The sequence below is a fragment of the Onychomys torridus genome, chromosome 6 (genome assembly GCF_903995425.1).
Source record: "Onychomys torridus chromosome 6, mOncTor1.1, whole genome shotgun sequence".
Classification (NCBI taxonomy): domain Eukaryota; kingdom Metazoa; phylum Chordata; class Mammalia; order Rodentia; family Cricetidae; genus Onychomys; species Onychomys torridus.
In genome coordinates this window covers 106,768,336-106,907,555 of record NC_050448.1, presented here as the reverse complement: position 1 = coordinate 106,907,555, position 139,220 = coordinate 106,768,336, and the positions used below count along the sequence as shown (strand labels likewise).

The 139,220-nt window shown below is 43.7% G+C and overlaps 1 protein-coding gene across 4 annotated transcripts; it reads left to right on the top strand.

Annotated features, from left to right (window-relative positions):
• Nucleotides 1-55,274: 55,274 nt before the first annotated feature.
• On the top strand, nt 55,275-136,000 carry Sgms2 (sphingomyelin synthase 2). Of its 4 annotated transcripts, none has more exons than XM_036190664.1 (6): nt 55,275-55,604; nt 118,979-119,669; nt 123,956-124,073; nt 129,235-129,388; nt 134,482-134,648; nt 135,251-136,000. In XM_036190664.1, the coding sequence occupies exons 2-6, from the start codon at nt 119,215-119,217 to the stop codon at nt 135,452-135,454; spliced, it is 1,098 nt and encodes a 365-aa protein (XP_036046557.1). In that variant the 5' UTR covers nt 55,275-55,604; nt 118,979-119,214; the 3' UTR covers nt 135,455-136,000. The 4 variants fall into 4 exon arrangements, with proteins under 4 accessions (XP_036046557.1, XP_036046558.1, XP_036046555.1 ...); XM_036190665.1 differs by lacking the exon at nt 55,275-55,604 and adding an exon at nt 55,803-56,001; XM_036190662.1 differs by lacking the exon at nt 55,275-55,604 and adding an exon at nt 57,092-57,150.
• The last annotated feature ends 3,220 nt before the right edge of the window (nt 136,001-139,220 follow it).

Sequence of the window (139,220 nt, the reverse complement as noted above, 5' to 3'; positions counted from 1 at the left end):
TAGCTCAGCTGTTAAAGGCTAGGCTCACAACCAAAAATATAAGAGGCATTCTTAATATAAATGCCTGGCCTTAGCTTGGCTTATTTCTTGCCAGCTTTTCTTAAATTATCCTGTCTATCTTTGGCATCAGGGTTTTTATATTTTTCTATTCCTGTATACCTTTTCTTTCCTTCTTACTCCATGTATGGCTCTGTAACTGGGGGCTGCCCCTGAACTCTTCCTCCTTCCTCTCTTGTCCCTTGATCCTTTTCTCCCGGATTTCTCCTATTAATTCTCTCTGCCTGCCAGCCCTGCCTATCCTTTCTCCTGCTTTGCCATTGGCTGTTCGGCTTTTTATTAGCCCATCAGTGTTTTAGACAGGCACAGTAACACAGCTTCATAGAGTTAAACAAATGCAACATAAACAAAAGTAACACACCTTAAAATAATACCTCTCGCCGGGCGCTGGTGGCGCACGCCTTTAATCCCAGCACTCAGGAGGCAGAGCCAGGCGGATCTCTGTAAGTTCGAGGCTAGCCTGGTCTACCAAGTGAGTTCCAGGAAAGGCATAAAGCTACACAGAGAAACCCTGTCTCAAAAAAAAAAAAAAAAAAAAAAAAAAAAAAAAAAAAAAAAAAAAAAAAAACTCCAGGTCAGGAGACAGAGTTCAGATAGTTCTGAATCACTGTTCTGAAGAAGGCAGGTGGGAGAGTTGAATGCACATCATTGAATGCTAAGAAAGAATAGGGGTTATGTGGCTGGCAAAAAGTAGACAAAATAATAGAAAAGCAGAATAAAAGTGTCCATAAAGCAAGAGCCAGATAAAGAAATTCTTGATGTGTAAGTTGAGCCACTGAGCATAATACAATTGTCAAATCACTGTGGTCACAGCAGATACCTGCACAGGGTGAAGGTGACTGAAACCCATATCCTGAGCAGTAGTTTAAAATACAGAGTCCTGCTTCCTAATGAGTTCTCAGATCCTATTTCTAAAACCTTTGTCAATAGAGCTTTTTCCCACCAAAAAGACACCTGAGAGGAAGTTTTCTTTGGTGCTAATAAAGTATCCTGACCTTAATTCTTCCCGGTTGTTTGGAAGCCCTGCAAATACTTTAATAATGCCAAGGTCTTCCACTTGGACTGGTGGGAACACAAACTCCTTCTGGGGTGTTTCGCCTCAGGCCCTTTAAAGGGGTTATTTCCCTGACTCACTTCAAGTCTCCTGGCCTGCTCTTCCTCAGGTGGACTCCACAATCTCTGGAGCTCACTCTGTGCAGGGCTCTCCCTCCATCTCTGCTGTGCTTCTGCCTCATGCTCCCAGCTCCATCTCTTTAGCTCAGGCAAAGCTGATCTCTCCCCTGGCTCCTCCTCCCTGGGACAATAGTCTGCAGATAATAAGCTGGGGCAATTATAGGACATTATTTTTTTTTCCCATTGTTACGGGAGTTTTAAGGCAAATCCCCGACTCCTCTGGCCCCAGTGGGCGAGGATCTGCCCTCAGTCTCACCTGTCACAACACAGCAATTTAAGACAGAGGTAATGCTGAGAAGCAAAGGAGCTGTAAGCAGTGTGGCACATTGGGAAGGGGACGCATAAAAGGTTCCGGTGACCCCAACTTTTATCTTCAGGACATTGATGTGAGCGTCCAGTTTAAATAGAGGAAGGGTTGGAGGCAGGGGAGAAGATGAGTGTGTAGTTAGGCAAAGTGTGGTCCGGGTGATCATTATCTCAGCTCGGGTTCTGCAAGGAGAACTTCTTGCCTGAAGGGAACATTCTGGTACCCATAAGATGACTGCTCTGGCTCCAGGGTAGTGCCTACCCATCATAGATCATTTTTGCATGTGGAATGTGGCCTATTTTTTGATGCTCTACTGTTCCATCCTAGATGACTTTGGGTTTAAGACCGCCAGTTGGAAAGGTCACAGCACAACTGAGCCTGTGACAACTTTATTGAAAGCAATCAGACTTTTTAGACCTTTATCAGAAACAGAATATAATGACAGTTGCGGGGATCATACAGCTGTAGTTGCCAGGATATAGTGACGTTTGCAAGTCATACAGGGTACACAAGGTTAATGTCTAAGGCCAATTGTCCTGTCAAGCCTTCATGCTTCCTTGACTACTAAGGGAACGTACAGAGAAACACAAAGCGGTGCTTTGCTGCCTGAGGGAGTGCATTGGTCTCTCAGGAACTGGAAGGTACGTTGTGCTCCAGGAGCCATGGACTCTAACCTAAAAATCCTATGATGCATGCCTCTTGAGGCAGCTAAGCCAGGCCAGCTCCATGGTTCTCTGTATAGATGTGTCCACTGGGCCTGAGCTCCACACTCTGCGCTTTGATTGGTTGTGGTTTTCTGTAATTGTCTCCGTCTGTTGAGAAGGTTTCCTTGATGATGGGTAAGGACTATGTTCGTCTGTGGGGGTAAGGACAAACAGAATGTAGTTAGCGATCATGCTGGTTTGGTGAAGCGGTGGTGGTAGGTTCTTCTCCAAGATCCATGAATTGACCATCCCTGGGTACTTGGTAAAGTTTCCAGTATCAGGCATGATCTCCTACTCATTGAGCAGGTCTATGTCCAGTTAGACAGCTGTTGGTTACTACCCAGGTATACCTGTCACTCCTGCCTGCGTCCTTAGGGTAATTGTGTCATGTGGTCCTTGATGTGGTTCATGGGTGTCATAGCTGGGGAAGACTATGGATTGCTTCTATCCCTTAGAAACTTGCATGCCACCTCATGGTATCCTGAGAGCTAGTCCTCAAGGAGGAGGCATTTGGGTCAGTTCAAGCTCAGGGGCCTCTGGGCCTTGTACAGTGTGAAGTGCATGGAAATTCGGCTAAGGAAAAGCAATGCGCTTTCGTTAAAGGTAATACAGGGCTGGAGAGGTGAACCAGCCAGTAAGATTGCATACTGTGTTTCCAGGTGACCAAAGTTTGGTTCCTGGCACCCACTTCAGGCTCCTCCAAGCTCCCGTGCCACCTCAGGAGATCCAGCACCTTCTGGACTCTGTGGGCGCCAAACTTAACCACTGCACACACACAAACACACATGTGAGCCTTAAAAAATGTTTTTAATCTCTAATCTTTTTTTTTTTGGTGGCATGTGATTTTAATCCCACCTATCAATCAGGAGGCAGGCAGATCTCTGTGAGTTCAATGCCAGCTGCTCTACATAGCAAGTTCCAGGCCAGCCCGTGCTACACAGCAGAAGTCTCAGTCTTTCTCCTCCCCACCCCCCACCTCTCTCTCTTTTCATCTCTAATCTTAAAAAAAAAAAAAAAAGGGAAGATGTTAGAGACAGTTTGGGCATCCTTAGCTCAAGATGATAATCTTATTCACAAAAGATTCAAGGTGACAGACGTGCTCAGCTTTTGTTGCAACGTTTAAACTGAAAATAAAGGAAAGGATACTTGAAGCTACATTAGTAAGTTTGCCCCTCAACCATTTGTGTATGTACTAATGGTAGAGGTTTTGACAATTATCCAAGTAAGTTTTATCAAATTATATTACTATAAATTGCATTTATTTATTATTACTTTTATTATCAGGAAGACGTCTACCAGGTGTTCATATTTCTCTTTGACCTGCGTTCTCTGCAGACACGTGCAAAGCTCTCAGCAGCCAGCTCTCCTCTGCAGAGGGGAGCATCAGCTCCTTCAGTAGCCGAGGTGAATTCCTTCAACTCTTCAGTCCTCTTCAAGTCTTCCCTCTCTGTGATCCCTAGCACCATCACGGGCATGCTCAGTGCTGGCTGCTAAGGGAGACACCCACCTTCATGGGGAAGCTCACTGAATGCTCAGCAAATGGCAGCTACAAGTCAAAAGCAACAAGTTCCTTAAAAGTGATAAACATCTAATGTTTTTTTCTCCTCACAAAAACCCTTAAATGGCCAAAGCATCATTTTTGCATCATTTTAAAGACTTGACTCCTGGGCTGGAGAAATGAATCAGTAAAGTGCTTGGCACACAACCAGGAGGACATGAGTTTGGATGCCCAGAACCCATTTAAAAGCTGGGTTCAACCCCATATGTCCATAACTTCAGTGCTGGGGAGGCAGAGACAGGAGGAACCCTGGAGCTTGCTAGCCAGCAATAATAAGCTCCAAGTTCACTAAGGGACCCTGTCTCAAGAGATAAGGTGGACAATGCCTAAGGAAGACATTGACATCAACCTTTGTCCTCCACATCCACATTGTACATACATACATACACACCAGCATGCACACATGCCCACATACATACACAAACATATGCATAACACACACAAAGATGAAAAGTAAGAGACTGACTCCTCGTGTTATTTGTTCATCTTCAAGTATTCTGGCTGTTTGGCATTTTCTCTATGTCCTCCTACAAATTAGAATTACACATCTTTAGTAACGTGCTGTTTTCTTTCCTCAACTTTTAAAACACTGCTCAGCTACCTTGATGGTTTCTCCCTTTAGCTAAGCTTGCTGGTGCCTGCCTATAATCTCAGCTTCAGTAAAAATACGGCAGGGATGTCACAGCTTGAGGCCAGTCTGGTCTCCATAGTGAGGCCCTGTCTCCCAGAGGACAAGAGGGTAGGTTAGAAAAGGGGAGAGAGGAGGAGAAGGGAGAGGAAGGGAGCAAAGTGTGGAAGGAGGAGAGAAAGGAGGAGGAGAGGAGGGAAGGGGAAGGGAAAGAAGGAGAGGGGAGGGGAGGGGAGGAGAAGGGAGGAGAATAGAGGGAATGGAGGAGGAGGGGGAAACGAGAATAGAGGAGGAGAAGAGGAAAGAAATTCTTGATTTCTGGTTCTGACTTCAAATTTCCGTCAAGACGCTACCTACATTTTGAAGTGGTCAGTTTAGACTGCAGGAATTTTACAAATGAATTCTGAAGCCGGACACTAGATGGCAGTGTCTGTAAACTGCGCTCTGCGGGGAGTTGGTGTCTGCTGGTTTGCTCTGTTTGGGTTTCCGGTGGGAATGGGCTGTTAGTGCTTAGTTTTGACTCTAGTGGGGTATAAAAATGTATGATTGTTTAGGCTGTTCAGATTTTTTATGTTGTTTTTAAAAAAATCAGATCATTCTTGAGACAAGATTTTCTCTCTGTGTGTAGCACAAACTAGTCTAGAGCATACTGTATAACCCAGACTATCCTTGAATTCACAGCCCTCCTACCTAGACTTTTCAAGGGCAAGCATTACAAGTGCAAGCCACCAAACCTAGAAAAAAATCTTTTTTCTTTTGTTGTTTTGTTTTGTTTTGTTTTGTTTTTCGAGACAGGGTTTCTCTGTAGCTTTGGAGTCTGTCCTGGACTAGCTCTGTAGACCAGGCTGGCCTCGAACTCACAGAGATCCACCTGCCTCTGCCTCCCAAGTGCTGGGATTACAGGCGTGTGCCACCACTGCCTGGCTTAAAAATAAATTTTACCCATGGCACTTTAAGCAATTTATTTCTTTGAAATAGCTAAGCTTTCTTATTTAAAATCACAGAGGTACAAAAGTGAAATACCAAATGATATACATAATAGAAAGGCGTGCTTTTCCTTATTTAATATATTTATATTATGAGAGTTGGGACACAGAGACTAGAAAATAAAATGGAGAGGGGAGGGGAGAGGGGGAGGGAGGAGAGGAAAGGGGGTGAGGCAAGTTCATTGAGAAGCTTTATAAATTTGGTGTGATGGTGCATGTCTGTTATCCCAGCACTTAGGAGGTGGGTGCAGGAAGACCACAAGTTCAGGGTCATCCTCAGCTACATAGAGAATTTGAGGCCAACCTGAGATATGTGAGCTTCTGATTCACAAACACAAAATGAAAGCAGAAATGAAACTACAATGGTTTTAATATTGTATCTATCTGATGAAAATGTCCAAAACCGTAAAGTTATTGGCTGATAGAGTTTCGGGAGAAACTGGCAAATATAAACAGATTTTCAGTATCTATTCATTCACTTTCTTCAATATCTGTATGTTTCCTTGCTAGGAATCATTATTATTGGTAGTATACCTGCGGGCTGAATGATAAAAATCCTCAACTCTTTGAAGCTTAGATTATAATGGAGGGACAGAAATATATACAAATACATAAATACAGCAAAGCCTTGCTAAATACACCCAGGATACGACACAGAGTAGATGTTTTCCTCCTGTCCACCACAAACCCCAATATCTATACTCAATTTTCCCAAACTGGGCCAAAAACACTGTGCTATGTACCAAGGAATTCCCAAATATTGATACTTTCCTGAAATTCATTTAGGGAACACCCACCACCAGATGGCGCCAAGCCATACTTAGGACCATGATGACTTTGGATAGTGGGGAAAAAAGTGATATCAAGATATCAAACTTGTTTTTTTTCTCCTTGTTTTTGTTTTGTTTCGTTTTGTTTTGTTTTTTAGTTTTTCAAGACAGGGTTTCTCTGTGTAGCTTTGCGCCTTTCCTGGAACTCACTCTGTAGACCAGGCTGGCCTTGAACTCACAGAGATCCACCTGCCTCTGCCTCCCAAGTGCTGTGATCAAAGGCTTGTGCTGCCACCACCACCTGGCCAAACTTGTTTTTAAAGTCAAGAAAAAGTAGATCACAGACAAAAGAAAGGGGACTTTTTTGTTGTTTTTCGAGACAGGGTCCCTCTGTATACCAAGTGCCGAGATTAAAGAGAGATGATAGCTTGTATAAATATCTTAACCTCAAGTGATAGGCACACACATCCCATGAAGTCAATATGCAAAACTCAGTTGCATTTCAAGAAATGAAATAAGCAGGGGCTGGAGAGATGGCTCAGAGGTTAAGATCACTGGCTCTTCTTCTAAAGGACCTGAGTTCAACCACATGGTGGCCCACAACCATCTATAATGAGATCTGGTCCCCTCTTCTGGCCTATAGGCATATGTGCAGACAGAACACTGTATACATAATAAATAAAACTTTAAAAAATTCATTTAAAAAAAGAAATGAAATAAGCAATCAGTAAACATTTCTCTAACATAATGATATATAAAACATAACTTAAATAGTGATCCCACTTACATAGCTCAGAAATAAACTATCTAAAAATAAATCTAATAAACTAATTAAGACAGTGAAACCATATTATAAGGTACTCATGTAGAGATGTGTTTTGTTTGTAGCAATGGAGGCCTAATTGAAAAGAAAAAGTACTAAAAAAAATCATTCAATTCCCTCAAAATAATTGGCATATAATTTCAATCAAATTATAAGCATGTTATGTTTCTATAACAGATTCTTAAATTTCTCTAAAGTAGAAATAATTGTGTTAATTTTCTTTTTACTGCTTTGACAGAACACCTGAGATAAATCACTTTGAATGAAGTTATTTATTGTGAGTCATAGTTTTAGAGGATTCAGCCATGGTCACTTGGCCCCATCCCTACAGCCTGAAGTGGGTCTGAGCATCATGGTACAAAGTACATAATGGAACAAAGCTGCTCACCTTCTTGCCACCATGAACAGGCTAATAACAAGGAACTGTGAATGAAATACTCCAAGATCCACACCCTTCAGCTAGATTCCCCACACCCTAAGTTTTCATCACCTGTCAGAAACACCCAGCTGAGGACCAAGCCTTCCACTCATCCAAATGATAGTGATAATCTGCAGCCAAAAAGGAGGAATCTTTAACCAAGCATGGTATCTGTCTTAGGGTTCTATTGTTGTGAAGAGACCATGACCATGGCAACTTTTATAAAGGAAAACATATCATTGTAGTAGCTCTCTTATAGTTCAGAGCTTTAGTCCATTATCATCATGGTACAACATGGTGGTGTGGTGAGGATCAGAGGACAGAGCCAGCGGCTAGATTAGCTATAGAGGTCAGGCAGTAGTGGCACACACCTTTAATCCCAGCACTTGAGATCTCATGCCTTTGCTTGGGAAGCACACATGCCTTTAATCCCAGAAAGTAACATGGCAGGGCAGAGAAAGATATATAAGGCATGAAGAAACAGAAACTCACTCTCTTTAGGCTGAGGATTTTGTAGAGGTAAGAACTACCTGGCTGTTCTGTTTCTCTGCTCTTTCAGCTTTTACCCTGATGTCTGGCTGGGTTTTTTATTTAAAAAAACAAAAAAAGATTCAAACAACATGGTGGAGTGCAGGCAGACACAGTGCTAGAGGAAGGGGTACATTGTGACCAGCAGGCAACAAGAAATGGTTTGAACTATATATACGCTTGAGCATAGGAGACCTCAAAGACTGCCCCCACAGTGATACACTTCCTCCAACAAGGCCACACCCACTTCAAAAAGGTCACACCTTTTAATAGTGCCACTCCCTTCGAGCTTATGGGGACCAATTACATTCAAACAGTATCTCACACCTCTAATCCCAACACTTGGGAAGCTGAGGTAAGAGGGTTTCTCATCAGGGGCTAAATAACAAGACCCTGTCTCTAAAATGGAAAAAAAAAATGGGGGAGACTTGACCAATCAACATCAAAACTAATGATTAATCTATAATAAATAAGATAAGGTTTTTGAGCAGGAAAAATGACAAAACAAAGATACCAGAAAGGTCAAAAAAGCATTCCAGATGACAGGTTTATTAACAGCAGCTGGGGAGGAAACACTGAAATTGATGGGTTTCTGATTTACAGTGAATTCAAAAGGAATTGGGAAAAGAGGTGCTCCTCTCGTGTAGAGGGAATGAGAGAAGTAAAACATCACCATTTGGCAACTTCCATAAAAATAATGCATTGGGACAAAATTGCCAACTGGTGCTAAAACTGGGTTGAAATTTGGTGAAGAACAGGATAGTCCTATAGTCTCAAGAGATCTCTCCACAGATTATTACAGAGAGAGAAATAGAACCATGAGAGACCTGGTAAGCAACCACATAAGCAAAGTTGACATCACTCAAAATGGAGAAAATTGACATTTTATGGTTCCTGGAATGCTGCACTCCAAAGAAAACAACCCCCTGTTAGTGTTCTTGCTAAGTATGAGTCATCTAAATAGCATGGAGGAGATAAGTATCTCGTGAAGAAGAACTATATTGAGAGACATTTCATAAAACAGTTCACCAAGACTGTTAAAATTATCAAGAATCGTGGCAGGAGCCTATAGAAGTATTCCAGATCAAAGGAAACAAATGGGGCAGCTAAATGTAATGCCTGGTCCTGGGTGGGGCTCTGTGCTATGTCAGGAAGGGGTGGGAAATGGTGAAAAGAGAGGATTCTAAAAGACACTGGGACAATTGATGAATTTTAAATTTTACTGTTGATTAGATATAATTAGCTGTACTATGTTAACTTTTCTGACTTTGATAATTGAATATCCACTCTTAGAAAATATAGCTTAGGGATTTGAAGCAAATTTGGATCATAACTCAAATGATCCAGAAAAAATATACATAAAAGAGAGAATGAGATGTCGATGTGGCTAGATGATAACTGAACTGGTGAAGGGCCTACAGGAATGCTTTGTAATGTAAACTAAACATTTTTAATGCCTTAAATTATTTTGAAATTAAATGCTAAAAATAGGAAGGAAATAAATGAAAAAAATAAAAATAGTAACCATTTGCTTGCACAATTTTCTCCATAGTTTGCCTCTTTTTCATATGCCAAAAGCCTAAATGAAAAACTTTGGGGTTGGGGATTTAGTTCAGTGGTAGAGCACTGGCCTAGCAAGCGCAAGGTTCAGGGTTCGATCCTCAGCTCCAAATAAATAAATGAATGAATGAATGAATGAATGAATGAATGAATGAATAAAAATTCAACCAAAGGCAAAATGGCAGGAAAAGAAAGAAAAACACATATAGATGTACCAGTAGACACTTCTATTTCCTGAGGTAAGTGGTGGAATTATGTACACTTATTATTTTATTATGCATACATAGTTGTGTACACATCAAATACTGTATCTTATAAGAGAAAGAGATTCAGCATAGTGGGTAGGAGTGTATCTCAGGAGCTGTGTGCCCGAGGCATCTGGCCTTGAATGCTTATTTCTCTGTAACTTGAGGTTTCTCAGCTGGAAAATGAAATAAAATGGTCCACTGTGTAGTTTTGTTGGAATGTGCTTGGCAACAAGGGCATGTTAAATGGTGGTTGTTATTACTGTCTTTTCTCTACCAGGCAGTTTTCCAAAGAAGGCATAAAGAAACATCTACTCCTATTCACCACAGACAAAGCAGGATAGACCAAAGAAAAGATTGCATCCATGTGCAACTTGGTGATCCTAGGTGTTTATTGAGGTGACTTATAGGAACATGGATGACTCACAGGCAGTTAGTTGCACTGTGGAAGAGTCCCACACCCAGCTGACATGACTCACAAAAAGCACCCTGAGGAACCGGGGTGGCTATGTTAGGAAAGAGTCCCCAGCAGCATGGCTGTCTCATGAAAATGCTGTAACCACTGAAGAGGCCCAAGGGCAACTCTAGGCACCTAAACTACTCAAGACTTCCACTTCGTTAAACATTTACCTCCTATACAACCCCAGGAGAGGAAGGACCTGGTGATCCTTGAGAAAGTTCCTGAGCACCTTCAGCTCCACCTGCCCCAGGAGTCCTGTGAACACCTGCCCTCACCCCACAGGAGAATATTAATAGGCCTGACCTCTTGATGGTCTTCTCTGGATGATCATTGCTGCTCTAATTCAAGATGGCAACGGTTACAGCCAGCCCCCAGAACACAACTGTGTTGTACAGCCACAAAGATAGGGCTTGATGAAAGTGATAAGGTCTAGAATAATTCTAATAGTCAATTGGTAGGGATATCTAGAAATATAATTAATGTAATGTTTGAAATCATCAGATAGTTATAGCATCAAGAAGCTCTATGTATCATTTCCCAACTCACTCCATAGCCCAGAAGGAAGAGACTTGGAGAAAAAAAATAGACTTTTTTTTTGTTGTTGTTGTTTTGTGTGTGTGTGTGTGTGTGTGTGTGTGTGTGTGTGTGTGTGTGTAGCTGAGGATCGAACCCAGGGCCCTGCACTTGCTAGGCAAGCACTCTACCACTGAGCTAAATCCCCAAATAGACAGTTCTATGGAAATGTCCAGAGAAATACCTCACAGTAAGAGAATCATGCAGAAAGTACTGCATCAGAAGAGGTGGATGTGACCAGTCAGGGATGCTGTCAAGGGGGTCACCTTTCTTTGTACTCTTTGGGAGCCCACTACTCAGTCCCCCAATAAGTACACTGCGACCTATTCTTAGCTGTGAAAGCCTAGCCTCTGTTACTAAAAAACACAGTGCTTTTCTCCTGAGCAAACTCTCTGTTCTGGTCACATTGGTAAATGCAGTTTGGCTTAACTTGTTTCTAGCCAACTTTTCTCACTTAAATTATCCTTTTTCTCTTTAACTATGTTTTGTCTCTGGGCTTTTTTTTTTTTAACCCTTCTTGATTCCGTATATTTTTCTTTCCTTCTTACTCACTGGCTGACTGTGTGGCTGGGTAGCTGGCCCCTGATGCCCTCATCTCCTTTTCTCACTCCTCCCTCTTCTCTAGATTTCTCCTCCTGTTTATTATCTCTGCATGCCAGCCCCACCTCTCCTTTCTCCTGCCTTGCTATTGGCCATTGAGTTTTTTATTAGACCAATCAGGTGTTTTATACAGGCAAAGTAACACAGCTTTACAGAGTTAAACAAATGCAACATAAAAGAATGCAACACATCTTTGCATCATTAAACAAATATCCCACAGCATAAATGAATGTAACACATCTTTTTTGTTGTTGTTGTTTTGAGCTGAGGATCAAACCCAGGGCCTAGCTCTACCACTGAGCTAAATCCCCAACCCACATCTTAAACTAATATTTCACAATAGTAAGGTGCTAATTTCTTAGATTAACTAGAGGAGTGTCTCAAAGCATGCCTGACAAGATCATTCTCTACCATGGAGTAAGTGAATCCATTTTGGCATGCAGGAAAAAAAAATGAATCTTACATAGCATGTGCCCACCTGGCTTAAACAATTTCCCTACAGTTTACTTTAGGTTTTTATTATATAAAACAATTTTTTTTTAAAGTTCATTCATAGATAGATAGATAAATAGATAGATAGATAGATAGATAGATAGATGAGAGTGTGTGTGTTGTGCCCATGTCATGAGACCCCCAACAAAACCACCACAGAGCCGATATCCAATGAAAAACTCACAGGGATTTATTGACTACAAGCAAGCCCAGGCTTGGTCTGTGTCCAACACTCCGACACAGTGGGTGGAGGAAGAAGGTCCTGAACTCCCAGAATGAGGGGTTTTAAAAGGGAAAAATCACAAGCAGGGTGGTACAAGCCTTTGTGGCATATGACTGGGTGAAGATGTGTAACCTCTGAATTTACTGGTTGGGAGTTACAGTTGTCTTTTGTTCATGACCCTCTCAGAAACGGCTTCCTTAAGTCTCAGGAAACTGAAATTGAGGCCTGAACTCTGAGAGAACACTGAGCAGCCTGTTATGGCATCTGCATGGTGCTTTCAAGAGCAATCACTTCATTCAAGGATAGTTTTCTGTCAGGGATATGGAAGAACTGACCGAACATTTAGTCTTCTAGAATCAATTGTCTTGTGAAAATGGAGGTTCACAGACAGCTAACCTGAGCTGGTTGAACTTAAGACAGTATGAACAGAAGAACAAATCTGATGATAAAGAAGAACATAAGCAATACCAGTTGTTTGGCATTGCAGATGCCAAGCATTTCCCCCGGGCATGGAGGAGAGGCAACCTATCTGTCCAAGCACTAGGAATGATTGCTGGTGAATTACTGTGCTGGTCACTGCTGGGTAGGAAACATTGCTGGTCACTTGTTTCAGGTTTTTGTTTTGGTTTGGTTTTTTCTGTTTGTTTGTTTTGTTTTTTGTTTTTCTGAGACAAGGTTTCTCTGTGTAGCTTTGCACCTTTCCTGGATCTCACTCTGTAGACCAGGCTGGCCTCGAACTCACAGAGATCCACTCGGCTCTGCCTCCAGAGCGCTGGGATTAAAGGCGTGCGCCACCACCAGCCAGCTCAGTTTTTAATTTTTATTTTTAATTAAAATAATTTTAATTTAATTTTAAAGTATTGGTGGTTTATATTCAATATCAACTGCGCACCATCTTGTTTCAGATCACTGTGATACGTATTAACTAACACAGTACTACCCTTCCTTTGTCCTCTGTTACTTTCTGTATACTAAGTGGAGGCAATTCAGAGAGGATGGCATAGTACTGTGGGGGCTTGTAAGGAAAGTCATTATCAGATCCTTAGAGCTACCTGTGTAAGAATTAAACACCCAACCATTGTCCCGTGTTCACACTAAGAGCTTTGCCGCAGGCCATATGTTCTGCAGATGTTGGACTCTGCAGACCCCTCACAGCAACTAGAATAAGGAGTCACAAGGTAGAGTGGGAGGGACCATGCTCAGAGTTGTGAATGCTGCATTTGAACCGTAGAACAGGCTGCTGAGGAGGAGGCATTAGTAACAGCAGGTACTTTTCGAGGGAAGGATTAAAAAGTCACTGTGGGGCTGGAGAGCTGGCTCAGTGGTTAAGAGCATGCACTGCTCTTGTGTAGGACCCAAGTTCAGTTCCAATTCCAGGTGGCTTACAACTTGTCATAATTCCAGATCCAAGGATCTGATACCTCTACTCTTCACCGGCACCAACACTCACATGTACATGCCCACACACAGATACACATGCCTAGACATAATTAAAAATAAATATTTTTTTAAAAGTCACTTTGTGGCTGGGTGGTAATACATGCCTTTAATCCCAGCACTCAGGAGGGAGGTCAGGCAGATCTCTGAATTCGAGGCCAGCCTGGTCTACAAAGGGAGTTCCAGGACAGTCAGAGCTACACAGGGAAACCTTGTCTCAAAAAGCCGCAAAGAAAAAAAAAAAAGGCACTTATAACCAACTAAAAAGATCACACGTCCAAAAGCATCTCAAAGAATGAAAATTCATCTCTCCTCAATTCCCATATTAATAAAAACGGAGATAATGTCTCAGTTCACTAATTCTATTTTGGGCAAATTATCTTTAAGAAAAAATGCAACAGTACCAGAGAAAGGAAGATGTTAATGCAGTAGCACCACAAGATCGTCAATATGTGAAGGGGGGACTCCTGATTCACATGGTGAACTGAGTAGATGGACCACTTCCATTCTCTCTTAAATGCCTATTAAAATGATGATAATAACAATAATACTGACAAACATGCTTGAAAGACCAGAAGCACAGGAGAAAACACACAGCATGTGAGGCAATGTGTGCATGTTGTGGAGCAGGAGCTCACACTCAGCACTGAGGGAGAAGCAAGCTGAAAGGACCCATGAGCCAGGCCTGCAGGAAGGGCATTCGAAGTTGGCAGTGAGAGGAGCATTGGAGATGCTGCCAAAGAGGCAGATAGCCTCTGAAGAGCACAGCGTCGTCTTCCAAACGCCCAGGCTGCAGGTTCCTTCCTTACAGAACAAGAATCGGACAGGGGCAGGAACAAGACAGCAGCATTTCCCTAGGCAGCAACTGGAGAAATGCATACCCCTGACTCAGCCACTTACTCTCTGAAAAGTCTATCCTTACGGGATCGTTTTAGAAATGTGTAGATTGTACGTATCATGTTTCTCTTTGCTGGATCATCTAAGGAAAAAAATCTGGAGCAGACCTAAATTACCAATCATAGGCTGACAGCAGACAGTGTGTTATACCACTCAATGTGTTAGATAGCTACTTATAATAATAAGTTGAAGCCGGGTGGTGGTGGCACATGCCTTTAATCCCAACACTCAGGAGGCAAAGCCAGGTGGATCTCTGTGAGTTCGAGGCCAGCCTGGTCTACAGAGCAAGATCCAAGACAGGCACCAAAACTACATAGAGAAACCTGACTCAAAAAAAAAAAACCAAAAAACAAAAAGTAGCAAAATTAAAGTTATGAAATAACAATGAAATAATTTTGCAGGGCAGCGGTGGCACGTGCCTTTAATCCCAGCACTTGGGAGGCAGAGCCAGGAGGATCTCTGTGAGTTCAAGGCCAGCCTGGGCTACCAAGTGAGTCCCAGGAAAGGCTCAAAGCTACACAGAGAAATCCTGTCTCGAAAAACCAAAAAAAAAAAAAAAAAAAGTTGACATGGAAGATGGCCATGACCAACAAGTGAGGGGTAGAGTTGGAGAAGGAAAATAAACCTTAAATAGATATTTTGTAGGAGAAATATTATGTGTGTGTGTGTGTATGTTTTTGCTTTCTCTCTGCATGTGAGACAGTACTGAGAACTGGACCTCAGGGCTTTGCACATGCCAGGAGGGTGACCTATCATGATCTGACCCCTGACCTCTTTTCTCCTTTTGAGTTTGAGACAGAGTCATGCTAAGTTGCCCAGGTTAGCTTGGAATTCACTGTGTAACTTAGGTAAACTTTGGAATTGCAAGCCTCCTGTCCATTTGGAATTACAGGCCTGCACCACCAGGCCTGATCTATATGTGTGTATTTGTAATAGGTATGCATGATATATAATCATTTTAGAATACACATTTTATTATGTAATACTTTTTATTAATCTTTGTGCAATGGATTTTGTTTCCCCTCCCCCAACTCCCCACAGGTCCTCTTAACCTTGCTACACACCCAATTCCATGTTTTTCCTCTTTCTCTTTCTCCTCTCTTTAAAAAATAACAAAAATGAAAATCAAAACAAGCAAAAGCCAAAAAATGAGACCAAAAGAAGCCAAAACAAAACAAAAATACACACTTGAATACACATACACAAACTCACACCTCTTTTTGGGTTAGCCAGTTATACCTGAGGCTTGCCCTGGAGTGTGGTTGATTTACCCACTGACACTACATTGAAGAAACCCGGTTTTCCCTTTGCCAGAAGGTATCAGTTTCAAATAGCTTCTAGGTCAGAGAGAGAACCCTGTGTCCACTCTCCCCTCTTAGTGCTAGGACCCCGTCAGACTTGTGCCTGTGCAGGTGTGTGCAGGCTGCCACACTCTCTGCCAGTTCATGTGCGTGTCAGTTCCGTTGTTTCTGGAAGACACTCTTCCCTTGGAGTCATCAACCACATCTTGCTGGTACAATCTTCCCACCTTCTCTTCTGCATAGATCCCTGAGCCTTGAGGAGAGGCGTTTGATGAAGACATCCCATTTAGGACTGTGCTCATGAAGTGCTCCAATCTCTCACTCTCTGCACCTTCTCTGATGAGGGTTTGGCAGGAAGCACTGATCTATGAATATGGTAATGTCATTAGGAGTCATTGTATTGCTTTGTTCCTTCATCAGCACAATAATAGTAGATATTCCCTGAGGCCCATCTCCCATCTAGTCTCAGTTTCCTGGCCACTTTAGCAGTGTCAGGTATGTGCCCCATCTCACCCAATCAAAAAGTAATTGCGTACTCCCATAACATCTGTACCACTACTGCACCAGTAGATCTTGCCAGCAGGTCACTATTATAGGTTTCAGGCTTTCTATCTGAGTGATGCTGATTCTCTCTCTCCTCCAACAGTGTACAGAGTAATAACTCCTAGCAGCATGAATTCTAGTCACTGGAGGTGAAGTTCGGCAGCAGCTCAACTTTTCCATGTTTGATGACATAAAAAAGTGTTGTTTTCAGCAAAAAGGCCTTGAGCATCAGGGTATGGGGAGAAACAGAGCCTGTGGTGTTTGGGGAAGGGGCATAGTGATATATTGTGTCCCCCCAATATATTGTGTACCCTAATAAAACTTACCTAGGGTCAGAGAACAGAACAGCCACTAGATTAGACATAGAGGCCAGACAGTGGTGAGGCAGAGATCCATCTGGATCTCTGTGAGTTCAAGGCCACACTGGAGTCAGAGCCAGGCATGATAGCACACACTTTTAATCCCAAGATTTGAGATCTCATGCCTTGCTTGGGAAAGACATATGCCTTTAATCCCAGGAAGTGATGGCAGGAAGCAGAAAGATGTATAAGGCATGAGGACCAGGAACTAGAGCCTTTTAAGCTTTTAGACTTTTGAGCAGTTCAGCCGAGATCCATTCGGGTGAGGACTCAGAAGCTTTCAGTCTGAGGAACAGGATCGGCTGAGGAGTTGGTGAGGTGAGGTTGGGTGTGGCTTGTTCTGTCTCTCTGATCTCTCAGCATTCACCCCAATATCTGTCTCTGGGTTTTTTATTACAAGACCTTTTAAAATTCGTGTTATAGACCCCTTTGACCAATGACTTAGGAGGATATACCTGTCCTGGCACCGGAGGTTTTACTTGGTGGCATAAGATGTCTAGTTGATCCAGGCGGTGGTGGTGCACACCTTTAATCCCAGCACTTGAGAGGCAGAGGCAGGCAGATCTCTGTGAGTTTGAGGCCAGCCTGATCTACAGAGTGAGTTCCAGGACAGCCAGAGCTGTTACACAGAGAAACCCTGTCTCAAAAAACAAAAACAAACAAAAAAAGATTTCTAGTTGGGGTATCGTTCCCCTCCTCCATTACACAGTGACCCCATTTAAATATCTTTGACGTATCTATTTTAGGATACTTCTACAGTAGTAGGTTTCCATGTGGCTTTTCAAAAGGCCTTTAGTGTTAGTTAATTTTCCTCCCCATACTCTCTCTTTTACCCTGGCCTCCCATCTCCTGCCCAGTTCATCTTTTTATTCTAGTTATTATATAGTATATAAAATATATAAACTCCTTTTTTTTTTCTTTTGACAGAGTCTCATGTATCCCGGACTGGCCTCACACTCACCCTCTAGCCAAGGATAATCTTGAACTTCTGGTTCTTCCCTCTACTTCCCAAGTGTGGGGATTACAAATATGTGGCACTGCACTTGCCTTACACTGAATCTAAGAACTCATGTATGCTTCACAAGCACTCTACTAAATGAGCTATAACCCCTCCCCCTAATGAGCTCTTGACAGGAAATAGTGGGAAGTTAGGCAGGGAGAGAAATTCACTGTTTACTTTCTCTGCTTCAGTATTCCCTGACGGGTCACAACTATGTTGCTATTGGTTTTTTTGTTATTGTTGTTGTTTTGTTTTGTTTTGTTTTGTTTTAACAGAAAAAATATAAGTCCTATGAGCAAAACTCTTGAGGGAATTGTTGCTCATCTCCAAAGACCCCCACACTAGCAGCACCAGATCATCAGGAGACTCAGCAAATTCCAATATTCTAATGATTAAAAGCCTGGGCTTAGGAGCCAAGTTGCCTGAAATAAAATCTTTACTCTTTCAAGCCAGTTAGGAGGGTTGCTTAGACAGTTAATAGATTCCTTTGCTTTAAAAGGATCTGTGATAAAGGACATTGGATAAATCTGGTGTGAAGATTATGTGAGATGACTTGGTTAAAGTCCCCAGGATAGTGTCTAGCATAGATGTTATAGTGTGTTACCATCACACTTTATCATCACGTGTTAATGTGTATCATCACAGGGTTCATAGAATGTCTCTGGAAAGACACGTGAGAGAAATGATATCCAGGTAATGGAATGGCAGAGTGAGTAGGGGACATGTATTCTATATTGGGTACTCTTTGGTACAGTTTGAGTTTTTCTAGTATTAACTATTCAGACAACTTTAAAAAGATAATTCAAGGGGTTGGGGATTTAGCTCAGTGGTAGAGCGCTTGCCTAGCAAGCACAAGGCCCTGGGTTCGATCCTCAGCTCAAATAAAATAAAATAAAATAAAATAAAATAAAAAATGTAAAAAAGATAATTCAGCTTAAAGAAGGTATATAAGCCTACATTCCTTTGTAAATGCACTTTGAAATTTGTGAGTAGCTATTTTGCTCTCTTATAAGGATAACGCAAAGGTGCTTATTGGTAGAGAACAGCTAATAGCCAATTGTGTTTCATTCCCAGTCACTTGTTCTTACTGGATAAATATTTTGTTTTGGATTGAGCTCAGTGTTTACAGAAATAAGCAGACAAACTTTCAAATGGCTCAAAAGAACGTATAGCCTGAGATGTGCATTGTGTGCTTATTTGGATTTGAGTGTGTCTCATCAATGTAAATACCTACACAAACATAATTCTAGTCGACAGATGCCGGAACTGAGTTTAGTGTGGCATGGTAGCAGTTTATCAGCACATTGGTGCAGTATTAATAGTGACAGGGAGACATTGTTAATCCCACAGGTCAAGAATAAGACCAATACCATAATTCAAAGCCAAATTCGAAGCACACTTTAATTTTATACTGGCCAGGCTGATGGACTTTCTGGCCACGTCCATCTCTGGTTTCTCAGAAAAATGGCCCCAAGTCACGGTTTGCAGAGGCTTAAGTATTTCCCATCAGGTCCATTCAGGGGCAAGCACACATCCTGACATATTTCCTGCCTGTGAACCTCCCGCCTATATGTGATCAAGCACATAGGTACAGAAGAGTCAAACAAACTTGTTCAGGGGAGTGAAAACATGTGGCCGGTTGTCTCCCACAAACAACAGCCTCCAGCCTTTCAGGAGCTATCTGTCCTCCGGCAAGGGCTTGCAGATCAGAGGCATTTTTGTTTCATGGATCTCTAAGGCATAGTAATTACAACTTAAAATGTAAGTTTGGCTCTCACAACATCTGTGAGACAGTGTTTATAGCTACAAGAGCATTCTCGGGAACTACAAGGAAAAAACCAAGGATTAAAAACCACAGGGACTCCTTAAGCTTACTCAGTAAGTCCTCTATCCTGTGGAAGAACAAAAGATCTGGGTCTCTGTGCAGGATATAAGAAGTTTCGTTTTGGAAAACAGCAGGAGAGAGACATTGGTGGGCTGGAGCCAAGGTAACCCATGGCGGGTAAGACAGAGACATGCCATGCAGACAGTGCTCACATTGGGAGTTTTATTAGTGGTGAAGGGGGAACAGAGAGGGAAAGCAAGTACAGAGCTGCCTTGTGGGAAGAGAGAGAGAGGGAGAAAGAAAGAGAGGAGGGGGCTGAGTAGAAAAGAGAGAGAAGGTGGACAGGGCCCTACCTTTCATGAGGGAACTTCAAGCATGGGCAGAGAGACCATGTAGTAATGAGCACATGACATAGTCAGGACCTTGAGCGAGCCAAAGTATTGCCTGCGTATTGGCCAGGGCCCCAGGGGGCTTTTATCTATGTTAATCTCACCAGAGTGGACATCATGTTCTTAATAATAAGTCCCAGCCAGGTAATCATTTTCCTCAAGCTTGTTTCTTTGGAGGATGGTGTTTTTTCTGACTTCCATCATTTCCTAGAATTGTGCACAAGGCTCTTCATGATCTGATCTCCACTTTCCTTTCCAGGCTTTGATTTTAAGATTTAATTCTTCCTTTTCCCTAAATTCTATTCCCCCTGACCTATTTCCTTGGTGTTATTTTGTTTGTTTGTTTGTTTGTTTGTTTGTTTGTTTTTGGTTTTGTTTTTGTTTTTTTTGCCTCACTAGCATGGTCCCCTCTTACCAGGCCTTCTTACTTACACACTGCCTGTCCTGCCTCAGGTCTCGGCATATACAGGCCACAACCTCCAACGAACACCTCCATGACACCCCATGAGGAATGTTCTGAGACCCCAAAACACAGCACAGGGAGCTCAGTGGGCTTCAAAAAGGTCTATCCCTCCTTAGTGGTCCAGCTTGAAAACAAGAGCTGGTTTACAGCTTTCTTCTTGTTAGAAACTGACTTCCCCTGTTGGGCAGGGTGTCCAAGTTTTAGTGATGGGGTTACCATTCTTCAGCATGACTCCTGCTCATATGTGTATGGGTAATTGTCACACGGCTGTGTTAGAAATGTCCTAGCAGGGTGTGATGGAGTGTATATATGTATAATCCCGGCACTCAGGAGGATGAGGTAGGAAGATGGTGAGCTGGAGGACAGCCCGGGCTACACAGGAAGCCCTGTCTCAAAAGTACCACAACAAACAAACAAAACCCCGGTTGTTCTATGGGTGGGAAGAAGGTTCAAAGATTATTTGTCAACACAGTTAAGTACACCTTATCTGAAAGGCTCAGGGTATGGCCAGAAGTGTTTCAAATTGCTATTGTTCTTTTGAAGTTTTTGGAACATGCCTTTAATCCCAGCACTGGATGGGGGTGGGGGGAGGGCAGAACCAGGTGGATCTCTGTGAGTTTGAGGCCAGCCTGGTCTACAGATCAAGATCCAGGACAGGCAGTTTCTTGTATCGCTTAGTTTATACATATATAATATATATAATAGAATGTTTGGTCGCTTATACCAAAGTCCCCATTCCATCAGGGTCTTGAAGAAAGTTCCTGCTTGCTTAAAAGGGAGACATTCCTATCTCTGGAAGAAGGAATTTGGGGCCCTCCCTTAACATATGACTGGTGCCTATTAACTTGTCAAGGTCAATGCTTCCTTAACCCCTGATCATGAGCCACACCCCAGCTCACATGCCTGTTTTCTCCCATTTAATGCCATGTGCAACTATAGAATATAAAAGGTATATTCTTTTTCAATAAACACATAGGCAGCCATCTGTAGCTGTCAGTTTTCCTGTGCCCCACTCAGTCTGCAGCCACTCAGACCCAAGTAAACACACAGAGGCTTATATTAATTAAAACTGCTTGGTCATTAGCTCAGGCCTACCACTGACTAGCACTTAAACTCAGCCCATTTCTGTTAATCTATATGTCACCATGTGTTCCATGGCTTTACCTGTATGCCATTACATGCTGCTCCCTGGACGGGGGGTGGGGGTGGGGGGCTGACATCTCCTGATTCAGCCTTCCTCTTCCCAGAATTCTCCTTGTCTGCTTATCCTGCCTATATTTCCTGCCTGGCTACTGGCCAATCAGTGTTTTATTAAACCAGTGTACAAAAGCATTATCCCACAGCAGCCATCTCAGTTCACTCTCAGATTATGTCAGTCTCCTCCTACTCCCAGCCAAAACTCTCCCTTCTGTTCAGACAGTGAAGATCTGCTGTGGATATCGCACTGTGTAAATAAAACACTGATTAGCCAGTAGCCAGGCAAAAAGTATAGGCGGGACAAGCAGAGAAGAGAATTCTGGGAATAGGAGGGCAGAGAGAGCTGCCAGCCGCCGCCATGACAAGCAAGATGTAAGGTACAGGTAAGCCACAAGCCACGTGGCAAGTTATAGATTAATAGAAATGGGTTAATTTAAGATAGAAGAAGTAGATAACAAGAAGCCTGCGTGGCCATACAGTTTATAAGTAATATAAGCATCTGAGTGACTATTTTATACGTGGGTTGTGGGACCTCTGGGGGCTTGGTGGCACCTGGAGAGAAGATCACCAACAACAAAGATCCTCTACCCCTCAACTCTGTTACAAGAGTCCTTCTACCATGGAAGAGAGATGTGTATTCAGGCAGCCTCCCTGGACACTATGTAAGCAAGGCATTGGCTGCCTCAGTGAGAGGGACAGCAGGGCTTAGACATTCCAGGCAAGAATGGCCCAAGTGTTTTAGGTTGATCAGCTACTCCACATCCCACCCCTCCCCCTTCTCTTTACACCTATGGCACTGAGATCTTCAGACACTAAAAAAAGTGTTGGTGTATCACTGACTGAAGAAGGACCCAAAACAGCTTAACCACACAGCTGCCATGACAGGCTGAGAGGCCCAGACACAGGCTTACTGGCAGGCAACACCCAAACCCAGAAAAAGCCATAAGCTGACCCCAACCAGGGAAGGCCTACATCCAAGGGGAAGTACCTGATATCCCAAACATTCCAACCATGAGATAAGGTGGCCAGATGTCCCTGAGTCTAGCACACACTTTATTTTTGTTTTACAGATATCCCTAGGACAAATGTCAGCCAATCAGGGCCCTAAACCCTGAAATCCCCTCACCCCAACCTCTGCTATGATTAAAAAAACTCTACCCTGCCTGAGCTCAGGGCCCTCTGCTCTCACTGCTGCATCGGACAGACAGACAGACCAAGCTTAGAGCTTGAAGATAATAAAGGCTCTTTGCTTTCACATACAGGATTCAGTCTCTGTGGTGGTCTTTTGGGGGTCCCCACAATCTGGGCATTACATGATCTCCTTGTAGCACTGTCTTTTATTAAATCTTAATTTTTTCTTCTATAGCTTTGCTTAACAGAAGTCCTGGCTCATAGCTTCAAATAAGCAGTAACGTCATAATCATTTTTATTGCTGTTATTGTCACACTAGGTTAACTCTTTGTTTACTTTTCAAATTTACAACTAAGTCTTCCGACACAGAATATTAAGTTGCTGTCATAGGAGAGGTTAGATCCCCACTCATATCCCAACAGCTAGCACAATATTGGTGCACAAACCCAATGCATTTTTCTCACAGTAAGTCACGTCATGGTACATAGAGACACACACCCACACACAAACACACAAACATGCAGAGAAACTGAAGTAACCAGCTTTATCGTCTGAAACATGGATGTTTGGATAGGGCTTTGTGTATAGACAGCACATCAGTTCCAGGCAGAAGGATTCCTTTATCTATCTGAAAAATGGCCATGGGAAATGCTAGTTGTGCAATATTAACCACCTTTTCCTGAGGGAACACTCTAGGAGGGCTTAGACATGAAATTTATCTTCACTAGCCACAGATCCTTTGCCAAACCCATTTGAAAGCCATTCATTTGGAAGGGTTTTTGATCAATCTAGTTTGCAGCCAAGGCACCTTCCTGTCCTGTAATCAAAATCTAGAGTACAAAGCAAGCAGAACTGGATCTCAGACATGAAAAGACAAAGAGGGACCAACCCTTGGAAAAACCACTGATAAGAACACAATTGAAATGAAAATACACTCTAAATTACGTTTATATAAAAGGCACAGAAAACTATTTTTACCACCCAAAACAAACAAGATATTTAATCTGTTACCTTCTCTGCAGCCAAAAGAATTTCTCCATTGTACAGAGCAGCTCAGGGGGTATGCAGGTTCTGGGACCAGACTCTCTGCATTTGGGTACCACTTCCAACCATCTCCAATGCTGCACTTCTGACCACATCCTTAAATTTCTTCAGGCTTTACCCACGCTTGTAAATGAGGGGATGCAATCATTTAATGGGATGGTTGCAAGCATAGATTAGACAATGCAGATAAAATGTTATACCTGTGTCTGGCACGTAGGATACCTATGCTTACAGTCTTATTAATAGTAGCAATAAACCATAGTACTAATTCTTTGTTGTCATTATTGTCTTAAGACAAAGTTTCACGATGTAGCCCTGGCTGGCCTGGAACTTACTATGTCAAGCAGGATGGCCTCAAACTCACAGAGATTGGCCTACCTCTGACCTGGGTGCTGAGATTAGAGGCATGTGCCACCATTCCCAGCCTAATAGTAGTTTTATAGAACAATAATAGTTATTAATATTACTGGAATTAATAAGATAATAAAGTAATAATCCTTACTACTATTATAATTAATAATATAGCATAAAAGTAATTAATAGTTTTTAATACTACTATAATTCATACTATTAAAACTCTTCATTGAGTTTTCTGACTTTCCACTTGAGATTGCCAACTTAGAAATGACATCAGCTCCTAATTATCCATCTATCTACCTTACAATGGGTACTGTCTTTGTGTATGTGTGCGTGTGCATGTGTGTGTGTGTGTCTATGTGTCTGTCTGTCTGTCTCATTCACTGTGGAATGGATACCAGTGTTTTACTACAAAAGAACACACAGAGCCCTTTAATTCTGGTGGCTTCTGACCTTGGGTTATAAAAACAGGTTAAAATTATGGGAAATAAAGATTAGAAGACCCTGTCTGTAGCTGTAGGCACAACTATCCCCCAAACCAGCTACAAAAATAAGATGTTTTGAAAACATCAAACTGAGAACTATGATTTAAACCCCTTAATTTAACTTTGCTTTGCCTTGAAAGGACGAAACCTCCTTGAACTTTAAACAGCTCAAATTTTAACTCTCCTCTCTCATTGAGGTTCCCAGGTCCACAAGCCACTGTTTGGCTACAGAGGGCGTGTGAAAGGTGGGCCCCTCGCTAACAGTGCTGTGTACTCACTAACCAGCTACCATTCTGAGCTAATTGCTGCTCCAGACCAAAGGGCTCCAGGGGAGGGACAAGGCCTGTGCCAGCAAGCTGCAGCCTCCCTGGCCACTCACTGCCCTTTTTTCTTTCTGGAGTTGAACTCTCCCAGGCAGTAAAAGCGGAGGAAGGAAGGAAAAGGGGAGGGCCATTTTACTTTCCAATCCACATACCTGGGAAATGTCTCCCTGCATTCCTCTATCAATCCTGGGTTATTAGCTGTTGCCACCATTGCAAATGAGAAAATGTAATCAGGTAAACGTTAAAATAAAATTCAAAACAGTTTTGTCCGTGTCAGTGGTTCCCAGTGCTGGCTCCTGGGCCCTGGGCCTGAGATCCCGACTTAGCTGTTCTCCATCTGCATTTATAATCTAGCAAGGTGACTTTAATATGCAGGCATGGCCGAGCCCCACAAGTCCACTCTCTCTGAGTCCTTGATAGACTTAGAACCAAAGGAGCCAGATGCTGTAGCCCCAACCAACATCTGCTCAGGCCCTGCACATGGTTAGATGCTGTGCTGGGCTCCAAGCACACGCAAATATCTGAAAATGAAGACTGTATAACCTACCTGTTATTCAAATTTCTACAAAAGTAATAATTTTTAAAGAAAAAATTTCCTCATTTTTACTAGGATAGGAATATATTACAGCAAGTGTTTCTGATGAAGCAAGTAAACTCATTACAATCACCAAGCTTGATTTGAAAATAAACCAGTATTTGAAAAATAAGAGACTGGGCATGGTGGTTCATGCCTTTAATCCCATTGTCTGGAAGGCAGAAACAGGTGTGTGTGTGTGGGGGGGGGGGGGTCAGCCCATTTTACATAGAAAGTGTGGTGGTTCAAATGCTCATAGGGAGTGGCATAGGAGGAGGCATGGCCTCGTTGGAAGTGGTAGTAGGAAGTGTGTCACTGGGGGCGGGCTTTGAGGTTTCAGATGCTCAAGTCAGCTGCCTGCCAGTCTGGGTGTAGAATTCTCCTTCTCCTGTATTATCTCTACCTGTGTGCGGCCATGCTTCCCACCATGATGATAACGGACTAAACCTCTGAACCTGTAAGCCAGTCCCAATTAAATGTTTTCCTTCTCTCTCAAATGCTAGGTTAGAGGTGTGCACCACCATACCTGTTTTATGCAATACTTGAGGTCAAACCCAGGGTCCGGTGCATCCTAGATAAACACTGCTTTAACTGAGCTACATCCACAACCCCATAAGTAGCCTGTAACAGAAAACCTCCCAGGAGTAATGTCCATCATTTTGACTGTGAATATACTTTCTAAAATCCTAAGGAAATAGAAGTCATGAATAGCAAGAAAAAATAAAATAAAAAGACAAAAACCAGACAGACAAACAAACAGGGCAGGGCTAGAGAGATGGCTCAGTAGTTAAGAGCACTGCTGCTCAGTTCCCAGCACCCAATAGGGCAGCTCACAACCGCCAGTAACTCTAGTTCCATGGGATCCCATGGCCTCTTCTCAACTCCGAGAGTGTCTGCACCTACAGGAATAGGCTCCCACACACATACACACAATCAAAGGTAACAGAGCCGAGTGTGGTGGGACACACCTTTAATCCCAGCACTGGGGAGGCAGAATCCCACGGCTGTCCGTGAGTTCTAGGCCAGTCTGGTCTACATAGTGAGTTTCAGGTCAGCCGAGGCTGCATCGTGAGATCTTGGCTCAAATAAATAAATAAATCCAATCTTTCTCTAAGCCTGACAAGTCTATGGACCACGCTTAGGCCAGCACTTTAGGACAGAGGAAAGAGGAAGCGGAAGAATGGACGGTGGGTAGACTTGAGACAATGAGAAGTCGCAGAACTGACCACCTCTCCAGCCTCCTCAGATGAAAATTGAGTGTGGCTTTTTTTATACTTTGATATGCATATTTAACTATGAAAAGGAAAATCTCCAAAGTGAAATTTCCTGTAGATTCAAACATTTAAACTAGAGTTGTGATAGGAATGGCCTGGAGATTTGAAGTACAAGAGGACGCTTTCACAAAGCTCAACACTCCTTGGATTCTATTTGATTACCCAAATGATAATTGGTAATAGCAATAATGAACGTGGCAAGCTTTAATAAAGGGTAGAGAATCCTATGTTAGAGTAACATATGTTAAACTACATGCAAATCAGACTTGTCAAGGTTTAAAAAAATCATGTTAGTCTGGAGAAACTTGGATCCATTATACATTTCCAGATCAAGCCATTTTGACATTGCAGAGGGTAACTTTGTCAGAACCAAATCCATCATAACATCAGAAGCTCGGGATTTGGAAATTTAGAAATTCAATGCAAAAGCAAATGGTAGGTCCTTAAGGCTGGAAGAATTTCAGAAATCCACATACAAAACAAAATGGTAGATCCTTAAGGCTGGAGGAAATCTTGAGGTCAGTTCAAACTACTGGACTCTGTTAACGTGTCCACTAGCAAGCAAGCATACATTCATGAAGTGCACACTATGTTCCGGCCTATACTGGGTCCTTTCCAGGTTTTCAGAGGAAAGTCTCCAAAGGAAGGAATGTCCCACTATCCCTGAGCAGAAGAAGTTCCAGCAATCAGCTCTGAACTGATGATGGCTACTCCCCTTCAGCTTGTCCCCTCTGCTCTGACCACACCCACTGCTGACCTTCCGATTGCAAAATTGAATGATTCAGTGCCCTAAAATACTAGGACTACAGGTGTGCACCACCATACCTGCCTCTTTTTTCTCTTCTTTTTTCAATTTGTAATAAATTTTATCACACTTATTTGTATGTGTGTGCACATGTACATGTAGAGAAGTCAGAAGATTTGTTGGTTCTCTTCTATTATGTGGGTTCTGGGAATCAAACTCGGGCCGTCAGGCTGGGCAGCAAGCAACTTAACCTGCTGAACCATTTCACTGCCCTTTTTCTCCTTTAAACATTTCATTTTTATTTCCCATCATGGAAATAATTGGAACATTTGACACTAATGGCTGCAACGTGTATTTAACTTGAAGCCTAATTAAATTTTTTCTCTTTAAATTAGATAGTTGTCCTGTCGGATGCTGTTATGACAGCCTATGCTTTCCTACAGAATACTTGCTAGAGTGTATAAACAAATACTTAAGAGCTTCGGTCTTGCTGGCAAACACATAAGCTTCAGACCTTGGCACAGTATGGAGTAGATGAGTGACCTTAACACACTGTCTATAGCTCAGTTTCTTCATCAATAGAGTGACAGTGATACCCACCTCATAGACCACGATAAATGTCAATAACAATATTTACAAATTCCTTAGGACATTGTAACTGTCCAACAGTAAGTATTATGTATATATAATCTAATAGAAAAATCTGTTTTCCACAGAGGTATAAGCTCTGTGAGGACAAGAATCACGTCCACTCTGCTTAGCATTTTATGCCTAATGCTCAGCTTCACCTTCTGCATGCAACTGTCATGGAACTGTTTGCTGACTGAGTGAAGGAAAAAATGTAGAAGCGAAGGGAGAAGCCAACAATATTGGTGGAACACACACTACTACTGTCTCTATAAAGAACACAGCTAGGCTGGGGAGACAGCTCAGTAGGTAGGAAACACTGGCTGTGAAAACAAGAAGACCTGAGTTCAAATCCCCAGTACCACATCAAAGCCAGGCACAGCAACAGGTGTCCATAACCCCAGCCCACCCTACTCACACCAAAGCCAGGCATGGCCATGGGTGTCTGTAACCCCAGCCCACAGGGAGGGCTGGGAAGACAGGTTGATCTCAGGAACCTGATGACCAGTTAGGCTACCTGAACGGTGAGCTTCAAGTTCAGTGAGAGTCCTGGTCACAAAAAACTAGCATGGATCCAGGCATGGTGGGGCATACCTTTAATCCCAGCACTGGCTGGAGGCTGAAGCAGCTAGATCTCTGTGAGTTCAAGGCCAGCCAGAGCTATCTCATAACTCTGTCTGAAAAATGAATGAATGAATGAAGTAATTGAGAAAAAAAAACGCAAACAATATCCCCCTGGTCTCCACCTATACACACACATGCGAATATAAAAGAGAGAGAGAGAGAGAGAGAAAAGCAATCCTCCTACAATTGGTCCATAAGTTCCCTGGAATATACCCTCCTCAACAATCAACTCACTCCTCTCCTCCTCCAGGTCAGTTCTCCTGGCTTCCATCTCTCTGGTTACATAAGCTGAGCTATGAGCAATGCTTCAGGCCCTTCGGGACTGGCAACCTGAATATTGCCTGAATATTCAAGACAGGCAACCACCGCTGCTAAATACTCTCTCCTGGCCCTCGGTGGTGCTCACTCCCTTGGTTTTGGGGTCTCACAAAACCACAGCCCACATCTGGCGTTCAAGCTGGAGCCCAGGCCTCCTGGCTGGTGATAGATGGTGACATTTTAACTCTAGAAACCAGCTATTCATATGTAAAGACACTTGGCTGTCTTCTAGTCAGTTACTTTCTGAGTTAAGACCTTATTTGGACCAGATCTAAAGGTGAGGCTCCCACTGGGGACTGCATAGCCACTCAGGAGCGTGTAAAGACGGGCTCCTGATGGAGTCAGCTTGCATTAGCAGCCTCACTCTGTTCTGTCTGTGCAGTTTTTGCACTCTCTATAATCTTTTAAAAAGAGCCCTTAACAGCATTTAGACCTCGCAAAACGCGGACAGTGCCAGACATTGTTTGCCTGAAAGGGAGGGTTACCCGCGTCGAAAAGTGATCACCTCTCTTGAATGGAGGCCAGTCCTCAGATTCTTTAGGGTGTGAGCTAATAGGATCCTGGAGGAAGGGATGACAGCAAACAGGCTTTGTCTAACATCCCAAGAGTGGCTTCCCCGTGAAACCGTTTCCTCACTAGCTTGTGAATCTGGGCAGCAACCAAAATTTGGAAACAACAACATATCCACGAGTATCCAAATGAGTCCCTCTGCACTTGCTCTTTACCTTCAGGCAGAATTATTCAAGCTTCTTTGAGGAGGTAACTTCTTGTCCTTTAAAAATCAAGAGAATTAAACACGACAGAACCGTAGGATAACTAGGTCAAAGGTCAGAAGAGGCTTCAAATAAGACCTCTCATTATCTACATGCCCCCAATCACTTGTTTTATATAAAATATAATTAATTTGTATTATATATAAATATAATACATATATTACTTTTGCCTCAAAACAAGGCCTTCTCTGAACCAAAAGTAGACGTAAATTCCAAATTATGTTTAAACAATTTTTCAGGGTCTCAGCAGGTAAGGGCACTTGCCACCAAGCTTAAGGATCTGAGTTCGATTCCCAGATCCCACATGGTGAATGGAAATAACTGACTCCCAACTTCTGTAAATTGTCCTTTACCTCCAAGTGAGCGTTGGGGCATTCACACACACACACACACACACACACACACACACACACACACACACACTGCATTTCTCGGCCAATATTTAAGAATTTTTAATGTGTTGGGTGTAGCTCAGTTGAGACAATTCTTCTCTCGGAAGAACAAAGCCCTGGGTTTGACTCAGCACTGCAGAAGTCAGGTATGTTGCTCACACCTATACTCCTAGCACTCTGAAGGTGGAGCCAGGTAGATCAGGGGTTAAAGGTCATCTTTGGCTACATAGCAAGTCTGAAGCCAACCTGGGCTATATGAGACCCTGTTTCAAATAAAATATTTTTTTTGTCATATTAACTTGTTTGTTGAAGATCTGTCTGGAGGTAGCATTTACTATTAGCCTAGGGTTGATACAAAAGTTTAAAATTGTGTGAAGAGACTCAATACTTGACCAGACTTCTTGATACAGTCCGTTTTTCCTCTCATTTTCCTTCAGGATGGCTAACTGAGCAGTCCTGCTCCACAGAGAGAGTTGATGATATTTTAGTCAGAGAATTTGTGCCTTTAAAACCCCAGTTATAATGGCCATCATTTCTTGCAGTTGTCTTACAATATCCAAATGAATGCAATGTGTGAGTTCTAGGGAGGAAGATGGGATAGCTCAGTTATACCCTTAAAACCAATATCTCAGCCCAGTGGTGGTGGCACATGCCTTTAATCCCAACACTTGGGAGGTAAGAGGCAGGCGGATGTCTGAGTACCAGGCCAGTCTGATCTATAGAGTGAGTTTCAAGATGGCCAGGACAACACAGAGAAACCCAGTCTCAAAACAAACCAATATCTCAAATGTTGTAAAAGGTCAGCTTCTAGGTGTTCCCAGGTCATCCCCAACCTGCTCCTCTGAAAATTCCTGGAAGCATGTTGGATTTCATCTGACATAACTTATAAACCCATGGAAAATCAATGCCTAGGATATATGTATCTGTCAGCTTCCTGTCACTGTGACAAAGATCAAAGATAACTAGCCTGTTTATTGAAAAAGGCTCTCACCACGTGGCCCTGGCTGGCCTTTAGCTCACAGTGCCCTGCATCAGCCTCCTGAGTGCTGGGATAACAGGCTCTCACTATTGTGTTCACCTGAGATAACCAACCTTCAGGAAGGATTAGTCAGGCTCACAGTGTCAGGAGGTTCAACCCATGGTTGGTGGCCCACGACTTTGGGGTCTATGAGATGTGGCAGGGGAGGGCATGGGAGGGCAAAGCTGACAACTTCATGGCAGCAAAGAAGCAAAGACAGGAAGTGACAGGGTCCTAATACCCTACAAGGGCACCCCAGGGCCAGAACCTCTACCCATCAGGTGTCGCATCTTAGAGGTCTCACCGCCTCCGCCAGATTGGCAACTGGACTCTTGGTTGTTTTCTTTTGTTTTTCAAGACAGGGTTTCTCTGTGTACCCCTGGCCATCCTAAAATTTGCTCTATAGACCAGGCTGGCCTCGAACCCAGAGACCTGCTTGCCTCTGCCTCCCAAGGGCTGGGATTAAAGATATGTGCCACATCCACCAAGCCAGCAACCAAACTTTTAATACATGGGCCTTTGGAGGAACATTTCTTGTCCAAACTTGTCTATAACATTACACAGTTAATTTATACTTACTATTTAATTTTTTCTCTTCTTGATAGGAAGACCACAAACTCCGTTTGCTGAGAAACTGTTTTTAGCTTGCTGTGCTCAGTGTTTACTTGTTCGCATTTTTAAGGACTTCACAACTTATTGGGAGATTACAAAGAATGTTTATATGAGAATGTTAATAAGACAGAAGATTTAAAGCATATTTTCCATCTTGGTATTTCCATATTAGTATACTACTAATCTGCTTGAGCTGTAAGCCAGACAAGCTGCCAAATCAGGAAACTGGAGAGGCTCTCTCTACAATTTTAATTAAAGTAGTGTTTGTTAGAAGCAAGATGATCATTTCCCCCTTTATTAGCATACTTCCCAAATATCAATAAACCCTGGAATCAACCCTCTTGGGGCCATTCCTTAGGAGATTGAGATGCTGCTTTGGTGAAACATTACTGAAGCAACTGGGGAAAAAATAATTTATGTTGAAACTTGGAATCATTTGGATTTTAAATAGTAATCAGAATTGGACTCACTCTCTTCCATGCCTTCATCACAAGACCTAGAGGGTCTTAAAGGACCACAGTTAGCTGTCTGTCTTCAAATGTTGTCAGGTGGAGTTGAGGAGACCTTTTACTGCTTCAAATCAAATTGCCACATGTTACTTTTTTTTTTTTTTTTTTTTTTTTTTTAGTTTTTGTCCCTTTTTTAAATGTAAAAACATTTTATGTATAACTTCAAGAGAAATAATATACAGATAACTTGAACATAAAAACAGGTTATAAGGGTTGGGGATTTAGCTCAGTGGTAGAGCGCTTGCCTAGCAAGCGCAAGGCCCTGGGTTCGATCTTCAGCTCCCCCCCACCAAAAAAAAAACAACAAAAAAAATTTAAAAAAAAACAGGTTATCATTCAAAAATCCAGGGTTATTTGAAACTGGAAAATATTTTCTCTGTAGAAAATAGTAAAACTGATAACATTTCCCAGTAAGCCCTTTTAAGCGAAATAATAGCTGAATTATACATATAAATATCGATTAGATTCTGGGATACAGAAGAAACCTATCTTTATCTGTTCAGAGAGCTATGTTTTACTTAAATTGTTACTTTAGTCTGGACTCCATGGAGACCACCTCACATAAATTCCAGTCCATTCAGATCCTACCTGTGACGGAGCTGCAGTGCCTGTCCCTACTTTGTGGCACGATAGCCTTGGCCTCAACGCTTCCTTCAGCAGCTTTGGGACAGATGGCTGCTAAGATAGTCTCACCTGTAGTCTTGGATGTGGTCACTTTACTGACCCCACCTCTAGGTGGCCCGGAAGCTCTGTGTGCTCTCCCCACAGCCAACTTCTCACCCATGGCTGTGCTCACATCAGAGATGGCCCTCAGTGGTCTCCAAGGCCAAGAGCATGGCTGGGAGCCTTCCATAGGGTTATTGTTAGAAATTCTTCCTCTGAGCCAGCTGACTCTTCAGTTCTTGGGCCATTTCCTTTAAGTGTCGTTCCCTACAATTCCTAAGTGGCTTTGGCCATGCATAATTTATGGCTTCTATTTTTAAAATGCAATGAGAAATCAATAAGACCATAAACACATGCGCTGTTATAAATGTCCTCGAAACAATCCTCATCCTGGGCCATGCTGCCCTTTTCATGGAGGTAACCAGAACAAATGGCACCCTCTTAAAGCTGGTTACTTCATGCAGGTTGAGCTGTGGTCGAATGAAATATTCAATAGCATTAAGGAAGAACATGTTACTTTGGAACTGTAAGTTTGGATGAGCCATTTGAGGCAGCATTGGAACACAATGGTGCTGTAGTGCAGCTGAGGTTCAGATGTTAAAGAGTATCTACTCTACAGGTTATTATGGGATGCTTTCTAGCTAGCAAAATCCTATTGAAATTCCCACCATACAACTCACAGTCTGATATTTATTGAAATCTTTGACTACATTACATGTATTTCAAGGATGATCATTGCTTTATTAACATATGGCCAAGAACTTCATTAAGTTATTCAAAAAACAGTCATTAAATCCCTACAATGTGCTAACCACCTTGCTGTGCTAGGTATTGATGATACAATGATGGAAAGGTCTCCCTTCCTGCCTTTAAGGTGTTCTCAGTCTACTTCTTCATCTGTGTCTCAGGCTTCCACTGAGTGCCTTGCAAATCATGTATCACTGAAAGCTTCCTGAGTGAGCCAATAAACAGACTAGAGAATCAAGAAACAGAAGCTTACTGAACAACTATTTAAAGATCCAGTCAGACCAGAGGACACTGGGCCAGAAAGCAAGAGGTGGTGTGTCTGTATGCACCTCTCTGCCTTTCTGTCTGTCTGTCTCTGTCTCTTAGTCTCTCTGTGTCTCTGTATCTGTCTCTCTGTGTCTGTATCTGTTTGTCTGTCTGTCTGCATGTCTGTCTGTCTCTCTCTCTCTCTCTCTGACACACACACACACACACACACACACACACACACACACACACACACACACAAGGTTTCACTTTGTAGCCCTGGATGGCCTGGAACTCACTATGCAGACTATGCTAGATTCAGACTCACAGAGATCTGCCTGCCTCTGCCTCTGCCTGAGTGTCTGGGTTAATGGTATGTGCCAACACCAACACTACCACCATCATCACCCCTCTAATTTTCTTTCTTTTCTCCTCTTTCTTCTTGTTCTTTCAAGTCTTTCTTTCTTTTGGACAGGGTCTTGCTATGCTATTCAGGCCAACATTATAGATATGCACCATCAAACCTGGAGCATGATTTTTATCGCTCTTCTTTGAGTTTAGGAAATAGTACATACTTAGTCTTTGCCATCATGCCTACCTTTTGACACCACTCAGCAGCCAGTACTTGCCATTTTCCAGCTGATATACCATCCGCCTGCTCTTTCATTTGTCCTTTAAGGAACCAAATGTCCAGAGCAGCACAAGGACCAGCTGCTTTGGTTTAATAAAGAACTAATTAGCAAGGGCTTCTCTTCTCAGCCCCCAGCAGGTCACATGATCAGTTGGCATCAGATTCTAATTTAATACCCTTCTAATATATAACTTTCTTTGAGTTTAGGAGACCATGACTATGCTTCAAGGGTCTCAGAAACAGGGCACCTTGTGAACATTACAATGCAGCAAAAAGGCATTCCCTTCTAGCTTAGTTTCATCTAGCTGTGATGAAACTTGAGGAGGAAAGGGTTTATTTCACTCACAGTTCCATACAGCAGTTTGTCCTCAAAGGCAATGAGGGCAGGACCTCATTCAGGGCAGGAACCTGGAGGCAGGGGCTGATGCAAAGGTCATGGAGGGGTGCTGCTTAGTGGCTTGCTCCCCACGGCTTGCTCAGTCTGCTTTCCTATAGACCCCAGGACCACCAGCCCAGGGATGGTACCACCTATACAATGGGTTGAGCCTTCCTCCATCAATCACTAAGAAAATGCCCTATAGTCAGATCTTTACAGCAGTTTCTCAATTTCTCAGTCTCCTTTCAGATAACTCCAGCTTGTGTCAAGTTGATATAAAACTAGCCAGCACACCTTCGCTGTCTTGAGTGGTGGTGCCAGAGTGGTGTCTGGCTCTTTGTTAGCAATGGCCCAATGAGTCACAATGAGTCTACAAGGAGACTTTTAGGAGACTGTTTTGCAGGATCCCTGGAAACACTTGAGTACTTGGCCTGAGATACCACTTCCATGTGGAGAAGCTGGGTTTGTCAACGGAACCTGTAAAGAAAGTGCCAGATAGTGAAAAAGAATGGGGTTCAAGGAACTTGTCACCAAGCCTCATGACCTGAGTTCAATCCTCAAGATCCACAAAGTGGAAAGAGAGAACAGACTCCTGCAGGTTGTCCTCTGACCCACACACACATGTGTCCCCAACACATACACACACACACACACACACACACACACACACACACACGTAAAAAAAAGAAAGGAAGGAAGGAAGGAAAAAAGAATGGGAAACTGGAGAGAGAGCTTGGTGGTTTGGAGCACTTTTTCCCTTGCAGAGAACCCAAGTTCTAGTCCTTACACCCACATGGTGGCTCACAGCCACCTGTAACTCCAGTTCCAGAAGATCTGCTGTCCCCTTTTGAACTCTACAGCAGCAGATACATACAAGCAGGAAAAACACTCATGCATATACAATACAATACAATAAATCTAAAAAATAATTAAAAGAAAAAGGATGGCCAACATACTGTCACATCTCTGAGTACAGAAGATTGGCCTGGGTATTTTTGTTTCTGTGCTTGAAACAATCATGATACATAAAACATACAACTTTCGAGACTGAATTTGTGTATACCAGGAAAGTTAGGAATCATCTCTTTATGTATACCAGGAAAGTTATGAATCAACTCTTTGGTGAGAGTATCATCCATCTACTTAACTAAAAACTCACCCACAAAGTCATGGGCAGAAAACTAAGCAACAATGTTGCCTGTGGACCAGTTTACCTCCTGAGAGGTGATAATCTAGGATTTGTAATCTAGGATAAGAAGATGTGTGGTGAAGGGGAGCAATTCCAAAGGTGCTAAGTGCTGGGGGAGAACTTAGCCAACCTGCTCTCAGGGACAGAGGGAAAGATAGTCCCCCCTCCACTCCTACCCCCTCCACCACACACATCTCCCCCCTCCCATGGAACCCTGTGGTTACCAGTGTGGAAATTGAGTACATAAAGGAAAGTATTCTTGTCATGCCCATCAAAAACAGAGCCAAAAGATCTCAGGGGAAATTGTTCCTGGTCACAAATGACTGTTCCAGGAACTTCTAGAGCCTGCTTTATCTTCTTACTATGTTTTTTCTTCTTAATAACTGTCAATGAACTGCCAACTGTGACCTTAAACTATACACAGTCCTTGCTGTGTTCTCTAATCAGTTTGCCAGATCCCTAAAACAACTTGCATAAACTTCTCTGTCCTAGTAAAGCCTCAACTTGGCTTCCGTTCTCCAGGCCTCTGTACATATGTACCACATTACAGTCTCAGTTTTTCCTTCTCAAATGAAAGTTCCTTTACTGGAGGTTCTGCTCTGAACTTGTGTTTGAAAAATAATACTCTAGAGATAGATTCTCCTGCCCATCGCCCTCACCAATCAAGATCATGTAAATGTTCATCCACGGTTAGTTTTGCTTTGTTCATAAAGATGTCAAGCTTGCTCAGTCAGATGATGTCCTTTTTTTTTTTTTCTTCCTTTCTTTTGTTTTAAGATCTATTTATTTTAATTTATGTGGGTAGGTGTTTTGCCTGAATGAATGTCTGTGCAACACATGCATGCTTGGTATCTATAGAAGCCAGAATAGGGCACTGGACTCCTTTACTGGAGTTTTAGATGGTTATAAGCCACTATATATGTGATAGGAATTGAACCTGAATCCTCTGCAAGAGCAGACAGTCTCTCCACTATTTTAAGTGTGTGTGTGTGTGTGTGTGTGTGTGTGTGTGTGTGTGTGTGTGTTATGTGTGAGTAATTGTGCATCTGGAAACCAGAAGACAACCTCAAGTGTCATCCTCAGGAGTGTCATTCACTTTCTTTGAGACTGGGTCTCTCACTGGCCAAGAGCTCACCAATTAGACTAGGCTGGCTTATCAGCAAGCCTAGGATCTGCCTGTCTCGGCTCTGGAAATACAAGTATGTGTTGCTGTGCCCCGTTTTTCAAAGGGGTTCTGGGGATCTGAACTCAGGTACCCAGGCTTACATGATAAGCACCTTACCAACTGAGGTATCTCTCTCTCTCCAGCCCCCTCCACTGTTGCTTAAGATAGTATCTTTGCTTCATGGACTGCTCCGTTGTTTTTTTTTTTCAATATTAAATATTCACTCCTCTCTCCAAAGTCTTAATTGAAAATCTAAGTACATGTTGTCATGCATTAGTTGCTACCAGCTATTTCTAAGACCAGTGAGAACGTTGGCAACAACAAAGTTGAGGCCTGGAAGGACCAGCTTCCCAGGGGATGGCCACCTGGAGGTGCCCCATGTGCACCAAGGAGGAGGACTCTAGTTTCTGGTGTCTAGGTAACCAGGTTTATCAGTGCTCACAGGTACACATTTGGGCCCAAGAGAGACAGAATACTCCAACAGACCATTTTAAGGCAGGACCTCTAGCAGTTCCAAAGAGCTAATTGGCCCCACAGCCACCACTGGATGATGTTTTGGGAATGGGGCAGCCTATTTCTAACTCCTCATTTTCAAGAGGGAGGCATGGGTAATCTCTTAATTCCAACCCTTGGAGAAAAGGAGGAGCTAGAAATAATCTAGACATGCTTGGCTTCTGTGTCTTCTCCCCCACGAAAGTAAAAATGATGCCCTGCTTGGCAATGAGGGGAAGATGGAATAGTGCATATCTTTAGTTCCTTGGCTCTTCATTTTAGAGGGCACATTTCCAGGACATTGTGAGTTGAACTATGTTCTCCTAAAAGGGATATGTTGAAGTCCTAACCCCGAACGTCTCAGAATATAATGACATTGGAAATAGTGTGGTGTGGTTTAAAGGAGTTTATATGGTTCCAATTCCTGTGTGACTGATGTCCTTACAAAATGAAGACATTTGGGCACAGGGGCAGGCAGTGTGCAGGAGGCAGAGAGAACACAATACAATGGTAGAAGCAGCAATTAGGGTGATGTGGCCACAAGCCGAAGGCTATTTGGGGCTACCAGAGGTGAGGCTGGAAGAGCCAGAGGAGAACCAGTCCCCTAAAGGCTTCAGAGGGACATGGCCCTGCAGAGGCTTACCTTCAGGCTTCTATCTAGCCCCTAGAACTATGAGACCATAAATTGCTGTTACACTAAGGCCTAGCAAGCTAACACACAAGATAGATGGTCTTTCTGCTCTGTACCACCTTCTCCTGCAATGGTGCTGGCATGGTACCAGCGAGAACCAATGGCTTGGCAGGGGAAAGCATTTGCTGAACAAGCCTCACACACTGAGTCCTATCCCTGGAAGCCATGGTGGAAAAGAGAAGTGACTCTGGAAGGCTGTTCTCTGACTCCCACAAGAGTACCATGGCACGCGTGCATGCGTACACACACGCCCAGTAACAACCACAGCAACAACAATAGCTATTATTATACATAAAATTGTTAAATTAAAAAAACAAAGGAAACCTGGTGTGTTTCTCCACATATAGTCACTGAGAGTGTTGAGCTGAAAGGGTGTGAAGTGGCTGGGAGGGCTGGGAAGTGATGAGACTTCACTTTGAAAGCAACGCCAAAAGTTTGGTCAGTAGCCTATTTCTCGGTTGTTTCTAGATTAGGGGAGAGATGGGAGGGGGAGGGGTCTGGTTTTCCAACATAAACCTCCAAACCAGACTGGGGTACACAGTGCTTGCATTGATGTTTCATCTTCCCACCAGCCCCGTAATAAGGTGTCTGCTCCCCTCTACTGTGGTACCCAAGCATTCACCTCACGAGACACGGCACCCAGCATGCCAAGTCCAAGTAACAAAAGCCAAATCACTTCCACAGGGACTCAGAGCAAACTAGTAACGAAGCCAGGTGCTTCATGCAAGAGAAGCAGTTGGAGGAGCACCTGCTGGCACCACACGGAATTGACATGAGGTGGCATGCACATTCATGCTAGACAAGGTCCCTGCCATCTCACCTGTTAAGCTGAAATGCCGCTACTGTCTGGACAGGTGAACACGCTTTATTGGGCACCTGGCCTGCACTGGTTGGTTAGTTCAGTGATAAATAAGTGATGACTTTTGCTTGGGGAGAGACGCTGCCGCCTCCTGCTCTCGGGCCTATTTTGTCAAGCCAAAAGCTTGGGCATGAAGTTGTTTTCTGACTGAGCCAGGAACAAGGAAAGCTGAGGGTCCTTGCCCACCATGAGATACTGCCTCTTAGAGGTGGCATTCCAGGGAATGAGCGGCTACAAGTTCCATTAAAAGGGACTCCGTGGTCAAAGACATGAAAAGAACCTGTTACAAAAACAAAATAAAACCTCCTCTTTCATCCCCACCTCCCCCACTTCACCCCCAGTCTCCTCAGACCCCTAACATTGCCATGTGCTTTGTGGGGTTTCCTTCAGGACATGGAACATAGCATGTGGCCTCAGAGCTCTTTATAAGGAGCAAGGAGCTGGTCTCAGGACAAGTGTTCCAAGGGACACCAGACTAAGAAACACGGAGAGAGTACCTTGGGAGGTAGTCTAACATATGCTCTATATGTCTTTCTGCTCTGTACCACCTTCTCCTGCAATGGTGCTGGCCTGGTACAGAGACATGGCTTGGCGGGTGGCAGTACTTGCTGAACAAGCCTCACACACTGAGTCCTATCCTGGGAAGCCATGGAGGAATAAAAGAAGTTACTCTGGGAAGCTGTTCTCTGACTCCCACAAGAGTACGTGTGTGTGTGTGTGTGTGTGTGTGTACATATACATGTAATCTGGTCAGGATACTCTGATTTTCTTTCTTTTTTTTATTATTTCTTTTTGTCTTTGCTTTGTCTTTTGAGACCAGGTCTGATTTAGCCCAGGCCTTGAACTCCCCATGTAGTCAAGGCTGGTCTTGATCTCCGTGCCTCGGTCTCCCACAACTCCCAGCCCATCTGTGTTCACTTCCCAGGCCGAGCTCTCCTGTCCACCTTCTCTCTGTATGGTAATGTAGACCTTGTGGTCCTCTTGTAATTTCCCATGGGGCCCACAGGGCCGCAGCAGGCACTACAGCCTCAATCACCAGGATCTCTGAATACTGATTAATTCTCAGAAGTAGATCAATTCTTAGCCAGGTATTGCTCCAGGGTTTACATGATGCCCTCAGACATGCCATGTGACCATCGATGTTCCACAGATTATCAGGACTGCAGTGTTCCTTCTAGAAGGTTAATGTTTCCCTTGCTGGAGGGAAGTACAACCACTTCTTAATAAATCACAAGTTACAAACTCCTTTGCCACCGGATCACATGACCTTCAGCTATCTTAAAATAATCTATCAGAAATGACCCACACTCTACCTAATTCACCATCACAGTTTTGCGATGCGGCATGGCATAACTCTTTTAGCGCTATGGGATGTGATAAATTAAATGAGCAATAAATACAGTCTTTATTCATATAACGAGACAACAGCACAGCCATTCCCCTTGACTGTTTTCCTCCTGGAACATTACAGGACAGGCAGACATGCAGAGGGGTCAGTTTTGTAGTAGTGGTTTTTTTCTGAGTAGAGACCCTAGGTAAATAGTCTCAAGCAAAATTAATTCCAAATAAGAGAGCTTAGGCTTTCAGTTCACAAATCATTGCTTTTTCATTCTCAACCTCCAGTGCTTCGACCCCACCTCTCTTTAAACAAGCAGGAAAATGAATAAACTAATTCACAATAAGACATGTGTGTGTTGGGTCTCATTAGGTTGCCTACCTTGAACTCATGATTCTCCTGCCTCATCCTGCCCAGGAGCTGGGAGCACAGGTGTGGTCCACAGCCTCCAACAGCATGCGTTTCTTTGTCCAGGGAAGCAAAGGTAAGCTCAGGCTCCAAAGACAAGAGACATTTCCTGGGATGTGGGGGTCACAAAAGGATCCGGAAAAGGTGTGAGTCAGAACCTGCTTAGCCTAGAAGAATGTTCCATCTGAAGCCAGAACAAGGTCAACCACAGACAACTCCAACGGTGCGCTTCTCCACCTCCCAACACTCTAGCTTCAAACCTTTAACTGCTGTACCACAGCTAGTTCCTTGCAGTACATAAAAGGGCCCCTTGACCATGACTGCATCCAATCTTACTGTGCCCACTCTAAACTAAGGATCTTCTAAATCTCTCCCTGATAACCATGTCCCAAACTCACACTTCCTAAGGATGAAATGCAGGCTTTCCTAGCTTCGGGGCTTCTGTGGTGCAGCCCGAATTCCATTCCCTCAGTAACTAAAGCTAGTGAGTTTCTGCTTAGATAGACCTATTGCTCTCACCCTGGCTGAACACTGGAATCATTTGGGGGAGCTTCTGAAAAATCATTGTGTCAGGGACCCCCCGAGAGTCTATCTAACTCGATCAGTTCAGAGTGAAGTTTAGACCATGGAACTCTAAGGCTCTATAGCAATCTAATGCATGGGCAAGTTAGTCACCGTTTCTGCAGGAATGAGAGAGCCAGGAACACAGAAAGGGTGCATGTTCCAATAAATCCTAATTCACTGTGAAGCCTGGGCCACACAGTTACACGGTCTCTCTGTCTCTGTCTCTGTCTCTCTCTTTCTCTCTCTCTCTCTCTCTCTCTCTCTCTCTCTCTCTCTCACACACACACACACACACACACACACACACACACACACACACACACGCTACAGCTCCACCCTCAGGCTGGCCTTCAGCATTGGCAGCTTTATCTCCCTTCAGCTCCCTTTCTTCTTTTGGACAGTAGATATTCAGATCTTTCTCTCAGATCCTTAACCAGATCCTGCCTCACTTTTCCAAGCTGATAATTCAACCTCCTCCTACTTATCAAAGAAAATAGCAGGCGTAGGCATGAAGTCCCTTGGTGTTCCTTCCTACTTGATAACCACATGCCATTTATCTCCTCCGTTCCGCCTCTTATTTCATTCTCTCCCTTCTCTGTCTTCTGCACTTGCTCCAGAACCTGCCTCTGAAATCTGCTTAGAAGGTCTGTCCTCCATCCCTTCACTGATGTCTCCTGAAAGAGTTTTCTATGGTGACAGCCAACACCTCTGTTTCTCCACTTGACCCTCCAAAGCTGCAGTTAGATGTCCATACCATCGCCCTAAAGCAATGCTTCCCAACTTCCCTGCATCGTGGCACCCACAGCTGAGTGCTCTTCTTTAGCATCCTGAGACAGCACAAAAGGTCACCTAGCACCTCCTGCCACATCAGGAGCTGAGGCTCAGCTTTAACTCTCCTGTGGTTGTTCCTGGCTCCCCAGCCTGTCTTGGCAGTCCGGATGGGAAAGCCTGCACTGAACTGCTTTGGCAAGGTAAACCAGTGGTCTCAGTGACAAGTGGGGACACCTTCTCCAGTCTGTTTCTGCTTTTTAACAGAGTTTATTGAGCATGAAGAGTCCTTAGTTGAAAATATTGGCCAAGGGGCTGGAGAGATGGCTCAGAGGTTAAGAGCACTGACTGCTCTTCCAGAGGTCCTGAGTTCAATTCCCAGCAACCACAAGGTGGCTCACAACCATCTGTAATGAGATTTGGTGCCCTCTTCTGGCCTGCAGTCAAACATGCTGTATACATAATAAATAAATAAGTCTCTTTTTTTTGTTGTTTGTTTGTTTGTTTTTGTTTTTTGAGACAGGGTTTCTCTGTAGCTTTGCAGCCTGTCCTGGACTAGCTCTGTAGACCAGGCTGGCCTTGAACTCACAAAGATCTGCCTGCCTCCCGAGTGCTGGGATTACAAGCGTGCACCACCACTGCCTGGCCAATAAGTAAATCTTAAAAAAAAAAAAAAGAAAAGAAAATATCGGTCAAGATCATCTGGAATTGGAGGGAGGAGGTAGGTAAAAGCAGACTACCTCGTTTTTTGCTGTCTTCTTAATTAAACTCTAGTTGTTTAGGAGACCTCTCCTATCAAAGAAAGTGTCTGGGAGTCTATAGTCAGATTATGTTAACAAAGAGGGTAACCACTGTGGGCAAACAGGCCTAGAGCTCTCACTGGCTAAGCAACTGGTGAATGGTGATACCCAAACAATAATTTACATAAGGTCGTGCCTAGCAGCTTGTGTCTGTAATCCTGACTTGTACAACATAGAGGCAGGAGGAGCAAAGTGAAAGGTCACCCTCAATGACAGTGAAATTAGGGCTAGCTTGGGCTAAGTGAGACCCTACCTTTTAAAAAAAATACCTTTTTTTTTTTTTTTTTTAATTATCACACCCCTAGGATAAGTCATAAACTAATTCTAAGTAAGATAAATCCTGGACACAGATAGTTGCTTGGATGTTTTTGGGGAGGAGTCTTCTGAGGAGTTCGTGTATCACAAATCTTAGGATGACCTGGGCTGTGTGTGTGTGTGTGTGTGTGTGTCTGTCTGTCTGTCTGTCTGTCTGTCTGTTTATGTATGTTGGAATGGAGTTGGTAAAGCCTGCACAGCCGCTCATCTTACTTTGATGATGGCTTTTTGCTTCTTCCCTAATTGGCACTTACTAAAAAGAAAATATTTGGACAGAAAGCCATTTTCTCACCAAAATAAGCAGATAAACACTAACAACGTGGCCACAGCTGTGTGTCTGCAGTGTCTAGCAGCTGGTGTGGTGAAAGACAGCCTGGCTGAGGTGCACCCTGAGGTCACGATCTCCTCTATTTGCCTCTTGTCTGTTTTGTGCTGGAGAGGCCCAAGCAGCTGCTTTAGTGATGCACACATTGCCCTGCCGCAGATCCCCGAGAGCGACAAGCCCCAGAGATGGCTGGCTATTTACCTAACACTTGTTTCTCCTGAGTCATTTTCTTAGCCTGGTTCCCCAGGCTGGACACTTAGCCTTCACCCGCACCATCCCCTGAATGTCCTCTTCCTTAGGCCTCTAGAAGAGGACAGTTGGGAGGACAGGAGGACTGAGGAACCGGAGAACTTCAGCTCCCTCTTCTGCTGTAGTTTTGTAGGCCACTACACTCCTCTACCTAAGACAGCTCTCCCGATCCCACAGTTCCAACCTCCCTGTCTCTGGAATTTTCCCTCACTCCCCTTAAGTGTAGAGGTGAGAATGACTTCCCGGCATCTATGGGATGCCATTTTCTAACATTTATTACTGTATCCTTTTTCGGTCTCTTTGAAGATATGTTCATAGGCTCTGCATTAAACTCACTTTGGTTAAACTCTTTGAGTGTGAATCTTTCTCCTGCCATGATCCTGACTATATGAGTACACTTATTTCAGTAATCCTAAACACCACTGTTTGACTAGGATGCTCTCACCCTCTCCTGTTCATATGGTTGTCTCCAGCTTAAATGACTTACCATGTAGGAGAGGCAGTGGGAAGTCAGAAGCTAGCCTGTTGGGATTGCCAAAGAAGTTAAAACCAGTGACAAGCAGACTGGTATATTACCCATAGCTTGGGGCGGGGGGGGGGGGGGGGGGGGGGTGTGGGGGTGTGACGATGACAAAACTTTGAAAACAAATACATTTTTTTTCAGAGCTGAGGACCAAACCCAGGGCCTTGTGCTTGCTAGGCAAGTGCTCTACCACTGAGCTAAATCCCCAACCCTGAAAACAAATACATTAAAATATGATCACATTATGACAATAATTACAATAATTGTAATCCTTATTATTTATCTTATTTTTTTCAATTGTATTGGAAACCCTGATTACAAGAATATGATCTCGCCCTTTCTCTCCCTTTTAAAACTCAGCATATGGTGGCTACTTGCTATATGCCTGTAGGACTGATGCCTTCAAAAGTGGGTGAAAAGTATAGATATTCAAATGTCAATATTAAGTAGGCTGTTACTAAAGACACTTAAGTGTAAAGTATGAAAATAAAGGTAGTTCCTTCCTTTGAGTTTAATTAGAAGAAAAGTAAATATATCAAATAAAGTCAGACAAAGGAAGACAGCCAAAACTAAAAGAAGGGCAAGATTAACTGTCCCCAAGAACCAATGGAAGAGGCTGGGCGATGGCTGGGTGGGTAAGGGACTTGCAACATGAGCTTGAGGACCCAAGTTCGAATCCCCGGAGTCCACAGAAGGTAAACATTTGTGAGTCTGTGGTCTTGGTGCTTCTGTGGAGAGATGGGAGGGAGAAACAGGAGACTCGTGAGACCGTACATTCCATTCATCCTGGTGTATGGTATACAGTGGTAAACAAGGGAAACAGTGAAGATAGACATCTATGTTGTCTTCTGATCTCTACATTCATGCCACAACACACATGCACATGTATTCACACACATGGATGTACACTTACACACACACACATACATCATAAGCACACACTTTATATATGAATATATATCATACACATGTGCATTATATACATATAACTTATACATGAATATTTGTCATGCACAGATATGCCATATGTATATACTTTATCCACACATACATCGGACACATGCAAGCACCACACATGCACACAATTTAAAGAAAAAACAATGAAGATGGGATGAGGGTGGAGAAAATGAAGCCTGTCATCTGGGATTATGTAGTGGGTGGAGCATAGGATTGAGAAATTAAATTGAAAACATTGAATTTTAAGAGCATAAAATAAATATTTTAAAAAGGATGATAGACAACTACTTTCTTCTGAATCTATAAGCACTTGACACTAAATACCAAACACAAACTAGGGAGCCATAGAGGCTTAATTCAAGAAGACACGTATAGATATGATAAATGAGTTAATGGCCCCTGAAAGGTTCTGGATTCTTTTCAGCAACACCATTAGTATAAATGCCAGGTGTTGTTCCATGCTGAATTTATAGAGCATATTTGTGATATAGACTATGATGGCCACTGTTTGAAGACACAGAACGGACTTCAGCAGAAAAGACTGCTGGAGAGGCTGCAGAGAAGGCCGAGATTTAAGCCGTTATTACTCACCCTTTATCGACTTTTTATCCGTGACCATATTTGAGCACGGTACTAGGAAGTTGTAAAGATAATTGATGGAGGATTTATTACATCCTTGAGGCCATCGCCTGGACTCTTTCTTACAGAAAGCACAGCACTGTCTAATTATTCCCACCCCTTCATTGCAGAACTAGTGTGGAGGCACAAACCAACTTGGCACACTTCTCCTTAGGCATTTCCACTTCGGCTACCAGCTGGAAGCTCAGGTCTGGGTATGTACGTTAGAATCTTCCAGGAAGGCCATCTATCTTCACACACTTGTTTTTCCTTTTTTTTCTTTTCTTTTCTTTTTTCTTTCTTTCTTTTTTTTTTAGAGCTGAGGACCGAACCCAGGGCCTTGCGCTTGCTAGGCGAGCGCTCTACCACTGAGCTACCTCCCCAGCCCCCACACACTTTTTTAAAAGCCTGCTTTCATTTGCACCACCAGTCTCTTTAGGAAAGGTGCGATGACAGAAGGTGGACGGTCATCAATCATCAATGGTGGCGTAATAAACTCTATGGAGGAGGGGTTACGTGTGTGAATTTCTAGTTGAAACAAAGCTAGGGAAATGACTAGAAACCAGCTCTGAAACAAAGAGGAGAATCCTGGCAGGTTGTCCTCAGGAGCCCTACCTGGATTTGCTTTCCTGGTACGCATAGCAGGATCTGAAGGCTGACTTCAGTTTCATAGCTGGAGACTCCACTGTGCAAGGAGACTGGCCTCCTATAGACAGACTTACAACTGGTAACAGAATCCTCGGAGAAACATGAGCTGCAAGGGATTGCCCCATCAGTGCTTGCCTTGCCAGCATTGTAGACTTGAGCGTGATTCCCAGAATCCACATCGGAAAATCTAGGCATGGTGACGGACTCTTGTAACTCCAGCACTGGGGAAGAAGACACAGGAGGATTCTCCTGGGATCCCTGGTCACCTAGTTTAGCATAGCTCCAGGCCAAGGAGAGACCCTACCTCCAAAGAGATGCACAGCATTGCTGAGGATGACAGCTAGAGTCCTTTGCTGGCCTCTCCACAAGTGTGCACCATACACACATACACGTACATGCTAACACCTTGAAAAAGAATTCTCTTTAAAAAATCATAATGTAATTATTTAGCTGGTTAGTGACTTCTCTTCCTCTAGCCTAGAGTTTATACCAGCGACTGTCAATCAGAGGAAACAATCAATAGTGGGATGGTGGGGTGACCTTCAGTCTTTAGGAGAGGTTTGGAAAGTCCCTCTCAGGAAGGCATGGCCCCTGATGGACATCATGGTTAATGTTTATTTAGCATGGTATTTGCCACATTGACAATCAAAAAGGTAGAGGATCATTATTTTAGGCGAAAACTTCCCAGAGTGTTCTTCATGTAAGAGTCATCTTGGGCACTTCCCTAGACCAGTGCTTGGACTCTCTCCTCTACAGGTTCATTAAGTCACAGATGGACTTCATGATAAGTCTGAGGAAAGCAGCAAGTTCAGACAATGCTGTCTCAGATTAACCTTCCTGGGAATCATGTCATTATCAAAATATGCCCTCCTTTGCTCCTGCTGAATGGAAGAAGGCATGTTTCCCCCACCATCCTGCAGTAGGCTCTAAAGAGGGTCCGCCCTGTACCACAGGGACTCCACACTCTTCCGCTGTAGCAGAAGTGAGGCCATCCAGAAAGAGCAAAGCAATCTGTTAGCCAATCACAGCACCCCATTTCCTCCTCAATCACTGGGGTCCAGCCAGCCAGAGTCCTCTGAGTGAGGTGATGTGTACCACCTTCTACCCTAACCACTCCTGCTCGCTCCTCAGCTAGGAGCAATCACAGTGGACCCCAGGCTTCCTCTTCTGATCAATAGGGAGTGGGGCCTTAGTGGAACCAAATGCACTCTTTCTCTTCTCCCAGAAGTGAGTGGCTCCTCGTGACTCCCATGATACTTGTCCTTCACTACCAAGCATATCAAAGTACACAAGGCTAGTGGTCCTTGGATCCTGAGGGAAGAGTGACAAACAGATTACTCATAGCAGTTTGAATGAAACGGGAACTAGAAAACAAGACCGTTTGTACTGGTGCAGTGATCCTCCTTGAGACAGTGCTCCTCAACTTACACTAAGTCTGTCTCACTTTAGTCCCACAGGACTCCCACCTGTTGGAATGGGAGTTGGTTTCTGCTGGGATAACTTCTGGAAGTCCCTCTCCAACGCCACTGTCCTAGTTAGGGTTACTATTGCTGTGATGAAACATCATGGCCGAAAGCAAGCTTGGGAGGAAAGGGTTTATCTGGCTTACACTTCCACATTGTTTTCCATCACTGCAGGAAGTCAGGACAGGCACTCCAGCAGCATGGAGGATTGCTGCTTCCTGGCTTGCTCAGCCTGCTTTCTTATAGAACTCAAGACCACCAGCCCAGGGGTGGTACCACCCACAACGGGCTGGGCCCTCCTCATCAATTACTAATTAAGAAAATGCCCCACAGCCTGATCTTATGGAGGCATTTTCTCAATTGAGGCTCCCTCCTCTCAGATGGCTCCAGCTTGTGTCAAGTTGACAGAAAACTAGCCAGGACACACACTCACAAGCTTCTCCTTACATGCCCCCTTCACCCACTATTTCTGTACTGTTAGAATCGATTTTTGCTGGCCATACACCACCCCACCCATTGCTCCCACACCCTTCTGGTGTAACCTCCAAGATCCTATCTCAGGATCACAAGCTTTCTCATCTCATTATACCCTTGATCTGTGGTCCAGATTAATCCCGCTCTCCTTTAAGTTGCTTTTGTTGGAATATTTTAACATGGCGACAGGAAAAGCAGCCAGGACAGTGTTATGGTAAAATGCCACAGATGGAGCGGCTTAACCAACAAAAATTTGTTTCCAAACATTGGGTGCTAGACATCTTAGATTGAGGGTCAACTCTGATTTCTCTTGAGGCTTCTCTCCTGCACTTGTGAGTGTTCCTTTTAGGACTACATCCTCTGTGGGCTTTCCTCCCTGTGTACCCATCCCTGTTAACTCTGTAGGTTTCCATTCCCTCTGCCTATAAGAATGCCACCAGCTAGACACACCTAACAGCCTCACTGTCACTTAACCTTCCCTAGAAAGGCATTACCTTCAAACACACACAGTACCCTCCCTTCAGGGCCCTGCTTACTTTTTTTTCTGACTTTACAGTAGCTCAAAATCAATCTGCACAACTTAGAAAACATACTTCTTCAATAAGGATCATTTCCCGAGCCAGCAATATGTAACGCGATCCTTGTTTCTGAAACCAGGCGGCAACAGCCCCGATAGCCATGAAATTATAATGGCCACCGGCCAGCATTGCACAGGGTACTATGCTGTTAAACTGTCAGTTTTAGTAGGTAAGTGTTTTAAATGTATTTTCACCTTGTGTTCTCAGACTATGATGGGTTATCAGATAAGGCAATAATGAGCCAAAGAACAGCTGTATGGTCACATTCTGGTGTATGGGGCAAGGGCTTCAATATGTAGATTGGGGGGAATCACAACTCATCCCATAACAGTGATGTAAGCAAATGCAATGCCCCTGCTTCCCAACTCCTCCTTTTTGTGTTCCCATTGGCTCCCCCCACACACTGATATTTCTCCATGTACCTTCCTTTTTTTTTTTTTTTTTTTTTTTTGACAAAGGGTCTCCAGGAGCTCACATTACTCTTGAATTTGCTATGTAGCAAAAATGACCTTGAACTCCTAATCCTCCAGCCTCCACCTGCTGGGATTACAGGAGAGTACAAGATCACCCAGTTCATGTAGCCCTGGGGATCAATCCCAAGGCCTCATGAATGCCAGGCAAGTGCCTTCCCAACTCAGCTACACCCCCAGCCCTCATTCCATCAAATTCAGGACCTTTCATCATCTCCCAAAACCTGTGCTCATTAGAAGGCACTCCTCATTTTCCATCAACCGCATTGTATAAATTTATCTTAGGAATGCATTCACATTCCTTATTGATCAGTCTACAGGAGGTCTCCACATTGAATCGAGATTCCACTCTATCAAGGCCCAGCCAAGACCTCTGTGTCTCCAAGTCTGAGAATCATCTTTGTCTGTCACTGTTTATTTTCCTTGTTCTCTCAGGAACGTCTTCCTCAGAAGGAAGCTCTTCCTGGGCTACCTGACATACCTTCTGCCTTTCATCTGCCTGTAGATATGTATGTTAGCCTCATCTGCCGTGGGCCCCCTTTGCCTCACTTATAACATTTGGTTCTCCTTTGGACCCCCTCTCTCTCTGGACTCCTTCCCACTGTGCCATTCCCCCCCCCACCCGGGGACATTCATTGCTATTATTTGCTGACTATTGTTAAATGTCTATCTCTACATCATGCTTCTTTTCCGAGTCCCAGACAAATACCAACTTCTCGTGTGACATCTCCGTTCACACACTTCACACTTCAAATACATCATCTCCCCTCACAATTTGGGCTACAAGTGCTCAGACAACAGGAAGCCGCTGGCTCCATCTCTTCATCAGATTGATTGGCAGTTGCTGCCCATTTCCTTTCCAGGCCGCTCGTGTTCCGCGCTGTCATCACTGCTCTCTCAGTCAGACTCTGCCGTCTTGTACCTGGACAGTGGCACAGCTTCACTGCTCTCATTCTGCCCATCCCCCAACACACACACATCCTTTCCAGTCAGGAAGTGACACGGGGGGGTAAGGCAAAAGGTGGTACACAGCCTCTGTGTTTCTTTTATGAATACCCAAACTACATTTATTCAATACGCAACCATTTTATCCACAGTGTAGCAGATTCTGACTATAAAGATCATCCAATAATAAACAGAAGAATGCAAAACATTTGCCCTAAAGCATTCTCAAATGAAGAACTAAACTACCAAGTTTAGAGAGACTCAACACCAGGCAATGAAAGCGCACATATTTTCACGTACCAAACAAAGAGCTGCTAATATGATCCCGAGGACAGGACGGATGATTCACAGATCAAATTCCAAAGGTGGATAAGGTGGTTAGTCTTTTCCTCATTTTTGATTGCATCGTCACCAAAACTGATTCTTTTCCTTTGGTTCATTCAGGTTGGTTACATGTTGTAGAAAGTGTACAATACAAAATACACAAAAAAAGTTCTCCCCTCGGGTGGTGGTGGCGCATGCCTTTAATCCCAGCACTCAGGAGGCAGAGCCAGGCGGATCTCTGTGAGTTCAAGGCCAGCCTGGTCTACAGAGCAAGATCCAGGACAGGCACCAAAACTACACAGATAAACCCTGTCTTGAAAAACAAAAACAAAACAAAGTTCTTCCCGTCATTGTCCCCCCTCTTCTTCCTTAGTCCCCACCCAAATACTCATTATCATGATTTAGTCAAAACAGGGCTCAGAGCCATCTGATGTTTTTAGTAACTTAAAACAACCCCATTTAATTTCCTAAATTACATTTATTTAGTGTATGTGTGGTGTGATGCGGTGTGTGTGTGTGTGTGTGTGTGTGTGTGTATGTGCCATAGGGCACATGCAGAGGTCAGAGAATAACTCTTTCCTTCCATTATGAGATGTGAGAGCCCACAGAGGTCTATATCAATTTATTAAAGCAGTTGATCCACTGCTGATCCAGATTCTGTTACCCCTAAGGACAATGGGGACCAACAAGGAGCCACTCTCTGCTGCCTGACCCAGTCTGCTCACCCTAAGAGAGAGTGCCACCCACCTCTCTCTTCTATTAAGTGGTCAAGTACTGCAGACAAGAGGCTTGTACCCCAAAACTATTGGCAGAATGAATTCCCCCAACTATGTGAATCCCAGGGATTGACCTCATTATCGGGACAAGCAAGAATCTTTATTTACTAAGCTTTCTCACCAGCCGTTAGGGTTATTTGTTTTTGTTTTCAATTCTAACCTGCTTTCTAAAGTGGCCTCACTATTTACCCCCTCAGAAGAATGTACAAGGTAGAACTATATTATCCCCCCCCCCCAATTGGTTATGTGACATTCCATAACACAGAATTTTCTTATTGTTCCTGTTTGTGCATTCCTTTATTTCCTTAATAATTACATTCCAGGCCGAATACATGACATGAGGAAGTCACCAAAGACACTTCCACAAACATCCTCATATAATTAAAAAAGAAAGGAAGCACCTTTTCCTATTGCTTAGGCATACTTAGAAAGGACATAGGGTGATCCTTAGATAAACAACCAAGTGGGAACTCGATAACATTTACTGGTTAAATACCTGACTTCAGGTATATTAAAAGCAGATAAAAAGAAGATAAGTACTATAGATTTTTCCCTGCCTCAATCAGTTTGTTTTATCAAACCAAAGAAATGTTTGTAAAAGCTGATTTACAATGTGCTGCGGCTTAGAAAAGGCAACCGACATGAACCATTACCTACAAGCTGTCCTTTCCTACCTTCTTCTGAAACAGGGTCTCCCCATGCAGCCCAGGCTGACTCTGACCTCCTGGTCCTCTTATGAAATCCTACTCAGGACTTGGATTACAAGTATGTACCCAGCCCTACCAAACAAACCCTACCACACTTTTCTCTCAGAGACACCAATCCCCTAGCCCCACCCCCACCCCACCCTGCTGCGGGAGGCCTCCAGCTCACAAATCTAGTAAACACTGTATCACTGAGCTTGATTTCCAGCTCCTTACCCTCCTTTAGAAAGATCATCAACATCGTTTATTTTTAAAGATTTATTTATTTTTATGTGAATGGGTGTTTTGCCTGGTGCCTATGGAGGCCAAAAAGGGGCGTTGGGTCCCCTGGAACTGGAGTCACAGATGGTTGTTGACCCACTTTACAGGTGCTGGGAATGGAACCTGGGTCCTCTGTAAAAGCAGCCAGTGCTCTTAACCTCTAAGCCATCTCTCCAGCCCAAACAAGCAACATTTTTGAAAGTTGATAAACCATGGATTTAGCTAACTTTATGCACTGCAAGAAAAGGTAAATTTAAAGAAAGAAAAAGAAGTCACCTCTTTCGTATAAAGTCATGGTCAAAACATAGGAGGCATTGAGACAAATAATTCGCTTTCTTTTTTAAATTTTATTTATTTTTATGTGTACGAGTGTTTGCCCTCATGTATATCTGTGTGTCATTTGTATGCAGGGCCCATAGGAGCCAGAAGAGGCCATTGGAGCCCCTGGAACTGGAGTTACAGACAGTTGTGAGCTGCCATGTGGGTGCTGGGAACTGAACCCCTCCTCTTCTCTGGAAGAGCAGCAGTGCTCACTCTTAACTGCTGAGCCATACTTTGTGTGGTTTGGTTTTTTTTTTTTCAGTCTATGAGTATCACAGAGAAATTACACAAAGCTCATTCATAAATACACTCTTACTCCTTTGCCTTTTTTTTGTTTTGTTTCTTGTTTTTTCCGAGGACAGGTTTTCTCTGTGTAGCTTTGTGCCTTTCCTGGAACTCACTCTGTAGACCAGGCTGGCCTCGAACTCACAGAGATCTGCCTGACTCTGCCTCCTGAGTGCTGAGATGAAAGGCGTGCCCCACTACTGCCCGGCTGTCTTTGTTTTTAAAACTTTTAGAGTCAGGGTCTCATGTAGCCCAGGTTGGCCTGAAGGCCCTAGATATGGAGGAGTTTGGTCTTGAAGTCCTGCTCCTTCTGCCTCTGCCTCTCAAGAGCTAAGATTATGGGGGTATCCCACCACACCCAGCTTTGTTTTTTGGAAGAGTCAAGACAGGACAGCCACCTGAAGCACATGAGGACCGAGTGTCCCAAGCTGCCCATTAAGCAGCCTTCCACATAGAGGCCCATGCCGAATCCATACCTACCACAGTGCACACAGGACTGAGGGCTTCCGGGCTTTCAAAACTTCATCCAGGTACATAGTTCAAAAAACCCTAGAATGTCATTTTTCCTGAGCTCTGTAGAAATTTTTACTTATCCCTACCTCCCTGATGTACAGATATTTGAGCCATGAAGTAGGGAGTAGGTGGGCTGGTCACCCAAATTCACCTACATGGAATCCTGACCCTCTGTGTCACCAATGGACCAGGCGCAAAGCTTCTGCATTACATCTGTGGTTGTCGGGGGGGGGGGGGGGGGGGAATTTGTTGGTTCAAATTTCCATTTATTGGGACAGCACGCTGGCAAACCAATCCATTTCTATTGCCTTCTGGGCAAAATGCCTGGGCTTTGTAAATGTAAAAAGGAACTCCTTATTGAAAAGGAAAAATAAACCCAAGGAAAAGAAATTTCTTTGCTGATGCTCTTTTCTGGATTCCTAGCTTCCTGGGGCTTAAAAACAAGCGCATTCCCCACAACAATGATGTCTAGCCTGTGGTTAATTGCAGAACATCTCATTTAAACTTCTCTACTGTGACATCATCTTGGAGCTGTCAGCTTGGGACCTCCCTCACATGAGTTCTGCTATGTTACCATTAAGTTTAATGATTATTGACACAAATGATATCCACACTAAATACCAGAAATGTTTATAATTGTTTTTGTTGATTATATGTTAACCCCCCATAGGGCAGTCTGTGCAATCCTACACATATGCACCCCAAACATGAAGGGACGTAGATACTGTCATAAAAAAGTATTTGTATCAGTTAAATTCATTAAAGGTTCAGCCAGTTGCCTGGATTCCTAGTTAGACCCTCTTCTCGAGACCACTGTTGACTTTGAAAACTAACACCAGGTGTGGAAATGGTAACTCCAAGGAAATGCCAAGCTTTGACCATTTTTAGACAGAGACAACCCTTCCTACCACCTAACTGCTGAGGTCATCAGAGAAACAGCTTATAGCCACTTGTGTCCCCAAGGCAACACACACACACACAAGTTCATTTAAGTAAGGAGTCACTCTTTCATTGATCATTCTGGTTCCGGTTTCTCGTCCTTGCCAAAACGCAATTCACCTAACGGGGCAAATGACAAGGTGGTTAGTTAGCATCATTAGCCTCATTAGGAGCAAGCACCCTTCCAGCTCACCTAGAGGTGCCACCAGGCGTGGTGACTAACCTCGCCAAGCGGTCTTGTGATGTTTGGAAACCCACCTCCTTGACCTAGGCGGGGCACCACCCCTTGAGTCAGCGCGGGTGCCCCCGACCCGCACACGTCGCTGTCGGGAAGCAGTTTCCGAAACCCGAGGAGGTGCGGAGGTGGCTTATCCCTTTCCGAGCCCCACCCCTGAAAGTTGCTGGGAGCGGCACCCAGAGAACTTTCCCAGATCGATCCCCGCCCGCGTTCAGGGAGGTCTGCCCGGCTCTGCGCTCAGCCTGCGGCCGGGAGCCACCTCGCGCTGCCTGCCAAGCCCCTCCTTCGCTGCATCTTCTAGGGCCGCAGAGGGGAGGGTCGGCTAGAATCGCCTCCCGAAGAAGTCGCACCGGTTTTTCGTGCTCGGCTGGACGCCGGGAAGAGACACGACCGCGGGAGCCCGCGGGAGCTTCGGGCCCGGGTGAGTCACGGCTGGGAGCAGGGGAGGGCAGGCGAGAGTGCGAGAATGAATGATGTCAGGAGCGCGCTGGGCACGGGCTGGGGAGGGAGGGAGGGAGGGAAGGAGGGAGGACGCGGGATGGAGAGGGAGGGAGGGAGGGAGGGCGCGAGCTGGGGAGGGCGGGCCCGCGGTAAACAGAGCTGCGCGCTGCCCCGGGCTCCGCCGGCCGGAGACCCCGCCCTCGGCGCCGCTGGAGCCGCCCGGAGCCCGGTTCGCTGCAGCGCGGGGACTGCGGCCTGGGGCGGAGCGGCTTCTAAAGCCGGCGAGACCCGCGCAAAGTTTGCAGCTCTCGGGCCCGGTCCCCCGGGTCCTCCGCGCCCATCGAGCGCCCCCGGCGTGCGAGCACCGGCTGCGAGCGGTGAGCGCCGGGCCGGGAGGAGGATGGGCTGCGGGCTGCGCGTCCTGCGGAGCGCGTGGGGGACGTGGCTCCAGCGGGGACGTGGCTCTGACCGCCACCGCCTCCCCCAGGCTGCCCCGCCCCAGGCATCCTTCCTCAGTGTTCATCTGCTGGGGGTCAGCTGGTGGCTGTCTCTCCTCCCAGCCTGCTGCTCATTCATTTGTAACCCATTTTTTTTCGGGTAGTTGGTGGTGGCGTTGAAATGGCACAGGTTAAACCGTTGATTGTGCAGTGCCACTCTGGAGGTCAGGGTTGAAGTTCAGGTGGCGAAGGAGAGACTGTCACTTGCTGAAGATCTGTGCACAAGACCAGCTCCGGGCTGCCCAAGGGGACCCCTCTACCTTTGGCGTTCAGACCCGCGCCCCTTGACCAAAGGAGACTGGGTTTGTCAGCACAGAGAGGTGGGAGTGGACCGTACCCCGTCACAATCTGTGGGTTGGGTAATCTGATCGTTCCGTCTCAAAAGCAAATACTTCAAATGTTATTTCCTGTAAGCTTTTATTAATACGCCGTCCCTCTATTCCAAGACCTGCTTATTCTAAAATGACCTTAAAATAATTTTGACATGTTTTTGAAATTCTGGAGAGGTTCAACTCTGCTTGTCAGTGGGTTCACGTGGACTTTGAATCGCACTTGAACTGTTCCGTTCTTTGGTTTCACTCATCTGCTAACCCCGAACCCTCGGTTACATTTACCCTCCGGAACCTGTAAAATGAGATTAGGACTACTTCAGACAGTAACGAGTATTAAATAAGGATCAATGAGGCTAGTGATTGAGGATGGAGGTACAAAAGTCTGATCATAAACGTCCTCTCCAAAGCAGACTCCGCTAGCTGTAACTGTTGACTTGGAAATAATAGCAAGTTCCAGGTGGCTTAGGTAAACGCCAGTTCCCCCCTGACAAACCTGTCCGGCCCTGGTTAGCACGTGAAATAATGTGTCTCCTCCCTTGGAGTAGGAAGGGAGGTTTTCAGGAAGTCAAATGTTTCAGGGTGGATACCTAAGAAGGTTTTGTCCCCACCCTCTGTTGTGAGAGCTAGTAAGTGTTTAAGAGACGTCAAAGCCGCCGAGCGGACAGAGAATGAGACACCTGGACTTTGCAGGAAGAAGGTATTTGTAAAGAACTCTCTAGCATTTCTTTCTTTCTTAATAAGAAGCAAGCAAAATTCGTTTTTTGTTTGCTTTGTTTATAGCCCATTTCCTTGATCCACTGATGGTCTTATTTCATACTGCTCTTCCAGCTGAAGAGTTTTTGGTTTGTTTTTTTTTAAAGCAAGTTAATATTTAATTTGCTGTTGTTAGTTTCATTTTTAAATCAAGCTGGTTGACTTCTGAACCTGCAGAGAAACTCAGGAACACCTGTAAGTAGGCTGTTTCACCCTGTTCTGAGTTTCTTTTTCCCAGAGCTTAGTAAAAAGTCCTAGGAGGTATTCGGAAGGATCTGAAACATTTGTTCTGAAATCTACACCACTGAGGCGTGGGGAGGGGGCTGTGGCCTCCAGGAAGCAGAAGACCCAAGGTGATTGCCAGGCCCTGGGCCAGCTCTGCTACTCCCCTCACATGCTGAGATAATGGAGATCCTGATACTGCCTGTGACTTACAGTTCAGTAGACTACAACCCAAGTATTATGGGGTCAAAAAGCAGGGGGTTTGGGAGCTGGGAGGAAGCAAGAAATGACTGAGCAATGCTGGTCTGCCTTCCTAGTGGCGGACTGATGGTTCTTGAGTTGGGTTTCTCCCTACATTCTTCCGTGGCTGAGCAACTATGCAGATATCTTGTTTTACCTAATAAAATAGTATTGACAAATTAACTTAAATAATGTAAAACAGATTTATTGAAAGGTATATGAAGGGTAAGTTAGCTCAACCAAGATTTACTCCCCCCCCCCAACTTTTTTTTTGATTTTTCGAGACAGGGTTTCTCTGTGTAGCTTTAGAGCCTGTCCTGTGCTGAAGACCAGGCTGGCCTTTGAACTCACAGAGATCCACCTGCCTCTGCCTCCTGAGTGCTGGGGTTGAAGGTGTGTGCCACCACCCAGTTGATTTATTTCCTTAACAAAGCCCTAAGGTAGAGCTTTAAATGGATTACCATTGTGTGTCAGTATCCCCACATCCTGTTTTCCCTCATATTAGAAGTAATGTTAAGAAGGATTTAGAAAAATGGGCAGAGTAAACCTATCGCCCTGAAAATCACTTAACATTGTACCTTCCTGTTTTTTCCCATGTGCCCATGTAACAGCAGGTGCTAATGTGTGTTGAGATGAGCTGATTTCTATAACTGCTCCCCACTACAGCCTTGTGAGGTGGCGCTCTTTTGTGTATGGGTGTTTTGCTTTCATGAATGTCTGTGCACCGCAGGTATGCAGTGCCCATGGAGGCCAGAAAGAGGAAGAAGGACCCCATAGAATTTAGAGTTACAGATAGTTGTGAGCCTGCATGTAGGTGCCGGGAAGCAAACCCAGGTCCTCTGGAAGAGCAGCCAGTGCTCTTAACCTCTGATCCATCTCTCCAGCCCCAAGGTAGACATTCTCTAACTTTGTGTAGGGGAGAAAGGGATCTGTAGCAGTTACTTCACTTCTCAAAGTTGCACAACTGGAAAGCTATTCTCTTCAAAACTAGGTTTATTTTCTACAGATTCTAACTTTCCCCCAAACTCAATTATAAACATCTCTTATGTCACTAAAAAGATTCTCATATAACAGGCATCATGTTTAGTTTTCTGAACCAATCTCATATTGTGGGACACCAAAGTATGTTTCCAGTTTTCACTGTTTCTAAAGATTTCTTTCATTTTAATTACGTGTATGTATGTGGGTCTGTATGGGGTATATGCATGTGAGTACTGATGCCCTCAGAGGCCAAAGGCATCAAATCCCCCTGGACCTAGAGTTTGAGATGGTTGTGAGCCTCCCAATGTGGGTGCTAGCAGTCACACTTGGTATACCCACTCTTAACTGCCGAACCCACAGTTCCGCTGTTTTTTAACAGCTTTGCATTAAACATTGATATATAACATGGTTATTTTTCAGTTGCTTTGCTTTTTAAAAAGTGAAATCTATTTAACTTAGCTGTTTTCTCAAAGGGCCATTTTTAGAATTAGAAAAATGTTCTCTTGTTTATTTTTGAATCTTTACTGAAGATCAAACCCAAGGGCTTGCAACACGTGCTTTTATTATCAACACACATCCCTAGTCCCTCTCCTTTCTTTTATATCTCATTTGCATGTTCCTTAAAGCTTTCAGCTTGAGGATCAGCCTTGGCTGAGCTGCCCAGCAGGGTACTGGTTCTTTACTCTGGGGATTATCTGACGAAAAGAGAACATTCCAGCTTTCTGAGAGTATTATTTGTGTTTTTATTCTTAGTCATGAAGCTAACCTTATTTTTTTAAGGAAACAGCAGAGAAGAACCGTGTTAATTTTGCCAGGCAGCTCTGAAAAAGAAATTTTATTTCTGCAGTTACACCAGTGAGATAACAGTAAATATTTTCAGATAGTTTTTTTTGTTTTTCGAGATAGGGTTTCTCTGTGTAGCTTTGCGCCTTTCTTGGAACTCATTCTGTAGTCCAGGCTGGCTTCAAACTCAAAAAGATCCGCCTGCCTCTACCTCCTGAGTTCTGGGATTAAAGGTGTGCGCCACCACCGCCCGGCCAGATAGTATATTTATATTATTATAATTAGTATATTAGCTTTAGGATAAATTGCATCAATCTTTTTTATCTATCTATCTGTCTGTCTGTCTGTCTGTCTGTCTATCCATCCATCCATCCATCCATCCATCCATCCATCCATCCATCTATTTATATTTTTGAGACAGGGTTTCACTATGTAGCTCTGGGTGTTCTAGAACTCACTATTTAGCCCAGATGATCCTTTAACTCAGAGATCCACCTACCTCTGCTTCCTGAGTGCTGGGATTAAGTAGGTCACTTTTTCAAAAAGTTTATGTGTCATCCGTATGACATTGCCAGGTTGACTTAATGAAAATGCAAGACATGTCCATTGTTTTCATTGTGAGTACAGTACATCTCTTCATATAAAGATTCTCAGGTTTTACAAGTGTGCTAAGCCTCAGTTGCTACTGAATCAAGTTTTCAGTGTTGCCTTGGGCTTCTATTTTCATTTCTAATTCCGATTACTATAAACCTATGTTAGCCCAGCGTGGTGCTACACACTCTTAGTCCCAGCTGTGAGTTCAAGGCAAGCCTTGCTTTCATAGTGAGTTCCAGGTTAACTTTGGCTACATAGTGAAACCCGGTCTCAAAAAAATTAATTATTAGTTGATTTATCCGTATGGTTTTGTAAAGCATATTAGGATGTAAGGAGCGTGGAGTTCAGCCTCTTTTCGATACCTAGTTCAGTTCAGTTCAGTAAATACTTTCTGCTGTGGCCTGTGACTCATAGAAACTTTAAAGGGACGGTAAATAGAATTCAAGTGTAAAGGGATACTGCATGTGGGGTTTCCCTTTGCCCAACCTTTACCATTTGCTTATAACAACTTGAAATGTCGCCTTCTAATTTGTTTATATAAGTTGTATTTAAATTGATATCACAGAATTTTTTAAGCCAAAACTTTATGCACATTCTTTCTTTTAAAGACTTATTTTTAGCCCAGTGGTGATGGTGGCGGCACACCTTTAATCCGGGCACTTGGGAGGCAGAGGCAGGCTGATCTTTGTGAGTTCAAGGCCAGCCTGTTCTACAGATGGAGATCCAGGAAACTCCATAAAGAAACCCTGTCTTGAAAAACCAAAAAAAAAAAAGACATTTTTTATTTTTACCTGTGTATGTGTCAGATCCCCTGGATCTAGTTACAGGCAGTTGTGTGTCGCTCATTATAGGTGCTGGGAATTGAACTCAGGTCCTCTGGAAAAGAAGCAAGTACTCTTAACCACTGAGCCATGTCTTTGAATACTATTTTTGTACACATTCTTTATTTTATTATGTTTTTTGTTTGTTTTGTTTGGAGACAGGGTTTCTCTGTGTAGTGTTATCTGTCCTGGAACTCACTCTGTAAACCAGACTGGCCTTGAACTCAAGAGATTTTCCTTCCTCTGCCTCCTGAGTCCTAGGTTTAAAGGTGTGTGCCTCCATCACCTGACCAAGATAAGTAGATATGTAAAGAATGACAAGAATTAAAATTCTTAGAAAGCTTTTCCATACTGAAGGGAGAGATAGCCTTGAGGCGGGGAAGAGGAGAAAGAAGAGATGGTACTGTGTCAAAGGAAGGTTCTGCATCCCTCCTTAGGGTAGTACCCCGCCCTGGCCTGCTGGAGTTTCCTCTTCCTATTGGGCCTGGTCTAGCAGAGGGATGAAGGGGTCACAGAGTTCTCCACTCCATCGACTACAGAGAATCTTGCTGGGAAGGCAGCTGTTGACAAGGTGTGCCTCCGCGCTACCTTGACACCAGAGACTTTAGCAGTCGTGAAGGACTAGGTTAGGGTCAGTCTGCTCTAAGGCTGACAGGTGTGAGAGGGAGAGCTCTATTGAGGGCTAGGGAAGAGTCAAAAGTAGAAAAAGAGGTCAGGGACCATTAATCAGCTGGGTTGCCACAGCGGCCAGTCCCCAGAAGGAAGTGGGGACCTACCAAGAAGGTGCACATTAGTTAAGTGTGGAGTCTTGGAAAAAGAGAGGCCAAATGACTGTGTTGGCTGCAAGCCTGGCCACCTGGAAGACAGAGATGCCATGGCAAAACAGAGAAGGTTAAATAATAGTAGATACTGAAGTACTACTGAGATCCCCTGAAGTGATGTTGTATCTCCAGATAATGCTACAAAATAGGAGTTGCCATCGCCACTGTGGAAGTGGAGGAGCCGGAGCCGGGCATTTTAGCAAGACTCAGGAACCAAAAGCTGCAGACAGGGGAGTGGAAGAAGCAGGGATTTGAAGGCAGCGACACACACACACACACACACACACACACACACACACACACACCGCCCCCACTCTCCTCCCAGCTCCCTGTCCTCTCTTCAGTAGCTTCAGAGATGTGTTGGGTTTAGAGAACCATATTCTGACGTAGGACTGTTCTCTAGAACCTCCTAGAACGGGTTCTCCGCTCTCAGTGCCTAAGGCCATGAAGCTGTGCCCAAAGTGCGCCCTGCTAGGCTTTGGCTGGGCTAAGCTTTGGCTGGCAGCCCAGAGTGTGTTGCTGAGGAACCCTGCTCGCTGATGGTAACTTTAAAGAACTCCCTCCACTTCCTGCCTGTGAAATGGGAATGACATAGAATTTATGTCAGAGGGTAATCATGTGAATTATGTGACCCAATGTGTAGAAGCCATTTGAGGAATGCTTGCTTGCTGTTCTTTTTTTTTTCTTTCTTCTTTCTTTCTTTTTTTATTTATATAGAAACTACATTTCTAATTTAAACAGAGGTTTCGATCCTATTGCCTCAAAAACTGAATATCTCTCACCAAGGTAGATCGATTCTTCTGTGACATAGCTTGTCCGAGCTGATGGAGTCTGAGTCCAGGTCCCCACTGTCCCTTCCCCTTGGGTGTTAAAGTACGATGAGTGATGGGGGTGGTGCACCTCGGTTGAATGGAAGTGCTTCTGTGGATGCTGGGACAGCAGAGAAACCCAGGCACAATATGCTTGCCCTCCCCTGCCGATATGCAGATGGGGGAAGTCAGCGTCTATCACAGCTGGTGCCAGCCCCTCTCAGTGCATTGCCTTCTGGGAAATACTGTACCATGGGCACCACTGTCCCTGAAACTGCAAGGCCATTAAGAATCACAAACCCTACTGTCCTCGAGATGCTGTGTCTTTAGGAGGCCACAGACAGCTGTTCAACAGCTGTTCTACTGTCTTCTGTGAGTTCCATTTGCTCAGCAGCAGGTTCTTTAACCGTCCTGGTGGACTGCCCCTCTTCTAGCAAGCTTAATGGTAACCCAGGGTGGTGTTTTGGTAAATTAGTGTATGGGCCACCTCTGGGAAAATGCCGTGCATTTTTCAAAGAATGGAGATTGGCGAGTTATAAGCAACAATCAGGAACATTTAAAAAATGAACAAAAATGTACAGTTCTTACTAGGTCCCAGGGTTTGTTCTCAGTCCTTAGAACTGGTGTTCATCGACTCCTAAGACAAGTCAGTATGATTATTTTCTCATCATTTCATTTCACACGTGTGTGCATGGTCTCTGTGTGTGTGTGCGTGTGTGTGTGTGTGTGTGTGTGTGTGTGTGTGTGTGTGTGTGTAGCTCAGAGGACCATTTTGTGGAGTCAGTTATTTCCTCTCACCTTTTTGTGGGTTCCAGAAATCAAACTCAGTCATCATGGCCGGGCTATCCCGAGGCATCCTGGGTCATCTAGATGCACAGTTTTGTCATGGGAGCCTCGTGAGCTCACAGGAGAAGCAGGTTAGAATAAGGTAGTGGGCACCATTAGAACAATTCCAGTAGCCACAGCTGGCCTTAAAAGTGGAAGGAGACCAGGAGTCAAGTACACATATCGTCTATAGAAGTTTTATTCGGCAAAGAAAGGGGCTCTCCTCCCACCCCATGCCTCCACTCCGGAGGCAAATAGCTCTGTTTGCACCTTGGCTGTAGTTCATTGAGACGTCTCATCTCCAGAATGCCCAGGAAAGAGATGTCTTAAGCCATTAAATGCGTTGTAACTTGTGTGGGCAGCAATAGGAAGCTCTTGCAGAAGTACTCCAAAAGATTGCTTTTTTGTTTGTTTAAGATTTGTTTTATTTTGTGTGTATCTGTGTTTGGCTTGCATGTATGCCTGCACCATATGTGTGCATGTCGGAAGAGGGTGTCAGATTCCCCTGGAACTGGAGTTATGAGTGGATGCTGGGAATTGAACCCAGGTCCTCAGCAAGAAGTGCTCTTAATTGCTGAGCCATCTCTCCAGCCCCTAGACTGCTGTTTGTCTCCATTCAATCTCCTGAAGGAGCCGCAGCAGCTTATGGGGGCTGAAGGTAGGCCCATGGCGTTCAATCTCCAGTACTATAAAAATACATAAATAAGTAAGTGATAATATCTTGGGAATTGTCCTTCCATCTCCAGTACTACAGAAATACATAAATAAAATAAGTAAGTGATATTATCTTGGGAATTGTCCTGGCTTAAGAAATAAAATTGCAGCTGGGAGGTGGTGGCACACACCTTTAATCCCAGGGAGGCAGAGGCAGGCAGATCTCTGTGAGTTCAAGGTTAGCCTGGTCTACAGTGCGAGTTCCAGGACAGGCTCCAAAACTGCACAGAGAAACACTGTGGCGGGGAGGGGGGTCGGAGTTGCTGGGCATGGTGGTATATGCCAGCACTGGGGAGGAGGCAGGGCCAAGTGGATGTCTGTGGCTTTGAGGCTAGCCTAGACCACATGGTGAATTCCAGGCCAACTTGAGTTACACAGTAAGACCCTGTCTCAAAACCAAAAACAAACAAACAAAAAGACAGGGATAGCATAGGACTCTGGTAATTTCTAAAACAGCTGTAAAAGCAGTTTTGCTAGCAATAAAGAAACTGGATAATAGAGACATATAAAAAAATTTGTGAACTTGAGAACCACAGAGATAGGTCTTTCTATATTTTTAGTTTTTTTCTATGTATGCACATGCTGGGGGTAGGGTGGGGGTAGCAACCAGAGGTCTGTGTTGGTGCCTTCAATCACTGTTCACTGTGTTTTCTGAGATGGCGGTGTCTCTCACTGATCCTGAGGCTCGCCAGTTTGGCCTTGTTCTCCACCTGCAAGCCCTGAGATCTTGTCTTTTCTACTTCCCTGGCCCTGGGATCACAAAGGCCAGGCCAGGCTTTCTTATGCAGATGCTGGCGGCTGTAACTGAGCCAGTTCTGCAACCTGCTACATTTTCAGGTCTTATCAAATCCATTCCCATTAAATTTAGAGTCACTGTTAGTTTAGGGTATGTGTGTGTGTCCATGTGCATAAAAGATGAGGTGATTTGGGGGAAATCTTCATATAGAGGGACGTTTTGGTTTGTTCTCTAAAACACTTCTGTTGAATTTTCTCAGCCTTTACTGTTTAGTTCAGAGACAGCTTGCCCTGCTTAGGGGTTTAGAGCCCTGTAGGAAGTCTTGGTTAATAGTTGGCTTCTTCCTGGGACTAGCTCTAGGGTTAGGTTTCCTTTGCTATAATGAAACGCACAGTCTAATCCATTTATAAAGAACAAAGTTTTGCTTTGGCTTCCCATTTCAGAGGTCTCGCTTTGTGAGGACCTGTTGCTTTGGGCTGGTGGTGTTGAGGCACTCTGTGGTAGAGGATGTAGAAAGCAGCAACTCACTTCATGGTCAGGAATCGAAGGAGGGTGGAGGTGGGGCTGCCGTCTTTACCACCCACTCCAGATCCCGCTGACAGTAACTCCAAGGACTCCTCACTGGACCTCACCTCATGAAACTTCCACAGCTTCCCTGGAGCACCTCTGTGGAAACCAAGCCTTAACACGGGACCTTTGGGAAGCAAGCATTCAGTATCCACCATAGCAGAATGAGGCTATCTTTAGACATAGAAGAAACTAACTTTTATAGTTTCTTGACTTGATCTAGGCATTGGATGGGTGGCTGTTCTGTCTCATGTCACTGATAAATTAAAAGATTGATACTATCCCTTTTTTTTGTTTGTTTGTTTGTTTTTCTCTGTAGCTTTGCGCCTTTCCTGGATCTCGCTCTGTAGACCAGGCTGGCCTTGAACTCACAAAGATCCGCCGGGATTAAAGTCATGTGCCACCACCGCCCAGCTGGGCATCTCTTATTAAATTGGATTTTATTATTTCTTCTGGATGAACTGCTGCAATCAGTTGTGTCCAGGCTTGCAAAAACCAGACCCTAGACCAAGGTAGTGACTACCCCCTGGGTGTAGCACAAGACCCCAGGGCTGACCAATGGAAATAAACTGTGAGCCAGCCACAGTAGCCACACATGCAACTCAAGTGCCCCAACAGCCACAGTATGTAAAGTAAGAGGAAGTTGGTGAAATTAGTTTGAACAGCCTTTTATATATAACCCAGTATGTCAAAATATAACATTACCCACTATAGTCAATCGAAAAGCTTTTAATTTTTACATTTTCCCTAGCTCTTTGAAGGGTGGTATATACTTTACACTCATACCAGTACACAACATTAACTTGAGTCTAACAGCTACTGTACTGTGCAAGGCAGCTGAATTCAGCTCGCCTTAGGGAGTCTGCCCGCATCTACAAATAACCTAAATACTTGTCTCTTTTATGTTGGCGACAAACTATCTGGGATCTAAGCACTTCAAGAGAGTTTGTTTGTTTGTTTGTTTATAGCTCACAGCTTCTGAGGTCCAAGAGGATAGGAATATTTCTGTCCCTTTCCCTTCTTGGAGTCAGGACCTCACTATATGGCTTAGGATGGCCTTGAACATGACGTGCTTTTGTGTTAGTCTCCCAAGCACCGGGCTTTACAGATACCTGCCACCTCATCTGGTAGAATATTGTATTTTTTTTAAAAAAGTATATCATCTACTCAGTGAGTAGAAAAACAGAAAGCTGGTTTTGGTCTCTTGTTAATGTGACTGACTAGCCAAAGGTACACTGAAATGACCCCACAGGACGGAGCCATATGAAATTCCTCAGCTCACCTGGCAGTTGACTGTCGCTCTGTCCTTTCCCTGTTTAGAGCTGCAATTGTGTCTCGTTGCCTATCGTGACAGTTTGGGAAGCATAGCCACATTAGAATATGGACCAGAGAAATCATTACTTAATATCAAATATTGGTCTACCCGGAAGTGGTAAGATCAGGAGGTAAGCCGTGGCATAGTAGAGCTGGAGAGAGAGGGTGGACGTGGGAGTAACTAAGGATTCATTCACTGCTCTCGGTTGGTTCTCGGGAGAAATTACCTGGGATTTCATAAGTGCTTGGAGTGTAGTGACTAATGGAGTTCTTTTCAGTTCCTTCTAAAGTTGATGCCTTCTACACCATCTTTTGAGTACCTGCTGTGTGCTGGATCTCCCCCTACACACACACACACACACACACACACACACACACACACACACACACACACACACACACACAATGTTGTGGCTTTCCATATGCTAGACAAGTGCTCTACCACTGAGCTAGATCCTCAGCTTTTTTAATTCCTTAGGCTCTCACTTGGTGGCCCAGGCTAGTGTCAAACTCAAGATTGGCGTGTCTCAATGCCGGGATTGCAGGTGTGCCCATCATGCCCAGCTTTAAGCGTCTTTCTCCATCCCAGGATGCAGCAGGGAACGTGAGTCAAGATTTCTCCTCGAATGCAGCAGAGTCTGTGTGTGTGTTGAGAAGCCAGGTTCTCAGAGGGATTGACAGGGCGATAAGCAAGTGAAGCTGATAAGAAAAGCCACTTAGATTTGGACTGGTTCTCCGAAGGAATTAGAGAGCGGTGGAGGGGCCTGTGCCTGCAACGGGACTGGGTTTGTCAGAAGAGGTCAGGATCTCAAGGCTCAGCAGAGGGCATTGTGCCCACCTGCCTATGGAGTAGGGCAGGAGATGCAAGGGATAGGAGACCAGCTGTAGTGTATAAGGAGTGGGAGTTGGGGAGGGGGGTTGGAGGGAAGGGAGAGATGGAGAGACAGAGACGGCTGGCTGGCCGGCCGGCCAGCAGGGTCTGCTAGTGGATAGGTCTTGCATTTTTGCTAAGAAGTAAGATGATGCTGATGATGATTCCAAATGCCACAAGAAAGCAACAGGAAATACATAAGGAAAAAGGAAGGAGTGACTTGTATTTGTGGCATAGCCTCCTAGCTGCTGGCAGAGAGTGGCATGAACTCCAATATGAAGCAATTGGAGCGTTCTATGGGAAAATGATGTGGCTTGGAGTAGGGGATGGTATTGGAGATGGAAAATGGCAGGTGAGTTTGTGAGTTGTGGGTGTATAGGTGGGGTGTATAAACACAAACTAGTAGGAGATTCTTCAGTGGGTGGGAGTGGTGTCATGGCTGGCATTTCTGTTTGGTAATTAGCTAGTTTTAATTGGCCATCAGTGGAGACAACAGGACGGTTGTAAGAATCACGTGGGGAGATTTCTGTGAACAGGGAACTCCTGACGCATAGCAAAGTGAGTAGGTCAAGGTGGACAACAGAGCCATCAGGCAGGCAAGGGGCAGACCAGGAAGGCCATGTTGCAGATGCAGTTGACTGTTGAAGAGAGGGTGGGGTAATCAGCTGTGTTGCAAGTTGTAGGTGAGTTGAGTAAGATGGGAACACAACCACCATTGGGTTTAGCAATGCGTGTGGTGGGTAGGGGTTATTGTAGAGCAGTTTTGGAGGTGGGATTTAAAACACAAATGCATTTGCCTCCAGTATGGAAAACTTCTCTTTTTCTCTTCACTGCCTGGGCTATGGATGCTCTTGTCCCAAAGCTTCTGGATCTTTCTGTCACTCTACTACCATACAGCAAATGCAGGACCAGGCTGTATGTACCCTCTCCCATCACTCTGGTGTTCTCCTTCTGGCCACCTGCCACCAGTCCCCTCTGTCTTGCCTGGACTTAGGCTGTCTTTTGTCCAAGATGACAGCTCTCTCCTCATCTCTTTCCAGTGTGTTTCATTCGCATCCCAAACATGTGTGGGCATTTTCACTGAAACCTTATGAAAACCATTTGCCCATTTCAAAAGTCTCATTCCCCTACCCCAATTTCTCTGTGTTTGACACAATTCTTTTTTTTTTTTAATTTATTTATTTATTATGTATACAGAAGAGGGTGCCAGATCTCATTGCAGATGGTTGTGGGCCACCATGTGGGTGCTGGGAATTGAACTCATGACCTCTGGAAGAGCATTCAGTGCTCTGCTGTGGGATGGGCTGTATGTCAAATGTGTTGCTCTGATTGGTTAAAATAAATAAAGTGCTGATTGGCCAGTAGCCAGGCAGGAAGGATAGGGTAGGCGGGACAAGGGGAAGAGAATTCTGGGAAGTGAAGGCTGAGGCAGAGAGATGCTGCCAGCCATTGCCGTGACAAGGAAGATGTAAGGCACCGGTAAGCCACGAGCCACATGGCAATTTATAGATTAATAGAAATGGGTTAATTTAAGATAGAAGAAGTAGATAACAAGAAGCCTGCCATGCCATACAGTTTGTAAGCAATATAAGTTTCTGTGTGTTTACTTGGTTGGGTCTGAGCGTCTATGGGCCTGGTGGGTGAGAAAGATTTGTCCTGACTGTGGGCAAGGCAGGAAAACTCTAACTACAGTGCTCTTAACCTCTGAGCCATCTCTCCAGCCTGACACAATTCTTTTATTTGGCATTTTCATCAGAATCTTGCTAATGTAGCCCAGGCTGGCCTCCACCTCCAAAATGCTGAGGTTACATATGTGAGCCACCATAACCAGAATTACTATTTTTGTTTTTTGGAACCAGGTCCCCCTGTTACCCAAGCTAGCTTTGAACCCTTGGTCCTCCTGTCTCTGCCTTCTGAATGCTGGGATTATAACCATTCATCACTATGTATGGCTAGCCTCACCTTTTTTCAAAGGTTTATGTGTCCCAATATACTCTTAAGTATCTTGAGTCCGAGAAGGTCTGTGATTCACTGCCTAGATAGGAGGTGACCACAGCATGTCACAAGCTTCTATTTGGAAAGCCCCCTGTTTTTATTTTCTCTTTTGGTTGTTACTTTTCTCACCACTGTGTGGTATATTTGCTTTTTTTTTTTTGTTTTTTCCTTTCTGCCCAATCACCTTGTTTTTCTCTTCATTATCCTCCTTTGTAGCACCCCAATTATACTAGTTGCTATGGAGACAGTAAATGTACTCTAAGTGGATATTCCTTTAGGTAGAGAGATGGGGCGGGGAGGGGGGAACCTTGTTTTTCTGCAAATGTTTCCTAGTAACAGAAATAATTAACTTTACGTCAGATTAAGATATAGAAACCGCTGTGTGAGATTTACTTACATTTTATGAAAGATTGGCTTCGTTGTTGTTTTGGTTTTCGAGACAGGGTTTCTCTGTGTTACCCATGACTGTCCTGGAACTCACTGTGTAGACCAGGCTAGCCTCAGATTCACAGAGATCCATCTGCCTTTGCTTCCAGAGTGCTGAGATTAAAGGCATGTGCCAGGATGCCAGACTTGAATTATCTTTCAAATGATACACTTGAAAACCTCTTGCTCACTCTAGGGCATGGACTACTGTCCTCTCCCATACTGCCCCCCCATCTCAATTTGCATGCTTTAATTTTTATTAAAACCTGTTCTTAGTAAACTCCAATTTTCCTCCATAAACAGAAGGACCTTGGATCCTTGCTTTCACTAAAGTTACTTGTGGATAGTCTAAGGGTTGAGCACATACTCGTGGTTAAAGCTGGGTTTGCATCCTAAGACTAGTTTAATCGTTTCAATGTGGAGTTGAAAAGAAGAAATTCCCTTTAAAAGTCACTTGCCCCCCCCCCCCATTTTTAATTTAAGAGTATCCACAAAGAGAGCTCATCCAGGATTTAACACACAGAGCCATGGGGTGTGCCTTCCCCATTCATATAAGCTCTTCAGTGTTGCCCATCATCGCTCAGCCCTGGATTTGGAAGCGGAAGTGGAAAGTGTGGTGATGGTTTCAAGTTGCCATAGACACATTTGTCAACAGGACCTGTTAGCCCGGGATGTCATGGCAACAGGAGATTGGCGGTGGAGCCCTGAGGCCAGTCCTCAGGTTAGCCTCCCTCTAAGGCTGCCTGTGCCTGAGAAGGGGCCCCATGGTCTTCCATACTGTGGGCTAGGATTGAAGAGTAAATTCACTGTGCCCCGAATGCTGCTTTTAAAGGGCATTCAGGATAGCCTACTACTACGTTCCGTGTATAATTTGTTGCTGTGAATGTGGTTCCTAGAGGCCACAAGAAAGGTCTTCGAAGATGAATTGTTTGTATTTGAAATTATAGTGTAGGGCTTGCATGGAATTTTGAAACCTGCTGAGAATTAGCTTCGGGTACGTGACTGTCATTTCTGTAGATACATTTCTGTCTGATAGTCTGAGTACAAGATGTGGACTGTTGCCAGGCGGCATTGGCCTTTAATCCCAGCACTCGGGAGGCAGAGCCAGGCAGATCTCTGTGAGTTTGAGGCCAGCCTGGTTTACAGAGCGAGATCCAGGACAGGCACCAAAACTACACAGAGAAACCCTATCTTGGAAACAAAACAAAACAAAACGAAGAAATGTGGACTATGTATTTAGAAGGAATATAGATTGCCAATTTTTAAGAATTCATTAAAATACTCAAGAATCTGTGTCATTGTAGAGATGGGGACATGTAACCATAAAGAAGTGCTTTAAAAATATGAGTGCCTACTCTTATCAAGACATGATTCTTCAATACCGAAAAGAGCAAAAAAAAAAAAAAAAAATATGCAGTCTGTCATTTGAAATAGCATATGTTTCAATGGAATCTAGCTGTCTCCGATGTAGATTAAGTACTCATACTTATTTTGGCTGCTGATTTCTATAGCCATTGGTCTGCTTTGTTAGCTGAGTTGTTGTGAGTTCAAGCCCTTGTGCCCTGACTTACTGGGCTCTGCCACGCATTCTCCCTCAGTATGCTGTCAGACAGACACGTAATGGTGAAGAGCAGAGGAAGGGGTATTCTGTGTTGCCACCTTGCGGAGAAGAACACATTAAGGGGTCCAGTGGCTACCCCAGCTGAGATTGAAATAGAAGATAGGGAGTGTTCATAACTAAGCTGTGCAGCTGCAGCCCTGCCCTGGCCACCCTTGACCACGAGCAGTCTCTCCTGCAAGGTCCTCAGATGACTGGTCAGAACTGTATAATCTCTTTCCAGGAGGCAGGTTCCTGCACTGGCTGGCAGCAGCCTTCAGCCTTTTCTTTCTCTCAGCATGAGATTCCCGAGGAAATTCCAGTTTCTTGGAGACCATTGTGTCAATAGTCTGACAGCCAATGGGGGGGGGGCACAGTGTCTCTTGAACATCCTTATCCCTGCCAGGGTCATCACAATCTGATTTCTGATGGAGGTGGGCATCTGTAAGGATCAATGGCAGGTCATCAGGCTTGGTGACAAACACCTTTACCCAATGAGCCATATCACCAGCCTTACAAGAACGTTCTTACTAGAGGCTGGGGGAATGTAGCCCAGCAACAGAGTACTTGCCTCACGTGCACAAGGCTCTGGGTTCAGTACCTGGCACACCCCACACAAACACATACCCACACACACCCAAGCAACCAGACAAAAAACTAAAATAAGCAAATAGAAACAATGTTCTTTCCAGATAGCCTAAGGTGCTGTTTTGGAAGTTGGTTTCATCCAGTTAATGTTAGGGCCCCCTTATAGGTTCATTGCTAAGCCCCCCCCCCACTCCACCCAACCCCACCCCTATAAACTTACATTGTTTACTGACTGAAGCTGCTCACTTCCGCAGGACTGAGACAGACAGACCCTGCCACTGTGACCCAAAGCATCCCCTGCATGAGGTGTGTGTTGAATATGAAAACCTGCAGAAGGCTGAATTGATGATACAGATACAGATCTAAAGTTTTCAAGTCACAAGATATAACTTGGCCTTGACTACAGTGGTGATTTTATTAATGTTGGACTATATTTAGAAAGTGTGTTTAGAAGCCGTGAGTGCTTTGGATTATAAGGGAAACTTGCATCTGATAATATTTGAGTAAATTGCCATTGTTCTTCAAGGATGTATAACTGGGGGCTGTTTTTCTTACTATTAAAGTATTGCTTTTCAGCTTAAGCCAGTATTTATAATGTTTTGGTTTTGTAAAAAAATTACAGTCATACGTGTTTGCTGAGTTTACAGTCAATCCTGAATACATTAAGCACGTTTATGGACTTTAATTTTAGGAGCAGTGTGGTTCCTTCTCTAGGTGTTGTGGTAAACTGCCTGACAAATAGAACTTAAGGAAGGAAGGAAGGAAGGAAGGAAGGAAGAAAGGAAGGAAGGAAGGAAGGAAAGAAAGAAGGAAGAAGGAAGGAAGAAGGAAGGAAGCAAGGTTGGTTTTATTCAGGCTCATGGTTTTAATGGTAGCTGGTCATTGTAGCTACAGTCAGGAGGCATGTAGAGCCGAACTCTAATGCCAAGGAGTTCTCTTGGTTTGTCCAACATGGCAAGTGTATTTATTAGCTTTGTAAGAATTTGTCCAAAACGTCACCTGATGAGGATATATGGTTTTGTGTTTCAGCATCAATGTGTGAGAGAGCCAGGAGCGTCTCATCCTCCCCAGTGTTGGGTGATGTTGGCTGGTCTGTTTCATTGTTTTAAATGGCAGCCCCCAATGACATACAGTATTGAACGTCGTTTACACTGCTTGGGTGCTATCTGCGTGTGTTCTCTGATGAAATATCTGTTCCGATGTTGTTTGTGGTTGGTTTTGGTTCTTCAGACGTAGCCTTGCTCCATAGCCCAGGCTGAGCTCAAACTTGCATGCACCCTTGAGTTTCAGCTTCCTGCATGCTTAGATAACAGGTTTGTACCACCACACCCAGCGATGTTCAGGTCTTCTGTACTTTTTAACTGGGCTCTTTGTTTTCTTAAGTTGTAAGAATTCTGTGAGCATTGCTATTTTTTAATTAGATTTATTTATTTTATATGTGAATGGTTTGGCTGCATGTCTGTATATGTCCTATGTGTGTGCTTGGTGCCAGTGGGGGTCAGAAGAAGGCATTGGACCCCCAAAGCTAGAGTATACTGACGGTTGTAAACCACCACGTGGGTGCTGGGAATCAAATCTGGATCCTCCGCAGTTGCAAAGAGTGCTCTTAATCATTGAGCTGTCTTTCCAGCATCTGTATTGGGGGTTTAAGTCCTCTGCTAGTTATGTCTTTTTAAAGGAAGAATTCCGCTCACCTGTGAATTGTGCTAATTCTCTTAACTATCTTTTTGCAGACAGAAGTTAATTAAATCCAGCTTACCCACCATTTTCTTTAATTGTTTATGCTTTTGATGTTGTATCTGAAATCTAAAATGTATCCTATTGCCGGATACACGGTCACATAAATATTCTAAGTCAGCACCTATGTGCTTCTGCAATGTGATGCCCAGTGGCTGAAGCAGTTTGTTGGAGACTCTGCAGTATAAGAAATAAGGCTTTCACGATAGACTCATTCTCAGAGGGAGTGCTTCATCTCTGCAGATCCCCTTGACTTCCCTCAACAGATGTTTCTAGATTACAGGGCTGTGTTTTCGTGGGCACAATGTGCTCCCGTCACTTTCCGCTGTACCCAGATGTGTAGTGGGTAGCCATCCCAGCATTGGCCTGGAAGTTCCAACCCCCATAATACAGATGTGCCCAGAACTTTGCAGTGAGGAGGGTTCCATAGTCCTGCGCCATCCATTACAGCAGCCTTAGTGACCATTGGGCACTTGAAATATGGCCAGTGGGACCAAAGGCATGAAGTACGTTTCAGTTAATTCAGCAGCCTCGTGTAGCTTATGGCTGTCTCAGTAAACAGCATGGCAGCAGAAAGTTAGGACAGGTCAGAAAGGCTCCTAGTCCACTCAGCTCCCCGCCTCCTTCAGCGTCCTGGCGAACCTCTCTTAGGAGGTCAGGCAGAATCCTGGGTACTGGGTAAACAGGGTGGACATGCAGCAAGGTTAGGTTCTCTGAGGCCTTCAGAAGTCAAGTGGCTGTCTGAAGGTGACAGAGAACAGTGCCAGAGTCTACTGATGATAATAAAATAGTCTCTGCCCATCCTGTTTCCCTTAGCTCCTGCCTCAGCTCCCAGCATTCACCATTACAAGGTGGTTCACCAATTAGTCTGTTATTCCACGACACCAAAGTGTGATGACCAGAATTAAAGACCGGGAGGCCAGAAGTAGAGCGTTTGCATGTCTGAGCTTCTCGTGCAGTCCTTAGTCCGAGAGAGATGGGAAGAGTGTGTGAACAAACGGTCTGCCTTTGCTGCGAAGAGCGCACATGCACACATTTCTTTGCTCATTTGGAACTGTGATCGTTTACTGTCTGCGAACTTTAAACAAAGATGAATACAGATCGTCTTTACTTTATGACAAGTGTTAGACACCTTGGAGAGGTGAGAGGAAGCCGTGGGGCATTTCCCTTGTGCAAAATCTCATGCCTGGCCTAATGGAGTCTTTATTATCAGATAAAGATTGTTGGAAAATAATATTCTTGAGGATTGTTGGAAAATGATACTCTTGGCATCACACAAAGAAACACCCAAACGCAGCAAAAGTAATGCAGCAAGGCAATTTCATTTTGTAAAAAGGGTATACCACAGCCCTGTTTGGGTTAGCAAGCACATGGGAGTTGGCAGAGGGGAATTCACTTAATTTTTATTCTAATGTAGGTGGAGGCTCCATCTCTGATGCTGAGGGCCCATTCATAATTATGCAAAGGAAGTGAGGGAAAGGGGGAAGGGTCGGGCTGCCCTGGTTCATCAAGTTCCTGGGAATAAAGCAGAGGGCCTTTATGCAAATGAAAGTTTAACCTGGTGGGTGGGGGTGAAAGAAACACACACACACACACACACACACACACACACACACACAAGGTGTGGGAAGCTCTATGGAGTATTGATCTTCGGTGGACTAGCCACATTTGATTAACTGTTTCTCACAAGATAGCATCCAAGATGATTGAAGTCTGTTCACTGATCATGACAGTCATTTATGGCAGGAATGAAGTCCAGAGACCACGTATCTCAACCTCACAACCAGACTACTGGACCCAAAGAAGTGGAATTTTTCCAGGAAGCTCAGTGCTGGGAGAAGGAAAAGGCCCAGCCAGAGGGGAACAACGGTATCCCTGGAAAGACATTTCCCCCAGCTCTAACTTCTCATACCACACTATAGAATGAGCCTGAAGTTTGAACAATGAGAGGTCGTGGGTGGGAGCACGCCTGGACTGAGACATCTTAGATTTGCAGATCTTTTATCTAAACGTTAACCTCACTTCAGGAGCCTAAAGACAAATTTGGGGGGGGGGGGCGGTTCACTAGTTCTCTTTGTCCCTCCTCCCGATGTGGCCTTATTGAGGAAGTCTCCTTTTTCTGCTTTCTACTGTTTTGTAGATGGTTTTAAAAAAAACTAACTTATTATTGTGTGCATGTGTGTGCGTGCAGGATCCCCAGAGGGTGGTGGTAGCTCTCCTGGCACTGGAGTTGGCGGGCAGTTGTGAGCTGTCCGGTGTGGATGCCGGAACAGTCCAGGTATTCTTACCAGGGCTGTAACAGCTGAGCCGTTGCTCCAGCCCCTCTCTGCTTCCCTGATTTGAATTGAACTCTTAATTGGCTTCCTGAGGGCAGATTACAAGTTGTAAGCCCAGTTAAATAATAGTCTCAACCTTCCTTTCTTCCACTGGCCCTTCTCAGATCTAAGGGGTAGGTCCTGGCTGGGTACGAATGACGTGGGGGCTCAGGGTAGAAGCAGTGATTTATGACATCTTTGTGACAGCCCAGTTATGTCCAGTCACGATTGGGACAGCCCATTGGAACTTGAGGGGTACCTGGGCTCTGCCAGCAGGCCTCCTTCAGATCCTGATGAGCCTGTCCACCCCTAGCGTTCACAGCGCCAGGCTGCTGAGCGCATTATGCTGTCTTCCTATTTTATCTTACTCAAGATTCGGTTGCAAGAACTTCAGCTACCCTTAACTCAACTTCTGTTTTTCTCCTTCCCGTTTCCCCCAGTTTTTCCTGGTATTTGAATTCTTATTTCCTGGTGGACAGCAAATAACCCGGAGGTCCGGAGAGCTCAATTTCTTGACTTGCATGTGTTCTCTGATACACATCCTTCCTCCAGAACTTAGGACGTGGAAGAGTTTTCTGTGTGAAGTAAATTTGTATAAATCTGCCATGACGCAGTTTGTTCTGGGATTCCTCTGAAGGAATGTTGGAGCCTTGCAGGGCATAGATGTCTGAGATGGATGTTGTTAAAGCTGTGTTAACTCTGTCATTTACAAGACAGGTTACAGGAACAAAGACCAAACCAAAGCAGTTTCTCCAGAAGCAGCAGACTGTTGTAACGTACCGAGAAGGCCAGAGCAAGGAACATCTCAGAAACCTCACACGCACAAACGACAGAAGAGGGCTGGGAGACTGTGCTGGGGTATGAGTAACTACAGGAAATGGATAGCTCACGAGTCACTGTAGCAGATACAGTTGGGGAAGCGAGACTGAAGCTCTTATCTTCTTGAAGGACTGGATTCAGTCAAGGGGCAGGTTAACAGAAGTTTGTGCAGCAAAGGAGAGGCTAAGAGTGTAAGCCACGGACGACCCAAGAGGGACAGCAGCCCAGTGGGTTCTTCCTGAGGATCTGAAGGTTTTATGAAGGTGCATGAGGTGAGTGTTCGGGCATCCGGGCCCTTTAGGCCCTAAGCACACAAAGTCCTGCCAACTCCTATTGTCACAGGTCAAGGCAACTTGAATTGTAGCTACACATTAGTCTTTCCTCCTATCTGCTCAGCTCAGCTGTCCTACCCAGCTGCTAGCCCTTTTATTTACCTTCCTCTGTTTTAACATTTGTTTTTACCATAATTTAGTTACCAGTGAGAGAGACCTCCATAATGAATGGGAATCTAGAGCCCTCTTTCTTGGTGAGGGCAGTGTTAACCCTGCTGAGATACTTAGCAGCTGTTCACCACACTTATTAACCTACTGGGGTACATACACTACAGGATCCTGTGATCCTCCATTCCAGATTCACTGGCATCACTCTGTCCCCCACCAAAGGTCTCCTTTACCAGAGCAGAGGGGACCTTCACATAGCTCCACCTACAGGCTAACTGAGCTCCACCCACAGACTAAATTTGTTTTCTTCATATGTAGTAATTCTTGCTTGATTCATTTTTCTCTGAGCTTCATTTCTCTTTTCTCTTTTGATTTTAAAAGGCAGGATTATGTAGCCCAGGCTGGCCTTGAGTTTTCAGTGTAGCAGAGGTTGGCCTTTTAACCTTGAACTCCTGGTCCTTCCGCCTCTGCCTTCCAAGTGCTAAGATGGCAGGCATGTGCCACTGTGCCCAGTTTCACCTCCGTTTTCAAAGATGGGGTTTATTTTTACTCAAGTAGGAGTAGTAATCATAGTACATATGTGAGTTGTGCTTTAACTCCATCAACTATCTAATTAAGCTATATTTAATCAGAGATGTAGGCCACCTTGCTACTTGGCGGTATGACCACAAGTGGCATCTTGCTTTAAAGAAAACTTTCAATAAACTATGACTGAATACTTTTATTTCTTCACCAACACCCATCCCCTAATATGTGATGAACACAAGAAAAAATGAGGCTTACTGTGTCTGTCCTCAGTTTATGATGATAATTAGGTAGGCTTATCATAATACACTTCTTGTTATAGAGACTTGTTATAGAAGCTGATATTTGGAAATCTGTCTGGGAAAATTTTGGCCAGTCTTTTTTGTTTGTTTGTTTTTTGTTTTCAAGACAAGGAGCATATCCTGGAACTCGCTCTGTAGACCAGGCTGGGCTCAGACTCACAGAGATCCTCCTGCCTCTGCCTCCCGAGTACTGGGATTAAAGGTGGGCGCCACCACTGCCCAGCCCATCTTTCTTATTCTTTTCTTTTTCTTACTTTTCTTCTTCTGTGGATATGTTAAGTGTTTTTTTTCTTTCTTTTATTATTTATTTTTATTTTATGTGTATCAGTGTTTAGCCTGCATGTATGTCTGTGTGAAGGTGTCAGATCTTGGAGTTGGAGGCAGCAGTGCGGTTAAAGAGCACTGGCTGCTCTTACAGAGGACCCAGGTTCAGTTTCCAACATCCACATCGTGGCTCATAACCATCCAGTTCATAATAACCCCAGTTCCGGGGACTCTGAAATCCTCTTCTGATCAGCACAGGCACCAGGCATGCATGTGGTGCACATACATACATGCAGGCAGAACACTCAAATCCACAAAATAAAATAAAATAACTAAAACAAGGAAAGGGAGCAGGGTAAGGGGAACACCTACCACTGTTCTGTGGCCACGAATATGCCATGAACCTCTTATACCTTGCAATGATACATGGTAAAGGAGTATTTAATTATTCCATTCTCTTTACCACACAGCAGTGTCTTAACTATTACACACTGAAGTTTTTGGATTTTCATTCTTATTAACAATGTCCTGGTTAATATGTTTAGGTAAATTTGGTTCATATTTGTAAAATCTAAGACATGTTTTATTTTGCTGCTGTATAGCAGTTTGATAATTTTTTGTTTTGTTTTGTTTTTGTTTTTCGAGACAGGGTTTCTCTGTAGCTTTGGAGCCTGTCCTGGACTAGCTCTGTAGACCAGGCTGGCCTTGAACTCACAGAGAACCTCCTGCCTCTGCCTCTTGAGTGCTGGGATTACGGGCGTGCACCACCACCGCCTGACGATGATTTTATTTTTTTAGGGCTAATTAATAAGTGAAAAAATAGTAATTTTTTTCCTTTTTTAAAAAAGATTTATTTATTTATTATGTATATAATGTTCTATTTGCATGTGTCCTTGCAGGCCAGAAGAGGGCACCAGATCTCATTACAGGTGGTTGTGATCCACCATGTAGTTACTGGGAATTGAACTCTGGACCTCTGGAAGAGCAATCAGTGCTCTTAACCGCTGAGCCATCTCTCCAGCCCCCAAAATAATAATTTTTAAAATTTGAATTTCTTGGCTCATTAGTCAGGTTAAATACTTTTTTCAGTTCCAGTGTTGAAATATGAAGGTTGTTTTCCTGTCTTTTATGAAGATTTACAGGCATTTGTTAAAATTAAAAGTTTAATTTTCACTGTTACACTGTGGGACCTTTTTACGGCTTCTATTTTTTTCCCTCCATTTTAGAAGTTTGGATGTAGCAACAGCGAGACAGCTCTGTGTCATGGAGGGGAGAGCCAGATTGAGCCAGGCACAGACACTGGAGAGCAGGGTTGTAAGGCATGGGCCTGCAGTCCCTCCTAAAACCTCTCTCTGGGTTTTCAAAATGAAGAGATGATCGGCCTCCTATTCCTGGGATGGTCCAGGAAGTCTGAAGAGGGGCACGGGTGGCCTTTCAAGATATTTTAAATTCCAGAGTCTGTAACTAGGAAACACTCTGAGTTCTTCATACAGTTTTGCCCTGATCACACCTGTCTGTATTAGTGGCTCATCCTTCCTCTTCTTACCTTATCTTTTCTTTAAAAAAAGAAAGAAAACAAAAAGAAAAAGAAATTAAAGTCTCATTATGGAGCCCTGCCTACAATTCACTATGTAGAGACCAGGCTGGCTTTGCACTCGGGAGGCAGAGGCAGGCAGGCCTCTGAGTTGAAGGCTAGCCTGGTCTACAGAGTGAGTTCTAGGACAAAAAAAGGTGTGCTCCTCCATGCCCAGCTCTGCCCTTCTTTGACATCTTCCTACAGGCACATCCCTATACTCTGTCCTGAAGGTTCGCAGAGTCACACTTACCCCATCCCTCTTTACACAGTAAGATGCTGTTACCTCTCCTTTTCTACTCTTTTTCCTTCTGGTTTTTCAAGGCAGGGTTTCTCTGTAGCTTTGGAGCCTGTCCTGGATCTCGCTCTGTAGACCAGGCTGGCCTCGAACTCAAAGAGGTCGCTTGGCTCTGCCTCCCGAGTGCTGGGATTATAAAGAAGGCACGCACCACCACTGCCTGGCTTCCTTTTCACTCTTACCTCAGTGACTTCTGATCTCTTTTGCAAGGGACTGACACCTTTTCTTCCTTTTATTGAGACAGGGCCTCCCTTTGTGGCCAACTCTTGCCAGTGATACCCTTGCCTTGCGTCTCAAGTGCTGGGTTTACAAGCATATGCCACCACGCCCATTTTTAAACATGTGACTCCTAGCATGAGTTAGTGAACAAATACCTAGGTAGAACCATCACTAACTCTGCCAGGCCTTGCATCTAAAAGGCAGTTAAAAGCCTAACAGTGGCTCTTCCCTCATGGCGCGTACAGCCTCACGGAAAGGAAATAAATAAATCTCGTCTAGCAGTTAACTAAATAATTGCTGTGCGAGAACTACACTGATGGAGAGGAAATGAGGGCAGAGTAGAGCAAGTGCAGGGGTTCCCAGAAGGCCACCTTGAGGGACTCAGTTTGTCCGGGGATGCGCAGGGCTAAGTTTGAATGTCGTCCCCACTACAGACTGCTGTACATTGTACCTGCGAGCGGCAAGTAAAATACTCTGCCTGCTTTCTGTAGCAATGTACACATGGACTCAAATGAAGTGAGCTGTCCATTTACACCCTCAGCAGTGTTTACTATCAACACTTTCAAAATAACTAGGAGAGAGTTGGGAGGTTCTGAAAACTACACACACACACACAGAGAGAGAGAGAGAGAGAGAGAGAGAGAGAGAGAGAGAGAGAGAGAGAGAGAGAGAGAGAGAAAGAAAGAAAGGGAGAAGGGACAGGGATTCTGACTAGCCTGATTTGGTCATTGCACACTATCCACATGTATTGAAATACCACACCGTGTTTTCTTTAAAAAAAAAAAAATATGTTCAGTCATTATGTTGTAGTTAAATAGAGAAATTAACATCATTTTACCTTATGAAAAAAATCTTAAATAGCCTCCAGAGCTTATCCACCTAAACTGGGAAAGGCTGACAGACTGGGAGGTGGGCTTACTCCGAACTCTGTGAAGTAGTCATGGGGTTTTGTTATGTCCAGATCTCGGGAGCCCCCAAAAGACCACCACAGAGACCGAATCCCATATGTGAAAGCAAAGAGCCTTTATTTTCAAGCTCTGAGCTTGGTCTGTCTGTCTGCCCAACACAGCGGTGAGAGCAGAGAGCCCTGAGCTCAGGTTGGGGTGAGGGGATTTCCAGGGTTCTTGATTGGCTGACATTTGTCTAGGGGTATCTGTAAAACAGAAATAGGTGTGTTCTAGACTCAGGGACATCTGGCCATCTTATCTAATGGTTAGAATGTTTGGGATGTCAGGTACTTCCCCTTAGATGCAGGCCCTCCCTGGGTGGGGTCAGCTTATGGCGGCTTTTCCTGGGTCTGGGTGTTGCCTGCCAGTAAGAAGCTGTCTGAGCCTCTAAGCCTGTCATGGCAGCTGTATGGTCAAGCTGTTTTGGGCCCCCCACAGTTTCAACATGTCATGGTCTCCATACACATACAGTTTGGGGGTGTCTGAGGGAAGACATTTCCTGTCTTAGTTAAGGGTTCTGTTGCTGAAAGGATGTATTTCAGTTTATAACTCTTAGGTCACTCCATTGCTGAGGGAAGTCAGGGCAGGAACCTGGAGACAGGAACTGATGCAGAGGCCATGGAGGAGTGCTGCATACAGGCTTGCTCCCCGTGGCTTGCTTAGCCTGCTTTCTTACAGAACCTAGGAGCACCACCCCAGAGGTGGCACTGCCCGCATCAATCATCACTTTTAAAACACGCACCACAGACTTGCCCACAGGCCAGTCTGGTGGGCACATTTCCTCAAACCAAAATGACTACCCTTGCTTGTATTAAACAGATGTAAAATTAGCCAGCATAGATCCCTTTTTAAAAGCTGAGATTTTTTTTTCTCTAATGATTACAGAAAGAAATTTACAGAAAACTCACTTGTCATCTGATTTACAGTAAAGTGTGTTTTAACCACAAGCGCTTAGAGCCCGAGTGACCAGGACAAGAAGGAATATGATTCTGAGTCCTTCGATCCCGAGATGCTTCTTTTCCAGAGGGTGCCTCTCCAATCCATTAGATCTGGATCTAGAGCACTTCACTGCATCGAGGCATGGAGTGTTTTCTCATGGCTGTATTTCCACCATCTCCCCGTCTTCGGGGTCTTGTCCCTCTAATGTAGTACCATCTGCTTCTGCTCTGGCTGTGCAGGAACACGGCTGTGGGAATGGAGGTGAGGATGGGCCGGATTCCCTGTGTAGTGCTGAGTATGATGTGCCCTTGGCTTCTCCTTCATGAAAATGAAAATTGCGGTGATGTCTTAACAACGGCCACCCTGTCTTCACTGTTGCTCATACCTCTTGTGTTGACATCTGCAGGAACGTGTTAAACGCAAGTGTAGACAGGGCTCCTCTGAAGTGTGTAGAGATAGTCACACAGCTCAACTGGATCTCTCTCTTTATCTGTGTTTGAAAAACTGTTTTGGTTTTTGCCAATAGAAACAGAAAAGCCAAACTGTCCTGGGACTCTGTATTGGATTTTATCCATTTTCTGGATACATATGATCCTTACAACATGCTCAATGCTATCCCCTTAATATGAGTTTTTCCCATTAAAAGAAATCATTTAAGGACCTTGTCAAGTGTTGATGGAGGAGGACACTAAAGTCCAGGGAGGACCATGGTCATAGCTTTGCCTTCTTCAGACCCGGTTCCCCCTCTTCAGACCTGGTTCCCCCTTCACCACCTTTGTGAGCCACACTCCTGTTCTTGTCCGACCAGCTCAGTTTCTACATTCCTACTTGGTAAAAGTTCTTTACTGATTTGAGTTCTAGAACCTACCTTACTCCTATACGAAGTTGACCATGGCACATCATCTTCAAAAGAAAATAAGTCTCCAAGTTCTGTGACACTGTGTCCTTTCACTGTGACAATGTACATTGGGATGGACAAAATTTTGGCCTCATCCACTTTTGTTTGACTTACCTTTGCTGTCTAAGGAATAAAATGCACCGTGTATCGTATCTGCACCCTAGAAATCTCTGAGAAGTGGCAGGATCCTCTGAAGTGTTGAAAGTGGGAATCTGAATTTTTAGAAAGGTCATTCATTATGGATTTGGGAGTCAAGAAGGCCTAGTGTAACTGTGGTGATGGCCTGGTGTAGCTCTACTGAGAGCCTGGTGTAACTGTGGTGATGTCATGGTGTGTAATTGTGGTGATGTCCTGGTGTAACTGTGTGGAAGTCCTGGTATTGCTCTGCTGAGGGCCTGGTGTAAGTGTGGCAAGGGCCTGGTGTAGTTCTGCCCAGATCCTGGTGTAGATATGTAGGTACCTGAACTCTGTAAGGTCTTACTTTACCCTCAAGTGAATCTTGACTCTTCAGCTCTTTCAGGTAAGTGGCTGTTCCCTGACTCATTGATGTTTCAAATGACAGAAAGGGACAGAGCAGCTAGCACCTGAACTTATTTGTGTTACTACTCCAAGGGGCACCCAGTTGTCTGCCCCAGCTGAGCCTTAGGAACAGCTTGTGGCTGAGACCCTCTGGTCTCAGCCAGTTCTGCACACAAGGCCCTGCAACGCCTCGAAGCTCAACCCTCTGCCTGGATGTCTTTGAAATTAGGGGTAATTCTATTCTTGAAAGTAAAATTTGGCACAGAAATCTTCCTGTTTGCTGTCTGGAACTTTGGGCACAGATCCCCCTGCCTCTGCCTCCTCAGGGCTGGGATGAAAGGCATCTACCACCTGTGTGGTTTTTATTGCTACAAATATGTAGTATTGACTTGGGGGCCCAGGGGAATTCAGCCCTCACTGGGCCATGTAATCAGAAGGTAACATAACACTATTTTCTTGGGGTTAGAGCGATGTCTCAGTGGTTAAGAGCACTGGCTGCTCTTGCAGAGGACCTGGGTTTGATTCCCAGCAGCCACCTTGTGGCTCACAACCTTCTGTAACTCTAGTTCCAGAGGACTTGATGACCTCTTCTGGCCTCCACAGTCACTGTCTGCACACAGTGCACAGACAGACACGCAGACAAAACACCCACACATTAAAAACAAAGTGCAACAAGAAAAGTCATTAAAGTTTTTGTTTTGTTTTGTTTTGTTTTCTTATCAGTTAAGGTTCCCTGTCCTACACAACATTCATAGGCTTGTTTGTTGTCTGTAAAATTCAGGATAATTCTAGGAATGTTGCTAGGGTTAGAATACCCATACTGCACTGAGATCAGGAATGTAAGTATTTCTGGCTAGCAATGCTACTCCATCTGAATGCTAGTGTCTGTCCCATAGAAGCTGGGTAAAGAGAAGAATCGATCTATTCTACAGACCCTTCCTGAGCAGCGGCTGTTTGCCAGGCGGTGAATAAGGCAGTGAACAAAACAAAAAGCTCCCGTGTGGCCTCCATCCCCAGCTGGGAGCAGGGAGGCACAGAGAGTTGGTGCTACCTCAGGTATCTTGGGAGGAGGCCCTTCAATATGGCAGATAAACCTGATGGAGAAGGAAGGAGTTGGCACCCGCTCTGGAAAAGAATGCATTCCTGTGCTCAAGACTGCAGGATTTCAGAAGCTCATGAAAACAACAGGCAAAAAGACGGGGCTGCACTGAAACAGTGTGGGCTGAAAAAAGAGAGGTTATGTTTCAAGTGTACTATTTCCGTTCCTTTGGGGGGATTCACAGATTTTGCCTAAAGTTTACCTCTGCCTCGGCCTCTGTTGTCAGTGTGGATAACATCCTTTCTAGAATGCCTGAACAAGCAAATGAATTTAAATTTACCTCCTTCATAACGTAAAAAATGTGTACTATACGGTAACTTTCTCCTAACTCTATGTGGAGGGAGTTTGACAAATTGATACTCATGGAACTTCCTAACAGTAGCCACAGAATCATCATTGTACAGATGTACCACAATGTAGTGACCTTCTGATGGACATGTAGGTTGTGGCCAGTTGGCTTTAAACAGTGCTGGAATAAGTACCTGTACGTAAGTTACTTTTCATATGTGCAATTATATCTGTATAAACTTACAAAGATATGTGTGTACAGTTTGACCAGGTTTCTCTTTTCCCCTTGTGTTTTCTTTCTTTCTTTTTTCTTTTTTTGTTTTTTGAGATGGTTTCTCTGTGTAGCTTTGCACCTTTCCTGGAATGCACTCTGTAGCCCAGGCTGGCCTCGAACTCACAGAGATCCGCCTGGCTCTGCCTCCTGAGTGCTAGGGTTAAAAATGTGCGCCACCACTGCCCAGCTTTTTTAACCAAGTTTAACCTGCCCCTGGGGTGTGTGTATGTGTGTTTTACCTTATCTCTACTAGGGATTTGTGAGAGTATCTGGTAGCACAATCAATTAGTGATTTCTCAAACTTACTTCAATTTAGGAGTACTGTTTATTCAGTTTCCAGTGGCATTTTAAAAAGAAAATGCTTGGATAAGGAAGCCAAACTGAAACTGTGCTTTAAAAACCACACATGCTGCTGGAGGGTAATTTTTAAAAAGAGAAGAGTAATATATACAGACTGAGTTGTGTGTGTGTGTTTATGTGTGTGTGTGTGTACATGAGTGCCACATGGATGTGGGTATCTTTGGTGTCAGATCCCTTGGAGTGAAGGTATAGGGAGTTGTGAGCTATCTGTCATGGATGCTGGGAACCCAACTTGGCTCCTCTCCAGCCCATTGGTGGGGTCTGGTTTTTTTGTTTGTTTCTTTGAGTTTTAGATTTTTAAGTTTTATTAGGAGTGTTTTGCCTGTTTGTATGTGTACCATATGTGTGCCTGGTACCCATGGAGGTCAGAAGAGGACACTGGAGTCCCTGGAGCTGTAGTTACAAATGGTTACTGCATGGGTGCTGGGAACCGAACCTTGGTATTCTACAGGAATAGCAAGTACTTTTAACAGCTGAGCCATCTCTCCCTCCCACACCCACCCTCAGCCCCATTGTGGTTTTTTGATGAAGGCTCTCACTGTTTATGTATCCCATGCCAGACTCACCATGTTACACAGGCTAACATGGGCTCTTCTCTCCTTTGCCTCTTGGGTGCTGGGATTGTTGCACCACAGTGCCCAGCCCTTTAAAGTGCTGTGTTTCTTTGTTGTTTTGTAGTTTTGGTTTTATTGCTATTGTTGTTGCAGCTAACTGAAACAAATCAGTGTGTAAACCTGAGTTAACACAAAGGGCCTGAGACTCCTATCCTTAGAAAGTCCTTAGGCTGGTATACTAGTTACTTTTCTGTTGTGCCCATGCCGGGCACAAACACAAGGAAGAGTTATAGAAGGAAGAGTTTGACTTCCAGAGTCCATTGTGGTAGAGAGGCATGGCAGCCGGCAGCTGAGAGATTCCACCGCAAGGACCAAGCAGAGACAGGAGACTGGGGATTGAGGAAGGCTTTAAACATCCCAAGCACGCCTCCTGTGATGTACTTCCTTAGCAAGACTGCACCTCATAAACCCCCAAACTGATGCCCACGTTTTTCAATGCCTGAGCCTATGGGGACAGTTACCACTCAAACCACCACAGCCATTAGCAATGTAGAACTTGGACCTGGTGGAGGTTTCCACCACACCCTGATAAGAGTGGTTCTCCGGGTCGGCACTGTCCACACCAAGAAAAAGGTTGCTATTGGATATCCGCTTTCCTGATGGGAGTGTGGGACTAGTGTTTGTGCCTGGAGAATGTGTGTAACTGACCAGCTGGGTCTTCCCTGGCTGATAACATCTCTCGTCTGTGGCTAAAGGATTGACATGTGTGCTTGATGAGGCCACCTGGAGAGGCCCCCTCTGTCTTAGCCTTTGCTGATTTTCCTTCATATCCTTATTGCTGTAGTCAATCAAAGGTGTGAAGGCTCAGGACGGTCAATGTTGCTAAGATAATCTATCTGCCCGCTGTATTACTGGCAAGTGACACATGTTTTATCATAAGCTATTGACTTTAGCACCATGCCTTGACTTGCAGTCTGGTTTATTATAGAATATGTCCCTTTGCAGATTCCTGAATGGTGGTTTAGCCTTTACACCTGAGAAATAGAGAGAAGAGTCTGCCCAGGTGTTGGATGGTTTTAGTTCAGCGACGTCCATAGCTGAGTGTTTGGTCATCAGTGTATGCACTGGGGCTTATAACTTTCCTCAGTTTTCTATAATTTTATTGTTAAGCAAATAGATTTACATAATTCCTTTTGTACCCCTAGCCCTGGAATTTAGTTAAATACTCTGATTTTTCTAGTTATGCTTTGATTCTGAAGCTTTTCTGCAATGCATAGTTCCAGAAACTTTGCATCTTGGTCCTCTGCACTCTGTGCATACCCATTTTCAAGGCAGCAGGGTTTTGCCTTGATTGTAAGGCTCAAAGCCTGACACAAGACTGTTGTATAGTCCATGTTGTGTTAGCATCCTATTTAACAAGTATAAATTATGAAATAGGAAGTCAATAAACACACTAAGTATTTATTTCTTTAAGCTGCTTCTCCTAAAGGAATTGAGATAGTTCTAAAGAGCTTGAGGACTGGAGAGATGGCTCAGTGATTAAGAACACTGGCTGCTCTCCCAGAGGGTTCAGGTTTGATTCCTAGCACCCCCAAGGTGGCTTATAAAGTTTATTTTTATTTATGTATGCTGAGGATTGAATATCAGGCTCCACACATGCTAAACATTACTCTATCACTAAACTGCATTCATAATCCCAAGAATTTATATGTTTTATCATCTCTGCCTTTTGGCTAAGATCAAACAAAGAATTTATGTTTCCTGTAGTCAAGAGCAATGGTTTTGAATGCTCGGCATTCATTGGCATTGGTTTTTTGTTTTGTTTTGTTTGCTGTTTTTTTGTTTTGTTTTGTTTTTTTGAGACAGGGCTTCTCTGTGTAGCTTTGCGCCTTCCCTGGAACTCACTTGGTAGTCCAGGCCAGCCTTGAACTCACAGAGATCCTCCTGCTTCTGCCTCCCGAGTGACCAGCCGTTAGCATGTTTTTGCAGATGACTGGAGACTTTTCTTGTTGCTGAGAGCAAATGCCAGACAAGAAGCTCATTAATGAAAGAGTTTATTTTAGTTCAAGAAGAGCTAGCCCAGGGAAGGCGCAGGTGCAGGAGGTGACTGGTCACATTGTGTCTGCAGTCAGAAGGCAGAGAGAGAGAGAGAGAGAGAGAGAGAGAGAGAGAGAGAGAGAGAGAGAGAGAGAGAGAGAACTTTTGATGCCCAACTGACTTTTCCTTTTTCTTCAGTCTGGGGACCCCAGTTCCTGTGGTGGTGTCCTCAGAGTGGGCCTTCCTCCCCAGTTTTGGAATAATTGTCATAGACACATTCAGAGTCTTGTTTCCAGTGCGATTCAAAAATGCAGTCAAGTTGACAATGGAGATTAATCATAGCAGCTGACATCAAATGGTATTCGGCTAGGATTCCGAGGACGATACCGAACATTGAGTAACATTGTTGGCAGCCACCATTCCCAGTGTCTTACACATGTTTCCCCATAGTTTTCGTGCCAACCTTGTTGCGTAGCCATTCAGAGCTGGAGGCTTATATTACTTTACCTAATATTAAGTGATTTGCTTGAATATGACAGGACAGAATTTAAATTCAAGTCTTCCTTATTTACCAGCTGAACCCTTAGCCACAGCCTCTCCTGAGCTACACGTGGTAACATCTCCCTGGTATCTCAGGAAACTGGTTGAACATAAACACACGTGTTCATTCTTTAGTTTGGCAATGGTCTAATTACTTGCCACTGAGTGTCCAGAATCATATTTGGGATTTTTGAAAAACACAAAATGGAGAACATCACTCCCAGATCTCATTATTCTTTGGGCAAAATCCAAATGTGTTAGTGTGGCCTTACTGGGTTACCTAAGGTCCAGACTTACTTATTACAGCCAAGCTAACTTGCCTACTGCTTGTAAACATAGTTACCTCTCTTTATACTACCATCCCTTCTCTGATGACCCCACTCTAGCTAACATGACTCTATCCTTCAGTTCTGAGTTGAGAAAGCCTTTCTTCCCAGAAGCCTTCCCTGAACTTTCCAGACAAGGTTGTGTCCTTGGCTTTGTGATGTTATCGCCCTGAACTTTTGATTACCCAAACATTTATCTCCCTCTGTGATAGGGAATTGTTTAGTTTCTCAACTATTCTGCAGGCTCTCTGAAACTGGGAGCAAAGGCTATCTTGTTCACCTGGCCATAAATGAAGGTTAAATACCTTTTCAAAATATGAGACAGTCAGTGGTCATTTAGATCCCAAGGTACACACAATAAACTGCTTACTGTCTTAGATAGGGCACTGTGTACAAGTGATGATCAGGGATCCTCAGTCAATCCAAGGAATGAAATCCTTTTAGAGTTTTTATGAAACAGGTACCAACACCTGTTTAAGTTAGTTTAATTTCTCAGGCAGACTCATTTCTCAGGGTCCAAACTCAGACAATCTGAAGACCTGACCTTTCAATGATACAGGAGCCTAAACATTAATTTTAGGGTGGCAAGGAATCCACCTATCAACTGTGAACCTTATTTAAAGAAAATTTGCTTTATACATGACTAAGGACTTTAAAATATTTGGGAAGTAATTCACACCCTTTAAATCTTGCCAGTAATTATAAACATAGTCAGTTTTGGATCATGGCGGTACCTTTTTCTTAAATAGCCTATGAATTTTTTGTCAAATTTTTTAAAAATATGTCTTTTGAAAGAACGCTGTTTCAGAGATGATGAAGATTTCATATGATGTTTAAGATGGTCAGACCTAAAAGCATGGATACAAGCAGTGCTAAACAAATTTAGCAGTCTGTATTTACATACGTATTTATATACAGGTTTCTGTGTAAGAATGATAATTAAAAAGAGACCATGATTGGAGGGGGAGGGGACATGGGAGGTGTTAGAGGGGGAATTTATGTGATTAATATTTTAATTAAATAAATTAAGAAATTGCAAAGTAAGCCTACAGAGGTCAAAAGTAAAAAAAATCATATTCTCCTTAGATTGTCTGTTAGTGCCTATGGGTATAAGGCATACTGAAAACACAGTATTTGAATGACTATTATGTGGCAAGAAGAAAGAAGAAACGTTTCTAAAATGAGTTTTTCATTCTTCAATCTAAAAATGTTAAATAAATATAGGAGAATTCTTTCTCACAAAGATGAAGCTTATGGCTGCTCTGTTGTTATCTGTAGTTAATATGTTCACTGAAATGAAACAAAACCCAGAATACCCAACAGAAACTTTAAAATAGAGGGGGAAAAAACCCATCCATGTGTCTGATACATATGTATGTTTTCAACGGAAAAATTACCTTAAATATTCCTTTGAATATTTAATATATAGAAATAACCCGGAAAATGGGGAATCAAAAAAAAAAGGCAGAATGGATGTGATATTTAATGTATTATCATATTTCATGGTATTTATGTATGGAATTCTCAAAGAATAAAGAAAAAGGAATTTACAGAAAAAGGCTAATATTGCTGGAGCCTTGTATGGGATTCCAGCTCAGAGTGTTTGGGGGACGGGGGAGCTGAAGATTCATCCCAGAGCTTTGTGTGCTAGGCAAGCATTCTGCTCTGTGCCCAGCTAACATCGTTCACTTTTGTTGTTTAGCTTCTACAGGAACCCAAGTATATACACTATCCTGAATTTGAAGGAAAACAATAGTAAAACGCCTTTGGCCAGCTGTGCCATCTCAATAGTATTTGCAGGTGAAATCTCTCTATTTTGAAGCTGCTTATTTTGTAGCCCACAATTCTTGATATAAGAAAAGAAAAAGTGAAGTAGTTTTTCTGCTCTAGAATATATTCGGCCAAATGAGTCAATCTTCTTGCAAACAAACAAACAAATGATTATGAGGTCAGAATCCATGACTCAGTGCTGTTTGGGAGTGTGTTGCATTAACTGAGTTCAGAGGAGAAACTCACTGGTAAGGGATGACACATAAGGAACTTCCTGACTTCATAGCATTCCACCGCCCTTGGATGAGCGAGAGTCCTGCAGTGACCTTCCAACCTTGCCTTCCCTCCAGCTACAGAGGAACAGGTGTGTTGTCTGTATGCCATATACCCTTTGGATTCTGACTTCAGAAAGTGCCAGGGTTAAGTATTAAACCAACAGTGAGTGTGGAGCCAGCCGGGAGAAGGTCACACTGAGTAAATAATCAGCCCACATTCAACTGTACCTGGGCTGAGCTGCCTTTTCCACTGCCGAACACAAACCAGTCACTAGGCAACAAGAGTGACTCGCGCACTCTGAATGCTTCACTACAATGAAATGTCCAACCCCCACATTTCCAGGAAATGCCCTTCTTTTAAGTCACCGGGGACCAGGGTGAACACTCACACTGCACTCAGGGCTGTCCGGTGACCCGTAGCTTGTCGATGGTCAGTGTTTGAGAGATGTAACCTTAGGACAAACACATGTGGCAACCATGTGTTGAGGAAGAGTTGAGGTGTGGAAAGGTGTGCAGCGAACCAGTCTTTCCATGGAATGACTCATGGGGAACGAAATCCATTGCCTTGAGGGAGGGAAAAGAACACATTCCTAATTACTAAAACAGCCTGAGTAAGACCCCAGAAACTCACACCATAACTTAGTGGCTGAGAGAGGTCCTGGATCCAGACTGCCTGTTACTCTGCTTGATTTCTGACTTTAGCTTGTCGTTCCTCAGATGTGGACAGTGATGGTGCCTCCCTCCCTGGTGACGTGGCTGTGCATGTTGGCATCACGATGTAGGAAGTGGATCAAGCAGCTTTTATTGGGCTTGCTCTGGGGAAGGGGCAGCTGGCCCCCAGGGAGGCCCGACTGAATTAGGAAGAGAGGCAGGGAAAGAAGACACAGGTATGTGGGGGGTCTGAGCACTCTGATGACAGAAATCGCAACTAAATCACGTCAAACTTTCCATCCTTTGGAAACCGGATGTTGAAAAGCTACACAAGCATTGCACCTGAGAAGTCACGTGTTTTGTGCTCTTCAGATCGCCTTATCATGCCGAAGGAAGAAACCGGCTTTTGTTCTTACTGTTTTTGTTTTATATTTATTTTTATTTTTATTTTATTTATGTGCATTGGTGTTTTGTCTGCATGAGGATGTTGGGTACCCTGGAACTGGAGTTACAAACAGCTGTGAGCTGCCCTGTGGTTGCTGGGAACTGAATCCACCGGGTCCTCTGGAAGAGCAGCCAGTGCTCTTAACCACTGAGCTGTCTCTCCAGGCCCCATTCTTACTGGTTTTTTTTTTGTTTGTTTGTTTTTTTGTTTTTTGTTTTTTTTTTTTTGGTTTTTTGAGACAGGGTTTCTCTGTGTAGCTTTGTGCCTTTCCTGGAACTCTGTAGCCCAGGCTGACCTCGAACTCACAGAGATCCACCTGCCTCTGCCTTCCGAGTGCTGGGATTAAAGGCATGCGCCACCACCACCCAGCCTTACTGTTTTTATACCTTATACTCCGTCACATTTTTTCTAGAATTTATGATGAAAAATGTAATGACACAAAGTAGCCACAGTAAGTCATGTGAAATTCTGGGAGCTTCTATATGACATAGATATGCAAATATACACACATGTGACTGACTCAAGGTACTTCAGGGTTTGGGCAAAATGTAGCAGGTCCAGGATGGAGGTGTTTGGCTAGGGGCCAGTGCCAGCATGGTGATCGAACGTGGACTTTACCCTTGCAGCTTGGACCTGGTAGGAGAGAGAACGCCGAGTAAGCAGTGAACTGAACCATTTTGTGTGACTATGGACAAGTCTGTAGGATCATGGATGAGGCTAGGAAGCCAGTGGCAGTACAGTCCCACCTGACCTCTTTAGAGGTTGGTCCGACTTCCTGAATTTCGATTTAGCGGGAGGTCAGCTGTTAGGAAATCCTGTGGGGACAGTGACTCACCTTGGACCAGGAGTTCAACTGGACCGGAAGGTGTTGTGTGTCTACAGACCCATGGGAGCTGTGACATTTAAACGCAGAATGAGGAAGGGTAGGTGGAGCTTTCTTCCCACTGAACTTGCAGTCAGGTTCTATTAGGTCTGGGCAGGGATGATAAGTAGGTAAAAGTTTCTTAAGGAAGTGGTAGGACCCAAAAGTCCATCAAGGAACCGGCTTCCGGGAGCTGCCCCAAGCCAGTCTTTATTAGTCAAATTAACCAAAAATCTTGCTCAGCTGTACAACACAGAAGCATATACCTTTCTGTTCAGTAACTATGCAGGCTTTTTTCTTCCTGTTTTGTTTTGAGACAGGATCTCATCTAGCCCAGGATAGCCCCGAGCACCTCATTTTCCTACCACCATTTCCTGAGTGCTGGGATTACAGACAAATGAAAAGACAAATTAGCCAGAATCTTAACTGCTGCAGTATGTAGCTCAGGTGTGTGTGTACACACGCACATGCATACACACATGGATGTGATATCTAGGTTGAAACTGGAATGGTGTGCTGTCCATAGCAGAGAAAAATCAAATATAGGATTGAAAATTTATTACCGTAAGTTCTATTCTAGTTTGGTAAAGCAGCTACCACTAAACATTAATGCTAGTGGACAGACTCTGTATATCAAGGTTTGCAGTGTTAGCAGCCAGGATTTAGCAGTAGTGTGGCACATGTGTGCTGTGTATAGGCCCCGACTTGGCTCCCCAGCTGTAAAAGGTCCTTGAAAGATTTCATTATCCAATTTTAAATACTTAGTGTTACATTTTATACATTCATACGCTGCATATGTGGTGGTCAGAGAACACATAGCAAGAGGCTGCTTTCTGTGTCGAGGGATGAAACTCAGGTCGATGAGCCTGGCAGCAGGTGTCTCCCCCTGTGGAGCCATCCTGCTTGCTTTCAGTTGTTAGTATTTTAAAAATCTAATCTTCAACCAGGTGGCGGCGGCAGCGGCGGTGCACACCTTTAATCCTAGCACTCAGGAGGCAGAGGCAGGCAGATCTCTGTGAGTTCGAGGCCAACCTAGTCTACTGAGCAAATTCCAAGACAGGCTCCAAATCTTATTTTCCTTTGATGTATATGCGTGTCTTGTCTGCATGTATGTGTATGTATTCATTGTGTGCTGGTGCCTGGAGAAGAGGGTGCCACATCCTCTGGAACTCAGATTAATGACAGTTGTAAACTGCCTTGTAGGCGCTATGAACTGAATGTGGGTCCTATGCTCTAAACCACTGAGCTATTTCTCCAACCTCGATTTTCAGTACTTTAGGAAAGGCTTCTTAAATATCAACAGTGTTCAACTTATTCATGCTAATTAGCATAATTTACCGGGACTGTCTGCAGCCATATGATGCTCACTTGGCAGCACAATACGTACTCTTTGCTCCCTTGGGGCTGGCCTCTGGGCTCACCCATTAACTCTGCACTGTTGAACTTGCTTGTTAACCATGTCTTGTTTGGGAAAAATTCAGCTGTTAGCTTCCACTTAAAGTAATGTTCTTGGGTATTAATGATTAACTCTTTTCTCTGATGAACCTGAATCAGAAAGTCTTTATTAAAATCTTACTTAATTAGAAGCAAGTGTGGGAGAACTTGCTTTAGAAGGAGGAGGAATGTTTGAGGCTAGCCTGGGCAACCACAACTGATAATAATATCTTATTTAATATCTTATTTAATCAGATTCATTCCCAGTATGATAGGATATTCCACATCAGGTCTCCCACAAAGCTTCCCCCCCCCCCCACCCCGTTCCATTCTGATACCTAAGTAGTAATAAATGGAACTCAGTAGGTGATTTTCTTCCCATAGTTTATTTCCCTATTTCTGTGGCTTATTCTGTGTGATTATCTGAAGAATACCGATAGAAGGCAAATCGTGTTTTAAGTCGACAGGAATTTATCACTTAACATCTTCCACTTTAGGGTAGGGCAGAAGAAATTCAAGATCTAGGGAGATGGCTTAGTTCTATCAAAGGGCAAAGTCTGGGCTGGAAACCAGATATAGAGTTCTAATGTGCTACTATGCAAATAGGCTTGTTTTCTTTACTTCTGGGTGTCATAAACCCATTTGAACCTGTTGTCCATATACGCTGATAGCAAGCTAAATAATTCCACCATTAAAAAAAAATCTTTGGGGGCTACAATGTCTCCTGTCACACCAAGACCTTACCTGGAGCACCTAATTGTTAGCTGACTTTATCACCTTGTTCTGCTTCTTTTCTTTCCATGAGAAATGAGGTTTTCATTCCTCTTCAGCTGTCTGTGGTGTGATCATTACCATACCTTTCCTTTTAGCGTGGAATTCGCTAATCTGTAAACATGGCTTGGGGTCCAGGAAAACTGAAACCCAGAGCGTGTAAGTGACCTAGCCTGACTTGGTCATGGGTTGCTGGCTGTCAGCTGAGATCAGGATGCTGGTGCATCTTCTGACCCTTCAGTGACACTGTCAGTTCTTAAATATCTTTAGCCACAAAAGGCCTACGTCAGATGAGATTTCGGTCCCTCTTCCGAAACGGAAATGACAGACTTACCTACAAGTTCTTGCAGGATGGGAACCGAAGGCATGCCTGTGTGGTCTCCCTAAGACAGTTTTGTCCCATTAACTTCTTAACACCCGGCAAGAGATCCCTGTCTGGCCTATCCCTCCTGTCTTCCTTCACCTCCCTAGCATGGCAAACTCAACATTGTCCAGTTCTGCTTTTGTGGAGCACGTCTGCTTTGTCATTGGAAAACGGAAGTGGAGAAGTTGGGGAGGGGGGTAAATTGCCCCAGCCTGGGGACTCCTGTCATCAGGGGAATACCACAAACCTATTCCTCACTGAGTTGGGGACAAGTGGCCACGGGATCCTACTCATGTCCGTCATTGATTCTTCCAGCATAGCAAGGACAAGGTACCTCTTTTCCTTCTCTTTACTGTAGAACTCGGCTTGATTTGCACGTACGCATTTGTAGGTACCTTTGTCAGAATTGTAGCAATAGGAACTATATGCAAAACTCAGGGAGTAAGAAAATACATACCAGGCTAGGAAGCTGGCTCAGTGTGTAAAGGTGCCTGTCACCAAGCCTGACAACCCAAGTTGGCTCCATGGCCCTACATGGCAGAGGAGAGGTGTGACTTCCACAGGTTGTTCTCTGACACCCACATGTGTGCTGTCGTGCATGCACACCCAAACATTCATACACACAGATGCACATAAATGTAATTAAAAGTTAAAAAAACAATATGTATTTCAGGTTTGTGGTAAAGATCAAACCAATAATTGCATTTGGAAGAGTCTTTAAAAAGGTAGTAAGCGCCACAAAAGTGTTAGTGGTGATTAGGAAGTTGTGTTACATAAATCATTAATAAGTTATGAAGTTGAAAATTAGAAATAAGTATATTCCAATGTAGCCAGGTAATCTGAGCACTTAGAGGTAGAGGCAAGGAGATCTGGAGCTCAGGGTCACCTTCCAGCCATGTAGCAAGTTCAAGGCCAGGGCTCCCTGAGCCCTGGTCTCAAAAAGACAGATGCATGCACACACACCAAGTCATCACAAGACACCCCAAGACCAAATTCTCAACACAAAGGAGATTGATTTGCCCCAGAGGGACAGAGGGCAGGGATAAGAGACAAAGACTGAAGACAGGGGGAGAAGGAGAAAGGAACAGGGCGAAAGGGGAGGGATATTTGCACTGGAGAGACAGGACTGTCTCTGGATAGAGCAGAGGCAGATGTGGCCCATAGGCAAATGACTGTTTATAAAGGAAGAGGGGAACCCCATGTTAGGATGAGGTGTTTCATTTTGATTGGCAGGTTAATTAGGGTAGTCAAAAGGGGGCTTTTGGTTGCTAGATATCAACACTTTGATAGCTGGACTTTGGTGGTCAACCTTAGGGGAAGTGGCCGAATAAGGGACTAGAGCTTGGTGGCTAGGTTTAGGAATGTAATATAACGGTTTAGTATGGCAGAGGGAATGGCAAGGCCTGCCAGAGCCATTTTGTCATGCTTGGGCTGGCTAGAGCCCTTCCCACACATATTCCAGCCTAGTTTTGTTAAGCTCAAAGTAGTTTAAGCTTGGTGCAGTGACTTATACCTGTAGTTTCAACTACTTGGGAGATGGAGGTAGGAGAATTGCTTGAGGCCAGGAATGTGAGCTCATCTTGGCAACCTAGTGAGATTTCCCAATGTAAAAAAAAAAAAAAAAAAGCCTTGGAGGAGAGAATAGAACATGTGATTTAGAAATTCCAGGAGCTAGAGAGATGCCTCAGTTGGTTAGAACACATGCTATGCAACCGTGAGGACCTGAGCAAATACAGCACCAGGTAACAAGCTGGCCCTTGTCCTGTGCACAGCTTTAACCCCAGCACTGTAGGAGACAGAGGTGAGGTTTGCAGAGGCATGCTGGCTGCTAGCCTAGCCTAGCAGAAAACTGTGCGTTCCAAGACTGGGGGAGAGATCCTGCCTCAAAGAAATAAAACAGAATGCTAAAAAAGGAGACAACACTTTCCTCAGGCTTCTAATAACCCACACACAGGTATATGCAACACACACACACACACACACACACACACACACACACACACACACACACACACGCATGTGCACACTTAAAAGATCCTTTACTTAAAAAAAAAAATTTATAAAAAGTAATAAATTCCAGGTGGTTTTGCATGACCACAATGGTGATAAAAATCATCTAATGTACTATAGTATTTATAAACAGAAGCTTTCTTAAAAGAAAATTTTTAAAAAGCCAAAGCATAGTTTTACAACCTAAATTAGACTTGTTGGCATAGGGAATTCTTTTTCTTCCACCCAGTGAGTAATGCCTACACGTGTTGTAAAGAAGGGAGACTTTGGAATGTTCCACCAACATCTCCTCTAAAGCGTTCTCACAGTTAATCTGCAAATACAGATTCAGACTGGGTGTCAGGGAGAGACGTGCAGAGACAGCCCATGTGGGGGGAGGCTACCTCCTGGAAAGTTCCGGTGACCTTGACTGCAGCTTGGTTTGCTTTGTTTTTTGTTTTGTTTTGTTTTGCAACGTGATGCCTCTTTCAGATCAAACATAGTTGTTTCCCATCTCTTTTTTTTTTTTTAGGATATTTTATGAATTCCCTGCAGTTGGAATGGTGTACATGAAACACATGAATTTGTTTAGATTCGGGTCTCATCTTTAGGATACCTCTTTGTATATATGAAAATGTTCCAAAAACTTCAAAAGAACAATAGCAATTTGAAACACTTCTGACCGTACCCTGAGCCTTTCAGATAAGGTGTACTTAACTATGTTGACAAATAATCTTAGAACACTTGGGGTTTTGTTTGTTTGTTGTGGTACTTTTGAGACAGGGCTTCCTGTGTAGCCGGGGCTGCCCTCCAGCTCACCATCTTCCTACCTCATCCTACTGAGTGCTGGGATTGTACATATATACACTCCATCACACCCTGCTAGGACATTTCTAACACAGCCGTGTGACAATTACCCATATACATATGAGCAGGAGTCATGCTGAAGAATGGTAACCCCATCACTAAAACTTGAACACCCTGCCCAACAGGGGAAGTCAGTTTCTAACAAGAAGAAAGCTATAAACCAGCTCTTGTTTTCAAGCTGGAACACTAATGTAGTTAGAGTTTTCCTGCCTGGCCCACAGTCAGGACAAATCTCTCTTACTTGCCAGTCCCACAGTTGCTCAGACCCAACCAAAAAAGCACACAGAAACTTACATTGTTTACAAACTGTATGGCTGTGGCAGGCTTCTTGTTATCTACTTTTTCTATCTTAAATTAACCCATTTCTGTTAGTCTATACTTTGCCACATGGCTTGTGGCTTACCAGTACCCTTACATGTTGCTTTTCATGGCAGTGGCTGGCGGTGTCTCCCCCCAGCCTTCTACTTCCCAGAATTCTCTTCTCTCTTGTCCCGCCTATACTTCCTGCCTAGCCACTGGCCAAACAGCATTTTATTTGTACAGAGCGATATCCACAGCACACTAAAGAGGGATAGACCTTCCTGAAGCCCACTGAGCTCCCTGTGCTGTGTTTTGGGGTCTCAGAACATTCCTCATGGGGTGTCATGGAGGTGTTCGTTGGAGGTTGTGGCCTGTATATGCTGAGACCTGAGGCAGGACAAGCAGTGTGTAAGTAAGAAGGCCTGGTAAGAGGGGACCATGCTAGTGAGGCAAAACAAAAACAAACAAACAGACACAATAACACCAAGGAAATAGGTCAGGGGGAATAGAATTTAGGGAAAAGGAAGAATTAAATCTTAAAATCAAAGACTGGAAAGGAAGGTGGAGGTCAGATCATGAAGAGCCTTGTGCACAATTCTAGGAAATGATGGAAGTCAGAAAAAACACGATCCTCCAAAGAAACAAGCTTGAGGAAAATGATTACCTGGCTGGGACTTATTATTAAGAACATGATGTCCACTCTGGTGAGATTAACATAGATAAAAGCTTCCAACTGTTTAAGAGATTGCTTTAAAAGAAACGAGGATAGAGACTAATGAAGATTTCCCATAGTTTTCATAGCTAATAGAGTTCAACATCTTATGCTCCATTTTCTGTATGTTTCACATTCTCTTATTTTTTTCTGTAGTCAAAATAAGCAATGAACTCTTGGGCCATAGGAAACCATTAGAGGGATTTAGAGAGGGCCAGAAAGCAGGAAATGGGCTGTGAGCTCCAGAGCAAGCTGCCTTAGACATCTTGTTCAAGGGCATCTGTGTTTTCTGTCACCGTGAACTGTTCTCTGTTGTCTGTCCCCTGTCAATACTTTGACTGTACAAAGAGCCCATGGTGTCCGGCGCTCAAGGACCATAGCAGCTTGTTCCAAATGCCCTTTCAGTAGGTGCTGTGTTTGCACCTCTGGCTCTCTGGAAGGAAGCAGGAACTGTTTCTGAACTCAACCCAGCTTGAGAGAGAAGCAGTGCCTGGATAATGGGGAGATGAAAATGCCAAGGTTCAGAGTGAGCATTGGGGAGCAAGGGAGAGGCGTGAAGCTGAGGCTGTAGCCACAGTTTTACTGACTCTGAGTATCTAGGTAGACGGTGGTAAAATTTACTTTGGAATGAAACGAGGAAGATAGGTTCCTATTGGGCAAAATGGTAGTGTGGTTTGGGACAGAAGTTGTAAGCATTTGCCTTTTCCATTCTCAACGCTCTGAGCTCTTGGATAGACTTCACATTTCTTAGTTCTCTAAGCATGATATCCAAGGTTAGAGAGAATGCTTTTTAGTCATGCTATGCATCCTCAAACCTGCTGTATGCCTACATCCATGTCCGGTCCTTAGTCAGTGCTCACTAAATATGAATTGAGCCGATTTCATCAGTTTAGGTAGTGATTTAAAACATGCTTGTAGACGGATGTTTGTTTCCCATGCACTAATTCCCATATAACCAACACAGAGACTTAAATATGATTTATAAATGCTCGGCCAATAGCTCAGGCTTGTTACTAGCTAACTCTTACATTTAAATTAACCCATATTTCTTATCTATGCTTTGCTATGTGACTTGCTACCTTTTCTCAGTATGGCATGCCCATCTTGCTTCTCTCTGTGTCTGCTGGGAACTTTTCAGATTCCACCCTTCTTCCCCTCTCAACCCCCACCCCTGGGCATTCTCAGTTTGTCTCTCCTGCCTAAACTTATTCTGTTCAGTTATTGGCCAGTCAGCTTCTTTCTTAAACCAATCACAGTGACATATTCACACAGTGTAAAGGAATATTTCACACAGGCTGTTTATTTCTTCAGTGCAAAAAGATTCAAAAGTAGATGTTCCATATTGTGTCACTTTAGTCCCTTTTGCTATTGCTAAGATGCCCTGAAATATGCATACACACAATCTGAATGTCCTCCCTTTGTCTGGGGCATAAGCTTGGGCAATGGACTTCCAGTATCTGGAGCATGCTTTCTTATAGGACTATCATTGGGTCACCAGCCCCCAAATGTCGGCACGGAGATATTATTAATTATGAAATCTTGGCTTCAGCTTAGGCTTGTTCCTAACTAGCTCTTATTACCTAAATTAATCTGCTTTTACTAATCCATGTTTTACCATGTGGCTTTTTATCTTTCATTCTGTATGTTCGATTCCCTTTGTGTCTCATTGGTGTCTCCCAAACGCTTAGATTCCTTCTCCTCCTCCTCTCTGTCCCCAAAAATCCCGCCTATCCTCTCCTGCCTAGCTATTGGCCATTCAACTTTTTATTAAACCAAGCACAGCAATAAATCTTCACACAGTGTACAAATATCCCACAGGTATCTGATAAGGTGCTTGTTATAAATGTTTCTTAAACATTTCATGTGTTTTAAGAGATGTTTTCAGAACAAATGCGTAAAAACCAAAAGCTCATTTTTCTGGGCTCTTAGTTCCACAGAGAGGAATGAGGCGGAGTTTCATTGAAACATCTTCAAGTGGTTATTTATAGTCAAGCACTTTTATTTATGTAGCATCATCAATGAAAATTAGATTTCATGGAAATAAGATTAAATATGAAATTACATCTTTTAGCTTCCTGATGTTAATTGACCATTAGCTCTGTATTATCTCTTGGCCCCCTTTAAGCATTGTGTCCAGGTGAGAGATGCTGCTTTTAGCCATCCTGTGCATTCCCAAACTTGCTGTGTGCCCACAACAGTGCTGAGCACTTGGTGTCTACTAAATAGTAACAGCCATATTTGTCTGTCTAGGTAGAGAAACTAAAATACACTGCTTACTTACTTTTTTCAGTACAAAAAGGTTAAAAAGTAAAGTAGATCTTTTATATTGTATGATTTTTCTAGTAAGCATATACTTACTTATACATAACACAATCAGTTTTGCTTATACATACATCACTTTATAAGATAATAGTCCTCTCTTTGTGCTTGTTTTTATCAGGACTCACTGTGTAGCACAGGTTGACCTCCCAGAGGAGCCCCCTAATTGGTTATCCAATACACAGTGGTCAGCCCTGGAATCATATATGTGCAATAATAAATGAACTAAAAAATCTATTAAAAGGGAGAATATTAAAACATCCACAGTCATTTCCATAGTAAAAAAGATCATTTGGTAAGGCTGTCTAATCTGTGGTTGTAGGAGAAACATTTTTTATGCTTGTGTGAGTACCTTTAAGATAAAGTCCTAGAATGATCTGAAGTCAAATATGGCTTTGAATTGTGGAAAAATATTTTTAAACAACATAAATATTAAATCCTAATTGTCTCAGTTAGGGTTACTATTGCTGTGATGAAACACCATGACCAAAAGCAACCTGAGGAGGAAAGGGATTATTTGGCTTACATTTCCACATCACTGTTTAGCACTCAAGTAAGTCAGGACAGGAACTCAAACAGGACAGGAACCTGGAGACAGGAGCTGATGAAGAGGCCATAGAGGGGTGCTGCTTACTGGCTTGTTCTCCATGGTTTGCTCAGCCTGCTTTCTTAGAGAACCCAGGACCACTAGCCCAGGAATGGCACCACCCACAATGGGCTGGGCCCTCCCCTATCAATCACTAATTATGAAAGTAACTTACAGGCTTGCCTACATCCTGACCTTATGGAGGTATTTTCTTAATTGAAGTGCCCTCCTCTCAGATGAATCTAGCTTGTGTCAAGTTGACATAAACCTAGCAAGTACAATAATATATACAATAAAGCAAAATCCACCAAAGAGTCAGAGAAAGGCTTTTTTAAATACTTAGTATTGAACAGAGTGGGGTGGTACATGCTTTTAATAATCCCAGTGAGTTTGAAGCCAGCCAATCTACTACATAGCAAGTTTCAGGCCAAGTAGGTCTGTGTAGTGAAAGCTTGTCTTAAAAACAAACAAAATTTTCATAAAATTGGGCCTGACCGCCTTGAGTGAGCCTGAGTGAATTTCATCCCTGGAACCTATGGTATGAGGGACAGAAGCCATTCCTGAAAGTTATCCTTTGCTCTCCACAAGCATAACACAGCATACATGCATCTACATCATAATAAATACATGTAAAATGCTTATTTATAATCTTATGGAAAAGTCACATGCTGTACCTCAAAGTTTCATACACACAAGAGGGCTGGGAAGTTCTGGTTTTGGCATATCTGTCTGCTCCATCACACTGGGTTCTGCCCAGTTCTCTGCTGTCTGGCTGGTACATCCTGACATCGAAACAGCACCTTTTCCAGACTTTCTCAAGCAGCAGGGGAACTGAAGACTTTCCTCTAATGTTACATTCTAAATGTACTTTTGGTTCCCGTTGAAACTGTGAGAAGACGTAAGGTAAATAAATGAAGATTCAGTCAGATGATCTTGTATAAGCAGCAGCAGCAGCAGCAGCAACTGTACATTACTCAGAATACATTTCAATATAATAGGCTCTATAAATGAAAAAATGTTTACTATATATAATATATGTATATTTGAATTTCATGTGTTTTGATCATATTCATGTTCTGTCCCCCAACTCTTCTCAGATCCACCCTCCTTTCCATTCCCACTCAAGTTTGTGTACACCTCTGCCACCCCACCCCCCACCCTTGGTGTCAAGACCAATTTGTGCTGCCCTTGGATGTGTAGCCTTACACTGGGGTGTGCTCAGCATCCCAGGCCTGACACTCTTAGAGAAAACAGACCGTTCCTCTCCCAGCAGCTAAGACTTGCTAGTAGCTACAAGGCTAGGGGTAGAATTCTCCTATCCGTGGTGGGATTTGATCTGGCTTGGGCTTGCACTGGCCATGTGCACGCTGTCACAGCTGCTGTTGAGTGCCTATGTGCTGCTGTCCTGCTGTGTCCAGAGGCATGCCTTCCTCTAGTCTCCCACCACCTCTGGCTGTTCTATATTCTTTATGTCCGCCTCACTTTCCCAGCCCGCCCCCCTTTCCCAATGATCCCTGAGTCTTGGGAGGAAGGGGTGCAAATGAAAATAATTTTTCAAAATATTCAAAACTGTTGGAGCAAAAACATCTCATACTCCTATCACTTAAACAACTGTTCTTAAACTTTTAAAAACTTTATCTACTTTTTGTACATTTTTACATATTTAAAATGTACAGAGTACCTTTTAAAAGCAGAAACATTGTATATTTCTTGACTTTTTTTCTGTATACGTGCAATGTAAATTCTTTACATTATTGAAATTTCCTCATCATTAGCATCTTTGAATACTTTTATATTTAGATATACTTTTTAAAAAATGAGAATATGGTCCTATTTTAAAGCAAAATGCATCTCATGAATGCTTCATTCCATAGCTGTAAACATGAGTTCCTTTGTGTATTTCACTGAATTTCTCTTGTTATTCTTGTTTCTGAAATTTGCTGTGAGATAAAGTCTTAGTAGTGGAGTTGCTATTTCGAGAGATACAACCATTTTCAGTATTTGTTAAATGAATAGAAAGAAATTTTTTTAAAGGAGTTGTACCAGTTTGTGTTGCTACCAAAATTCACTGATGTCTTTTCCTGTTATGTTCTTTTGGTGATTGTTTGGTTTAGTTGAGGTTTTTGTTGCTGTTGAGTTGGCTGGCTGGCTGGTTAATTGGTTGCAGGTTAGTTGGTTACTGGTTAGCTGGCTGGTTGGTTGGTTAGTTGGTTGCTAGTTAGCTGGCTAGTTGGAAGGTTGGTTAGATTGACTAGTTGTTTGGATGGCTGGGTGGGTGAGTGAGTGAGTGAATGGTTGGTTTTGAGACAGAGTCTCCCTGTAAAGCTGACCTGGGATTCTTCCTTCTGCATCCAGACTCCCAAGATTAAAGGCACAAACCACCATGCCTGGTTCAAGGTGGTTTATATGCTCCTTATGAATTACAGCTTAATTGCACTGATGTGTGGCTATCACCATATCCTCCTATCTTGCACCACACTTTCTCAATGGCAATTAGGGGTGGACATCTAAGGTTAATAGCCCCAGAAGACAATGAAAAGCCACCTTACTAGGCAAAGATAAATGGGAGGGGGATCCCCCAAGTGAAGACCTCCTTCAAGCAAATGTTCACAGTTGCATTTTATATGCTATTTATAGGGAGTGTCTGTGTTGATGTCTAAAGATGATTATTTACATGTAGAATAACATCCCTGCTCATTGAAGCACCTGACATTTCCCATGTACCTCCTCTGTGGTTCTGTTTCCTTTTGCTACAGCAGAAAGACCTCAGTTTAGATAGTCTCTAGACTGTCTGTTGCGATGATAGATGGTCTCTAAACTTTCTGCTTCATGTGGCTGTTTGACATCTCCCCACAATCCCTAATATGGCTTGATTTCCCATTCCCCTTCCATAGCAGCCTAAGCTGTAAGGTGTTGCCGTGTCCCTGTCTTGTTTGGCTCTCTAGAGCTGTTTCATCACAGCCCCAGTGCGTGGCTGTACGGCTGTACTTTTCCGTATTAGCAAACTCCTAAGCTTCCGTTGCCCAACCGTTTATTCTCATTCTGTTTCCTGGTTTCCTTCACAAATTCATTTCCCTTTTTTTTTTTTTTTCAAATGTCTAATTACCCCATAAAGGAACCTCTTGGGTATATTAGAACTGAAAGTCTCATGTTGTGATATTTCTAAAAGAAATACCAAATAAGGGCCGTGTTTTCTGTTCTAGGTTTAGAAAAGATTTAGTTTGTTATTCTGTTTGTGTGTGTGCCCGAACATGTGGATGTGCTCCACATGTGTGCATGAGCCCTTGGAATTCAGAAGAGGCATCGGATTCCCTTGGAACTGGAGTTACAGAGGGTTGTGAGTTGCCGCGTGGGTGCTGAGAACTGAAACCCAGTCTTCTGAAAGATCAGTAAGTGCCCTTAACTGCCGAGCCATCTCTTCAGCCCCCACAGGCTTCGGTGAACATCTTCCCCTAAGGGACATATGTCTGTTGGCAATGATCTGGAATACTATACTCGCCACTAAAAAAACAGTTAGATTCTGAGTTTTCTTCATTTAGCAAAGAAAAATCAATAGAAAAATATTTTGTGGCTACATTTCAAATACTGATGTAACTAACACTTATATTCATTCATTACAATTGTTTAAATAGCATTCTGCTAGACTTGAGATTTAATCCCTTGACTAAAATTAATTTCTAGTGTTATTTTCTGTTTTCCTTTTATGTGCCATTCCTTTAGTGGAGTGTTGAATTAGGTTGGGACCCAAATTTGAGGAACACAGATAAATCAGTCATTGTTAGGTCACTCAAAGAAACTAATGTCTAAAACCTAGATTGGTCAAGGTAGTGTTTCTGAGAGAGAACTATTCATTGTGGTGGGATAATTGAAATTCTAGGGAAAACTAGGGCTTAGAGAAGCTGGTACTTTTTAGAACCCAGACCGTTGCAAAGGCAGAGCTTGCCTAACCAGCCATGCAAACAAACGCGTCTTTAAATAATCCACAGTCCTGCATCTTCTAGGGGACGTTGAAGTTAGCACAACTGTGGGAGTGGTCTGCATTGGTTACTATTTCATTGTGGAAGATGTTTTTAGTTGACACAATCAAACTAAAAAGGAAGCTATCCCATCCTTCCTGAGTTTCCTGTGGTCTCCTTTGTTTCCAAAGTATTCTTCCCCTTGTCATGAAAACTAATTTCTTACTGTTGTGTGACTTTTCCTGGGGAAACATAAACAGACATCCAGTTTTACTCCAGATTCACATCCACTTTTACTCAAGACCAGGCACCAATGACAGCCTGAAGAAACCTTTCCCTCCGAGTCTTACCAATGGGTTTGTTGGGGTTCCTTATGGCAGTATGGCTGACTCAAGGGCAGCCGCATCCCCACAAAGCCTACCCTAGTGTGGTGATGCATCAGGAAAGCCTCATCTCTCCGCTCCCTGGACAACCTACACCACCATCTTCTCCCCCAAGCATAGTTGCTGTTTGTATAACCTTGAGGAAGGCCTCATGAATCTTTTAATTTTATGAGGTAACCAGCCTTATAATGTAATTAGCTTCCTAAGTCTGAGTTTCCTTTTCCCCATTAGGAGGGAATGTTTCAATTTCTAGGAAGTAGCTAGAGGCCTCTTCGCTGAGGAGCCCAGGTGGGCAGAAGCATAGACCTTACCATGTGCAGAGCTGTTGAGCCTATATGTATTTCTTACTGGAAGTGGCCCATATCCTTCCCTAATAAGGCCCAGACAACATCACAAATAAATCACAAAGTGATAGGACTAACCGGATGATGAGAAGAGCAGATTCTGGGACCTTCCATCACCATAACACTCCAGTGTTTAGTTAATCCTTGCCGCTATGGAGGACATCCCTATAGTTATAAAGCTATATGTTAAACTAGCCCTTAAACCCATTTTGTTGGCCATAGTGTTAAGCACAAATATAGTGACCAGTAGCCCATTGCATTTTCGATGAGCATCCATATGTCTAATTCCGGCCTTCAGGCCTCCACAAAGAAATGAAGCTAGGGTGTGTCCATGTAGCCTCTCTGCGCAGTGTGATGGGTGATCAGTTCTCTGTGGCTAAGCATGTGCCTTCTGCTGGCTCCAAACATCCTAACGATGGGCCTGGTTCAGTGTGCTTGCTCCTCAGAGCTCAGCCTTCACCCCCAGGGGTGTACGATTGTCAAACTTCTTTCTGTAGATTCTTGCTTAAAAGTAATTTTTGCCCCCCTTGTAAAAGGGCCATTTTGCCATAGTTTGACAAATACACTGTTTGGTCACCGTGTGGTGGAGAGATAAATCAGTAATAGGCTTCTAAAGTGCTCCGAAGGGCATAATAAGATAAAGTGTTTGTATTAGAGAATTATAAAGTTAGTTGAAAGGCACTGATCCTTTTGCCTCTCTCATTTTTTTTTTCCTGCTGATTTTCTTACAATAAAATGATGTTTCCAACTGTAACAATTTGTTGTTGTTGACCAGGTAATGCTCCTCTGGTTGTGACCCCGACCCCCTCTACTGTCATGCAGAAAGAGCAGTTTGCGTCTTAGCATGTTTAAGCATCTGCTTCGCTTTCTCTCTTGGACCAGCCACTTTCTTAGGAAAAAACATTAGCCCTAATATTTGATTTAAAGAAGATTTTTAAACATACTTTGCATGTACCTTCCACTTTAATAGGTAGATTTCCATAGCCTCTTCTTACAGAGTATTAAATATTAAAGCCTGAAGCAATCAATTCCTAGGTGTTTAAATTCTGGTGTATAAGAGAACTTGGGTTTTACGAACAGATAACTATCACTGTTGTTCAGTTACACTGTCGGAACTAACTTTTCTGGGATGGCCCCATTTCTAACTAATGTGCTGAATCAATTCATGTGAAGCAAGAAACACTAGCTAAATGGGATTAATCTATTGAACAAATATCTGCACCATATAGTATTTTATACATTGACAAAAGTATACTTTAAATTACTGGGACACCACAGCAGTCTCATGCACAATTATAACTCAGGTTATTAAAAATACAAACACCTTTTTTTTTTTAATTATAGAAAGACTGCATCCTTGGGCTAAATCAAGAAAGTACTTTAGCCTAAAGACACACTGTCAACCCTGTTTATCGCCTGCCTCGGTGGATGTGTAGTTCTTCTCTTGCTGTAGAGGCAGAGAAGGTAGACAGTAGGCAATTAGGCAGTTCTTCATACTACAGTTAAAAACATCTTGATATTGGATGAAAATACCATCTGCAGTCTTCCCATCTTACCCTTCAAAATTCTACTGATGTAGAAGAATGAGAAAAAGTGTTTGAGCCAAACATAAGCCAGGATTTCCCACCATTTTCAAAAAGTTCCCTGAATGTGTTACATTCCTCCTTTAAGAACTTTAAGAGCCTCTAATTTAGACTGAATGGAAACTTAAAGGAATGTTTGGACTATTCTATTCCTTGGTCTTAGACCAAATTATATAGTCTAATTATATCTTCAGGGTCAGGGTAATTCTGTCAGTCTACTTGTCTATTGAATCTACCAGCCTATCCATTACTCACTTGTTTACCTATCCAGTCTCCCTACCTATCCATCACTCACTTCTTTATTCACCTTACTGATGCTCCCTGCGGTACCAGGGATGGTTAAATTGTCCTTCTCTGTGTCTTCCCTTCTCATCAACATTCTTCTCCTAAGGCTGGAGAGCTTGGTTCTCTTCTCACAACTTCCTGTAACTCTAGCTCCAGGAGATTTGGCCACATACCCACATGTTGTTTTTCCATCAGCTTAGCGGCTGACCTGAATCTACTGGTATTTTAACTACCATCAGCCCTTAGTCAAGCAGCAGCATGGTGGGATTTCTAGTCCCATAGGCACCGGCTCTGCTGCTGCCACCATATGTAGTTGTTAACTAAGGCTCTATCGTTCTATCTAAAGACTTGGGAGTCAGATGTTGGGGTGAAAACCTGCTAGCTCAGAGAGGCTGAGAAGCATCCCGTTGACCTTCCTTTTTGGCCACAGACCCAGCAAGAGAGCATCTCTCCAGCCTCCCAAACCAAAAAGACCACAAAACTCCAAGTCCTTCCCTACCTCTTCCTGTGAGTCTCTCATCCATCTTCCTGGCTTCTCTATACTATATCTATGGCTAATGCTTGTCAAGTAGTTGCTGGCGCTGCCCCCTGATCCAAGGTTGATTTTATTAACCCAGTCTTGGGGTTTCACAGTACAATCAAATAACCCGTAAAACACACACACTCACACACACACACACACACACACACACACACACACACACTCACATACACACTCTCTCACTAATTTCTTCTCTTGCTCCAGTGTTACCCTCACAGTTCCAAGTACAGTTAGTCTCTGTACAACACAGACTGGAACCAGAGCCAGTAGGCAGAATTCTCGAGTAACCAGTAGCAATATACAGCCAGAAAATAGTCTACAAAAAGACGTCAAATTTTAAAATATCCCATGGAATGCTCTGCAAGTGAGATCTCAATGATGTGGCTTCACAGTGTCATTTCCTCCATAGCACCCTGACCTATAGATGATCCCATCCTATAAAACACTCCTCATACTATGATTTATTGTTTTCAAATCTACACAGCAAATATTTGCTCTGGGTAAGTACTCCTTTCAGCCACTAAAGTGACCAGTTTTCAGTGGGAACAGCCTTTCCTTGTCTGTAATCTTACTGGTGGTGCTTGGGGCGTGCCTCTGTGCTGGAGTGCTCTGCTGGTATAGAAAGGTGCCCCCAGGATCAGTCTCTATTACCGAAGAAATTTTTAAAAAGCTCAGTTACACAGAGTGACTTTTGATCAGTTCTGTTGGGAAGCTCATCTTTCCTAAATCACTTCATATTGTTTAGTTACACTTTGTCGGGGTGAAGGAGCACAGACTACATAATTTTAGTTAAAAGGTTTGTTTATCATTGGCTAGTTTTTTGCTTTGGTCTGTAGAAAACTTAGAAATGTGTGACAGTTCCAAATCACTGCTAACAAAATGCCCAGCTGCTCAGTCCAGCACTGTAAAAGGATACAGCAACGTAGAAGGTAGAGTGTGGAATATTCCTGATTTTCTAGTTATTTAGAAAAAGTTTAAGGGTGGGGGGAGGTGTTAGGTCAGTTTTTAACAGGTGAGTTGTGTTGTAGCTCAGTACCATAAGATTCATTTATGTATAAGTTAAATGGTTTTTAGCAAATTAACAAATTGTTCATCTGGTGGGCTAGATCAGTTTTTGACAGGTGAATTTTGTTGTTGCTCAATACCATAGAATCTGTTGTTTTAAGTATAAGTTAAAAGATTTTTAGCAAATGAACAAATTGTGCAAACATCATCAATATCTAGTTTTAGAACATGTCAATTGCCCAGAGAGAAACACCAGCCTACTTGCAGCCTTTCTCCAGGCTTGCCTGTGGCCACAGATAAATAGATTACTTCCTGTCCCTACTGAATGCCTTTCTCTTTCTCTTGTACAACTAGATCCAGAAATGAAATAGCCCAATTTACCTTAAGATGTACATTCTAGAAAGTAAAAACTTTAATCTCTGCCAAGAATTTTACCTCAAGTTAATATGGACAGATAGAATTGATTGAAGTTGGCTCTTCAGTTATTTTTTTATATTAAAAACTTTTTGCAAGTCACCAACATACTTTATGAACCTACTTCCCTAATTGGAACGCTGTTCTATTGAAAAGATGTGGGACCTTGTGGCTGTCTAAAATTTATGATCCAAGCTGGAAGTGGTGGTACAGGCCTGTAATTCCAGCACTCAGGAGTCTAAGTCAAGAAGACCACTACTTCAAGGCCAGCTTGGACTACATATGGAGTTCCAGGCTAGTGTGGGAAATATGGGGAGACTGTGTTTCAAAACACACACAGAAAGCTAAGATAATCTTAGATCTGGCAGGGATATTCACCAGTTTATTTTTGTTGGTAAAGCATTCTAATACATGATAGTTTTCGATAAGCAATTGGTTGGTCATCTAAAGTTCTTTAGAATTTTCAAGAACTTGTTGATAAAATATCAAACTTTTATTTTGAGATAGTGTCTCATGCATCCCAGGCTGGCTTTGAACTTGCTGTGTAGCTGGGGGTGACCTTGAACTCCCAATTCCTGTCTCCATCTGCCAAGTTCTGGGATTATAGGTGTGTGTCACTAAACCCAGGCTGTGAAGTGCTGGAGAATCCAACCCATGGCATCATGCATGCAAGACAAGCACTCTAGTAACTGAGCTACACACAGGCCACACAGCCTTAAAACCACAAAACTTAGTGGTTGCTTCTGAAGTGGAATACACCCTCACAAAGCACCCTTGCATCTGTGAGCACATGTTATGTTTGAGGAGGGAAGAGTTTCACAGGTAAATGAAATTCAAGGTCAAAATGTCCGAGTCTTTAAGAAAAGCTTCAAGGCAGACGATCTTTTGTCTAGCTGAATCCTGTTAACATAGAGTAATAGACCCGTGTCATGAATTTAACATGGTGATTTATTAGTGATTCTAACTTTAATTAATATGATGAATGTAGATGATAGACAAGTTGTTAGCAAGCTCCTTTTGTTCTGTCAAGATGAAGGACAGTTTATATACTAAAATTTACCTACTTCGGTATATAGTGTGTGTGTGTGTGTGTGTGTGTGTGTGTGTGTGTGTACACCAGACTGCCTGTGAGTATCTGTGTGTTTTGTTTGCTTTGTTTTGTTTTTCTGATACTGAAGTTGATCCCAGGATCTGCAAGATTTTTAGTCTTACCCCTCAGTTCCATGACCAACCCTCTAAGTGTATATTGCTATTTGCTGTATAGAGGACTCCCCAATGTGTTTACCTCTCTTTCTATTTAAAAGAAACTGATCATTTTCTCTTGGTCTTTGCATTGACTGTATTACTCATCTATTAAAATGTCATATCCTGGAGTCAGCAGTGTCATTTAAAAACAAACCTCTTGAGGTCAGAGTCTTGATTTAAATGTAAGATTTGCTATTTCCTATCTGACCTTGGGCAACTTGCTTTACCTTGATGTTTCTTATCTGACCTTGGGCAACTAACTAGCTGTGTCTTTTTTTTTTTTTAATTGAGCTGACAATATTTTCTAGGGTTGTTATGAGTAATTAAATCAGGCACTAATGAAGTACCTGATGGCTAAGTGACATTTACCGTAAACCATTGTATTTTGTTGCAATTTTATTCTACTTGCTCCTTTCATGGCTTTATGGTGCCTGATAGGTTTTCAGGTTTGACAAACCGTTGGGGTCTGTTATCAAACTCATCAGGTATTTCTTTCAGTTCCCTAACAGTCTGTCTTAAGACCTAATGTTAAGCTGCAGCTTTTCCTGCATCATAAAAGCTCAGTGTGCAGGCCAGGCAGCAGTGGTGCACTCCTTTAATCCCAACACTCAGAGGCTGGTGGATCTCTGAGTTCAAGGCTAGCCTGGTCTACAGAGCAAGACCCAGGACAGGCACCAAAACTATACAGAGAAACCCTGTCTCAAAAAACCAAAACAACAACGACAAAAAAACCACCTCAGTGTACACATCTCCTTGGTTTCTAATTCCAATTTGTACAAGTAGGATAATGTTTGCTTTGATTAGGGTTTAGCTTCTATCTTAAATAGATTAAATTCTTCTAAACATTAAAACTCACACATAAACTTAGGTAAGTTCTTTTTTTTTAAGCTGTATTTACACACTTATTATATCTTATCATAGTCAAGGAGTCACATGCATAGCAGGGCAGACTTGAAGGTCTAATAAAGCTTTTCTGAGCCTTGGACTTTATGCCCCATCGCCTCTGTAAAGGTGTTTATCTAGCTTCCCATCAGCCCTGCAGAGGGAGGCTCCTTGGGAGTGAGTGGCCTTTCAAACTCCTACCTTAGCTTGTAACCTTTTGACTCTAGATCCTATGACCCTTTCCCATTTTATTTCCTGTAACCTTTGCTAGACAGTGTTGATGCTCTACAGCCTGTCCAGGTTGCATTGACCTTAGCTGTATACTGTATTGTTTTAGTAGTTATATATCTCTTTTGTAGCCTTACAGTTATTAAACACATTTGATATCCTTTGTCCTAAGTGCCTGGAGTCAGGATGGGGGTAAGGGGTGGAGAGACAGATGGTTCAGCCCTTGGCTTGCTGCCCTTGAGGATGACTGATAGTCACTCACAACTGCTTGTAACTCCAGCTGCAGGGGATCTGATGCCCTCTTCTGGCCTTTACAGGTACCTACACACATGTGGCATACACAGTAATCAAAACAAATAAAAAAAATGTTTTTGGATTTAAGAACTTCTTTTATTTTGGAATATTAGCATATACATGACGATGTTTCTCAGGGATAGAATCCCAGCCTAACTCAAAATTTATTTACCCTTCATATATACCTTATATATGCAACTGGGGGTAATTTCATACAGTATTTTAAACATGAACCAAATTTGTGTGTATTGAACCATGAGAGTTATGGAATCCTGTGAATGCTGAAAAAAATTTAGATTTTTCAGCACTTCAGATTAGGAACAGGCAGCCCATCTACATCACTACACAGTGTTTCTTAACAGTGAGAGATCCACAGTTCTCTGAATCAGTGCTCTATGTTGGATATTGAGGGTTTTTTCTTTTCTTTTCTTTTGTTTTACAAATTTTTCTTAGAAGTAGAAATTGAAAACATGCTTAAATACTTTATATGCTTCTTATTTCACTGGGGGTGCACCCACAAAATGGGAATCCGGGTGAAACGCCATCCTGATGGCAACAGTGTCATGTGGTGTGATGGCACAGATCCATTGCCACTTCCATTGTTAAATTCCTGTGTTAGAGCCCTTGTCAGATTACAGGAGAAGTCCTATTGGGGTTGTTAAAATTCAGTGGCAAATTATATATGGGTATGCTAGTGTCAAACCCTTGGTAACATATGGTCTCACCCTTCTTCCTAGGAGGGTGTGTATCTTTCTGTTTTCTCCTCATCAATGTTGTTGCTGTTTCATAGTTTTCTTCACACAAATTCCAACTAGTTTCCTTTAATTAATTATTAGAATTTGAGGATAGTTTTGTCCTTTGATATGGGGAGTACATTAATCCAGTAGCTCATGGTTGGGTAGGAAGCATAGACTAGGTTCTATCGTACAGATGCATGTGTGTTTAATTTGTAAGTAGACTGTCCAATGGTATGCATGAAAAAGCTGGTTTATTTGACTGTTCACTCGTCTTGGAGTGCTGGCTAGTTTTCTGTCAACTTGACACAAGCTGGAGTCATCTGAGAGCAGGGAGCCTCAATTGAGAAAACGCCTCCATAAGATCAGGCTGTAGCCAAGCCTGTAGGTCATTTTTTGAATTGGTGATTGATGATTGGTGATTAGTGATTGGTCCAGCCAATGGTGGGCAATGCCATCCCTGGGCTGGTGGTCCTGGGTTCTGTAAGAAAGCAGGCTGAGCAAGCCATGGGAATCAAGCTAGTAAGCAGCACCCCTCCATGGCCTCTGCATCAGCTCCTGCCTCCAGGCTCCTGTCCTGCTTAAGTTCCTCCTGTCTTGACTCCCTTCAATGATGAACAGTGCTATGGAAGTGTGAGCCAAATAAACCCTTACCTCTCATGCTTTTTGGTCATGCTATTTTATCACAGCAATAGGAACCGTAATGAAGACAGTAGGTTTACTGAGTAGAAGACTGTTCAGTAGTAAAGATGAGAGACATAAAATGTAGGAACACAATACATGATCTCCTGTAATTCAACAAAGGAATCTAAACTTAAGAGTGCAAAGGGATGCAGCAGTGGGAATGTTTCACACAAGACATCAGTGCACATAATACACAACTAAACATGATATTGACACCCATGGAGCAAAGAAATGGTATCCCGTTCCTAGCACTGGATACTTTATCTGCAAAATAGAAACTAAAATTTATCAAATGCCCCTTTTACTTCACTCAAGATGATTACTTTTAAAAATTGATATATTTTTGTTTGTGTGTACATGTGAGGAAATGTGTGTCTGTATGGGCCCCATATGTGTGCAGGTGCCCATGGAGGCCAGACATGGGTGTTGGATCTCCAGGAACTGGAGTTACAGGAGGTTTTGAGTCACCCGTTGTGGGTGCTGGGAATCAAACCCAGGTCCTCTACAAGAGCAGTCAATGCTCTCAACTGCAGAGCCGTATCTCTAGACTAATATCACTTCTTAAAAGTGTGCTTCTGCAATATTTTCCTATAATCACTTCCTAATTATAAAAAGTACTTAAATTTCTGTAATATGTCCCACTTTGTAGTTAAAAAAATCAAAAGAGGGGTTGGGGATTTAGCTCAGTGGTAGAGCTCTTGCCTAGCAAGCACAATACCCTGGGTTCAGTCCTCAGCTCCAGAAGGGAAAAAAAAAAACTAAACTAAACTAAACTAAAAGAATCATACCCATGTACCAAAACCTCAGTATTTTGCATTTGCTTTCACAAGGAAAGTGTAAAGTTTTTAGACTGTCTTGATGTTCTTTAGATTAACACATGGTAGGTCCATGGAGAGCTTGGCGCTGGTTTGTGCTCTGGTGTGGTAACCCACACAGGTGAACTAATGGAATTGCCACTCAAAGAGGCACCACGGTGGCTTTTGCCATTTTCTAGGCAGCGAGAGGAAGGAATAATTATAAGAATGAATATGGCATAGTCATCATCGTCACACCATTGAGTCTGGTGGTTGGATGACACAGACGAATGTATTTAACCTTAATGAAATCCCAAGGAAAATATCAGTTCTGCTAATGACAATCCGTGGGCACTGCACTCACAGAGTGACTCATCTAGCTCCTCCCAAGGGCTCACACTCTGCATGATCATTATTTCAGTCAAGTTCATAGTAGTCCCCTGAGGTAGGTGCCAGAGTTCTTTCTCTTGGGAGAGAAGAGTGATTGGATTTTCTTCTCCACATTCTATGTTCTAGAACTAGATGACTACCTTACAAAGGCTGCCTATATGTCCACTGATGAAGCTTCTTGTATGCATGAACAACCAGGCTAGGATGTAGAATGTTTAATGTGTTAGTCAACTAGGCTGGAGTGGGTAGACACCAGCTGTCGATGCTTGAGAGCCTGGATATCTTCCTTGGAAGGAGGTGTCCATGGTGGAGAGAGTTGTTGTTGGAGTCATCTTGCTGAGGCTCCTCTTTGAGGGAGACATTTATGCTTCCCTCAGCATTTCCACAGGCACTGCAGAGGACGTTGGTCAGGCTGGAGGAACACTGGCCTTCTTACCCTCTCTAGTGCCTCAGTAGCCGGGTTGATTTTTCAAAGGGACAAGAGAAGGTGAGCTGTTGGAAGTGGATGACCCCTCAGGGCTATTCATCCTCCAGTGGTCCTTTTTTCTACCAGGTCAACTTCCCTGATGGCTTTTCTTTCTCAAGAGTGGGCTGTGTCTGCAAGTGGATGCCGCTCGCCAGAGGAGAGGGATACATAACAAATAAATCTAACGTTTTATCTTGTGGCCAGCTCATCTTGGGGCTTTCTTTCACAATATGAATATTCCCTTGCCTTGCACAGCTCTGGTCCTGCTCCAGCTCTTCAACTAAACTAGGTGCTATTGGCTGAGTGTGTGTAGGCCAAAGGTCAACAGCAGATGTCTTCCTTAGACATTCTGCATCTTGTTTTTGAGACAGGGTTGTCAGGCTGCATCTTACTAATAATTCAGCTAGACTGACTGGCCAGCAAGCCTCAGGGATTCACCTGTCTCCAACCACCATGCCCACTCCCATCTGCACACTGGAGTTCCTGACATGCTCCACCTTGCCTGGTTTTTTAAGTGGGTTCTTGGGATCCAAACTCAGGTCCTTGTGCTTACACAGCATGCATTTTATCAGCTGAACCACCTCCCTAGTTCCTATGTTGTGTTGTCTTAAAAAACAAACAAAAAACCCTTTCGTCTGCCCCTGCGTTCCTCAGTGTTGAGATAGTAAGTGTACAATAAACTCTTGTAGTTGACCTCTTCGCCACCTTATTGGATGTATTAACTGTACCACTTAACGTTTTCCTCTTTTTACATGCATTAAAGGCCTAGCTGTCACTACACTGAATCTATATTTACCCTGAGAAGGAGGCCTTTAAAATGGGAAGAAGTATGCTAAAGTTGTGCAGTGTACTCAGGGTGGAGACTAATTACAAGGTTTCAAAACCCCTCAGGTGGCTGGGCTGGTGGCCTGACTGAACTGTGGCTTTCCTAAATTGGGAACAGCTGGGCCATAGTGCGAGCTAGTATAAGAGTGGCCACGGGCTTTTCTCAGTGTGGTAAGAAGTCTCTGCTCCTTGGAGCCTGTGGCCCTTGAGCCAAAGGTGCCTTTCCTCAGCCACGGTAGGTGAGAGCCCCAAGTAGGGCTGCATGAATGCTGTGTCTGTTGCTTGATAGAAATTGTGATTGTATCCAAATATTGTTATCAGTTTTTGTGGCAATTTTAGGAAGTTTCCCTGAGGCACCTGCTATCCCCCTTTCCAAATGAGACAGAGCAAAGGTTTTGTACAGCTTCCACCTTCTTAGTTTGAAGGTTGTTGATTTTGTATGTAGTGTATGCCGATAGTTAAGAAAGGAGAGACCAAGGCATTGTCATTTAAATATGTTGAATGTGTTGCTTTGCAGTCTGTTCATATAAGTGGTCACTGAAGGGATCATAGGTTTTTTTTAATAGGAATGTTAGAAACCGGACTGTTCTGGAAAATGCAGACAGTCACAATTCAGCAATTCACCAGAATTTTCCAATCCTTTAAATTTTTGTTTTATAGTTTTGAGACAGGGTTTCATCAAGCTAATCTGGAACTTACTCTGTCGCCCAGGGTGACTTCAAAGTCACAGTCGTCCCCCAGCTTCAGCTGTCATTAGGAGTGTGAGCTGCCATGCTCTGCTGTTTCATCTTTTTTTCTTAGAAAGGATCCATTCTATATCTATCTATCCCCTTCCATATCCCGAAGGAGTGGTGTGGTCTTTGGGCAGATTCCAGCGTATTATGACTTCATGGTTAGCAACTTGTGAAGTGTTTGAAATGTTGGGTCCTGGCTTTATTGGAAGAAATCAACAGGGAATTGATTGTTAAAATATTCTTATCTATGCTGACATCAGCTCAAGGAGAGCCCGGAGTCCTGAGATTAAACAATCCAGCACTGGATAAATAAAGTCAGTCTCAGTGGTCCTGACTTTGTCCTGATGATAGCTCTGGGGATCAGGTGCTCTGGTATTGGTTTCCTTATGTTTGAGAATGTTGACATTTCGAATGGTTGGTAATTAGAAAAGCCGTCTCTGACCTCCTCTTCTTTTGTTCTTAGGAGGGATAACAACATCTTCTATGGGAACGAGAATCGGCTTCCTTGTGTGAATACCCAGCAGATTGTTGTATGAGAGTACCAAGAACCAGAAAGCCACCGTCTACATTTCAGATCAGCACATACCATCAATTCTAAGAGTCCATGTTGATCTTGGAAGTAGAAGGATTTAAAAGAGTTAAGTTTCCCCAGAGAACAAGAACCTTACCATCTCCTTTAGCTCTGAAGGCTGGCAGACAATGGATATCATAGAGACAGCAAAACTTGAAGGTCATTTGGAAAATCAAACCAATAACTCTACCAACACTTACACAAGCCCCAGTGAGACTGTAGAAGATGGAAACAAAAATGGCAATGGTAAACCCAAGAGCTTATCCAACGGGCTACGAAAGGGTGCCAAAAAGTACCCGGACTACATCCAGATTTCTATGCCCACTGACTCCAGGAACAAGTTTCCCCTGGAGTGGTGGAAAACGGGCATTGCCTTCGTGTATGCTCTCTTCAACCTTGTCCTGACAACAGTCATGATCACCGTCGTGCACGAGAGGGTCCCTCCCAAGGAGCTCAGCCCTCCACTCCCAGACAAGTTCTTTGATTATGTCGACCGGGTCAAATGGGCATTTTCTGTATCAGAAATAAATGGGATCGTATTAGTTGGGTTATGGATCACCCAGTGGCTTTTTCTGAGATACAAGTAAGTATTGACTAATAAGGTGTTTGAGTTTGGGTTCAGTTTGTTTTGAAAAGAGATGATGAGTCATTGAAATTATCTTTCTCAGATTCTTCTAATGCATTTAGTTTTACCTAGACATTTGTGGAGAGAAGTTGTAGATGGACATACTTGGATAAATTCAACCACTCTTCTGCAAGTGTTCATTGAGTGATCACATATGACAGTAGGAAGTTGCAGTAGTCTTGTGTGTGGAGAGTGACTTAGTTTATCAGCAGTACCCTGCCTGGTTTCCAGTGGTGTGGTGCCATGTTCCTACCCTAAATCAGGATGCTTGGAAAGGCCTTTAATCCCAGCGCTTGGGAGGCAAAGGCAGAAGGATATGTATGAGTCTGAGGCCAGCCTGGTCTACATGGAGAGCTCAGGACAGCCAGGACTACATAGGAAGACCCTGTCTCAAAAAAAGAAGAAAGGGCTATTGGGTATTTAGGCTCTCTGCAGATACAATAGGGCAGAGGCCAGGGCACTTTAATTTCTTAGGGGATGATGGGTCTGCTGACAACAGCTTGCTTTGAGTTTACATCTATTCAGAAGTTCTTAAGCGTTCTTTCCTTTCTTGTCCTTTTCCTGCCAAGCACAAAGTAACCAGTGTTTGTTTAAGAAGCTGGATTTGGAACCAGGTCTCGGTGGTTTGGGTTTTAGATTTCCAAAGTAAACTTGTCCTCCTTGCCTTTCCCTTGGCTTTGCGAAGAAGGACATGGCTCGGTAGTTCAGCCTCTGCGTTCCTCACTCCATCTCAGAACTGAACCAACCTGGAAGCAGTGAGCTAGTCTTCTCCCCTTGAAGATATGTGAAAAACGACATAGGTCAGACATGGTTATTTCTGCTTCTCTGTGTGAATTCTGACTTCTGGTCCACAAAGTGGGAGGCCACTCAGTCCCGCTGTCCTCTAATTTGCCATTGGGATGTTTGCTTTCTACTGGATCCCATGAATTAAGTCCCTAAAATACAAGTTTGAGCAAAATACCCACAATCTAGGGTTAAAAAAAAAAACCAAACAAAACATGAAGCAGGTTGGATTCTTCTAATTACAAAGCAGTAGTCAACTTGATCCTCTTTTCTAAAAGGGATCTTGTGGCACTACCACTGAACTCTTATTTGACATTGAACCAAGGAAAGCCAGCTAGCACCGTGGACTGTTCCTTTTCGGTACTAAGACAACAGAGCTAGGTTACCGAGTTTGCGGTAACTCAGCGCTCCCGTCCACTGTCTTGGAAGTACTTGTTTAATCTCCCCTCACTTGAAACCCTGGAATGTTCTTGAAATAGCTATTGGTGGCAGGCGCCTAAAATAGATATTTATACATATTTTTTTAAAGCTAGAAGTCCCAACAGATGCCTGAATTTGACCTTGGTCCATGTAAGAACCAGTGTCTTAGAGAAAACCTAAAATATGCCTCATCTCTGAGTCTGACTGTTACTCTAGAGTCTTTTGGTCAGTGATGGTTTGGAAAGTTGGAGAGCTGTGAGGGTGAGAAACCCAGTGGAATGAATACACTGTGTGTTCTAAAGAATTCACGCACCTGAAGGTAGACAGTGCATCCTCACTCATTCCCAAGTTCGGAGCCAGAGCTTGCAGACATAACAGAAAGGGGGCTGTCACCATGAGCTGGAACTGAGAGCTCACAGGCCCTTTCTACCCATGCTGGTGCCCACAAGGCAGTTGTGCCGTGGGCAAAGCCCTGGGGTTTGGCGGTCAGTGATCTCAGTCAGCCTCTAGAACAACAAATGGGCTTCAACTGAAGGCTCAAGAGCTCACAGCTACAGTCAAGACACCATCCTCATAAAAGCAGAACAGGGAAAAGAACTTTTTGCCTTCATTTCTTGACCCATCTCTCTCTCTTTTTTCATTTTAATTTTATTAATTTTTTTTTTTTGGAGCTGAGGATCGAACCCAGGGCCTTGTGCTTGCTAGGCAAGCGCTCTACCACTGAGCTAAATCCCCAACCCCCAATTTTATTAAATTTTATTTTAATCTTTGAGATAGAGACTGTCCATAAATTCATTATGTAGCTAGTGTTGACCTTAAACTATTGATCCCCCTGCTGCTGGCTCCCAAATGCAAGGTGTTGGTTTGTGCACTATTATAAATCGAATCAAGGACTTTGTGTACATGGCAAATATGCTAACACCTAAGCCATGTCCCCCCAGGCCTTTTAATTTTTAACTGATACATAAAAACATGCAAAATTGGATTTCATAATGAGGTATTACATATAAATTCATATAAGTGTGTACTCTGTGATGTTCAAGTTAAGTATGCCTCTCTTTAAACACTTAAAGACACTTTTAAAATTTATTTATTTATTATCTATACAGTGTTCTGTCTGCATGCATGCCTACACACCAGAAGAAGACATCCGATCTCATTATAGATGGTTCTAAGCCATCATGTGGTTGCTGGAGATTGAACTCAGGACCTGTGGAAGAACAAGCAGTACTTTTAACCTCTGAGCCATCTCTCTAGCCCCCTTATAGACATATTAAAATTTATTTTATTTTATGTATATGGGTGTTTTGATGCATGTATTCTCTGCATCATGTACAAGCCTGGGGCCCACAAAGGCTATCGGATCCTTTGGAACTGGAGTTACACATGATTGTGAGCTGCAGTGTGGGTACTGAGAATCAAACCTGTGTTCTCAGCAAGAGTAGCCAGTACCATTCCTTAGCCACTGAGCCATCTCTCCAGCCTACTTACCACTTCTTTATGGGAAAATATCTCAAGTCCTTCCAACTTATTTTTGAAATGCAGGGTACATTGTTAACAGTAGCCACTTTGCTAGATGGAACATCTCAGCATGTCTTGTTCCTAACTGTAACCTAGTACACATGATCAACCTTCCCACATGACCCCTCCCAAATACATAGAGTCGCCCCATTCGCTGGTAAACTCTAGTCTATGCTCAACTTCTGAGACCAATTTCTTCCAGTTTGGCATAAGGGTGAAATTATTCTGTGTTCATTTTTTTCCATTCCTGGCTCACTAAATATGATGATCTATAGTTCCATCCAACTTGTCACATGACAGGATTGAAACCTTTTCTTTGTTTTTTTTTTGAGACAGGGTTTCTCTGTGTTGTTTTGGAGCCTGTACTGGAACTCACTCTGTAGCCCAGGCTGGCCTCGAACTCACAGAGATCCACCTGCTTCGGCCTCCCGAGTGCTGGGATTAATGGCGTGCACTGCCGCCACTGCCGCTGCCACCACCACCCAGCTAAACTCCTTTTTCATGTCTGAATAGTACAATATTGTACCTACACGTGGCCTCTTCTCTATCTGTTCATCAGCTGGTGGGCACTTAGGCTGTTTCCATTTTGTGGTTGTCGTAAATAATGCTTTAATGATGCTTCAGTAAATGATAACTTAATCTTGCTCAGAAAAAGGCAAACAATTCTAACCCGTGTACTCCTTTTTATTTTCTTTTGCCATTTTAAAAATCAATAATGAATAAGATAATAGTGAATCAATCCAATAGTTACTTTGGACATGTTCAAAATACAATTCTCTGAAAACCTACGCAGTCAGAGAAACCAATTCATGCCAAAATTGTCAGTCTAGCTCTGGATGGTCCCAATTAAAATCTTCCTTCCCTAACTAGGGTGTAATGAGTTGTCACATCTCCCTGAGTATCCAATTATGTAATGTCACCTGATCCATTAGATTATTCCTCTATGGCCACAGCTCACTTACACCTCTGGTGTGTTCTCTAGAGGGTTTTGTTAATCGGCAAGTTGACTGAAGACAGAAAGAGGCTTATTGAATTCCCTAGCAAAAGAAGACATTTTTTTTAGGAAAGGAAACTGTATAGATTTTTCATGTTCTTAAGTTTCCCCTGTTCCCACATTCTTGGCTCCTTTCTGGTCACAAATCACTTAGATATACTTCGGCATATAAATCTTTCTTTATGGAGATGGGATCAGTCTCACTATGGAATTATGGGATGGGTGGCTCACAGGCCTTAAAATTCTTTGGAAATGGGGTTTATTTGTTAATTCCATTGTGTCTATTATCTCTAGTGAATTACATTGCATCAGAAGTACAGGGAGCCAAGCTTGTAGCTTGCACCTGTGATCCCCTCAGGAGACTGAGGCCAGAGAATCGTGAATTTGAGGCAAGACTAGGCATATAGTGTGGTCCAGGCTAGCTTAGACTAGAGTGAGACCGTGCCCCCCCTCCCCCTCAATAAAATAAAAATAACAAGACAGACAACTGGTAAACCTGTTTCTCCCATCCCTGTGTTCTCCTTAGATCCATAGTGGGGCGCAGATTCTTCTTCATCATCGGAACGCTGTACCTGTATCGCTGCATAACTATGTATGTCACCACGTTACCTGTGCCCGGAATGCACTTCCAGTGTGCTCCGAAGGTAAACCTCCGGGTCCCACAGGGAGGAGTCTGTAGAGCCACCCCAGAGCACTCCCTCTTTCCCACAGGCCTCCATGCACTTTCATAGGTGTCCTGCTTTAGATGGGGGGAAATGTGCTCATTAAGAACTTTCCATTTTCACATATAAAGAATCGGCTTTCTGCTAACAAAAAATTCACCAGTGTTTGACTCTGGTTTCTTCACTTATCTGTCTCAGGCTTTCGTTCTGTAAGATAGTACTTATGGCCCTGGGCACTGTAGAGTAAACAAAGCACAGACCTTCCCCTCTTTCAAGGAACAATAAATGATCAATAAATTCATAGTGTATCACATGATGCTAAGTCACAGGAAAACAATAGGAACTTTTTTACAGCAAGGTCAGGAAAAGATGTTTAAAACAAACTTGGCAGGAAGCAAGGGAGAACTAGCCACATGGGTTGGCTGAGAGCCACAGGCCAGGAGAACAGTTTGGCTGCATTGGGTTCAAGGAACAGCAGGCAGTGAGATCATCAGCAGTACTGGCAACAGGCTGCAAAAGTTCTTACTGCTGTTGTAAGCCTCGGTGGTCGTGATTGTGGAATTGACGTCTTTTAATCCAGGGAGCATCTTGCCGGAAAGATTGACAGAACACACTAATGGTGTGGATAGGGTTTGAGAGAGGAAAGTCAAGGACCACTCTAGATGTTTAACCAGTGGAAAGATGGAGTAGGCTTTACTGTTGTTGAAGCTGTCCGAAGGGAAGTTACAGTTTCTTCACGTAGCATCCAGGCCCAGGCTGGCTGTTCTTCATCGTAGACCCCTGTGCACTCTGGCTCGTGAAATGGAAACTTGCAGATCATGTGCTTTCTGGACAAGGGGACGAAGGCTAACATTAGCCTTCACTGAACACTAAGCAGATGTCAGGAGGGAACGGGACAGGGTTGCTCTGGAGAAGCCAGCCGTCTCCCTTACCAAATATAGGTGTGGTTTGGAGAGGCAGTAATTTCCTAAAGCCATCAAAGCAGAACGTGCCTGTAATTAAAACAGTGTACCCATTGAATTTAAACACTGGCTGGGTTTGACTGAAACTAATTTAAGACATGAGAGTTCAGAAGCAAAACAAGAACGCCCAAGACTTCACTACTGAACAGTATTACAGTGTGTGCAGTGGCGAGGTGGCCACCCACCGCAGAGGAAGGCAAACCCTTCCTAGGAATGGAAGGGTCACTGATTAGAAAAAGTCAGATTAAAGGTCACCCTTCGTGGAAGAACTGCAGTTTTCCAGAGCCACATCAGTAAATAAACTGAGGGAGAACCGGGCTGCCCACGTTCAGTGACCACGCCCTCCTCCTGGGAAGCGGGCTGTCCTTGCCTGTGACTGGGTTCTGTAAACAGACACATGTATCTCCCCATCCGGCTGACGGAGGTGTGGTGAAGAGAGAGCAGGAGTCAAAACTGCATTCATTCTAAATTTGGCCCAGCTGCTGCTCCTTAGTGCTTCCTCGATGCTTGTGGCCACAAGACTCTCCAATATCTACCGGTTCCCTGTGTTGGCAAGGCTGGTGAATGTCCTTCAGAGAGCAATGACAGATCCGCACATGCCCACGGCTCACACAACTTATCGCTCACAGAGTTCTCACAGTGGCAGGCATCCCGGGCTCTTCCAGTTTGGCCTTCAGCTCTGGCCTCATCTGTCCTCTGACTTCTTTGCCTACAGTTTGCTTCATACACCCACTCAAGCTCTGGCTTACAGCCAGAGTCTCCATTTTCTTCAGTGTGTGTCTAGGTAAAAGTTGGCTCAGTTGTGAAATGATTTCATTTTTCTAGTCATTCTCTATAGAGACAGTGACATGTTCCTTTCCCATGGAATCCTTTTAGGGCTTGCTTTCCCCTCACCATGGCTAGCTAGAGCTGGCCAAGGGGCTTTTCTTTTTTTTTTTTTTTCTTTCCTTTTTTTTTAAATCTCTTTTCCCTCTTTTATTATTTGAAAATTTTATACAGTGTATATTATGTGGGTTTTTTCTTTTATTGAAAATAGTTTTTTTCCACATAACCCCCTCCTTCTACCCTTCCCAGTCCCTCCCCACCTCCCCTCCTATCCAGATCCATGCCCTTTCCATCTCTCATTAGAAAACAAACAGGCTCCTGAGAAAATATAAGATGATACATATAATATGATAAAACAAAAATAAATCCATCAGAACAGGACAAACAAACAGAAGGGGAAGGACACATGAAGGGCACAAGAAACAGATATAGACACAGAGACCCACTTGCTTGAACACTCAGGAATTCCATAAAAATACAAAACAGGAAGTTATGCTATATGCACAAAGAACATGTATGGCTAAAAACAAGAAAGAAAATAAAAATAAAGAAAAGAGCGAGCTGGTAGTGGTGCACACCTTTAACCCCAACACTCAGGTGGGGGTGGGGTGGGGGCAAAAGGCGGGTGGATCTCTGTGAGTTCAAGGCTAGCCTGGTCTACAGAGCTAGTTCTAGGACAGCTGTGGCTACACAGAGAAACCTCGTCTTGAAAAACAAACAAACAAACAAAAACAACAACAAAAGAAACCAAACCAAAATAAAAAACCCAACCCATTACAGTTAAAACTTAAAAACTAATTTTTTGGGAAGGGGTGAGCTTTCCACTTACTATTTCCAGGCTATAGTTGGTTGTGAGACCTCTGAAAGCAAGCTGTAGATGGGGTGGGTGGGGGGAAGGCTGTCATATACCAACACTGCTAAACAGAAGAGGGGTATGGTCAGGAGGAACTACTTTGTTTACCCCTCAGGGCATCTGACCCCAAGTAGAGAGACAACTGGCTTTAAATGCTCCTACCTTCAGAGTATGAAAGTTGTGAGGTGAATGGAGGTGACGTGTCCTTGTGGTCCCGGGCTGAAGTACTTGGGCATTGTTTGTGCTCCTCTTTGTTGGGGCTCATAGTGGGTAGTTTCTGCACCAGTCTCCTGACAAGAAAAGGATGGTGGCTGGCGAGAGCGCCAATGCCTGTGTTGTGTCTTCCACGTCAAGGGCATGTTGCTTCATCTGATACATTCCATCCGAATGCCTTTGAGGAGTTCCGGAAGTCAGCCGTGGGGTTTGTCAACAGGCCTCTGGCCTTCCTCAAGTGTGTGCACTCCTGTCCTCTCCACAAGCCTTTAGGCCTTTGAGAAGGCAGCTTGGGAGCTATTGAGGAAGCACCTGCTCACACTGTGAGCTGGGAAGAAGAGACAGTGGGAAAAGAGAGGGGTGGGCCCCACACCCCTATGAGGTTCACCACAGCTAGCCTAAGATCTCCCAGAAGGTTCCATAGCTTACCATGTGCTCCCTCCCTCCCTCCCTCCCTCCCTCCCTCCCTCCCTCCCTCCCTCCCTCCCTCTTAGTCCCCTCACCCCCAACCAGGTTGGTCACAGACTCCCAGAGGTCTGCCTGCCTCTGACTCCAGGAGTGTGGTGCTGGGATCGAAGACACGTGCCACCCTGCCTGGCAGTTAATAGCTGTCTCCTAAGAGCACCACCCTGCTACCCTGGAACTAATCCTTAAACATGTGAGAGACTCTTACCCAGATTTTAGTAAGGACTGGCCACTGATGAGAACTCTTTGGTTTTGCCAGCTGGGCACGCTTGTAGTAAACTTTAAGGTAAAATGTCTTAGAAGCCTCAGGCCCTGGACACATTGATTCTGCTTTGAGTCATTTCTGTGTAGCAGTTTATTACAAGCTGAGCAGCTGCGTCTGTTTGCCCTTTCACACGGGTTTCTTGGTAACCAGGTGGCTTCCTGCAATAGCAGTGTGCTCTAAACCAGGTCATTTTCTGGTCTCCTAAAGGGAGATAGATGTTCTAGCCAAAGATTCTGAATGTGGTTCCTTATTGTACTGGGCGGGACTGTATTCCACCTGCTTTGAGGCTCTCCCATCCTTCTGTACACACCTTCCTTCACAGTCTTCTGTGTCCACTCAGGCGAGACATGATAGTGTTCTTTCGCCAGCCAGCCTAACCACTGCTATGGCTGGGCTGCCGTGCTTCAGGGACCAGCGTTCAGAGGCAGAAGGACTGAATACAAAGAAGGCAGGCGTGCCACCAACCTGTCCCCAAGATCCCAAGTGACTAGTCAGTACCAGTCCTTCTGCGTTTCTCCTGCTTGCCAACTGTCACGCTCTGACTTCCTGAGTGCCATTCTTAGATCCTCAACACTGACTTTCTCTGCATTAGGCTTCCCAGCAGCTGTCCACCCAGCCCCCAGCAATGGTCCACCCAGCCCCCAGCAGCTGTCCACCCAGCCCCCCTGTATGTCTCTTCTAAGTTTTCCTGCCTCATATTCCGATTTACTCTTTCTTTCTTTTTTTTTTTTAAGATTTATTTATTTATTATGTATACAGAAGAGGGCGCCAGATCTCATTACAGGTGGTTGTGAGCCACCATGTGGGTGCTGGGAATTGAACTCAGGACCTCTGGAAGAACAGTCGGTGTTCTTAACCTCTGAGCCATCTCTCCAGGCCCCTACTCTTTCTTGTATGCTTATGTTTTAATAGGATATACATTTTTAAACTACTGCTGGACATTCCTGCCCTAGCCTGTCATTGTTTCTTGTGACATCATTATGGTTTACAGAGGCTCCTGTGCCCTTGACCCCAGTATAGAGCTTAGATTCTTTGTGATATGCTTTCCTGACCAAAGCTTTGAAAGCTTGCTGGTACAGTCCCTAATGTGTCATTTAAATTATGAGATGTGTTTCTTGTAACCTCATTGGTAAATGAGGCTGTATGTACACTTGATGCTGCCCACTTAACACAAGGTACCAACAGATGCGGTATACAGCTTAGTCTTACTGTAATGACCCTAAATCCTCACTTCCTGCCAAAAGGAAACAAAGTAGCTCCAATCTGCCTTTTAGCACATAGTGATGAAGTCATTGGTTATTAATATTTTTAAAAGCTTTGCCCAAGGACATAACACCACTAAAACATATTATTAGTAACATACTGAATAATTTAAAACATGTCAATAAACCCTACCAACATAATGAGGAGAACCTACTTGAAGGAGTTTCCTCTTAGAATATTTTTGACTTTTTATGTTAAAAGGAAAAACTTGATAAAAATCACAACCTGATGACTTTTCTAGCTGAAACATGACTTTGGGCATCTCGTCAACTCTCCTCTGTGTTTTGTGTCACTCAGCTCAATGGAGACTCTCAGGCAAAAATACAACGGATTCTCCGGTTGATTTCTGGCGGTGGATTGTCCATAACGGGATCACACATCCTGTGTGGAGACTTCCTCTTCAGCGGTCATACGGTTGTGCTGACACTTACTTACTTGTTCATCAAAGAATGTAAGTCATAGCTCATTCCTCACTGAATGGACGGCTGTGGTGGGTGGGTCCCAGGGCTAGGATGGCAGTTGGGAGAGAGACGTCAACTCAGTGCACAAGGCCAGCTTGGTCTACATAGTGAATTCTTGGCTAGCCAGAGCTATAATTTTTTTTCCAAAAAGGGAGATGGAGTAGAAAACAAATGAAATGATAAATATGTTGAAAGAAGACCACTACATTCTAAAGACAAAGCCAAGTGACCTTTGACTTACTCACTGGACACTTCTGTTCCGTGTGATTCCCAATAATTCACGTGTATTTCCTCGGTTTTATCCACATCCTTGTCCTATTTTATTCCGATGTCATCGTTTATATCATTTCCCAGCTGCTTCTCTGTAGTACTAGGGTATTTTGTGAAACATCTCATCCTTAAGAAACACACAGGCAAGAAACTGAAATCTCTTTCCATATCAATACACCAAGTTCCCATTATGTAAAGCCCTAATATTTTGTAGTAGCTTATTGTCTTAACATTTCTAGTAGTATACTTTTTCAATTCAATTGGTTGGTGTTCATTTGCTTGCTTGAAATGAGGTTCTGCTGTATAGTCCGAGCTGGCCTGGAACTCACAGCCCTTCTGTCCTAAGTGCTTTCCAGTGGCTCTTACTGATGGGACGGTGCTTTGCTCTTACTAAGGGGCCGTGACTGGTTCTCGCTGCCTAGCGGGCCCCCTTTGTGCCGCCACTTTCTGACTGTTGCTCATTCCCTCCATCCTCCGGAATGGCAATGCCTCCATGTTTGCATCGCTGTTGTGTGGTCCAAAACGCCATGCCCCGTGTTTCCAGAGCTTCTCTCAGTTCTCCTGGCTTGGCATGGACAAAAGAGCTTTGGGCATTGTCTCAGTTACTTTTCTCTTGTTGTGAAGAGACACTATGACCAAAGTCATTTGTAAAAGAAAGTTTAATTTGGGACTTGCTTACAGGTCTAGAGAGTGAGTAAAATCCATGACCATTATGGTTGGGAAGGTGGCAGAAGGCAGGCATAGAGCAGTAGCTGAGAGCTCACGTGTTGAGACAACACCCATGAAGAGGGGGGAGAGGGGGCAATGGGAGAGCACACTAACTAGGAATGGTATGGGCTTTTGAAACCTCAGAGCCTACTTGCAGTAACATACCTCTTTCCCTAATCCTTCCCAAACAATTCCATCAACTTTGGGTCAAGCATTCAAACACATGAGCCTATGAGGGCTGTTCTGATTCAGATAACCACAGGGACAGACCTGTATCCAGGAGCTCCCCATCTCTTGCTTTCCTCTCCTCTTTTGGTCTTTCATTACCCCAAACAGGTTGAGCTACATGTAGGGTTCTTATCACCTTTGCATTAAATGACCAGGCATTTCTGTGTCTATCGCTCATGTCAATACACAGTACATATTGGGGGGACAGCCTATATCATCTCTACACATGCCCCAGGAGATCCCCATTAAATTGAATTGCCATATTTCTAATACATAATTATTATGTGGTTATGACAGTGTGGTCTTTATAGTTCTAGTTTTGGCTTTTGCCCAAGGAAGTTCCATCCAGAGAGAGAGAGTCCATCATTTTCTAGACCAGAGGTGCACTCTCCAATCTGTGGCTCATAGGAACTTATAGAAGATGGGCGGGTAGGCACGGCATGTCGAAGTAAAGGCACTCTGCGCTCAAAAGCATGAAGTGGTGAAAAGAAAGCACCCGTGTCAGTTTATTCAATATCTAAAGAGCATGTGATATGACTCCCAGCTCACAGATAGTAATAGTTCTATGCCTAGCACTAATCTGAGCCCTTGGCACACTAGCTCTGTCGTCTGCCGTCCCTCTAGGAGGTGTTTCCCTCCACTTTCCTCTACCTACGTGTACAGGAAGTGACCTGGCTATTATATACAACTACAGTATTTGAGGAGTGGGTGCAGACTGAGTCTGACTCCAGAGATTGTGGTCTTAATTTCTTGGTTCTGTTAGAAATTTTAGAGATGTTTAAGCCGGGGCAGTGGCTCAGACAGTAAATGATTTGCTGTTGCAAAACATGAGGACCTGAGGTTGAGTCTCTGACACTCCTGTTAAAAACCGGACGTAACAGCTCTTGCCTATAACCCCAGCATTGGGACTATAGAGACAGTGTGGAAGGGGCAGAGGAGGTGTCCCTGGGGTTTGCTGGCAGCTAGCCTTGCTAGATCTGTGAGATTCCGGTTCAGGGAGAGACCCTGTCTCAAATTCAAACAATAAGACAAAGATCAACTGAGGAAGACATTTGACATTGACCTCTCTAGCCAGCCTACACACACACACACACACACACACACACACACACACACACACACACAGAGCGCACAAACGAAGGAAGAAACAAAGAGGTCAGTTCAAGTTGTCTGATCTCATGGGATTATCTAAGAATGTCTACTTATTGATAAACAGGGCATAGTTTGCTTTCTTCTTTCCCTTCAGAGCAAGAAGAAAGGCAAGTTGTGATTAATTCTGTACATGATATATAGAGGCATAGTTCCCCATGGCATGACTTTTTTTAAAGTTATATACATTTACATATGTATGCAGTGGGAAGAATTGTATTTTTTCCAACAACTTGTGTTACAAAATAAAGTATCAGATCTCCTACCTAATGTAAATTGAGCTGCATCCCCGGCCCTCTGTGTACACAGGACAGTCTGTGTTTTTACCTGTCCTGTGGTCACTGTCTAGTCGTACCTGTCTTGTTTCCCTGAGTAAGCAGTGGTTCCAGTGGTTTGGAAAGTCTGCTACCAGAAAAGCTACTGTTAGGCCAGGCAGTGGTGGCGCACGCCTTTAATCCCAGCACGCCAGAGGCAGAGGCAGGTGGATCTTTGTGAGTTCGAGGCCAACCTGGTCTACAGAGTGAGATCCAGGAAAGGCGCAAAGCTACACAGAGAAACCCTGTCTCACTCAAACAAACAAACAAACAAACAAACAAAAAACAAAACAAAACAAAACAAAAAGAAGAAGAAGAAGAAGAAAAGAAAAGCTACTGTTTATATGTGATTACTCTTCTGCCTTTGATCATTCTGGGCTCCTTCCTTGCTAGCACTCTTGTTGAGAGGGATTAAAATTCAGTTGGGAGAGCATCCTGGAGCAGGACCATTTCTTTAGTTAACATGAAAGAGTTTAATTGCACCAATATGCTCGTCCGAGCCTGGATTCTTTAAAAACTGTGCCTGCAGAAGACAGCACGGCTGTTAATACTAAATGTCTGACCTCATCAATGGACTTTCATGGTGCTTGCCACTGTGCTGGGTCCATTGTCTCTGTTTAATGTCCGCTCAGCTGGAGATCCCCCACAGACAGTGGGGGATCCATTCCTTGTCTTCCTTTCACTGGATGTTATCCCTGTGGCTGGAAGGAGTTGAACAAACAGGGTTCTCATTTGCCATTGTGATTTCAAAATAGCTTCTCCTAGCTGGGTATGTGCAATCCTCAGAGACTCAGGAGGCTGAAGCGGGAGGATTGCTAGTTTAAGGCTGGTTACATAGTGAGACGCTTTCTCACAACAATAAATAGCAACAAAACAAATTATCTTATTCTTGGTGGGGGGAGAGAGGAGAGTGGGTCGTGATCTCAGTGTGGTAACATCATAGAAAATGCATTTTCATGGAACACGCGGAGTTTCCCAGAATCCCTAGAACCCTACTGTCAATACCATCAGTGATAAAATAACCACATCAGCTTCTGGTGATTAATGATACAGAGTATTTCTAATGTGCCCAAACATGTTAACCTGTTAGTAAGTCCCCGATGACCTGTGTGGAGAAAAGCAAGTCAGATAGGAAACTTTGGGAGGGCGGGAGACCCCTGGAACTGCATTTAATGAGACCTTCAGCATTGTCAGGGTTACCTCAATTTTCAGGGTTCTAATGCGACAGCCACTGGACTGGATCTAGGCCCCCTTGAGGCCTCTTCTGGTATTTCAGTCCTAGGATTCAGTAAGCTATCTTGGAGATTTTAGCATCAGGATGAAGTAATTAAGTCATGAGGAAGAAATTGAAATGAGAGAATTATTTATAGGGCTATGGTTCTGCTTGGGAATCCACTAAACTGTAGCTGATTTACCAAGAATCACTTTGTGTACTGATAACGATAACTGATAACCAATTAGGCCATTGTCTGAAGTTTCGGGGATTGAGCCTTTTGCTCTTCAGACATTCTTTCACAATTGGGCACATGTGATGCTATGAACGTAAACGAAGTCTAACATGAAATTGATTCCAGTTTATTAGATCATTAAACTTTTATTGTGAACCAGTAAAGCTTTAAAAATGGGGGGGGGGGGGGAAGGAAGGGTACCAGATGGCCAGATAATAGGAATAGTCTGTTTCAGCCATGTCTTTCATGACCATTTACATGAGAAGGGCTTGGGGTTGTGACTGGCACAGTTCTCTCCCGGCTGGTCAGTGGCACGAACTTCTCAGTAGCCTCAGCAGGGGGTTAAATGTCAGCACAGGGAGGGCCAAGAAGCCAGAGCTTTCCGCTGGAGAGCTACACCATTGCTTTGGGCAGTGGTGCTATAAAATTGCTGAGAGGCAAATCTTGCTTGCCGCACTGACATTCCCCACCACAGATACATACCTGAAGAAATGAAAGTAAACTTAAGACCTCAGAATGCCCCTGCTTTTTCACTTTGCCCCCCTTATTTTCATAGAGCTTTTCTTTAGGACCCTACTATTTCTCTTCCTGGTAGGGTCATGCATGTGAGCCGGTATGAGCCAGTTCTAGCCAACCTAAACAACGATTCTATTGTCTTCCGTGCTTAATAGATTGTTGAAGGTGGGCAAGGCCTAGAATAGCTCTTGTTACCCACCAACCTCCTGAGAACGACTGCCATGTCTGCTGACGTGATCCCCTCTGCCCTCTCTACCTGGGCAAGCCGGGGCAGTTCATTGCCATAGTAGTCTCAATTGTCCTGCTTAATATTGGGACAATATTAAGATAGCTCGATGGGAGAACATTTCCTTAGCATGTGTAAAACCCTGGGCTGCCTCCCCAGCCAGTCAGTCGGCCCATGAGTCCATTCCTGGGACTCTTCACCGCCTCTGTTTTCCTGCTGTCCAGATTCGCCTCGTCACTTCTGGTGGTATCATCTAGTCTGCTGGCTGCTGAGTGCTGCCGGGATCATCTGCATTCTTGTGGCACATGAACACTATACCGTTGATGTCATCATTGCCTACTATATCACAACACGGCTGTTTTGGTGGTACCATTCCATGGCCAATGAAAAGGTGAGAGCAGTGAAGACCCTTGGGTGAGGGGTGCCCGCTGTGTGCCGGGGACCCACTTCCTCCGTAGATGGGGGTTTTAGAGCAGTGAAGACCCTTGGGTGAAGGGTGCCCGCTGTGTGCCGGGGGCCCACTTCCGTGGGCACGAACCCATGAACCTGGGATTAAGGTTCCCATGCTTTACTGACTGAGCCAGCACAGTCCTCTGCGGTCTTTACCTTCTTACATGCCGATCTAGATGCTTCCGGACACCTCAACCAAAACCTCCATCTTTCTTCTTGACTATGTTCAGCCTTCCGAGTTTTCCTTTCACTCCTCCTTGGCTCTTCTATCTGAACACAACACGGCCTGAAAATACTTCTTAAATGCCTTCCACATCTATTCCTGAGCCTCCTCTTAGAGAACTGCAGGCAGAGGTCTCATGAGCCACAGGGGGCAGGACATGGGGACCAAGGTCAAAGCAGAGCTGGGGAAAAGGCAGGACAGCAGTTAGTGCCATGGGTTCTCACTTCAGTTACAAAATAAATTAATCAGTGCCATTTAACTGAGAAGTCTCGGCTGCAGTCATAAACCTTGCCTCCTTTTATTTTCTCCACCTTTAACAGAACTTGAAGGTCTCTTCCCAGACAAATTTCTTGTCTCGGGCTTGGTGGTTCCCCATCTTCTATTTTTTTGAGAAAAACGTACAAGGCTCCATTCCTTGCTGCTTCTCCTGGCCACTGTCCTGGCCCCCTGGCTGCTTCAAGTCATCATGCAAAAAGTATTCCCGGGTCCAGAAGATCGGGGAGGATAATGAGAAGTCTACATGAGCCGCCGACCCGGCAGCAGCTTTCCTACCGGAAGAGTCCGTGCTATAACCAAAGACGCAGCTTCATGTTTATTTTCAGAGTACTGACTGGTGAATGACGTGGACCAAATTTTGTGCAAAAGATCGGAACAACGAATGAAGTATTACCTTTTGGCTTTTTTTTTTTTTTTTTTTAAATTCATCCCAAGAAATGTATATTTTCCTGCAGCTCTTCACTCATGGGTGACAGAGTCCCCCAAACTGGGATTTCAAAGAGGTGATGAAGAGCACACCGTGCCTCTCCTCATTCTTCCTCCACTTCCACATTCTTTCCAGATTTTGTTTTTCCCTTCAAGGTCAGAAGAGTTTGCTAATGTTTTGAATAAAATGTCTGGATGTGTACAGCTACTGTGTGAAAACAGGCAGTGATGGTGGGAGCAGGTTTCCACCACGAAGCTCACTGAGGGCATGCCACAGGTGGGTTCGGGTCAAGTGCACTTTGTTTCTGCCCTGTCTGGGGGGAGGTGGGGTGCTGTCTGGGATTTGCTTTGCTGCCCCCCCCCCCCAAATGCACTATGTATGACTTTTCCTCTTTTTTTTTTTTTTTTAACTTTTACCTGATAATTTTATTTTTAAAGAAGGGGTATCCCAAGGGGCGTGAGAGTGACACACCCAGGGTTTTTCTTGCACGTGGATTTTTCACTTTCAAGTCTCTATGGCAGTTACATAGGAAGCATGGGGCATTTCTGCTATCCATGTTCAAGGCTGCCTGCCTGGAGCCCAGGGCTGTTAACTGCACTAGCACAGGCCGCAAACACACATGTGAAGTGATGTTCACACTCATGGGGGACACAGTGTGCTCCCCTTCTAGCTTGGGCCCTGCTGTGATCACGTGCTTCTGATTGGAACCGAGAGAAACGTTTGGGCACAGTTCCTTCTTAGTTAATACTGTGCTTTGCAGGAAATGCAAGATGGATCCCAAAGGTTTACTGTTTCCTTGCCTTTTAGCAGGGTACTCCGCTCCTTAAGTACTCCAAGGACACACCCAACCACTGAGCAATTTGACTTCCACCCTGTGAACATGACACATGGTGCTGCACTTAAACATGCCATTGGCATCCACCCTCATCTACAACTACATAGGAGCAGGGAGCTAAGCATGGGGGCGCACGCCTTTAGTGCCAGCACTCGGGAGGCAGAGGCAGGCGGATTTCTGTGAGTTCGAGTCCAGCCTGGTCTACAGAGTGAGTTCCAAGACAGCCAATGCTGTTACATAGAGAAACCCTGTCTCAAAATAACCCACCACCACCAAAAAAAAAAAAAAAAAAGAACAGGGGACAACTATGTCTGATATTGAACAGATTTTTAAAATCTAGTGGGTTTAAGAATATCTGATTAAACGTGTCACTCAGTGCTATTGCTTCTTTGCATAATCCTGCCTTGATTTCTTAATGACTGGAAGATTAACTTGTGAAACTTCCAGTTAACGGTGGAAACCGTTCCCCGGTTACACACTTGTCAGCGAGGGAGCAGAGGGAGGTGAAGCCAGGTGAAAGGAGGCAGTCACATTCACAGTGATGAAATGGGATAGAGAACGTCCTCAGGTTTATCCTTATAAGCTAGTTGGCCTTGAGTTGTCAGAATTAAATTTTAAATTGCTTGGGAAAAAAGCACAATACAGATTTGTTCAGAAGGGCCATTGCCCTCTGGTGCTAAAATTCTGTGTATGTGTCCAGAATGTCTCTTTTTCTGTGCTACTGGGGAGGTAAAGGACAGGGCTCTGGATTCAAAGGCAAGAGAGTAAGACTCTCAAATCTGACCATCTTCACTGGAGTGGGAACCCTAAATGTCTTCAGCAGACTTTGAAATGCAAGGTTTTTTTCCAAGTATTTTTATTGAATAAACCAATAATAAATGCATACCCAGTTTATCTTGTATTAGACACAATTCTGTACAGTTTTCATGTGTCCATTTCCTCAACTCTGACCCTTAAATTAGAACAAAATGCTTACTTCGAAACACTAATTTAACTTCTGCATCTAATTGTGAGAGAATCATTCGGCACTGAAGCCTTTAGTCTGTGAATCTTTCATTGAAAAAAAAAAAAAAAACAACACCTGAGAGCCTTCTCCAGCTATGGCTAAGATTTCCTGTGTTTCTTCAATTGAGGAAATGCTTAAGCATTATTACATTATATGTTGATTGTTGGGAACCCTTGAAACAGTAAACCTTGCCTTTTAGTCAAATAATCCAGGCTGTAAAAAACAATACCATCACTTTCTAAAGGACTTTGAAAATACCTTTGAGTCTTGTGTGGACACTACTGTTCCCATGCTCTTTCTGTATTTGCTATGGCTCTCTCATAGATGCTGAGGGGGAAGTATGTGGCTTGAAAAAAAAAGAGGGATGCCGGGCGGTGGTGGCGCCCGCCTTTAATCCCAGCACTCCGGAGGCAGAGCCAGGCAGATGTCTGTGAGTTCAAGGCCAGCCTGGTCTACAGAGCAAGATCCAGGACAGGCACCAAAACTACACAGTGAGACCTGTCTCGGAAAAAAAAAAAAAAAAAAAAAAAAAAAAAAAAAAAAGAAAGAAAGAAAAGAAGAGAGGGAGATGTCCAAGTTTCAAGATGTGAAAGATGACCAAAATTCATTTCAATGTAGGAAAGCAAATTGGAGACTCAATCTAACATGCCATTTGGGATATAAAATGTAGACAATGACGGTGCTGCCTTTGAAACAGTAATTTTACTCTTGAGATGGTCTCATCTCACCGTGTAGCCCAGATGGACTTCCCATTTCAGTACTCCTGCTTCAGCCTCCAAAGTGCTGGGATTGCAAGTGTGTGCTCCCATGCCTACCCAGCCAAAGTGGTGAACTATTGCAGCATCTTTTCTTTGCCAATTAAGATGCAGATCTTGCCAGGCAGTGGTGGCACATGCCTTTAATCCCAGCATTCAGGAGGCAGAGGCAGGCAGATCTCTGTGAATTCAAGGCCAGCCTGGTCTACAAAGCGAGTTCCAAGACAGGCTACAAAACGACACAGAGAAAGAAACCCTGTCTTGAAAAAACAACAAACAAACAAAAGATGCAGATCTCACCTATTACCTGTGTTTTTGTGAGCCCATGCTTTTGGCTTTCCTGTGACATAGCACTTCTGGAAAATGTCAGTAATACATAACACACATACAACATGCTACGTGTTTGTCCTGAAGCTCTCCAATGGAGATGGAATTCTTTCAAACTTCAGTTTTTGAGCTTCTCCACTAGGTCCGAAAAAGGAAGCATCCTTGCACCCGTCTCTCCTGAGCTAATTGTGGCTGTCCATGGAGTTACTGGCAGCTCAGGAAGCAGGCTTTACTGAGGACAGAAGGCTGGCTGAGAGTCATCTCGTGACTTCTCTGGGCAGGTTTGTGGCCGGGAGTCTTTGCTGTATGACCAGTGCCTCCTAGTGGCAGCACATCGTGTCTGGGATACAAAGGCTGCTTTAAAAATATGTTTTCAAGGTTTTTGCAAAGTGTCTTTGTTTTTTGGCTTTTCGTTGTTCAATATTTTATTTTTTTGCCAAAATTCTCATGGAAAAGAAGGTATTTAAAAAACATTGTAAATCCTTCTCAAAGGGAAAGCCCTCAGAATCTGATCAAGAGAATTTGCTGGTTGTTTTTACCTCTGATATCATAATCATTAATGTCTAGTCTATAACTACCCAACTGTGTTTACTCCAAAACCCGAAGTCAACTGTCTTTTTTTATTTATGTGTGGAACTCACTTCATTTTTAATTAAAAGTTCAT

Excerpts from the sequence above, each read along its gene's own strand:
- Sgms2 (XM_036190664.1), top strand. The coding sequence starts at position 119,215 with ATGGATATCATAGAGACAGCAAAACTTGAAGGTCATTTGGAAAATCAA. Across the intron at positions 119,670-123,955 it reads TGGCTTTTTCTGAGATACAA|ATCCATAGTGGGGCGCAGAT; the intron begins GTAAGTATTGAC and ends TGTTCTCCTTAG. Across the intron at positions 124,074-129,234 it reads ACTTCCAGTGTGCTCCGAAG|CTCAATGGAGACTCTCAGGC; the intron begins GTAAACCTCCGG and ends TGTGTCACTCAG.